The following is a 144,179-nucleotide window of genomic DNA, read 5'->3' as shown; positions in this document are numbered from 1 at the left end:
AGACCCAAGTCAACCAGCAGTGGGGGAGGAAGCCCACGAGACAAGCTTAAAAGCACAAAACTGAGAGCCTGGAAATGGGAAGACAAGCCAGAAGTTGGTGACTGCAGCCTGTCCCTACACTCACAACACCAAGCAGAGCAACTTGCAGACTTGAGGACAGGGTGGCTTGACCCTTCTGGCAAGTTAACCATGAGTCAGCAATGTGCCTTTGTGGCCAAGAAGGCCAATGGTGTCATAGGGTGCATTAAGAAAAGTGTGACCAGCAGGTTGAGGGAGGTTCTCCTCTCCCTCTACTCTGCCATGGTGAGGCCACATCTAGAGTACCGTGTCCAGTTCTGGGCTCCTCAGTTTAAGAAAGACAAGGAATTACAGGAGGGAGTCCAGCAGAGGGCTACAAAGATGATTGGGGATCTGGAGCATCTTATGAGGAAAGACTGAGAGAGTTGGGTCTGCTCAGCGTGTAGAAGAGAAGGCTGAGAGGCGATCTTATCAATGCTTATAAATACCTCAAGGGTGGGTGTCAAGAGGATAAGATCAGACTCTTTTCAGTGGTGCCCAGTGGGCACAGACTGAAGCATGGGAGGTTCCACCTGAATGTGAGGAGAAACTTCTTTACTTTGAGTGTGCCAGAGCACTAGAACAGGCTGCCCAGAGAGGCTGTGGAGTCTCCTTCTCTGGAGACATTCAAAACCTGCCCAGACACATTCCTGTGTGATCTGCTCTGGTGAACCTGCTTTAGTAGGTGGTTTGGACTAGATGATCTCCAGAGGTCCCTTCCAACCCCAACCATTCTGTGATTCTGTGAAATCACTGCAGGAAATATGACCAAGTGCAGAGAAAGAGGGACTGGTGGGCAGCAAGGGTAGCGGAGAGGAGGTCAGAGGCACAACAGCTCATTTACCACCTGGCTGCCCCAGGGCTGCAGCATCTCCTTCCTCCTCCAGCCTCACAGCCAGTATTTTGTGCTCCTTTCAGGCTGCTTCTGTGCAAAGGAGTGAGGAAACCCAGCCCAAGGCTGCTGCAGTTCAAAACCACCACTGTTTCCCTGTGCAGCCTCCTACAGAAAGGCGGGTGCAGGGCAAGAACAGCCTTTCCGGCGCCCCATGTCCCAGAGGGAAGGTCTTCCACCCTGTGGAAGTCCTTTCTTTCCCCTCTGTCTCCCCCACCTCTGGAGACATGCTTGGAGACAGCATCAGAAACAATACTAGAAAAACTAGTAATTCCTCATTAATATTTTAAAATATTATTATGTATATTTGTTGTTGTTTATATTATTACATATTATGCTAAATAATGAATTGGATTTATTTGGATAGGCTTGCATTAACTGTGTTATTTTATTTAAATTGGATTTATTTAGTAGTGCTCTACAACTCCTCACATGACCCCCAGGACAGAAAGTAGCTGAGACTGATCACCTATTTCAGGTAGAAGGGAAAATTAAAGACAAGATGATGCCTTTTGTGAATGCTCTGGGATTCAGAACAGGACCAAAACCACAGCAGGATATCAGTTTTGCTTCAAAATAAAACCTCAGAATAAACTAAAGAAAGAAGGAGTGTAATCATACATGTTTATGAGAAGTCAATTGTTTCAAATCCGGAGCAGAGGGAGGTTCCTGCCATATGCATCTAAATCTTGCAAAGGTCTAAAATGTAGGTCACATCTATTCAGGACACGGAACATCCCTCTTGGCTACTTCTACATGGCTTCACATTGAGCTGATTGAAGAGCTGCCTGGCTCAACATGCCGACCACTTACCATCCAGTTCTGAAACCCTCTTCACTCACCCCAGGTGCTGTATAAGGTTTTTTATGGGCTTCATCTCAAGACTGAAGACTCTGCTATTGGGAGGCAGGACCAAAAACCAGGCACAGCAGTGTTGGGGATGGGAGTGTACACATCCATCACAGATGCCTCCCTGACAACTCTCAAAGTGCTTCACAGGTAAAGGTGCCTAAAGGTGAGTGTGCTCATTAAAGTCATCTGAATAACACATATATCTTTTGTGTAACAAATAATCTGGCCAATTTTACCTTGACTATTAACTTAGTAATATTTGTCAAAAATCAGAGCAATTCAACAGGATTATTAGGAATAATTTCTCATAGGCATATGCATGGTGAGTTCTTAATCCTGAACTTTCTTATTCCTCCAAACTGCCAAGACTAACTGATTTACTCCAAACAGTTGTTAAATCAAAGCTTTTGCATGAACCTACAAATCAAAGAACACACTCAGTCCTGTGATTTTTCTTTGCTTGGTGCTGGGGCCCCTGCTGATCCAGGAAATTATAGATGTAATTTTAGAGGGTCATTTGGTTAAGTTTCTTTTGAAGACAAAGGATATGTAGTAACTCAGACAAACCCAACCAATGCACCTAAGAACTGAACACTATAACATACATCAACTTGATGTTTTCGTGTTACTTTAAGCTAATACGTTATTTAGTTCCTCATTATTCTTTGATCTGACACAAGACTTAAGAAATTTTGAAGTAAGAAATACAGGAGATAAAAGGAAAAGCAAAGCATCTCATTGTCAGATAGAATTTTACAACTATCAGATTTAATGTAAAGATTACAGACATTTATAAGGTGATTTTTTACATGGCAGCCTGCAGCCTTGTTTTCAAACTGGATAGTGCATTTGGGCATTATTTTAGACTTTGGCTCAAGCAGAAATGTAACTATAAATCAAGTGTTAGTTTTGGTTGTTTTCAGTAATATGTGTCAGAAAGGACAAGTATAAATAGGCGAGAGCAATGTTTACCTTTGTGAATTAAAGTTTTCTCCTTCCATTTGAAAACTTATAGTAACATAGGGGCTGGAAATATTTGCCCTCACTGCTAATATGGAAGGCAGAAAATATTTTTCAGTTGTTTTACAGAGCAGTTTGTCTATTTATCCATGTGTATCTACTAAAGCTAAACAAGTTTCGGGTAGCAAAGGTTATCCAAACTCAAGAGAAGGAGCATGCTGGAGTGAGAAACAAATGGGCTATAAACTGCTAATTGTTGAAGAAATAATCTTTTTCTTAGGAATACAGTGAAACTGAGTCATTACCTTCTCATTTGCTCAAGTAACCATCTTACACTTCAATTGATTTATTGATGAAGAATTTAGAAAAAGAGCTAGTAAGCATCTTGGAAACTTTAAGGCACATTTTTATTGCTCACATTTGAGATCCCTTGAGCTTGCAACACTGCTGCAGATGAGCAAGCCGGATGGCCACCATTTTTTGTCTGAAAATGTTTCTCTACAACAAACTTATTTACTGTAGAACAGATGTCCATAACAATGAAAAAATGAATAACAATAAGTACAATGTATTTCTACAATGTCAAGTCATTGCAATCTTGCCTTTCCATTAAGAAAACTAGTCTTTTCATACAAAATCATTTCCAGAGATGAGATTCTTGGAGAAGATAAGAATTTACAATTTTAGGCTTTCCTTGCTTATTTGAATTTCACAAATGTTCAAGATAATTATGGCAACTATTTTTCTTTCATTGTGGAAGATCCCTATCTATCAGTGAAGACACTAATCCTTGTCGCTATAAATCTGTATCTGTTGTCTCAGCATGTGTGTCTCAGGTCTGGAGCAAAACTTCAAAATGCTTTTTTTGCTTCGGGTTCAGTGTTGCCTTATTTGATGGTAGTTTGTAAGGGTTAGTTTTAGACAATATGTAGACCATTTTATGGAAACATTTCATTGCATATTATGATACAGTGTGATTGCTAAGTCATATCTGGGACCATTTATTCAAGAAAGCAAATGAATGTTAAATATTCTAAAAAAATAAAGGGAAAAAGAGAGCTCTCTTTTTGTGTAGATTTCAGGCTGAAATGGGTATGTTCTCCACTCCAAAACCAGCACAATTGTAACACATTCTCTAAAAGAATACAAAGATGCTCCCCATTTGCAACTGAAGAGAAGTGAAGCTGAGGAAGGTGTTTTTGAAACATAAACTTCTTTACACCGTCTTATTTTTCTCTTCGGTGAAAAAAAATGAGACCAATTTTTAAGAGTTTTAGAACTCTTAAAGCAACTGGGTTTTTAATAAACACTTTAGAGTCTTTCCCTTCTGGACCCTAAGGAGACCATGACCTTGGTATGCTTTGGAAATGCTTCATTTAAGACAAACTGAAGTGTGAGTATATGAGTAGCAGAGTAACCTCATATCTACATTTGAATCTGGTTTGGATACAATGGCAAGCTTTTATACAGTACTTTTTTGACACTGTAATTCTGAAAGTAGTAAAAAGTTCCATGTATACATACAGCAAGTTCATCTGCAAAATGAGTTTGGTATGTAGCAGTGGCAATGCCTCATCTCCACTACTGAAGACTGATTAAATGCAAGGGGTAATGCTGGCAGAGGCCTGAATCTGTGCAGGAAACTTAACGATGCTCTCAGAGGTTCCTCATAAAAGAAAAACACATTCAACTGCTCGGCATATGTACCAGCAGATTGCAAATTCATGTGTTGGAGGGGCTCCCAAAACAATCTTCCAAAGACGGCTGAACACCAATGAAAGGCCAACAGTGGCTGGTATTTGAATCTAGCCAGCCCACTACAGTGTGGGTTTTTTCTGCCTTTCCTCTTTCTTCAAAGAGATTTGGGAAATAAAGGACATGAATCTCTCTGAACCAAGAGAATAAAGAGCAATACTCTCAATTCCAGCCTATTAATTTCCACAAGCTACCAGGAGCCGCAAGGAACAAAGAAGAGAGAACAAAACACCAAGTAACTTTATCCTTTTACCAGCATTTTTGCAATGCAACGGCACCTCTGAGACTTTAATATCATTGCTGAAAGGGATTTTAAGCACTGCACTGCAGTGCCAGTTTGCTTGGAAATCACATTATAAACTCTATTTGCAAGACAGTCGTCCTATACCTTAGTCTGTGACTTAGGTGACAACTGAGAGATGCCACTCACATTGTTTTTTTGTTGACTTAAAGAAACAGCTTAAAATTATAAAAATAATTTTAAAAAATACTGCATCAACCCTTCATGAGCTGGACTCCATAGTGAAATATTAAAATTAATCCATTTATGAGTAAAATCATGGAAATAGACTCTTTCATAAGTGCAACAACTAGTCATCATTTTTCTTTGGATTAGATGGTTTCAATAATGAAATAACATCAAAACTTCCCAACCAAACAGTCCAAGTCTGTTCTGTGACAGTGGACTCATCAGTGGTAAGTGCAGGCACAGTCCACTGTAGATGTTGACACCTTCCCAAACTGTAGCTTTAAGTTGATGAGTTAGACCCCTGGTCCTGCCAGGAGCCTGCTCCAGTGTGACCTTCCCACAGGGTCACAGCCTATTTTGACCAGCCACTTGCTCTGATGTGGTCTCCTCCCTGGGCTGCAGGTGGATCTCTGATCCACCATGGACCTCCATGGGCTGCAGGGGGACAGCCGGCCCCACCAGGGTCTGCGCCACGGGCTGCTGGGGAATCTCTGCTTATTTTTTAATAAGTTAGCTTTATCCCTTCAAAAAGTCACTGACTTGTCTGCACAGTGCAGCATAAGATAATATACAACCAGACAAACATGTCAATTGGCAGTGGCTTTAAAATACTTTCTGCTAATGTTTTGTCTCGCTGGCTAAATGCTGCCTACACTGTAGTTAGAGAACAGCAAAATGAAGAAGCAGAAGCCTTCAAACAGACAAACTTGAATAAAAGCTGAATAGCTCAAATAGGAGCTGCAATGACACCTAGATTCTGGTCGCAATGTAGGTTAAAGGCTGAGCTTAAATCCAGACACAGGACTAGGCATCAGACCTGACACCTGGAGGACTCATTCCAGGGGGAACAGAAATGGGACAGAGATACTATTAATTCCATAACCGTGTCACCAATCTTAAACAAGGACTCATGGATAGAAACTTCATAGAACTATACAAACCTATCTCTTAATCTTGCTCTGTCTATGTAATATATAAATGATTGCCTATATCTTTAAAAAAAGTCACCAATCATTTTCTGGTCTGGTAATACAGTCCTTGAAATACTCTTAGTAATAACAACAACAATAATAATTATTGTTATTATTGTTGTTATTATTATAATTATTATACCAAGAATCCTCTATAGAAAAAGACGCTCTAAAACTCTAAATTGTTCACACAAGAGACAAAGGCTTAATATTTTTATCTCCCCACCCACTGGTTACTAAGAAAAATTATGTAATAAAAACAAAGGATTCCCAGTTGTTTCTGAATACTTTCTGAGCAAAAATAAATCACTTAAACTCCAGAGATATTTTTGACAGCGAGCTAAAGGTGTATTATGAGAGAGTAGGAGGCTCAGTGGGTGAATATAATCACTGCTTACCTATGAGGGGTGTATTAGAATCTATAAAGAGAAGTGTGTGGTTGCCTTGTTTAATGGACATTAGCCAGAGGAGCAGTCACACAATTCATCTTTGCTAGCAATTCTGGTGAGTGTGGTAGGGATTTTTAGAGCAGAGCCATAGATCAGCATAAACCACAATTATTCAGTTGGATGGCAAAAGCTAATGCAGCACCTCTGCTTCTGGTAAATGCTATTGTTCACACTTCCATAAGCAAAGAAGAACCAGAAGAGAGTAAACATCTTCATTTTTTGCATTCCAATTCAGATTTCTTATCTAGATCTTCATGTAGCTAAGTAATACCATCTTCTCAGTGTTTTCTAGTAACTTCAAAAGCATCTAAATGGAAACCTACAATCAAGCACTGACAGTTTGGAAAATACGCTCTGCCCTATTGAGAGAATTCCTTTGAAATTGTCTCCTTCTCTGGAGACATTCAAGACCCACCTGGACATGTTCCTGTGCGACCTCACTTAGGCGTTCCTGCTCCAGCAGGGGGATTGGACTAGATGATCTTTTGAGGTCCCTTCCAATCCCAAACATACTGTGATACTGTGTGATACTGTGAAATGCATATAGTGATTTATTTTAAAATATCTTGTTAAATTATCACGTAATGTTAGTATATATAGTGCATTATATACCATGCTCTCCACCAAGTCTCGACAGAACAGCTTTGAAAGAGACAGGAACTTAGATAATATGGTCTTGTTATGCAAGACGTTAAATTATGTTTCTGTGTGAGATCTCCTTTTCTATAAGTTCATATTAGGACATGATGTCAGGATTTGGCTTTGGCCAAGCTGAGCACTACAAAGAAAATCAATTACAGTTACAGCTCCACATTTAACATCAGCAATTTTATTCAGATTAGTGTCATTCATATAGTAAATTAAGCGACCAGTAGATTGCTTTAATATACTGAAGTAGAGATGGTTTAAATATCTTTGTTAATTCAGAATTATTTCAGCTGAACCTTTATTCACAGGGCAATGCAATCCATGGCTAACACCCATATTACAATTTCCTTCTGCTAAATTGTTCCTTACGTTCAAGACTCATCTTTGCTGAATCCTAGCGTCTGATTTGCAAAGCCAGGGATGCTGTCCAAAAATATGTTCCAGTTTCCGTACAGTATGTACTCCCAACAAAGTGCTTCACTTATACATTTTTAGTTAGAGCTCAGTATTCCACATTAAGTCTAGTTGTCAGTTCCAGCATTCATGATTAAACTGCTTAACCATACAAACAAAGCTGAGGTCTGTTTGATTTTCACTAATTTGACCAATATAATTAGCATTTCATAAGCCCTCCTATAAACAAAATATTGGGTCAAATCAGTTATTGGTATAACTCCATTGAAAACAACAGAATGACCCCAGTGAATACTTTAGCCCATTTAGTTTTCAGGTAATTGTGAGTACTTAAACTGTCATTATCTGCTTATTAAAAGACAGCAATACTCATTCCAGCTGATGGGTCTCGGCTGCATCCAAAGGCCTTCCTAACCAGGGGAAGACTGTCCACTGGTCTCTGAGGGCCTTAGGTCCAAAATAGGCTACACTCAAGACTTCAAATTCAGCAGGAAATGTATTACTCAGTATCTTGGTCACCGAGCTGAGGGTATCACCTTAAACCGAGACCTTCTTTGCCTGGCCAAACAGCCCTATAGCAGGAGTGGCTCAACATCTGTCCCTCTCCGAGATCCACAGCCAAAGCAGTAGGATAAAATAGGAAAGGCAGAGGAGGGAAGGTAGAAGTGGGACTATAAATCATCGCTTGAAATGGCAGCCCAGAATGAAAAAGCTGATGAATACCTGGCAATGTTTTATGCCATCCCAATACACTGCTTTACTGCTTCCCCAGCAGAAGAAACTCTTACACAGGCACCCCCTGTCACAAGCAAATAGGCACATTTTGGAGTTTATAGTGAGAGTCCTGTGCCCTAAATTCAAAAGTTCTAATAAAGAGAAAGAAAGCACCTCAATCTCTTCTATACCATAATGAAAATACAATAGGTTTCTAGGTGGAAGCCAAATGCTGGCTGCGACCTACAATGCCTTGTGTGATTTGGGACCATATTACCTGAGAAATTGCTTCTGTCCCTGTGAAACCTTACTGCAGCCGAGATCCGCAGAGATGCTCAATTGTGGTTTTATGGTATAAATGAGAAGGCGTTTTTTTGTGTGTGTGTGATGGGGGTTCAGTTTGGGATTCACTTAACCCCAGGGTTTCTGAAAGCTCAGGTTTGTTAACCTTCAAAGTGTGCTGTAAAACTCCTCTCTTCTCTCTTTTCTTAGGCTGCAGTACAAGGACAAGCTAAAAGCAGTGGAAAATGTTATATGCATGAGCTGTCCTCTAACACTATGTAATGTGTGTTAATGTACAGAAGAGATATGCAGAACATATGCAAGTTATTAAACCTGCCTCATCGACACTGGCCACACGGTAAGCTTAGAACTGGAAATTCATCTGACTATTCTGCTCACAACTGTATTGTCTTTTCTTTCTTACTGCTTCGTTGCTACTGTCTTGTTTAATTTCTGTTGTTTGCAAGAACAAATAATCTATATTACTTCCCTTCTCTATGTCCCCCTATTTCATCTACTTCTGTTTCTTTTCTCTCTGTAGAACAATAACTTCCATTTTCTTTCAAGAAGTTTATCACTTGAGGCAGCAATCATTGGTAACCAGTTCTGGAAAACTGGATACTTTGCTGTATCTGCCTCTGTTTTAGACTTCTTATATTCAAGTTTCTATGAGCAACAACAGACGCTTTTGAGAGGAGCATGAGCTGAGCATTGGTCCCTCACCGGCAACAATCAGGACACAAGTTCAGATATTCATGGTAGCATTTTAGCCTTAAATTCTGTGAATCAGTGAAGCTCTACTCACTACTCCACAGTGCCATCTTCTTTCTAAACCATGTTCTATAACATAAACGTAAGAGTTCACTATACCTGCCCCACTGCAGCGTCTCAAGCGGGTGTCTAGGCCATCCCCAAGCTTTTACAGGTGGTGAATGGAATGTGATATACAGCAAAACATCATCTGATATGGAGCATTTCTAGATAAGAAAGGATATTTATATGAAAGGAAGAGAGAGAAAGCCAAATGTTGATGCGAACATCATAAATCCTCATGACATTGCACTGAATATGTGAGGAACAGGGATTTCTTGATAGTGCTGCACCCTGCCCAAGAAATATAAGCATATGAACGAGACCTGTCAAATTACCAGCAAAACTGCTTGAAAAGAAAAAAAAAGGGACAGAGAACTCTGAGGACTCAGTCATGATGATCAGGAGAGGAATTCTGATGTGAGAAAGGCCTGGAGGGAGCCAAGAAAAAAGGTGCACTGTGAAGCTGAGAAAGCTGAAGCAGCATTTAGAGTGTGTGGCCCCAAACATGCATGAGTTGACTCAATTCATTTAAGTGGATAATTCCTCAAATATAAGTTTTGGCTATATTGTGTGCCATCTTTCTGTAGACTCCGAGATATACTGAACAGGGACGAAGCAGTAACCCTTATAATTCTATTATGTATTAATATCCTCTATAAAATGTTTGTCATTTCCATTGAAATGTTTATCTTCAGAGTTTTCTGCAGACTTCAAACTTTAGCAGGCACATAAATTACAGAGGTACTTTTTGCCTTGTCCTGGAAAAAATCCATTTTTATTTGGAGAACATCACAGAATGCTGCCATTTCTTGTCCATTTATCAGACAGCACAGGAAACTGTTGTCAGCTTGGTAACACTCTTCAATACTTTATTTCTACTCTGCATACATTGCTTTAAAATTAATATTGGTTAGGAACAATTTAATAACATATATATTTTACTTGGAATAATACTCAGATGCTGAAAACATTTCTCAAGTTAAGAGTGATATTTTAGTGAGAGTGAGGAAAACAGCTAAGAGTCTTTTATCTTGAGCACTGACCAGTGACATGGAAAAGACAAATTAAGTTAAGCCACTAAATCTATGAACAGTAAGAACTGAATATTGTTCTTTCACTTCCTAGACAAACACCTTAAGCATCCTGACAGTATTGTGGTGAGAGAGGAAGGGGAGTGCTGTCTGACATAGCCAAAAATAAATTTAGCTTGCTTTAAACACTTGAAGTTGTAAGGATATAGAACAGCTTTCCAAAATATGAAGGACAAAAATAAAAATAACAAATAAAAATGGCACTTAAAGCAGTCTTATTGAGATATGTGATGATGTTATCTGACTGATTCAAGCGGTTCTTTTCAGTCCTAAATGCTGTATTCCTAACTGAGTCATTTTAATGAAATTCTTTTTTATTGGGCAGGCCTATTCCAACATCTCACTGTCACAGTCAAACAAACAAAAAAGGGAAAAAAAAAAAAGCGCAAGAAAATCCAAACATCAAATGCTTCCACTGCATCTTTTATTCATCTGTTTATCTATTTACTCATTGATTTGCTGTTCCTCTGGCCGTGAGGAAGCCACATGGCTCTGGGCAGCAGAGCACCATCCCTTCCAGCTCCACCTCTGCGGGTCCTCTGAATCCTGCGTACTTCCCAGGCCATATGATGGAGCAGAGCTGCACAAAACCTTCTCTGCTGTGGTGTCGTCTTGTGGAAAAGACACTTGTATTGTAACCTCAGACAAGACACTACACTTTTCTGAGTGCCTTTCTTTTAGACAGTGTTATGCAGATTGTGAGAAACAAATGCGGTCTGGACCTTTCGGCATATGCGCTACTGAAATACAAATAAAGGTAAGAAAATACAGGAAAACTATGCCATGTAGATACACTGTCTCTCAAAGTCACCCAAATATCTGTGTGTGGCTACTGCTGAAGGCATTTCTCCCCATTCCCAATTATTATCCATCTGTCTTCTCCTCATGGCTGGTTTAACCAGAATAAATGCCTTCTCCTCCTTTTAGATCAATGACATTCTTAAACATGACTGACAGCGGTGTGTGCTAGCTAGTAAGTGTGCTACTGATGCAAAGTTTATTAAAAATAAAAGCTTTGTTTTAAAATCCAAAAGGATCTAGAAAGGTACATGAAAATAAAATATTTTACTTGTGAAATCAAGCACTTGAAAGTTGGGGACATGAAATGCCTTTATTCTGGCACTTCTGAATATATTAGGATACAAACTTAATTATGCAGTGACTGACTGATGACCAGAAGGACTCCCATTTCATCCATTCACTGCAAAAAATAATTGTCACCTCATACATAAAGTCATGCTAATGATTAAAGAAACTCCGGTGTTGCTAAGGGGAATAGCAGCCATACTTCACTAAGTACACACACAAGAGGATGTTAAATTACTTCAGGTAACAAGATAAATGAAACAACGGGAGCACACCAAACATCTAGGCCACATAAAGAAGGGTTCAGAAGAGATTCACCAATTTCATTTGCACTAAGGTGCAAAATGCAAGAGGGGGTTGAAAATGCAAGCAAGGAAATATTTCCATGTTTGTCAGGAAAAAAAAAAACAACAACAACAACAAAAAAAAGACATTACTTCAGTCTATAAAATTTAACAGAGAAATCAAATCTATTCTCCAATAAAGCAACCTGAAAAAAGCAGGGATAACCTTTTAAGCTATAAAGGGATAACAATACATAATTACAGATTTAGACAGCCAAAGTCTGATAGCCAAAGGCTTACATGGGATACGTTAATTAAAGTAGTTCCAACAATTTACTTTCCTTGCTGATGAGCAGTTTTCAAAGCTATTGACTGGAACCTGATACTCTTTTATCTCAGTAATTCCTAAAGACTAGAGTTAAATTCTGTAAGTCCCTATACAGGGTTGATACATTCAAAGAAATATTAGACATTAAGACAGAAATTCAATTTATATAAAGTGCTTTAATTTCTTTAATGCAAATATAAAGAATTTTACTAACTCAGGATTTGGCCAAACGTCCATGTTCTTAAGAGATTAACGCAAGAATGGCTACACTGTCTCAGACCAGCAGCACCTCTAACACTAGTGCCCTGCTTTCACCCATGGTTGGTAGGAGATAGTTCAGAACAGTGAAGAAACACTAGCTCTGGCTATATGCTCCTGGCTTTCAACAGTCAATGGTTTGAGATCCTCCTAACTGGAAATTGCATCTGATCATGAAATAGCTGCTAAGAGCTCATTTTTTTATCTTATGTTCAGGAAAGTAACTCTTATTTGGTCAGCAAACACACAGAAATCAATCTAACAATTGTATGAATGGAATTACTTGCAAGTTTAGAAGTCTAGGCCAGGACAGTAAAACTTTCTGAAAGCAGCCACGTCCACCACTCTCTCTGGAACTCTTCTGTTGCCTCACTCCTTTCTCTAGTCACCTTCTCATGTGCCATCTTTCCAGTTTGAGCTGATGACAGCTCGTCATAAATGGCTGAAATGTGAGTACTTATTGGCTGGGAAGGCTGTGTTTCCAACAGCAGGGACACTGGGAGGATACACGGGCTCTTTGAACCTGTCAGTCACAGAGAAGGTCCCACACATGGTTCAGCCAGGAGGACAGGGAAGCGAGGGCATGGAGATAAGAGCAACAGAACACAAATGGATGATTAAGGGTGTGACTAGACTATGATAGACAAGTAAAAATGGAAAACAGCAGAAAGATGAACAGAGCCACAAGCCATACACTGAAAGGTTTTGTAGACAATTTAAGTTGTTAGTTGATGAAGCTTAGTGCTGCATTAAGCCCTTTTAATAATCTGATCATATTTTGAACTGCTTCTCTATCTTTCATGTAATGTAGAGGGATTTTTTGTCAGCTCTTGATTTTTACAATATCCATTCACACTTCTGTTTTTTTTTAATACAGTCATATCCATTCTGGCTTTCAAAATCTACGTTTTATATTCTTGTTATCCTGATATAAACCGAGAGAATCTGAATAGCAAGTGAAGAGGTTGCATTGCTAGGCTGCTTTTCATTCTCCATTAAGGACAATGAATGCTTTGATTCAAAAGCAATCCTATAAAGACACATTAAAACATTTAACAGAACTGATCTAAAAATGTTTATTGAAGAGAGACAACAGTGCTTGACAGATTTGAAGGGATGAAATAACAAACTACATTCATATATGGACTAATAAGACTCCACTGAAATTAATATCAGGACTGTGGCTTTGAACACAACTCCCATTTGTATTTATGAGTAAAACCATCACAGCATTGTGTTTTCATACTAATGGCACAAAAAAACTACTGAACTGCCACAGATTGCACACAACAGACAACTCAGTTTATCCTCTGTTTAGTTATTTACTTACATCTTTCCTAAGTCACAGCAAGGTGGCTATAATATACCATCATCCCAATCTGTTTACCCTCTCACCAAGCAAAAATTTCTTCACAAATACAAGATAAAAACATGACCCTCTGCTACAAAAATCAAAGTGCCTGAATTAAAAAAGATAGGTGAATCCAAAAATGTAGTTGTATATTAAGGTTTTATAAGCCTTGATGAGTTTATAGACGCTAAAGTTCTAGAATAAATTTCAGTGGTGCTAAATGTAACAGAAAGCTTCCTTTCTACACATTAAATTTGAAATATTTGTTAATGTCTTACATTTATCTCTTAAATGCCAGTCATGTAATTTCTGAATATGCACGATGAGTTGCCATTTTCACAAGATACATGATGGCCAAGCCCTTATGCTCATCAGCAAAAGTGGCAAGAAAAATCATTAAAAACTTCAATTTAACACATTTGTTCACAGCCACAGCAGGCTTTATTAGACTGTGCAGAACATCACTCTCACACAGCTTCACAGCTTTTGGACAAGAGGAGATACTGCTTTACAGTTTGCTTTCCCACCTCTCCATTTATGCCATTTACACTGCTCCTGGTGGAGCTGGTGAATATAAGGTTTCTGGGCAGTAGGTGTAGGTAAAGCAAATACACACTTGCCTGCCACTCGGCTTAGATACACACAGCTTCTTAGCATGACTCACATTATTCTTTCAGCAACCCCACCATTTATAATTTGCCTTTCCTGCAGAGTCCCTGACTGGCAGACTGCTAACCCTTCTGGAGCTGGTACTAAACCCAGATTGGTACTAATGGACTTGCCCTTCCCAGTTATCGTACCTTACATTTGAACTTTCCTGAGTTTAAGCACTACAAATTTATGATTGATTTTAAAATATAAGATATTAAATACATGCCTTGTAGCTACAACACTTGAGCAGGTTTCAAGACACATGAGTTCCGTGGCTTGACTGGCCACACTGACTTAGAATATTTATTCCTTAGGAAAAACACCACATGGATCACTTAACAGTCGCTTGCTAATGGATATCCCGCAATGCTCCACTTGTGCCTCCATAGCAAACATAGAGCTTGAATATTCACCCACTTTTATGTGAATTAGCAACATCCTGTTTCTTCTTCATATTTAAATCATGTAATGTTTGAATACATAATGGAACTTCAAATAATTTCCTACCAATTGTGTGATCAACATGTGAATAACATTACCCCCCAAAAAATCCGTAAGAAATTCAGCATTGAACTATTAGTTTCAGTAACAGTGATGCAGGTCCTACACATACAGATTTACTAAAGTCTTAGAGACTTTCTTAGTGTTTTAAGTTGCTTCACAATTTGGGGGGGCGGGGGATGGATGTATTTTTGTTTATTTATTTGTTTGTTTGGAAGTGGGGGATTTTTGCTGTATTGCTGGTTATTGACATCCTCTACCAGTAAAAGCTGGCAGAAAACTACCATCGCTCATAGGATCTCAAGAGATCTGCTTTCTTCCAACATGAAGCAATCTCCAAGTGTTTTGAAAGTTGTCAGAATCCACTAAAATAATTATTGGATTAATTTGTGATGTACAATGTCAATATCCAGCTATTGCTGTACAAGAAACATTTGATTATGGAGATACAAAAAATATACCATAAATCCTACTCACTTATTTTAAAAGACTAATTATTTTCCCAGTAGGAAAATCAGGTATGTCTGTGAAAGAAACAGGGCAGAGGAAACTATAGATAATTAAGATGAGAATGAGAGCTCGGGTCGGGCAATGTGTGCAGTTCCAGTGTGGATGATCTGTGCTTGCTCTGAAATTCTCAGTGCAGCAAACTACTGCCTAGAACATGATTTTCTTCCTAGACAAGCATAACTTCGAGTTTAAGAGATCCAGAAACAGTTTTTTACACATATCTGCCTACAGATATGCTAGGTATAAAGCCCTTCTTCTAATCAGGTGAGATCTAGGAATTAATACAGTTGCTTAAACACTGCTATCCAGTGCTGCTTGAGATCCTTTTGGAGAAAAACCTAACATTTTTCCCTGTGGATGCCAAGTTTAGGTGTCTTAGCAGTAAGGAAGGTGCAAGGCGGATGATCCACTCCTTTGTCTCTCGAGTATGTATGTTTTACTACATCAAATAATGAGTTGAATCTATCAATTGACCAGTAAAACATAAACACTTAGCATACTGGCACCCTCTTACATATCAACAGGTAAATTTACAGACATTAAGTTTGATGCATATCTTATCGGTTGTCCATATATGATGTCCAGTGCCATTCCAAGACACTTGGGTACCAGCACTACACAGTGCCAGGTAAGATGCAGAACCTACAGAACACCACACCTTCCTTAAGTGCCAGACGGAGATAAGCATGGTTACCCAAGGGCATCTAGTATTGCATTAGATGTGGGGGGAACCTGGACAAAGTTCCAAGAGATCGCGTTAAGGAGAATGTAGAAGTCCTAGGAATTAAGAAGTCCTAGGAATTAAGAAGTCCTAGAAATTTTCCTCAGTCCTCCACTGTGAAACCTTGTTCATTGCCTTGCTTGCTGCTGCAGATGACCCACACAGACGTAATGGATATTAGCCTCATATTTGTGTAAAACGATGAAACAATTATTTGGTATTTTTAATTAAATGAAAATTCTGACATGACAAACTGTGGTAAATCCTTAGAACAGACTTATCTTGAGACACTTCTACATCTGGTGTGCTAACTGTGGCTCAGTAAAGTTAAATGTATATTTTTAAAGACAAAATCATAGCAGTTTTGCCCACAGAACAGGTAGGATGAGATTCAGCTCTCCTACATGTGAACTAGTCACCCCCATGCGTCCTTTACAGTCAGTCTGATCTATTCAAACACCTACTTTACAATGAGATTAATTGCACTTTACACTGATTAGACCTCCATTGACTGTAAAAAAAGGCAAGGGCAACAAGTTCAGATGGAGCCATCTGCACTGTATGAATTCCATACATTGTGAAAAATGCAAATCAGATGTGTGCACTGAGCCCCTATTTACATCATTTTGGCTGGAAAAGCACCCTTGCACTTGCCATTTCAGATACCAATACACTCCCAGCCAGCATGCCCTCCCAGCTCGCCACAGAATATGGAAGAAGCCCTACTATCCAGCTAAGACAGAAGTTAACAGTGTGAATGATTTTCCCAAGGTCTCAGGATGAGTTTATAGTTTCCTTTTCATTCAGTACTCACTCTCACAGACATAAGCATAAGCTAACAACACACACTTCACTCTGCTGTGATGATAATTAATATTTGCAAAACACATTGAAATATTTTGATGATATATAATTGTTAAGTACTGTTGTTGCAGTTGTTATATAGTTTGACTTCGGTCCTGACTTCTGTTCATGCTGCCTAGCTGTACTCTGATGGGACAGTTGCCATAATTTTCGGATTCCCATTCTTCAAGCATTTGAACTTAATAAAATTGAAGTGACGCTTGAGTAGCAGAAGGTAAACAAAGGACTCAATAAAGAGTTTGTAGACATGGCTTGCCAACTGTGGTCCTAGGTACTTGGATGCTGGTTCATTAAAATTTGTGATGTTGGTTCAAAGATCTAACCAGGCACAGAAGATGTACAAACCTGGGTATTTGGATTTCAAGTGAAAATCTTTAATAAGATTTATAGGCCAAACAGCAGAAAGGGTTAGTTTATTGGAACAGGACTCTTCAGTTGATGGACTAGTAGTTTCTCGTACACACAACAATGAAGTCTTGAGTTACCACAGGCAAATAGCCAAACAAGAAAATTAAGTTAAATTAATATTCAAGTACTCAGTGATGCAGAATTCAGCTCATAAGCCTACAATGCCCAAATTAAGGTGTCTACAGTTACCACAATGCCTACACCTCTAGTACAGTCAATGGCGCCTATGGTCGCACCTTGAGGGCTCAGTTCAGTTGCTCACATACTAGTGCCTGGTGTCACTGCGGGTGCTCTCAGATACCATGCCTAACCTCCAACAGCCATTTCTAAAGAACATACACCCGCTGCACGTCCTACAACATATTTTCTAGCCCATGCAGATGTCTCAGATAAACTAAAGCATCTGAAATACCATAAAATGCTGGAGATTACTGCATACATAGTTTGCGCAGCTGATCAGCTGAATTTCTCTGCTGCCTTCGCTGTACTGGCCAGATTTCCATGCATGATAGTGGGAACTTAGGCATGCAGAGACTGAATCAGCGCACAAATATAGGTGTCTAATGACTTCTGAGGCTGCCTGTTTACTCAAGAGCTCTGCTGAGGCTGGGAGACATTACACAAGACCCAAGAAGGACTGGAGTCCTCTAGCCTAGTAGCTGAGAGCCATGTGGAATAACTTAGGGCTTCTGAAGAGGCACTAGATGTCTAAGCTGATGCAGCTGAATCTCCTCATATATAGGCAGGTAACTACATTCAGGTATCTTAACCCTGAACTGAGTATAATCTTTAGATTCTGACATAAATGCTACCCCAAGAATTTGTAGTTAGATTGTAGAGCTGATTAGAGCAATAGCGTATAAAGAATGTCATATTTAAAAGTAACCATTTGTGTTCACAGAGAAGTGAAAAGGAGTCTGATGGAAGCAAAGACAGTGGTGCACACAACAGTGACATTTAATAGCTTAGCAGAAAACACTAACATGCCTTGCACACAAACTTTATACAAAAGTGCAGTGAAACATTTTTAACCTAATAATTTACTGCCTGAATGGTGACAATGCATACAGGCTACAGTTGTTCAGAAGAAAAAGCTTTATGGTCATCTTCCCTACAGAGTACTATTTATCTATGCTTACATCTATTTTATAGATATCTACTATGTCTAGGTATTGTTAATCTACAAACTACTTCTTTTATGAATAAAAAATATAGATGTTTGACATGTCTCTACAGTATTAGAATACAACTGATAATGACGGTGTTGAAGAGGACTGGAGGGAAAATAGTCATATCTATATTAAACAGTTATCTTATTTTTCCTCGGTGCCTGGCAGAACTAGGCTAAACTAAATATTCAATAATCAAAAGCAACTGAATACACTTTAGAAGTCAGTTGGACACAAACAATGTAACCTCCCCATGCAGCTTAAACACAAAGCATACAGACTCTCTGGAGAAACAAAAACACTGAATTTCTAATAATGAAAATATTTAGTGACCTACTGTAAAGCCTTTGGAATAAAGAACTGCAAAAATTTCTTTGATTTCATGCTTACAGGACAACAGAGAAGGCTCTGTATGTACGCATGAACATGTTCTTATTGAGGATGCTGAACTCAGTAGGACTCGGATGACTTACAGAACTTTCATATGAAGCACTGCTTTGAGCTTTTTTAGGTATTACAAGCATCCAAATATAGATTGTTTTGCGTATTTTTTTTACATTTACATATAAAAAAAAAAAAGTCATACTCTGAATCACTCCAAGCATTCCCAGTTGAAACCTTCTAACATTGACTCAGTTTGAGAGAAACTTTGTATTGCTTCTAAAAATAGTTGTGTGTGCACCTTGGTAGAACAGTCCTTTACATGCTTTTAAATCCCAACAATAAGGGCTTCATTTAATTAAAATAATTTTTAAAAAACTTGAAATTTGTCAGATATACCTGCTACTGACAGATAATGGGTATGTGTATAATGATGTGCTTAATATATACTGACAATTTTTCCCTTTTACGTTAGCAGGGTTATGGAAGTATAAGTTTTGACTAAATATGCAGTTTCAATGGCCATTTTCTCTTTAATATTCTAATGGTCAGTAGCAGATTCAATTCATAAAAATGCCAAAATAAATTCAGCTGGAATTAAAATATGTGTCCTGGTCTTGTTAAAAACAAGATCAGTTCTCTTTTACTGAATTTTCCTTTCAGCTAAGTTCTTCTGAGTAACTGCACTTTTCTGAATTTGGCTGCATGTTTTTTCAGACACTGTTTGTTCTGGAGCTGATAACGATAGCAATGGTATGCAGAAGAGACCCAGGTTTAGACTTATTGCTATGGCAGCCAAGGTTACTGATAAATTTTGCACATCCCATAAGTGAGAGGTGTGTATTTGCAAGGAGGGGCGAACAGAACAGGTGACTAAAACTGACCAACTGAGTATTCCATCCCATCCATGTCATACACCCTATAAAAGACAGAGATCACAAGGGTCTTGCTCTCTTCGACCATGGCTGGCATCTGAAAAGGACCCTGCCTGTCATACCTGCAAATTCTAGGCCTGTTTCCAGACCCTGCATCCCTGAATCCAGTTCTAGTTTGCTGTGGAATCCAGCCCAGGACTTCTGGGTGCCTGCCCTCCACAGCCGTGGCTGCGCTACCCCGGGAAATTAAAGATTGGTTTTGTATATTTCATAGTATTTTCTCTATTTATTAGTAGCATCAGTAAAGCATTTTTACCTTTTTTCCAACTTGCAAGTCTATCCCTTTCCTCCTATTCCCTTTCCTTAGTGGGGAGGGCTGGGGCTTAACAGAGAGCATCTGCCACGGTTTATTTTCACCCTGCAGTAGATGGTGACAATTTGCAAGAATTTTTCTTATTACAATAAGAACATTCTTTTTACAAAAGAATGAGATTCTTCTTTTTTATTTGTTTGTTATTCTAAATCTGGGATAAATTAAAGACAGCACAGTATGCTGTTGCCACTTCTGAAACCAACAGCAGATCAGCCAAGTAAATGCAGGATGTTTACGTTCCAAGAGCATCATGGATGGAGCTGGCGTTTCCAGATCACTATAGGGGTTTCTACTTTTTGGCACTTTAAAACCTGCACTACAACTACCTTGAAATGAAAAATTCTTCTGTTAAAAGGACCAACTTAGAGATCAAAGCTCCTCAGTTCAAACATAGCTGGTGAGGGAACACGAATGTTTCTTTTGTGACTGCTAAACTTCCCTTGTTGATACTTGAAGCATGAAGCAAAGGCAATATCAGGTATTCCAAACAGACACTTTTGCCTCTGCCTTATATTCCTCAATTCTTAACCAATTCCTTACATTTTTGTTAATGTCAGAATATTTTATGGCTCTGATATTTTTATGTACTTAACTACAGGGAGCAATTAGAATACTGGCACTTCCTGGCTACTAACATTTAAAGCTTCTATCACAAGAGAAAAGGAACATGTCATGTATTCACAAGGAACAGAATCATTACCAACAACTGCTATTATTGGCATGTTCCGAATTAGCTCCAAACCAGCCTTTTTCTATGCCTTAACCTCCTGTTGCTCAGCAAGGAATAAAATCACTAAGCATCTCAGGAGATCAAGCAAGAACATATTTACTGGTTAAAAAAGAAAAAAAAAGGCATGAATCCCAACCCGCTCCTGTGTGGAGCTACTCTAAATCAGGCTTTTTCTTCTATGAAAAATGGTGTGGACTCAAAGTCCACAGCATTAACTCGAAGTTAATGCAACATTATGACACAATTTTCAACTTCCTGCAGAATTCAATGTGTGAGAACAGTGGGCTCAAATGCATTCTTACATGAAAGAAACACCCGTTATTTTTGATGTCTTCATGCATAGATGCTGATTTTAAAGGCATCTCAAGCAACAGTGAGAAACTACAACTAAAAAAATTATTAAGACCTATTTAACTGTATGGCCAAAATTCTACTAGAATGTATTAAAAAAGAGATGGCCTGTAAAATTCCCTGATGGAATTCACCATACCAATATATACATCTTTTATAATAGAAATCTGCCTCTGAGCCTTGGTGTTGAGATAGGTGTGACACAGCTAACCTGCTTTAGGGAGAGGTAGCATCATCCCTTAGTGATGCCCATTTCACCCCACTCACCACACAGGGAACCAAGAAGTACGAGTAACTACCAGTTTCTGCCCAGATGGAGGCAACTGTTAATACAACACACACATTTAATCCGAGGAATCTCATGTCCAGCGACAAAAGTCCTAAAGAAAGAAGTGGGTCCACGAGTCCACTTCATCAGTTTTCTTTAAAATCAGGATCATAAAAGCATGTAAAATACATCAAATACTGTGAGAAATAACAGATGTAAGTTACGAAAAAGAACTAACATATTTCATCAAGATTCACAGAATTTGCTAGGCAACAATTCCTAGTACCATACATATGGGACCAGTATTATTCACAGATGTAAGCAGCATTCTTATTTATTTCAGAAAACATTCAGAACGGTAAATGAAAGAACCAATGTCATCAGACTTATAATGGCAAGGCAAGGAGATAGCAAAGAGAGAGTATTAGGGTAAAAAAATCTAGCAAGGGATAGCTGCGTTACTTTTTACAAAGAACCTAAAAATGCCTCTCTGTTGGGAAAATCCAGTCCGCTCTGAGACCTTTGAGAGCAAGGGCAGAGGAAAGGTGATCTCTGTCAGGTGAGGCAGGAGAATCACTTCACACACCCCAGCACCCGCGGAGCTCAGCTGTGCAGTACCAGTATGGAACAGTTCGTATTATAATACCGCAGGTGAGAGAGGCACAAATCCAGGTTTTACCAGCTCCCGACTTCATGGTGGGCTACACACACACCAGGCTTGAAAAGATTTCGTGGCACACTTGAGGAAATCAGGGAGAAAAAGACTTTGAGGAACAGGGACCCCAGAGTAGAAAGGGAAGCCTAGAATAAAGGAGGAGATACCTTTGAAGGACGTCAGAATGAAGTTTCATTGGTTTTAGTAAGCTGTCTGCTTTACAGAAAGGTCATATTAAGTAGCTAATAAAGGTTGTCATACCAGTCCTGACACATACAATAAATATTGAGGGTCACTGGATTTTTTTATTCTCACTTAAACCTTATCTTATATTTAATACTGCCTATTGATTTCATTTACACCAAAAATAATTTCATCTTCTGAAGCAGTATTTAAAATAGATCACACGTTGTCAGCTCTTTCAAAGGAAATTTCTAAAAATGGTGGAAAAGCACACACAGCCCTATTCAGGATAAACACTAAATTTGTCCCTGTTTTTGGTCCTTACTGGAGCTCACCAGAGTGAAGTGCCCACCACAGTCTTCCCAAGCACTGCTACCTGAAGAGAGGTCAGTGTCCATGCGGTGGGGCAAGTTTTAGGGTGTATATTTGTGGTCTGGTAGCAAAATGCAATCTGCTACTTGGAGTTAGTATGACCCGAAGACATTGTCTTGGATGGAGAAGACAGAGAACTTCAGGTGCCACTCTCAGGCTCTCTGATGCCAGCAGAGGAATGGCCCCAAATGCTCCAATAATTCTCATCATGATGGTGACTGGGGCAGATTGCAGCATGTTCAGAGAGATGCACAACTCAGTGACACCACAGAAAAATGGACTCTCCCACTTGCAGATAGTTTTGTGTCAGCCACAAGCCCCAAAGGTGGTATATTCATCAACAGTGCAGAGGCAGAACAAGGGCTGTTGTGGTACCCCTGTGATGAAGTCTTGGTCTTGGGCACCTGGCGTACCTTCAGTGGTCATCAAGGGAAGGGCAGGCTATGAAACAAAGGGGACTGCAAAGTTTGGGGAGAACAACTTGGTGATGCTCTCTCTTCAGGCACCAGCAAACTGATACCCCAGTACAGTGTTTTGGGGTATTTGGCTACTTTTGTAGCCAAGAGCAAGAAAAAAAAAAAAAAAAGAAAAGAAAATGCTGTTTCCCAGTTTTCCATTACAAGAAAAAGAAGAACACAGATTATTTGATGATGTATGACATAGTAGAGCCAAAAATACAGCTTCTCTTGTAGGCAGTCTTAGCTCTTCATGATCTTCATGACTTGAAAACACCCATACTTGCTCTGTCCAAATTAGGTGATCATTTTTTTTAAGCACATTCTGCTCAAAGAGTTAATATATTCAAATTACTCCTGGGTAAGGCTCCAATGAAAAGAACAGAAGTGTGATACAGCCCAAATACGATGCTAAAACCAAAAGCCTTGCTCATGGCGAGGTGTGTGCTCAAGGACGCCTTTGCCAGCCAGCACCTAAAAAACTAGGTCTGAGTTCAGTGGCAAAACCTTCCTTGTTCACCTATAACTCAAACAGCTGAATTTGAACATTTCAAATATTTGAGATGGCTGGATTGCACCAGAAAGTAGGTTAAATTGTGAAAACTAAATACAAATAAGATGAAGTCTGGGCAACTGACAGCTCAAATTTGCACACAGGCAGCACAATGTTCTCCAAGCATAACTGGAGAGCACTTTTATGTGTGCTCATTTATTATATCAAATAACAAATGGAATGCATTTAAATCTCTAGGATCCGTTTGTTCTATATTTGTTTTCACTGTGAAGTTGTTTCCGTGAAAGTCAATGCTTACAGTTAGGTAGAGCCTGTTAAACAGCTCCTCTCGGTGTGATGGAAATACACACTTAGGGCAGGATTTGGGTGCTTGCAAATGAGTGCCTGATGTTATTTGGGAAACCTCAAGATACTTGAAGTCAGCAGATATATATCAAGTCGGTACGTATGGCACATGGGTTACATGGGACCCTTCTGGAGCAATGGCCAAAGGGCACACTACTCCAGGTGACTACCTAGAGTCCCTAACGTGGCCCTGAGCTCTTCAGCAGTAGCAGGAGAAGGCCATTGTGGGCAGCTGGAGCTCCCTGGGGGCTTCTGGGTGCCCCTGACCTGGACTCCAGCCAGTCTTTGTTGTATCAGCCAGGTCTGCATGGGCATCTTGGAGATGTTGAGGCACCTCAAGTGCAAGCCAGTGTTATCAGTCTCTTCTTGTCAAACTGAGGATGCTGCTTTCTCCTTCACTCCCTGACTCACTCAAACAACACAAAATCAAGCAGAGGTAAAGCGAACAGGCTGCCGGTGGGCAATTGTCACAGGGCCCAAACCACAAATGGAAAAAGAGATTTCAGTCAGTCCCTTTCATTGCATCAAGAAACTAAGTGAAGGCCTAGTTTCAGGCACAAACACACCTGGAGGGTATTTTTAAGTGAATTCACAAATATATCACTTCAGCACCAGCTGAAGTTTCCAGGTGCTCCGCTGTGGGAAAAAAAATGACAAAAATGCTACTATTATACCAAGGAAATTCAGAAAGATGTTGTTTCCTGGTGACAACAAGAAACATTCCAGGCAATCCTTTTTGGTGATTTCTGAATAAAAATTTTAAGTCATGGGCGAGGAAGAAATCTATACATAGCCACAAAAATTATATTATCTCATATTTCAGTTTTTGCAGGAATCAGTTCTATTCTGTTTTACTCTTTCAGTTCATGAGTTCCACATATATTTAGGAAAAATTAACTGCCTCCATATGGAAAAAAGTGAAATTATTACTGGTTTCATCTTTATAATTACTACATTAATACTAATTTACTATTGCTTGGTATTGTTAATTCTATATTATCTTCTAACTTTCTGTTTTATTTTGATTTATTTTATTATACTTTAGTCACTGCTTTTATATCTTTTTTTTTCCTGTGGGAATATTTAAATTATTCTTAAAATTTCTGTGAAATCTAAAGCTACTAAAGTTGTTGAAAAATTACTGTTAGGTCTGCAATCTTAACTCTTTCACCACTCTCCATTGTGGAAGGGATATAAATGCTTGGGAAAAATCACAATTTTTTTCTTATTTATACAGTCGATTTTTCTAATAGGTTTACTGTATATAGGTTGGCACCGATTGATGTTAAAACATGAAAAATCAATCAATTAAGAATACCACAAACATCTCTAGATCAACCCACACAGTGTTAGAAGCTATAGCAATAGTACTGGATGGTAAAGTAAATTTTCCTAGATACGGTTATAACGTGAACGCATCAACAAGTTTTTACTGAGCAATATGTCAGTGTATCCATCATTTTTTCATAACCAGGACATCTTGCATGCACGTACACTGCTGTTTATTTTGGCAGTTCTTGCAAATCTTTCAGATGAGATTTCACCAGTGGTAGTGATTGCAAGAGCTGGACATATTTACGAAGGGAGGACAAGACTGGAGAAGACATTTTTATGTTTCACTCTGAAAAAAATAGAAGACTAATGATCACACTGATGTCTTTCAGAAGAGAATTCACACGGGAACAGCCTGGTTGCCAAGAATACTTTGTTCCTTGTGCTCCAAAATCAGAAACACAGGAAAAATTTGTTCCATTGGTCAAGAGGAGTGCAGCTTACACTGCAAATCATGATAATAAAGGGTAAGATATTTTTTCAGGGTAGCTTGGAACAGCCTCATAAAAGATGCTGAAAAAGTGAAATTTTATTCATCATTATGTGGAATTGTGCAACTGAAATTAAGAGTCATATAATATTTTCTCACAGTAAATGACATCCTGTTTGGTTTGTGGGATTTTTAGGGGTTTTTTTTGTGCATGTGGGGTTTTTTTTGTTTGTGGTTTTGGTTTTTGGTTTTGGTTTTTTTTTTTGACAAGTTACCCTATTTTCTGGGTAATCTGGTTTCCAAGCGAAGAACACTACAAATGCAGCCTGGCAGATACCTCACATCAGCTGAGCCTCATCAATACAATTTTACATATCAAGATGCATTATAAGATGCTGATGACTGTTTCTGTAGTCAGTACCTTGTACACATGAAAATACTCAAGTTTGTCGATTTTTCATGATGCAGTTTGTGGAACATGTACGGCATCTCAGAAAACAGATGTTATTGCAGCTTGTTGCTGGCCCTTAGATGCAACTAGAACAAACCAACCAAAATAGTCATCCCCTGTACTGCCCTATCAGGATCTCTTCCCTGTTATATCCAGACACTTTCATTTATATACTTGATCATTTGTCTCCTTCTCTTCTGGTGCCAAGTAGTATCATGATGCCTCCCTAAACCCCTCCATAATATGTTCCTTTTTTCCAATGTTAACCTGGGCTTGCTCTTGCGTCTGCTCACCCTTCGGCTGACACATTGCAGTGTTAAGTGCAGGGAAACACAAATGTTAACACGACAAGCTGTGCTTCCAGAACTGATCTTTCAAGCAGTGATGCAAAATGTTGTCTTTCATTTCAGCACTGTAATCAATCAGAACGTAACGCTTCACACATCCTCCTGGTTTCAAGCATCACATTATTTGGTTAAGTTTCACTGTCCATGGACATGCTGCACAGTAGATGGACATTTGTCAGAATATTTTACATGAAATTCTGTCCAATCAGGAAACACAGCACATTTTTTTTTTTTAAATAATGGAGTGTAATTTAAAGAAATGAATAAATACATAGAAAATATTCTATTAAAGGAAGTTTAGAAAAGGCACTTGTTATCTTTCAAAAAAAGAATCAATAGAAAAATAAAATGCATTACATTACTTGGGCATGTTACTTAATGGAAGGCTACCTACAAGCAAACACCAGGAAAGCTTCAGAAAGAGATTGCAATCTGAATGTTATACAGGTATATAGGGGAAACTTTTCCATTTTACTGATCAAAGCAGCACCAGCCTGGCATACACTGAAGTTCTCAGCTTTGTGTTTTGCTCTTTCTGCACCATTTTTAGGACAGCAATTGATGACAATTTTGGAAAGTAAAAAGAAACAGAAAATCATGAGGAACTGATCAAAGACCTGACACTGATTAGCAAAGAAAGTGTGTTTTGTAATTTATCCACAACAAGGAGTGTTCGAGAGTAACTTCCCACCCTGCTCTAATAAGCACAGTACACGGTAACAATACTAATGTATCAGATTAGACATCTAGTAGGGAATGTACAATCTCCAAAAGCACTGTGAAATGAAAATATGATTTTAAAATACATTAATTAAGAAGAATGAAATAGACGTCAAAAAGAAAACTCAAAAACAAACAATATAAAAGAACTAACTGCACTTTAAATGACCTCACGAATGAACAGACATTAGTGTAGAAGATCTTTTATTGGTGGATGCAAGAATATTTCCACTCATATATGTAACCTTTAACACTTTATTTTAGCTGCAGAGAAACATTTTTAGGGAGGAAAAAGATCAGAACTTTGGGACGCATCCAAAATCAATGTATCACTTCTTAATTTGAAAAGAAATATTTCAGACCTTCCAACTATTGAATTTAACTATTTAGATCTATTATAATGCTTTGGTCATCTATTTCATTATTTTCAAAGTGCACTGCATGTGCCCTTGAATTCATAAATTAATGTATAACTTTCTAAATCTAATTGCAGCTGAAATCTTGAAGTGTAGAAAGTTCAAGTTTTCCTGAGAAAGGTCAGTGCGAAATAAGAATGTATCACTTTGCAAAAGGAGGAATGAGGCAGAAAAATAATGTCGAGACAAGCTTTCTTTTTTGAAGTGTCATATATGCTAAGATTTTGGAGTAGTAAATTCTAAATTACCATTTAAGAAAACTGTTATCAAATTACTTACCATTCATACATATTGTCATAAAATTACAGGATATCACAACTAATTGCACCCCTCTTCAACTTCATCAAAATAATTTCTTTTGAAACACCTTACTTATACTCACCTCTTCCATAATGAATAAAAGCTGACATGCATGGCGATGGGAGATGCTACAGAATGCAATGCATTTCAGGAATGGCAGCAGAAGTAATAATCCATTTTCAGATGTACCGCTGCCTTTTATGCATATAATGCTATAAACTGGAGATACCTGGAACAGAACCACTCTGATCTACAAATCATAGCATATTGCAATTTAAATAAACTGTGTGCTGTGAAGGAGCCATGCCTAGTCTATGTGTAACATTTTGATTTCTCAGCCTACTAAAACTTAAGGGGAAAAAAGCAGCAGTCCTGTTTATCCATTTGAATTCCAGAATGGAAAACAGTAAATTTAAATTTCTGTTAAGCTACTAAAAAAACACCACTTACATTAGTTACTTTAAAATGAATCTCTTAAATATCAGAATTATTCTCTTAAATCAAATAATTTATCTAGCTCTGAAAACTAATTCTGGACGTTTGCAGTAAGAATACGAACTATAGTAGCTATTCCTAAATGACGCTATTTTTAAACAGATCTTTAAATGAGTGAGATCAAAATCTCAGACTGAAATAAAAATCAAATTACAGTATATACAACCTTTAACAGGAAAGCTTAACAAGCACATTTTTTAAATGTCTTACCTTTAAGTAAAACATTATGGCAAAGATAACCCCAAAATAGCCAAAAAACAGGCCAGATGCTGGATAACAAAGCCACAAGTCGCCATCAAAGAAAAGATCAGTTTCAAGACCTGAGGCCAGAAAGGGCTGGAAACATCAGAGGGGCTTGAGTTCTCCTTCAGAGGGAAGGTGAAGCTTGTGTCACTCTTTCCAACGGGAGCCCAAAGTCTTCCCAGCTAGAGGATATTAATACTTCTTACTCATATGGAACATCTTCTTGCTATGTGATGTCTTCATGCCCCAATTAAAAAAAAAAAAAGCATTAAGTCTACATACTATTTCTTCTACATAGTGTTATCACAAGGAAGCCTGCTTAAGGGTATGATAGAGAATTCGGGCAGATACATCGTCTTTTCAAGAAACTTGACTGTGCTTTTTCATTTTCTTCCCTAGCATAAAAAAAGCCAAAAAAGCCCAGATTCTTCCTGTAGCTTCAACTACACAGAATTTAAAAGGCTGCAAGATCAAGGGAAGTAAATCAAAGGAAGAAAAACAAGGTTTGTCCTCCTTTCTGCTCATCAGGGAAGATAATTGTTATCAGTCTCTAAAACTAAAAAATGTATTTGTTCATTTAAGTGAAATCTGCTGTTGCGCAGAGGATAAAGGTGGCCTTGTACTGATGCTCTTTGGAAAGAATTTCACTCTGCATGAATGAAGCAAAAGTGTCGTCTTTTATCTTACTTGGACTCTGTTTAGACAAATTTGACAGAGTAAGTGTGTTTATGCTCTGTAGCTTTATAACTCAATGACTTATTAAGTCATAAATCAATAAGAATGTGAAAGTGGAAGATCCTTTGAGTTTTTTTCCTTCCCCTCCTATTTTTATATTATAAGAAATAAAAGGAGCAGTAACTACTTAAGATTCTCTCTTTACTGTGTGCCATTCAGGGGAAAAAAAAAAGAGGGGCAAAAATAACCTCCCACTTGTGGCAACTGAAGTGATTTGTTCTGTGATATTTTTATGGGCTACTTGTGAAACTAGAAGGCAGGAGTGAAAGCTGGGAAGATCTTTCTACTCCTCACTGCCAGTGAAACACACAAGAATGTAATCACATACTTTTGTACCCCTGCAGCTGCACCAGCTCTAAAACTGCCAATGTAAGAGTGAAATGGTTTGGACAAAGTTTCCTTGAAGGCTAAGTTGATTACCTGCATCATTAATAATACCGTATATCATTTCTAGGAAAAGTCAACAGCCTATCCAGTTGCGAAACTAGAATTGCTGGAGACTTTGACATTTTATGATATGTAATTTGTGTAACATTATTAAGGCATTAAAAAGTTTTACAATGCAAGTCGTACTGTCAAGAAGTAAAGAATCACAGGAAACTAATTCAGTTGACCTCCAATGCACAAAAATCAATGTCAAGTAGGAAACCAACATATTAAAAACCCATGGCATGCTAAGGGCAATTAGATTCCAGACAAGCTTAAAAAGTTAATTTGCATTCTCTCTCAATAATCTTAGGGATCATTGAAATACAGTATCACCTAGATTAAAGAAGAAAGGCAATAAGGATGTGATACAAAATAAAAATATCCCAAATTGTTACTCTCAGTACTGACCTGCTGCCTTTCCAGGGCAATGCTGGAGAGTTGATCCCGCTGAGTGGCAACAGTCCAGAGGCTGAACACTGCTTGAGCAGCCTCTCAGCTTCCAAGATGAAATAGGTAACAGAGACACTTTAAATGACCCCTACACAAGAGACTGGTTCCAATTTCTCCCTAAATTTGTGTTTCTTAGCTTGACACTTTCCTAACTTTTCAACTTCAAGACTTAACCTTCACATTTGCTAGAATAAACTTTGGCTCGCAACAACTTTTTGTTTTCAAACTGGGCTCAGATCAATCTGACAACCCTAAGATGCTCTTTTTTTCCTTTGGCACAACAAGTTTACCTTTCAAATAGAGTGTTTAAGATGAAAGATACAAAATTGAGAGTGGTAGAAGGATTTTGGGTGAAGAAGGAGTAGCTATGAAGGACCCAGGATGGGGTAGACAGAAAGCTCTGGTATATACTTCACTTTTTGTTATTTGTGCATATGCATAGTCTGAATCTCTAAATTTTTGCCTTGTTGGATTGATGTATATATTTGGCCATGTTTTTGACTTGTTTCATTACAGTAAATTTATCTGCTTTACCTACACACGGCGTTGGCAGCATCTACTGAAGACAACAGACACTGACTCCCCTTGTGAGATAAAAGCCTTCACTTATGCTACTCCTCACGCATCTCTGCTAACTACAGGTGTATACTACATTTATTACCAAAAGTGGAAAGCCTTTTTAGATCATAAGAATATATGGTTATACAAGTAAAACAAACAAATAAACAAACAAACAACAACAAAAAGAACAACAACAACAGCAAAAACAACTAATGCCATACTGGAAGCTATTTGTTGTTCATTTTCAAAACTGGCAAGGATGGAGAAATGAGAAAAATGTGGAATGAAAATGCATGGAAGAAAAATAAATTTTATGCACAAAAGTAGTATTTAAGAAAGCACAGTGAGAAAGAGATAAAAGCAAAGTGAGATCAAATATATATGCATGCGTAGAAACAGTGATTGAGAAATGTAACTGCAGTGATTTCCATCCTCTTATCACAACTGAGCATGTACTAAATGAATAAACTGCTACTTGACATTTCCTAAATAAACATCATGAGAAGAGTACTTTTTTAACTTTAATGAATCATTTTGCCCCCTACAAGAGAAAGTAGCTGTGATGAACTATAAACTGTTTTGGGAAATATAATTCTATAATGGAGATATATCCAGACTGAAATATGAGAAGTTGTGGTCTCCTACAGGTCTGCTTTGAAAGAGATTCTGATTCATCCATGCCCACTTCTACTTATATTTGATCATAGCTGTTGACATACCGTATGTGCCATGCGGAGATATTTCTCTACTAGAGGTAAGAGAGCCATATGGTTTGTGGATGACTATGAATTTTCGCAAGGCAAACTGAACCACATATATTTTTTTCTGTAGTTATTCAAACAAAACTACCCATTTAGCAAACAGAATATTTTCGATTCAGGTGGGATATTTTGGCCCATATAATACATTTCTAGAGAACTGAAAGTCTCTCTTAAATACAGGCATAACTGTTAAGCTAATACTAACTAGCTGCATTAGTGGTCCTCTTGTTCACCATGCATGGTTAGATAAAGTCACTGTAGTAATGAACTGAAGCAGCAAATAAGACTTGTCTTGTTCATGGAGTAGAACTGAAGCAGCTGTTTTTTGTTTGACTGATGCAGTTTGAAAGGGCGCCCTGATGGTATACCTTAGAAAAAACAAGGGTTTATTTCAATGCTCTTTTTATTACCAAAACTACTCATAGGATTATCATAGCTATACAAAGAAATTGCTTTGGCTAGGTGTAATTGCAAATAGGAAAAAAAGTTCCTGCCAGAGCCATGTGTAAAATAACATTTCACAGAATCACAGAATGGTTGGCGTTGAAAGGGACCTCTGGAGATCATCTAGTCCACCCCCCATACTAAAGCAGGTTCACCTACAGCAGGTTGCACAGGAATGCATCCAGGAGGGTTTTGAATATCTCCAGACAAGCAGATATTTAACCACCTTTATTAAGGCACACAAAAACTATCCCAGTAATTACTCCAATGTCCATAATTTAGCCAAAAAAAGCTCTCAATCAAGATGAAATTTAGTCATCCAGTCTATGTCTATGAGTATTTCCTATTAGAACATTCACTGTCAGAAAAAAATGTTGTAATTTTGAAGTGGTAACTTGACCAGGACGGGAGATGTCCAGGGAAGCCTGCCGAAGGTACGCTCTTGTACTTGGTGTCCAGACACAGTGGAAACCGAATATTCAAGGTTTCCTCAGGCTTAGGTATGAATGCCCTATTCAGGGACACATTTCTCCTATCACCTCTACCTATTAATATTAAAGTAACTTGCTTCATATATTTGAATTTATTAGAACATAATTTTTAGCCAGCCATAATGAACCTTGACATTTTGTCTTGATTTGGTAACTTTTAACAGATTGGCACAGCCAACAATATCACCATTAATACTGGTGGGACTTTGCCCTGCACAAATGTGAAATCCTGATCCCACTAAGTCATTAGAGATACTAACACCAAATCAGTGAATACTGGATTTGACTGTGCAGTTTTACACATTATATAGACAAAACACATAAACACATTCTCCCCAACACCTTTGTCAAAAGTAGTCAGTGTTTGCTGGTTGTTAAATGCTTGCTTAAAGCATTTATGACTTCACTCTAAATGTAACTTCAACTTGTAGCAGAAATTTGAAGTCATTTCAGAGGGACTAGAGATTCTAAAAAGTTAACAAAGAGGTATGCCCTATACAGTTCTACTGCAAACGAGATACATGTGCAAATAAATGCAAATAGCACCTTATAGTACTAAAATGAAAAGCTAAAAATAATTAAAATAGAATCAACAAATTCATTTGACAGTCCTAGCTTTTACTTCACGTGTAACAGAACAACGGCATAATAAATGCATGCTTTATCTTAGGAATATTATGTCACATCACACAGGGTCTCACTACAGCACTCAGAATTAAATCTCCAATTCATAACATTGTAATTCATAAAATTATTAAACATCATCTGAGTCCATTTTAACCACATACTAGACATCTTGAAAAGCATGAAAAAATCATGGGGGGAACAATCTTTCAAATATAAATGATAAAATCTGGTTAACACTGTAAAAATAGCTACATGCAGTAAAATTAAAACTTGCTATTTTGAAAGAAAGTGCTTTGTGCAAACCATTTGGAAATTACTTGAAAGCATAATTGCTATATTGCTGAAAGTACAGAAATATAAAACTTCTACTGTTCTTATTTTACCTGTTTTCCAGATAAAACACAAAGAAATGAAACCAATCACAGATGTGAAAGCCTGGTACCTCAATTACATCTGCATTATAAAATAGTATTATCCCCTGCCCTAGACCAGAGCTGCTGTTTAAAACAAGTCCAGTACAACTAATAGGCTCCCATGACACACCCCAAGCTGCAGTACAACAGATTCAGCTACTAAGACGCAACACCAGGTTTCTCAGTCCTCTGTCCTTGGACTTGGACTCGGCCATATTCAGGTGACCCTTCCTCCTAGCAGGATACCCCCTTGCAGCCAATCTACTACCTCAATGACTAGAGATATTAAGTATTTCAAAATTTGCCAGTGCTCCGTTCGCAATGCTACTCTGAAGCACACACAGATCTATACAAAACACTCCAACACTAAGGAGGGCACTTGAGTTTCGCAGCCTTGTTCTCGGGCTCACACCACCTAAAGTGATTGGAGCACTTGATGTCGTTCTAAGTGCTTTAATTTGGAAGAGATTCAAATATCACTCGCTCCCAAGACACATTAAGCCGGTGTAAGCCTGTGCCGTAACGAAACACAATCGGAAACAAACAAAAGGTTTGTCGCCGAAGATTAGAAACCCTTGGAAGTTTCAGAGAAGTTGAGGTCGAAGGACTTGGATGTGCATTTATCGCTAAACGCCGCACGTCACCGGCATCGCTGTTAAAACTGGGGCACGGGCAGTCTAAGAATTAGGTTACGAAGGCGACAGAAAACGAAGCCGTAGGTGAAAGCCCCTTCGGCATTTTCCGCCGGCTGGAAGGCTCCCCTCGCTCCCCTCCCTCGGACCCATCCGCACCGGCCCCACCGCATCGCCCCGCGCCGGGCTGGGAGGGGCTGCCCGCCTCCCACCCGCCCCGAGGTGGCGGCCGCCGAGCGGTCTGGAGGGTCCGCTCCGGGGGGCGAGACGAGCCGGAGCGCCCTGCGTTTTTAATATGATGTTGCTTAATTATTTGATTTCTCTAGCCGACGGTGTTTCAAAGGACCGCGGAGGCACTCGACCAAGCCGGCCGCAAACACCGCCCTCCCAGCGGGGAAAGCTGTCCCTGATCGCCCCGGCGACCGGGGGCAGCGCGGCAGATGCGTCCAGCCCCCGGCGCCCGCCTCCGCGCTTCGGATGCGCGCCCGCGGACTTTTCCAACCGCGCCGAGCCCTGCGCGCCCGCGGCGGAGCAAATGCGCGGAGCCGGCGCGGGTAACGCGCGGGACGCACCCGCCGCCCGCCCGTCCTCGGGTGCCGGGCTGAGGTTACGCCGCCGCTCGGGGCCGGGCCGCCCCTCCGCGGGCTGTGAGAGGCCGGGGGAGCACCGCGGCCCTTCCGACGTACCCGCAACCGCCGCGGCACGGCGACCGGGAAGGAGAAGGGGAAAGCGGTGTAGATGGCAGCGCGGCTCCGGCCCCGGCTCCCCCGACCCGTCCTCGCGGGGCAGCCCCGAGAATCACGCGCTCCCAAAATTTAAATCGCCGCCGGTACTGCGGCTCCGCGAGCAGCATCGCCCGCCCCGCCGCTTTCTCCGGCCAAACCGGCCGCAGAGGGTCCGTCCGCCGTCCCCCTCCTCCCCGCCTCCTCTCCCGCTCTCCGCGGCCGGTGCCAGCCCGCAGCCGCCCCGCGCCGGTACAGGGCACGCTGCCACGCAACCGTCCTGCCCGGGCTGTGCCGGAGCGAGACCCACGCCACGGCGAGACCCACGCCACGGCCAGCGCGGCGCCGGGACGCGCCGATGATGGGGTAGGACGCCACAACCGACGGCGCGGCTGGCGCGCCCTCGCCCCGCTGCCCGGGGACGCGTCCCCGACGGCGCCGGTCCCCGCACGCAGCGGCACCGGCACCCCCATTCCCTCCGCTGCCTGAGCGGGGGCATCCCGCCCCGACGGCGGCCCCCTCCCTGCCTCCCTACCTTTTTCAGCGCTGACATTCTAGTGCATTATTAACGCGGCGGGCGCGGGCTGCGCGCGGGGCTGCCGGGTCAGGCGGAGGAGACGCGCGGCCGGGAGCGGGAGGCGCGGCGAGCGCCCAGCATCCCCCCGGCGCCGCTCCCCCCGCCGGGGCGCCGCCGCCGCCCGCTCCCCGCGCGCCGCCCGCCGCGCGCCGCCCCCCCTGCCCGCGCGCACCCCCGCCTTCGCTCCCGCGCGCGCGGCGGCGCCCGCCGGCTCTGCGCAGCCGCGCGCCCCCTGCCGGCGCCCGCGAGCACCGCGCCGCACACGGCGGGCGGACGGGGCGGGGCCGCGCGGGCACGCCCCTGCCAGCCTCTCCACCAATCGTGCGCGTCCATTGCTGTGACGGACAGGCGCGGCGGCGAGCAGGAAGAAGGGTGAGCGCGGGGCCGGTTGGGCTCCTCGGAGGGCGCCGCCGGGGGCCATGGCCCTGAGCTGGAGGGAAGGTAAGGCCGGGCCGGGTGAGGGGCTCGGAGCGGCGGTGTTACTGCTGCCGTGCCTGCTCCTTGGGGCCGGGGACAGAGGCAGCCGGGGTGAGCGGCCCCAGGCGCGGCCGCCCTCAGCTGAGGCGCGTTCCCAGCGGGCGCACCGTGCTGCCCACGGCCGCGCCGCGGGACCCGCGTGTCCCGCTCCTCGGCGCGGGTAAGGGCGGCGGTTCGCCGGGAGCGGGCCAGGAACGGAGCCCGGAGAGAGGGGCGACCCGTGCCCAGGTGCATCCCCGGCGGGGGCGCGGGGCTCGGGCTGAGCTCGCAGCTCCGGGCCGGTTCCCTCCGGCGCTGAGACGCCGGGCAGAGCTCCTGCTCTTGTTCCTGCCTGGAGGCTGCGAGGGGCGATAAATAAAATTACTTAATCGTGAACTATTCTAAGGTGAACGCCTTTTTTTTTTTTTTTTCAGTGTGTATATGCATGTTTACTCGTTAGTGACCACATAGCGTGGCTTATTTAAGGCATGTTAGCACAATGCTAAAATAACCATGGTACTGTGCTTGCATAGCAAAAAGAAAAAAAAGCCTTCCCCTGTCCAAGCGTAACTTCAGTGTGGTTTGCCTTTATGCTTTGTAAAGAATGGCCTTGTGCGGGAAGAATGCAATATTAAAAATACAGATGTTCTTGAAATGATATCTTGTTCTTAAGGGGGGTTGAGTGTTGCTGAGCTGTAAGAGAGCTGAGTGCTTGCCTGCTGTAGTGACTTTGTGTCTGGCTCTTCAGTTTTCAAGCAGTTCTAACAGGCTGAAACTTTTATTTTTCCTGGAAGGATAACAATGTGAGAGTGAGACTGAACAGCAAGGGGTAGTGTATAAGCTGGCTGACTGCAGCTAGTGATAGTTTTGAAGGAAGTATAAAAACAAGGTAGGATTTTCTGTGGTTTAGATGCAGCTTCATTATGAGAAATGGACAAGGCTGATGAAATAACTGGTTTTGCTTCTAGTGCGACTTCCTTTCAGGAAAGGCAGATAATTACACGTTGGTTAGAGTTGGGAAGAGTGAGTTCATCTACTCATAAACAAACATGTAACTGTAGAGCTGTAAGGGGGGAAACAAATTTCAGAGCACTCAAATTTTTTAAAACCAAAGGTCAGATAAAGAAACACTTGTTTCTATAGGGAGGAAGAGAAAGCTGAAATTATTGTGCTGAGTGATGGTCTTTACTGTGTGAAGTTATAAATGATTTAAGTTGTCTTCAGCCACACTAAGGAATGCTGACTTAAGATTGGGATGAAAATACAGTGAGGAATAAAAGAATGATGGGATGCCATGTGGTCACCTGAGATGAAATAACAAAATTGCAAGAGTTTATAACCTTGTCTGATTGGTCTCTGCAGTCAATACATGGACATTTAAAAATATTTTTAAACATTTTAAAATATATGGGTACATTTTTAAAAGACAGGTGTCTCAGACAAGAGCTGAAAAACTTTTACATGTGTCTCTTTAGGGTTGATTTTACTCCTTCACATGGGAATAGGTTGAAGATGTTGAAGATTAACTTTTGTCTGCATTACATGTGAACACTTAGGCTTTTTATTTTATATTGAACTGAGCCATAATACAGAATAAATGGGATGGTCAACAGCTTGTAGGTTATGGGTCTGATTGTCAATGAAGAGAATCTAAATAGCCGAAACACAGTAAGACAGCACTGCAGGTAAGTAAAACACACTTCATTTTGCCAGGAAAGGATTGGGCAGGTGTAACTGAGAAAGCACAAAGATTTTGAGTTTTGTGGGGCTTTTTGTTTTCAGTTGCTCATGTACCAATGATTCGTAGCAAGGTAGAAGCAATTGTCATATGTATTACTGCCAGGATGATTATCCTCTCTGGGGCATCTGGATTCATAATTCATAGCTGTTAAGAGTCATCAATTGTGTCTTTAAAACTGTAGTAGTAATTCTTGAAAGTTAGTGCAGCCCCAAGGTAATGCTATTGTAAGGGGTTATAGAGAGGCATGCCAGCTGCCAAAGGGTAGAGTTAAGATATTGGTGTAGTTATAGTATAAGTTATTGACCTTAACTGCTGATAAAAAGTGATATGGAAGTTACTATGACATATAAAGAATGATCCAGTGGTGCTACAGGGGACGTCATATTTGAGCGATTAAACTGAAAAATCAAACGCAGCCAATTGATAGTCATCAACACTAACAAAAGGTTTTAAACAGTGAGAATATTTAATCGAGCAGTGTTATTTTGCTCTCTTTGCAATGAGTCAGATGACTTGGGCTTGCAGCAGGAAGCTCATACTTAATAGGGCTTGAAATGAGATTGCAGTTCCTTAGCTTTAGGGGTTTGTTGGTTTGGTTTTTGTTGCTGTGTATTTTTTTTTAAATGGCCATATCAGATATTAAACAACTTAGTTCTTGCAGAGAAAAACACACTTAAAGAAAAGTTTCTAATTTTTTAAGAAAAACCTTGCTTCTTACAGATCTTGGTTGTTTGGTTGAGTTTTTTTTAACTCAGCATAATTTTTGGAAAATATTTTAGGGCTTTTTTTCGGGGGGGTGGGGAAGAACCCATTTTTTTAAGGTGGATATATTTTCTTTCATCAGTGTATGTTTATCAGTAAGGAAAATAGTAATTAGAAATTGAGTTTGGTGCCTGATATTGGTTTCTTTTGCTGTGGGAGAGGTTTCTTGCTCCCTCTACCCTCCCCAAGCAATTAACAATGCATGTTGCTTTCAGTGACCAAAGATCTGTTACAGCTCATCACGATCTAAATTTTACTTGGATTGTAGTTGAACAAATCAAGAATATCTGGTTTTTTGTTACTAAATGTAGAAGTTGCCCTAGAGCAACTGGTATTGAAGAAGAGGCAAAAATGACACATCTAATGGCTTTGTATTTAGAAAGTCTGAGGGGAACTCACACTCACACACTGCACAATATGCACAGCCTGTCATAATGTGGTCTTCAGCGTTCTGTATTTTCTGTGGATGGTTGGTTTTTGTGTGTGTGGTTTTGTTTGGTTGGTTTTGGGTTTTTTTTCCAGGATAGGGGCTGGTTTGGGGTTGGTTTCTTTTTAGAAATTATGCTTTGGAGTAATTCTTGTCTACTTGGCAGTGAGATAGGATGAACCACAAGTGATAGATAAGACTGTTTAAACATACTAGGATATTTTTAGGAATGGGTGTATGTACTTGTGTTATTTAGTAAAAGACGTAAGTGGGGGAGGAGGTGATGTACGTGTGCCATTTTCGTGTGTTGGTTTGGGGTTATTTTATCTTTTTGAACAGTGTGTGATGCCTTTCACTCAAAACTGGTTTTGAGCTTGTTATCAGTAGATTTCTGGAATCTGTGGGCTATCTCAGAGCAATTCCTAAAAAGTTAAGGTTGTGTTGTGGTTTAACTCCAGCCAGCAGCAAAATACCACGTAGCCGCTCGCTCTTTTCCCCCAGTGGGATAAGGGAGGGAATCAGAAGAGTAAAAGAGAGAAAACTCATAGGTTGAGATAAAGACAGTTTAATAGATAAAGCAAAAGCCCCCCACACAAGCAAAGGGAAACAAGGAATTCATTCACTGCTTCCCATTGGCAGGCAGGTGTTCAGCCATCCCCAGAACAGCCAGGCTCCATAATGTGTAATGGTGACTTAAGACGAAAGCCATTACTCTGAATGTCACCCCTGCTTCCTCCTTCTTCCTGCTACTTTATATGCTAAGCATGATGTCATATGGTCTGGAATATCCCTTTGGTCAGCTGGGGTCAGCTGTCCCAACTGTGTCCCCTCACAACTCCTTGTGAACCCCCAGCCTACTCACTGGTGGGGTGATGTGGGAAGCAGAAAAGGCCTTGGCTCTGTGCAAGCCCTCCTCAGCACTAACTAAAACATCCCTGTATTATCCACACTGTTTTCAGCACAAATCCAAACCATAGCACCATACCAGCTACTATGAAGAAAATTAACTCCATCCCAGCCAAAACCAGCACAGACTGTTGTTTCCAGTAGGCAGCATCTGGTTTCTTATGTTTTCAGTTTTCTTTAGTTCAAAATGTTGAAAACTCCTAGAGAAGTTTGCATTTCTATTAAGAATTGCCAATGGCTTAAGTTAAAACTCCATTTATGACTAGAAAGAAAATAAAAATTCTCTCTCATTGAAATTTTTAGTTTTTTTTTAATGATGGTATATTTGGTATAATATTTATTTCTGTTATATGCATATATACATATGTGGGCATGTTTGCAGAAATTGCTGGATATTCAAGTCACAGCAAAGTGGGATATATTTACTCTCTGAAGAAGGCTATGTAGACATTCAATTGTATTTGTGTTTTATATGATATGGATTTATGAAGTTTCCTTTTAAATAAAGCTTAAATGATGCACAGTCTTGTGGAACTTTGCCTGTGCTAAGTGATACTACCCTTGCCAGTTTCATGGTTTGTTTTGTAAATAGTGGTATATTGAGCTTCATTTTAGTTTCATATGGGCAGAGGCAGCAATCTGTCTTTTTAAAATTTCCAGACTTTTCTCTTCGCTAATCTGAACTCTTACTTTTTTTTTTACAGTGTTCACCTATTGTTATGGCAGTGAGTTAGGCCAGTGTAGTACTATTTTTCTGTTTTCTGTGTTGCCCCCAGCATCTACCATGACATTTAACTTTAGCGCACGTGCGTGGTACAGTTTACTCACTTGAAGCCATATGCTTTTTTAATCCAGATAAAAGTTCTTTAGGTTGAAGTCAGGTTTAAGTTTACTGAAACTTAGAAAGTTTATGCCTATGCTGGTGGGGACTGGTCTTGATGATCAGTGATGTTATATGTGCATAGTCTTTATTTTTCCCACCCTCTGAAAATCTGTGTTGGAAAAGACTCTTCCAGCTCTGGTTTACAGTTGGCCTGACTTCAAGTAGCCAGAATTACTACTACTAATAATATTCAGTGAAGTTGAGCTTCTTTAGTAAGACTGAGTGAGATATCTTTAGATGTTTTGAGTGAGACCTGTTTGATTGCGCAAGGTAAGATCAAGATGACCGTGCACTATGAGAAATGTATTAAGTATTGTGAAAGATGTTTAGAAAAATGGATAGCATGCATAAATTGAAATAATGGTGAAAATGTTCTGTTTTCCCAGGACTGTAGTAGGAAGTACATATCTTACAAGGTTTCACTACAAGGCAGACAAGGCTCTTATGAACAGCTGGAACAAAATCCTGATGTTCTCATTGTATTGGTTATGTAGCTTCTTACCATCTGTGTCATGCCAAGTTTATTAGATGTCTAGGAGCTTGCGGTTACAATTAAGGTGGCCTACTGAGAGATCTTGAAAGCCTTTGTTGAGACAGGATGGCAGGATCTATTAGTCAGATTCTTATTGAACTACACAGTCATGCAGAATTTGATGACAGATGTACCACCAGTATTACTGATTTCAAACTGCAATGTGACACAGATCATGCTTGAAGCTGAGTCAGTTTTGTCTAAGCTAACAAAACAAAATAAATATCTGCCTTTTTTTTTTGTGTGTGTGTGTGTCAGGAATAAGTTACTGGTTTGTATCTGCAATTGTTATAAATGATACTGGCCTGGATGTACACAGGTGAATCTTGGAGTTGTAGATCACCTTTCCATTGTGATTCACTCCTTAATTTAGGTGAATACATAAATATGGAGTATGTGATGACTATATTATTTGTCTTTTCTTCCTTTCTACACTACTGACATGTGCTATATACTTATAAGTTGCTCTTGTTCAAAAGTTGTCTTTGATAGGAGAATGGTATATTACTGATATGTTGGATAACAAAGTGGTTTTCCATATATTATAAAAATCAGTGCTAGGTGAAAAGATAAATGAAGCCACATTTTATGGACAACTATATCTGAGCACAAAACTGGAGGTTTTTTACACTATGCAGTTCATGAACTGTAATACTAAGGAGTAAAACTAGGCAATTAACATGTGAGCTTAATGTCTAATGGGATATAGAACACCAATAGATGCTGTTTCAGTGAGAATAATGTCAGAGGTCTTGAGATGAACCTCAATATCGTGAAGTTAGTATTACAAACTAGATTGAAAATGACAGCATCTGAGCTTTTGTGCAGCTCCCCATGACATTTTAATTAACAACTGTACTGAGATGCAGATGGCGGATATCTACTAGTTCAGGCACAGAATTCAGGTGAACTTGAATACAAGTAAATTCTTCTGTTGATTCACAAAGAGTACTTGTGTGTTCTCCTTTTTCCTGCTAAATAGATAGTCTTAACTGCTAAAGCTATTATTATAGATGTTATACTGAATGTCAGCAAGATTGATTGTGAAACTGGGAAAGAGGACCACTACCAACTTACGTGTAGACATTCTGTCAAAAGCTGTACAAACTTTTCCCTTTAAGCTGTTATCCAAGTTTTATGAGTCTAGTGGAATTAAAAGATTGTGTGAGGAGCAAGTCCAGTTAAAAAGAATCAGTTTGTCACATCAGCATTTCACCAAGGTGTTCCTACTCAGTCTTAATTCTGAGTGTTGTAGTTAAAAAAAAAAAACAAAACAACCAACCAACCAAAAAACCACTAAGCAACACCTCCTTGACATCTGCTGACCCAGATGATAACAGCTCGGAGGGGAAATAGAGTGAACAGCTGAAGATGTTGTAGATGATCTGCAGAATGGCATCCTCTTTGACCAAACACAAGATCTCGTAAGTTGTTAGCTTCTGTGTTTGTCTACATGTGCCTCTTTCAAGAGGTAGTCAGCTTCACCCTGAATTTTCTGCAGCAGATGTTTCAGTCCATACTTTCATCCTGTTCTGTTCTTTAGCCACTGTCCTAAGAACCTGTTACCGTAGCTTCACCTGTGGGATGAGGACTGCTTTGTGTGAACACAAAGCAAAATACTGTAAAATTGGATGCTTTCCATTCCTGTGTATGTAAAACTGTACTTCAACCACAGCTAGAATTCTGCATATTTCACACTTTTTCCTCCCTCTTTGGAAAGATCAGTTTTGTTATTCCCATGACAATGCTTTGCTTTGCACACACTTTATGGTGGAATGGAATTATGTCGCTCTTGGAAAAGCTCGTGTCACTGACAGCAGGAAAATTACATTTTCCTTTTCTTCTTCCTGACTTAAACAAGAGCATCCCTTCTTAAATATAACATAACACTTAAGATGATCTGAACCATCAGGCTATACAGGATGGAATTGCATGTCACTACATTCTTTTTCTTGTATAACTGTGCAGCCTGAACATTTTTGGAAATGTGAAAGTCATATAAAAGTGAATGGGAGTGGGAAAATGATAGCCTGTTCAGCTGCCATGGAATGCTTTGTTCTAGTTAATTCCTCCCTTTTCTGTTTGATTTTAATCTGTTGGTAGTTGCTGAGCTGCTATCCCAAGTCTGGGAATATTCTTTGCAGCTAAGTGATCTCTACTATAAGAGGGGTTTGTACTTGGTGCAGTATCACCTGTGCTGTGTACATCTTGGATACCCAGTGGCTGGTCGGTAGAATTGGTGTCTTGTATTCACTAGGTCTCTGGAGGGGTGTATAAATGGCCTTGCATGTGTCTACTGTTGGACATCATAACTGCAGTCTGAATTCTACCCTTAGCGTCTGAAATATAAACTAGGTGCCTTTATCTTTTTGAGACTTGCGGAGCTATGACCTGAGAATCACTGTGGGTTAGGCCAGAGTGAAGACCTTTGTTCATCAGTTTGGCCAGCTGAGCAACTCCTTCAGAAAGAATCCAGAAGACGTAAACCACGAAACTCCATCCTGTATGGTTAAAGGGCAAGCAAGCTTTGTGGGGAATCATTTAAGGGAGTGGACAGTAGCTTCTAGTCAAAGGTTATCATCAGTCTTCTGCCTGCTAGCTGGTAAGAATGCCAGTCTGGTTAACATTTTCTGGATGTAGCAGTATCTTAAAATGCTTTTACGCTCAATTGCTTTGGGATCTAATGAAATCCAGGTATCTCTTTTTCAAGTGATCCAATTCAGTGTCTTTGGTCAAGAGTTGCCTGTCCAACTATGATTAAAGAAGAGGAGATTATCCAGGCCATACAGTTGTTATACCCAACTAGGCAAGGCCCTAAGCAGTCTGTTCTTGTTGATCCTTCTCTGAGCATTAGGATTAAACTAGATGATATCTGGAGGTCTCTTCCAACCTTAACAGTTCTGTGATTTTTATGACCATTCTGTGAAGTAATTGGCCTTTGTAAGAGGTGTGATGCTTACATAATAAAAGAGGCTTTAAGGATTTAAATCCTTTTGAATATCAGAGGGTAATTCTGCACTAACAGAGATGAGCTGAACATTTTAATGAGACTTGTCCATATGTTCTGCATGTGGATTATCATTCTGTCTGCTCTTTCCATCTTTTCTGTTCTGCTGTACTAGCTTTTCTTCTGCTTTAGCGGAAATAGCATGTTAACACATCTCACACATGGGATGGTTTCAGCAGAAATTCCTGACTTTTCCCTTTTTGGAAGACTCTTCTGTTTGTAGGAGAGACCAAGTAGGGCACCTTGCAAGCTTCACAGAGTTCTAATGTGTTCAGTGCTCTTGGTGCCACTTATTTTATTCTTGCTGCCCAAGTTGCATTTGAGTAGGCATAAGGCAACCAATTGAAAAACATGGTGGGGGTGCTTAGAGTATGTATGGCAAGTAGCCAAAGGTACATGGTAAGCATTCTCCACAGAAATGTTTTTGAGGAAACGGTTGCTTCCTACACTCACCTGTACAGGAACACTTCTGATGTTGTTCAGAACTTTGTTTAGTTATTCAGCATACTTTTGTTACAGTTTGTAGTCTTAACTGAGTTTGAAGTCATGCTGGCAACCCCAGGAGAACCTTTATAAATCTGCAGTGCTATTTTAGTGTTGGCACCTATGTGTGTTTGTGGGTAGTCTCCTTATGTACATAAGAAACTGACAGTGGTGTCCATTTAATATGTAGATGGCTAACAGTGCATTTATTTGAAGCAGTCTTTTTTATCTTCTCACAAAATTGTGGTAGAAAGATCCTGGATGTTTATAATTTGTATCACTAGCCAGCAAGTGTTCTGCACTCTGTTTCTTGGGATTATACTTTGCTTTGTTTATGTTATGTCAAGCTCTAGAGACCTGATGCTTTTTCAATTTTCTAATGTATTTGTACTTCACCGTTTACACCTATGATTTGTCAAGAATTAACCATGGAACTAGTTTGGTACTTGTTCTCATTTCTGAAAATACTGTCACCTTTTCATCACTGAGGAATTCCTGGAAAGATACATCTTCTGGTGTTGCTTCAGCTCATTACACAGTAGGAACATTCAGTGCTTTCAATTAATAGGGAGGGTATTTTGATAGTTGCATGTTTTCACATGAAAGTGATTTTTTTTTCACTTTTGCAATCTAATATTGTCTTCTGAGTAAGCTTTGCACAGTTGTAGGTCAGTTAGAATTGAATTTTTTTTATTGAAAACGTTGAGGCAATTGGACTAGGTTGTCATTGTAGGTCCCTTCTTACTGAAAAGTCCTATTCCAGCTGAAAAAATACACCAACTGCTCTCTTCATCTTGTGTTTGCAGCTTTCTGCATCTCAGGCACAAGGCCACAGTGGTTTTTGAAGCTCTAGAAGTACACAAAAGCCATGTACTTCACTGTAAAATGGCATAGGCTTTTAATAAGCTTTCATTTTTCTCTTTAATCTTTGTAACCTTGTTAGCAAAGGCAATGTCAGTGTAGCATGGTCTTCCTCTACAGCAGAAAAGCTAAGACTGTCTTTAAACCTTTAGGATTTGGGCCAGGTATTTCAGTTAATATTATTAGTGTGCAGTACCTCCTTTTGGCTATATGCCTAGCTCTTACATTGTGAAGTTTTCTTTGTGTAGTCTTGAACTGTGTTCAATCTATTCCACAAAACTGGTGTGGCATGCACAACTCTTGTCCTCGCCACCACACATGTGAATACAGTCTGATGTCTGGTAAATCCACGTAGATTTGGAACACGAAGTCATTGCTGGTTGATTATAAAGTCTACTGCTTCTCTCACCTTCACTCACCTTCAGTGTGTTGTTTTCAGCATTATACATCTCACAGCATAAAGAATATTTCCACTTTAGTGTTGATGTCCTCTCAGCTTCCTAGAGGTGAAATAGCACACAAAACGTGGCAAGGACTTCTTCACAGTTCTATTTGTGCTTTCGTTTGGACTCTGGAGATACCAGCAATGGAAAAATCTTTCCACACACTACTCAGAACTGAAATGGCTACTAAGTCTGCTATGATAACACAAAATGCCAAATTGTGGTGGTGCTTTGGCCATGCTCATCTAACCTAGAGGCTCAGAGCTTTTTCCAGTTGTCACTGTGTAACCAGGTGTTCAGAGCTGTGTCTTCCTTCAATAATGTCTACAGCTACAGGAAAATTTTCCTTCACGTTGCAGAATTGAACTCAAGAAAGCATCTTCAGTCTTCAGTAGGTTGGGAGTAAGGAGCTATCAATTATACCTCAGAGAAGCAGAGCTGTGATAAGCTACTGTGATAGGTTTTTAAAGACTTCCTGCATATTGGGTGAACTGAAGTCTTCTTTTCATTAATTCTTGCCTGGTCTCTTCCCTGTAAAACTTCTTGAATTACTCTACTGTCCCAGATTTTGTAGGGACTTGCAAGCAATGCAGTGCTAATGCTAACAAACATTCTGTGTTGCTTTCAACATGAGTTTTACATCAGTCCCGTTTCTGTCCCCTAAACCTCTTAGCTTATCTGCTTTCCTCTCTCACTTCCAGTTTCTCATTTGTTCGGGAAACTGCTTTGTTCAAAAAGAGAGATGTATTTGCAGTAGTTTTTTTTTTTTTTTTTTTTTCCCTTTTACCTTGTAATTGGCTTTTTATTGCTATTCACATTTCTTTCCTGTTCAATTACAGGCTCAGTTCCAGAGATAATTCCCCTCAAACTATTCTTTCTCTTCAAAACCTGGTATTCCAGTCTGGTAATATGTGAATACAATTGTAAAGAATGTCCTTAAAAACATATTCCATAGAATATATTACATTCACCTTCTTGTACCTTGTGCATTAGCACTGTGTGTAAATGTGACAATTTTTGTTGGTTCTGACTCCAGATAGTGTAGCCCTGATCCTTCTGCGATCTCCCTCGTATTTTCTTTCAGTCTTTTTTTTTTAAAAACACATCTCAAAATTGTATATGTGTGTTTAGAGACACCAGTCTGGTATGAAGAGTAGAAAAGTGTTCCCAGAGTGGTCTCTTGAAAGCCTACATGAATCTGTACAGATCCTTCATTAGTTATGTTGACTGGAAAATAAAGGCAACAAATAACCATATGTACTTGGCTATGCTATGGTGAGAGCAAGTCTCACGACATTTTGGAACTCTGATAGGTTAGACATGTCTTTGGTAGTACATATTTTTCCTTAAATTTTCTTTATTGCAAATCCCCTATTAAAAGAGAGTTCTTTTTAAAGGTTTGAGCAGTTCTTACCAGATGGACTAATCTCTGAAGCTGCGCAGTGCCAAAGACATCAGAGTAAAGAGTGTTTGGAATAGGGGAGAAAAGCTGCTCTGTAGCATCAGGCAATATACCAGCCTCCTGTAATTAAGCCAATGCTCATAGATATCACAGGATATCTTTTTTCTTTTTTTTTTTCTTTTTTTTTTTTTTCTTTTTTTTTTTAGGTAATTGCAGCAATAAAACCCTAAGAAAAGACCATCTTCTGTCATTTGAGAAATGTTTTGGTTGCTCAGCTGTGAGACTCTTAACTTAGCAGAGTGCTGCTCTGGAGTGTGTAAAGCTGCTGAGTATGGCAGGATAGATATTCCTCAGAGCCTCATTTCCTTGTTCATTGATACGCAGACAAACTTGTTCAAAAAGTTTTGGACTGCAGGCAGATTTTTTTCGGGCTAGAATATACTCAGGATTCAAAATAGTTCAGACTAAATCAGTCAGGTTTTTTCAGCTGCTTTCTGTTGATACCACCTTCTCCATTTTCCTGAGGAAGGATACTGCTGGAAACATGGCTTCCTTCTGCCATCAGAAGGTTTGTGATACATCTGGTCGTGAACAAGGACCTAGGTCATACCTAGATGTCACCACTGCTCATTTCTGTTCTGTTGTGATTATTAGGATTTGCAAGGCCTCTGAAGAGCGGGCTTTGCAGTGCCAAGGTGCACTGACACGGGTGTGAAAGCATTGCAGGCAGTGATGCACCCCCCCTCTGCATCCAGCTGCCTGTGCCTCCTGAAAACTCCAACCTGTAAGGCTGGATGTTGCATTGGTGTTGGCAATTAAACCACATCTTTGCTGAAGTAGATCTATTGCTGCTACTGATTTTTCTTTCTAAGCAAGAGAGATTTTTGTGGAAGAACACTTCCCTCAGTGTTCACACTCTCCAAAGGCAAGCGTTGTTTCACCCTGTTTCTGAAGTGTAGGTATTAGAGATGGGGAGAGCTCCATGTGAATGAGAAGGAATGAATGGCTCAAAACCGCTCTCGTACTGCTTTCTGAAGCAATGCTAATGTGCATATGAGTGTAGTCTCTGTATTTTAAAAAGGAAAAAAAAAGTAAAGTCATTTTTTGTGGGGGTAACTGAACAGATGACTAGGGAAACTGGATTTTGAGCTTTAAATACACTGTAGTTATGAGGAGGCTGCCTCTCCTTGGGAGATTTGGAAAAGATCTATTTCCATATATGGATTCATTGGTATCTCAATGATCGTTTACTTTGGGAGAATAGCTTCCTCGGTGTAAGTGCCTGGATGCTAATTTTGTGTACTGGTTTTGGCTGTGTTAATTTTCTGCATAACAGCTCCTATGGTGCTATGTTCGGATTTGTGGTAAAGTGTTGATAACACCCCAATATCTTGGTTATGGCTGAGCAGTGCTTATGCAGCGCCAAGACTGCGCTGCCAGTGAGTAGGCTGAGAGTGGGCAAGAAGCTGAGAGGCGACACAGCTGGGACAGCTGACCCCAACTGAACAAAGGGATATTCCATGCCCTGTGATGTTGTGCTCAGCAATAAAAGGTGGGGGAAGGAGGAATCTTTGGAGTGATTGTGTTTGTCTATCCAAGTAACAGTTACATGTGATGGAGCCTGGATTTCCTGGAGATGGCTGAACACCCATGGGAATGAGGGAATGAACTTTTTGTTTTGCTTTGTATACAGGCATGGCGTTTGCTTTACCTGCTAAACTGTCTGCATCTCAACACACAGTTTGTCTCAGTTCTACTTTTCTGATTCTCTTTCCCATGCCACCTGTGAGATATTGAGTGAGCAGCTGTATGTGGCTTAGTTACTTACTGAAGTTAAACCATGATGTTTAGTAATGGCACTACTAGAGTTAGAATGCTGCCATGTCAGTAGCAGTACTAGGGGAGAGAATCCAGAATAAATCTCTTGGATAACTTGCGTTAGAGTCAGAGATCTGCAGAGGGCAGTTAACTTTGTTGAATTACACTGCTTATTTCTGTTTATTTTCTCTGGTTATCATCTGAGGAGAGAAATTGTGGATTTTGTCTTTCTAGATGTAGAATATCCTGGCAAGGGAACCTAATGAAAATAGACTTTTGAAACACTTGTTGGTGCCTGTCTTTCTGGGGATAGTAGTCTTAACTCATAAATTGCAAAATGGATTGTGCTTACTTGATGGGGACATCTCTGGCAACTTGTCACAGGTTTTTTTTCACAGCACTGAATGACGGATAAGAATTTAAAAAAAACAGCCTTCATAAGCACAGTTTCCTGCACAAGTATCTCTTCAGGCTTACAGACTTTTTCATAAGGTCAACAATTATTCAATAGATGGGGCACAAGCAAAAACTGATAAAGTATGAACTAGTAAGAACTCAAGAAGTCTAACAAGACGTTCTGCCCCATAGTTAGTCATTTACATGACAATTGAAACGTATCACCAAGGTACATCTGGATACATGACTAGAAGATAAAGTTGGTCTCTCAAGGACTGGTGGTTCAAGGATTTCTCAGTTTGATTATGGTGATTTTTTTCTTTTAAGTTGTAGTAGAAGGGAAGTTATTTATTGAAGAGTTATGTGATGATAGTATGTTTTTCTGTTAAGTTGCAAAAGGAGCCATTCTTCTTATAAGAAGTCCTTTCCTCTTGATAGAATTGTTTTGTTAAGAATCTGCACCAAATAGCTTGTATAGTGTCCATACACTGTATGTTAAATTTACAGTTGGAACTTGGGTAACATATTTTTCTCCAAATGTGTCTTTTTCACTCCTCCCCCATCCCACAATATCTGCTTGACTGTGTAGGATTCGTGAAACTGGGGACGTTGTTTTGCAGTAGATAAATCTTTTAGTATTACTTTATATTTTTATATAATATGTAATTGCAAGTGATTGAAATATGCATGCATATAAAGATGATAGTTCTGTTGATGAGTAGATTATTTGCATATATTTCTTTAATCAAATGATGCTTGCATTTGAGTAACTCGTAACAGATTGCTGGTGAGAAAGGGGCCCATAAGAGAAAGAGGCGTGTAAGAATACTTCTAATTCTGTAGAAATAATTGGGTTACCATGTGTTTCTGCTGCTGTCTACTTTTAGTTTTTCTGTGTGATTAAATAGTTGTAGCTTGCTGATTTTAATGAGTGATTCAATTGCAATGCCTCTGTGCCAGAAAAGAGACCTGCATTTTGAGCAGCCTTAGAACACTTGTGTAGGAAGATACTTGTTTTAAAAGAAATTTTTAAAATTAATGTTTATTTAGTGTGTAAATGTACTGTACTAATTTATTGCCAGAATGTAGTTGAACAGAGGACTTTATATGTAAACTTGCTGGTGAACTCTGGAATTTTAAAGCTTTTTTTCTGGACTTTTTTTAGGACTTTGATATGTTTTCAGCTTTACCTGTGAGAGGTAGGGGTTACTGAAGACAGACTTGTATGGAATATGAAGGAAACTATCTCGTATTAATTATTTAAAACACTGTATTTCTTTCTGTTTAAAAAAATGGTTTCTTATCCCACAGTGTTCATAGGGAAAGTACTGAAACGACTCTATCCTGAAACTTCATCATCTTCTCTTGCACATACTTCGACTAAAGAAGAGGAGGCGGGTTCCAGAAATCTGGGCTCAAAATCCAAAGAAAAGGATTTTGATAACGTTCAGACTTCATCAGCAGGGGCTAGCACATCAACCGCTACACTCGGTAAATCATTTAAAGGTGAGACTGCATAGTCCTTTTTCTGATAATATGCTTTTAACTATAGTTACTTTACTTGAGAACAGTATGTTATCTACTTTTTTATCTGTTGATACCAACAGACAAATTTGAATACAAGGGCTAGCGGTACTTAATACCTAGAACATCTGAGGTCAATGCAGAAGTCCTCTGTTTATACCTGGTTCTTAATATATTGTTCTTCAGGTTAATGAAACAAAAGCTTTTTATCCAGAATCCTAATACAGCTAAAAAATAAAGCTCACGGGGAAGGGAACACGAAGTGAAAAGAACAGTTCTGTATTTAGGATTTTCACAGCAAAGCAGCAAGTCTGTTCCTGAAACTAACAGCAAACTAACCAAGCATATTTTCTATTGGAGGCAAGCAAATGCTGTGGTTGTACAAAGAGTTCTGCCTTGATTGTTCTACAAACGTGTACTTTAAAAAAAAAGTCTTGAAGAAGGTTGCAGTGATAAACTCATAAGAAAAATAGAAATCAGTTACTCATCTGTGAAACCAACAGATAGCCTAACTATTCTTCTCTGATTTTGATTTTATTTAAATTTAAGAAGCTCTTGCATGAATAGTCATTTACATGTCGTGATTTTTATGGCATTGGGCACTGAAGGTACGAGTTAGTGATAGGTTATAAGATTTGGAGCAATAAACTGTGTGGGATTAGAAAAAGAAAATCATAAAAGCATTGAATTTTTTGATCATATACTATTTTAGTTACCTTCTTTCTTGTAGACCATTTAAGTAACAGTAGTCAAAGGTGGACAATAGAAATGGAGAGGTGGATATTTTTGTGTGTGCTAATATGAACTCCTTGCTAGAAAGTGATTATTTAAGCCCTGCAAAATCTACTGAAAAATTCAATTGTGACAACTGAGGATTTCTTCAAAAAGAAGCTGACTTAAAATCTAAGTATTTTTTAGCATTAACAGCTTTTTCCTGTAGAACTTATCCCAATGTTTTACTTGCCTTTAACAGTTATTTTCAAATTGTGAAAATACCATTACTGATATGCACAACCTAACTCCCTCTAGATTCTTCTTTTTATTGGAATGCAGCTTGCAGCATTGCCTTAAATATCTGCATCTTGACGCGTAATAGGGACTTATGCCCATAAAATGTAAAGATCTTACTTTTTATATCCTGTAAATATTTGCATTTATTTGCAAAATTATTTGCATTTGAGATAAGTAGAAGTTGAGACGTCTAAGTGTATAAGAGATCAGGACCCATGTAAATGACTGGTTCTTATCTAATAAGTTTAATAATTTAGTATCAGAAAGGATTGTCCCACAAAGCTCCCCACATAGTTCTGGAACTAAAGCTCAGAATAACTGGCAGTTGAAGAAAAATTCAGAGGGACACTGTCCTTTGACTACAGAGTGAACTTCTGAATGATATTTGCATTTTCTTTGGGGAGGTGGTAGTTCTGTTAGGGGGTGGAGAAAACGTGGAGATGCCACACTTCTTCTGAACCGCAAAGGAGGGTGGTCACATCTTATATCTTGAAATGGGAGGGGGGGAGTATTTGTTTTTTGTTTGTTTTCCCTGAAGTGAAAGAAAAAACCCAGCAAACCCAACCATCTGCTTGTGGCCAAAACTTCCATTCAGAGGCATACTAAGATGTACCTTCCCTTTGGATTCTAGTTGTCCTAAATCAGTTGGGGTTTTTTTACCCTATTCTACCAAAATACGGAAATGAGTGTATCCAAAATAGGGGTTCCCTCACCCTCAGGACAATTAGATAAGACTTTTTAAACATTTTTCCCCTTGAGGAGCTTGATTATTCCATTTCATGAGCTGTAGTTTTTAATTTTCAGAAGATTTAAGAAAGGAGCTTTTTCTTGCTTCAACATAAAATTAAAAGACTGTCTAGATAACCACCTTTATTACCTTAAAACCTTTAAAAATTACACATACATGTAATAAACTTGAGCCTTCTTGGCAGTGGAAGTATTAAAGAGAGCAATGGAAAACTGAAGGTTCTTTCAAGTAAGTGGGCTAATTTTTTTTCTCTAAGCTTGTGAATATGCTTCCAAGTGTGGTATTATAAATGCTTAAAAACCTGCTGTACTGCAAACAAAAGTGTCTGGCAAAAGACTGAGAAAGCATTTTTAAGGGTGGATAGCTCACTTGGTTCTGAGCTTTGACTAAATTTTGTTCTGAGGATTCATTTTGTTTGGTGTTGGCCCTTGTTAGGGCAAGATCTACTTGCAAAAAGCATTAATTTCGTGGAGAATGTTTCTCTTGAGGTCTGCAGTTCTGTGATTTCTTTACTTTTGTTGATACTTTAAAACCTCACTAATCACTTTTAGTAGTTTTATAGTATATTTTTGAAGTAGACATTCATGCTTCTGAGTAGGGACTTACTGATTGTAGAAGTGGCTTTTTTAATGGCCTTCTTAGTCTCAGACTTTTTTCTTGGTGAGAATTACAACCAACTTTTGAAGGACTTGGGATTTACTGATCAATGTTTAGCATTTTCCTTATAAAAATTAAAATTTAAGAGTTGCTGCAGAAGTATAATTGTATGTGAGCAAAATGTATTGTATACAATTTTTCTGTATAGAGCATGCCGTTGCACTTTTGTTTGTGTTTTCCTTAATTCTGAGAAAGGAAATTGAAATGCAGAGAGCCTGGGCAGACTCTTGGGTCTTGCGGAGGACACCTGTTTGATCACTTTTTATCTCCTTCATTCATTTAATGAAGAAATTATTGAAGAATAATTAATGAAGAAAAATACTAAACTAGTATTACTCCTCAGTTTTAGGGTTTTTTTTTTCTTTTTTTCTTTTGTTTTTTTTTAAAAAAAAGAGAATCCATATTATGTGATATGAATAGAAAAATGCAATTTACTCCATATTAATTAAACAAAGACAATGTCCACCAACTGTGCAATATCTTTTCACCTTTTTCCATTGAAGTTATTAGTGCTGACAGTATGCTATGTTTAAGAAATCACCACTGGGACACCTGGACTGTGTCCTTACTCATCCTAATCCTGTCTTTCTGCAGCCATTCTGTTATAGAAAACTTAAGTTTGTGACAGAAGTGCCTAGAAGACAGAACTTTATTTAAAAATATGCATGGACAGCCCTGGTTTTTAGTTGATGGAATTGATGAAGTGCATATGCATAAGAAATTAAGCTCTAGCAGTACCCAGTGCAGTAAACAGCTTTGAGACTTGTTTAACAATTCAGCTTCGTTTTGTTTGGTTAATTACTCTGAAAAACTGTCTGTTTTGAATAAGCTAAGGAGAAATGGTCATTATTATACAATGAAGTGTTGTTACACACTCTTGTTTTTCTCTCAAGGGTTTAAAAATTCTCTTATTACATACTGTATTATAGTGACATTATACTGTGAAAATGAGATTGATACATGCAGAAGTGAGTAGGGTATTTGCCTGAAGACGCCAGTCTCTGGAGGTTATGGTAGAAATGGTGCCCAACCAGAGTTACCAGCTGGTAGCTGTATGCTGGGGGATGATGTAGAGATCTGAGGTTTGGGAGAGCAGGAGAGAAATCAAACTCAAAACACAAACAGATAAACCTGCCTTTGTTCAGGCTGAATGGGTTGCATGTATAATATCTGTAACTTTTGTTGTGACAAACAGCTTCATAGTTCAGTCTCCAGTTCCCCTAGCAATGCTTTTTTTTTTAATTTTCATTTTGCTAGTGGTTAGCAGATTCCTTCCTTTTCAGGTGTTCTTATGTATATGCATTCATTCATTCTTCTCTTCCACATCTTCATTTCAAACAGCTTACCTATCATAGAGAAATCTGCTGGCCACTGTGACAAATGAAAGCAATTTAACAAGTAACTCATCTAATAGTATGTAGTTGTTGCCTAATTGGAGTAGAAATTGCCAGCTTTAGCTGTGAGTGTAAACAAGCTCTGAACCTAAATGTAACCAGCTGCAGGAAAACTAATTATCTTGAGAAAGGAAATGGGAAAATGGCTTGTGTAAGAATGTGGTAAGATGGACTTGTTTCAGCTAGAGAAGGGCTTATAGACAGTCCTGAGGTGAATCTAACTATAGCATAGTAATTATGTGTGTTAATGTGCCCACTGTCCACCTTGTCCCCCTGTTTGAAATGATTTTTAATGTTTTGATGACAAACCAGGTTGTGGGAGATGCCTCTCCTGCTCCTGTGTACACTAGGGAGTTTATTACTTCAAGCTGCCATTGTCAAAATCATAGTTATTCAGAGACAATGTTTGTTTTCTACTTTTTCACGTGCTTACTTCCCAGCAACAGTACCCTCTAACCATTATTTGAAAAGAGGAGATGCTTATCATGTGAACTTGGTACTGAACTAAGTTCAGGGCAAGTGATTTTCCATAACGTTTTGTGGTTTGCAATATTCTTGTACACAAATGGGAAGGGACTCTTACTGATGACTTCCAATTCTGGAATAAAAACAAAAAATGTGTGGGTTTTGGGGAGAAAAAAGGTTTAAAACCTTAAACTTTTACTTGCGTTCCAATGAGCACATCTGTTTTTCCTGGTTTAGTTTCAGGTAAGTCACATAATAACTAGTTGTGGGTAATTAACTAAGTGCAACTTAGACATGGCCTTTTAGATTCAGCCCTGTTGCATTTATTAAAAAATATATTGATTGACAGGGATGTATTTGGCTTTTGAAAAGTGTGTTGAACAAATAAGGTCTGTAGCACTAGGAGAAATGTAATAGTTGAGCTGAGTACTAACTTAAAATTACGATAGCTTTATTCTTTGTACAGCTAGAATTCAAAGACACCTAATCAACATATCGCTGAAGCTTTTAAGTTAAACAAACAACGTAACACGTAGCTGTATGGTTTGTTTCATCATTACCTTGTATGTTCAACTTATAGAAAACAAAAAGTAGCTTGTACCACTTTTTAAATTGGCTACCTCGTAATTTTAAAACTGCCAGCAGCCTATAGTCAGATTCTACTATGCGAAGTGCTCTGTTTCTTGTTTTCCTTGATCAAGGGTTTTCCTCTGCTTCACTCTCACTTTGTATTGTGCTTTGTTTTCATTACTTTTTCCAAGGGCATGTAGATGTTTTAAAGATTCATAGGTAAAAAAGTCTTCCTCAGATGATGAGTGAGAACAAGAGGAAGAAGGATTTCTGCCTTTTTAATCTGTTTTTTCTCTGCGACAAAGAATGTCTGCCACTTCTGTTGTAATGAAACTGAGGCTGTGTTATAATGGTAAGTTCTGTCTCCAATAAAATTGGCTATGACGCAGCCTTTCTAGGTGTCTGAAAACCAAAAATGTAAGAGTTAGTATACATGTGGGAGGTGGTGGTGAGGGAAATAAATTTGAGCTCTCTTATTCCTTGTTTTTCATTAATTTCCCATCCCAACTTTGGACCTTTTAAGATGGGTATGTCTTTATTGAACTCAGTTTCCTGGTGAAGTTTTTTGTTTCCATGAGGCTGAAGGAAAGGATAACAATGAAGTACTTCTGAGGATTTTTCAAGTTGTTTTCTTCTTTTAATGCTCTAGTCCTCTGGGTATCAAACCTCATCTCCTCCCTCTTCCTTGAAAACAGAAATAAGGTCTGCAAATTCTGAGTTTGACCATGTTTCTTTCATTGATAACTCCACTGGAAATAGTAGTAGTAAACAGAATGGTTTTAAAATTTATTTTAAGCTAAACTTAGATGGTGATGTAATTTTTACTAGCCACACGCACAAAAATGCTTGTGAGGAATGAAAAGCAAGAGAAAACAGTGCCTTGTTTTGGTTTTGTTTTCCTTTTTATAGATTTAATCTGTGCCTTAGGTCATTATATAATTGGGGGGGGGGAAACTTTGTGTTAGTTTTTAGGTTATCTTGCACCTGTTTCAGCTCTTAAGAAAGAAATTGGATTCCTGCTGTTAACACAAATGAGAATATGATAAGGCCTAGTATGCTGTGGAAGAGAATGTTAATTTTATACTGAAGAAGCTGCAATCTACTTTGAAATAAACACATAGCCATAGAAAGTGTAGAAGTAGAAGCATGGAAGTGCAAATGTGTTTGTGGAAATGAACTACTAGCCTTGAGAGTAAAATTGTGAGACTGTGGCAAAATGCTGTTGTATGGGAAAGAACTGACTAAGCCTGCAGAGCAGATAATGAGCCAGCTTTGAGAAATAACTCTGGGCAAAGAATTGACACAAAAAAAGCCCCACCCTATTCTAAAGCCCTCAAGATGGAGGCTTTGATTGCTCTTAATTGAAAATAAACCTTAGTAGCAGTTTTAGGAGTTGAGGACCTCAGCATTGCTGATTAACACCACTTCAGTTACATGCTTCTCAACTGGATGAGTCTGAATAAGGAAATGTTAAGATAACCTGTAACAGGTGTTTGAACCTTAGTATAGTAGATTTAAATAAAATTGAAAGTTCATTTAAAAGACAAAACAGAATTTAGAAATGTAATAAATAAAAACCAAAATAGATGTCTTTTCCAAAGTGCAGAGGGTTTAACAAAAAGGTAATGAAGTTGGCAATAGTTGTAGAATTATTTGAGACATCTAATACAAGGTGAGTGCATGGATCATCATTCATTTAGGTGGTGTCATTATTCCTCTTTCCATTCTCCCTCCCTTCTAATCATACTTATGCTTGTACAGGAAGGCTGAAATGTAGCATGTCAAATATTAAGTAGACCCTTCTTTCAAAAACTGTGACATGTGCTTAGCAGAAAAGGGTCAGGAATCCTTCCCACTGAACTCATGGGTACCACTAAATGACTGTATCTGGTTTCACTGAAAATCTAGTCATTATCTTATTACAATTGAGAGGACTAACCATAAGGCTGGCCAACAGCTACCCTTTTCCTTGTCCATTCTGTTAGATTTGCATGTTTTCCACAGGGGAGAGAGCTGGGAGGGGAGTTGCCATAGGAGTTGGCTCCAGACCCTTCATCTGTGCTAAGCCATAAGCAAGTGTCAGCTCCCCTTGTACTCTGAGCTCCTAAGAAGCATGGTGGTCATGAGGACGGGGTAGAAATGGTCACACACTAGTCTTATTTACCCACATGTGGAAAAGGTGGGATAAAAGAGAAACTAATTGTGCTCATCCATCTTGTTGGCTTTCCATCAGTGTGATAACTGGCATAAGTCATCACATGCCAAGGAGCCATGGGCTGTGGGTAGAAAAAGGAATTTGCATTCAAAAATACGTCTTTGAAGACCTAGGGTTTTTTTATCTAATCAAATGTACTGAGTCACCAAGTCATAAAAAAGAATGCTGGGAGAAGGCTCCCATAAGTACTGAGTTCATTTACTTTACAGTGATTCTCATCATTTGAGAAGAGAGAACAACTTCTAGACTTTCTCTTTTTAATGAAGTGTCAGGAGGGAAGTTGGAATGGACTGGCTTGAGTGACATTGTGCTTCCAGACACAGGTGGTGTACACCCTAAGAGTCAGGAGTGGTCCTTTGTAATATGGCTAAGCTTCTACAAAATTTAAAAAAAAAAAAAAATCTGTGAATGCTATTTCTTTAACATCAAAATATAGTGGACTTCTTCTGTTTAAAGATACCTAAATCAGGTAGCAGAAATTAAGGTCAGTCCAAAAAATTCAGTAGTGCTGTCCACACTAGTTTGTAATGACCAATAGTACTGTCAAAAAAAGGACTGGAATAAAATGAGTGTATTGTACTACTTTTCCTTGATGTTCTCCAACATTCTGCTGCTTGAGGATTTTCTGAGTTAGCAGACAACATGTATCTGTTTAATTACCTTATTTTTTTCTTTCACTAATTTGTTGTTTGAATCTGTGTAATTTTTCAGTTTGGAGTAGAACTACACACTTAAGTTCTACCTGGCAAACAGAAATTTATCATTCAAAGCAGAATAGCAGACACCTTCAAAATTTTAAAGCTGAAGGGAACTCTGCAGAAGAAAATACTTTTCCAGTATTCTGTTATAGGTATTGGTGCCAATAAAATACGTGACAGTAGCAAATAACGTGAGATAATTAGATGTCCAAAAGGCATTCAGTAATTTTTTTTTATTTAGAAAGAGATGAATAATCTTTGGAAGGAATATATCTTCAGCCAAAAACTGGCTCAAGTGACTCTCCTTGTTTATTCCAATAAAGTAGAGATAATGAGTGGGATGGATTGGATACTAATATTTGCATATGAAATAAATTTTTCTATTAGTTAAATTAGTAAGATTGGACACTAGAGGTGTTAAAACAAAGGAATTAAACTGTAACGGTAAATTATATTAGCTCTCTGTAAAAGGAGTTCCGTAATTTTGGGAGAGGCAAATTCCTACCTGCAGTAGTGAATTTGTACAGAAATAATTCATCAGCTACTCGAATCTCCTAGCAAAGTAGCACAACATTTCCATTATTGTGTGATGGTTATCATTTCAGTAAGATAAATTACCAGTAGTAAATCACTGTTCTTTGCCAGGTTGCTATTATCATGATCATTTTTTCTCTCTACCCAGTGTGGCTTCTCTAGTATTGAGGGAGAGGATCCTGCTGAAGGCTGAGGTCAAGCAGCAGGAATTATCCAGCACTCCAAGGAAAAGGATTGTACTTTCCCATTGCACATAAAATTAGTTTGGCTAAAAGGTTCTGCCTTTGTGGAAAGCACTCTAGTGTGCATGTTGACTTGAGACTGGAAAACAATCCTGTGAAAGTCAGCCTGTGAGCAAAGGATGGTTGTACGCAGTAGAAGACTTCATATCCCTGAAGTTACTCTCACATACCTTACCATGATGGACTCAAGTAACTGTAGCTCGATGTTCAGGATCTTGAATATCATCTGAACACAAATGTGTCTGTGTTGGGGGGAGGGGAGTTATGTAGGATTACTGTACTTGTTTTATAATGTTCATGCTGATGAATGACAATTTGATGTCTTTACACCAATCAACTGGAAAAGTACCTCTTTTGCAGTCCTCAGGAGGACCCTCAAGGTGTGTATGTACTACAGTTACTCACCGATATAACCTTTGCTGTGCTGCAGTTTGTGAAGGTTTTTTGGAGGAGATGAAACTCTTGCACTGGATTTTCATGTGCACTGTCTTGCTTGTCAATGACAAAGAAAGTGATGGGGTCTATTGTGTAAAGAGAGGTTGTGTATTTATATTGGGGGTTGTCATAGTTTTCACGTAATAAAAATGAGGAATAGCTAGAACGTGGTAATATTCTAGCTTACATAAAAAGTTTGTATTAAAGTACATTTTTACTTATTAAAGGAGGTAACAGACCTTCCAGCCTTATTTTTGTGCAGATTGTATGTACTGTAACACCACACATTAAGTGCTTGCTGAGAATAATGACTTCTGTGGAAGGTATGACGCTGAACTAATCAGACCTTGGATTTGATGCAGCATCAATCTGTCTCCTCCTCTGCTTTTGTGAAAAGACTTGTTTTTGGGGATGAACTCTTTTCTTCCCATCAGAGAAGCGATAACTGAGTGTTTCCAGGGTATAATTTTGTGTAAAAGGTCACGGTCTCAGTCAGATTGGGCTTAACTTGACAGTTGTTTGGGGGAGGCTGCAGGAGGTTCTAGCTGGCATCTGCAATTGGGTCCTTGTTTTGTTCCACAAGTCATAGAACCAAAGTGCTGCCCTGTGGGAGCACAGCAGTAGGTTACCAAGGCTTTCTGAGTTGCAGGGATGGGTGCCCGGGCACTGGGGCTGCAGGGGTGTCTGAGGAGAGGCTGGGGCTGCCCTGGGCCAGACACAGCCGATTCCAGCGGCTCCAACCACCCACGGCAGGGCACAGCTGAGCCCGCCAGCCGAGGTGGGGGCACCTTGGGGAAAACATGTTTGAGAAGGGAGACAACACTCCTGAGAGAGGAGGGAACTAGAAGGACTGATAACCAGCAGCGTGACCACCAGCTTGGAGGAGGAGGTGCTCTGTGTTGAACAGATGTTCTGAAGAACATCTGAGGGCCCATGGAGAGCCCTCGCTGGCCTAGGGGAAAAGTGAGAAGGAAGGAGCAGCACAGAGAAACAATTATATGTTGACTGTAAACACCCACTGCCACCCTGCTCTGCTTCTTGCCTCACTGGAGGGACTGAGAGTCACCTGTGGCAATAGTAAAGGAGGGAGGAGAGTTTGGAGTGAACATGAGCTGGGCAGGAAAGGTGTTTTTCCTAAGTGTTATAATGTTTGTTTCTTTTAATTTTGTTTCTGTTCCCAGTACCTGAGTCAGTAAATAAATACTTTAAGTAACTGGCAGTAAATTAAGTTAATGTTCCTGTTTTGCCCACAGCAGGAGCTGGTAGGTGTTCTCCCTGCCTCTGACCCATGAGCTCTCGCTCCTCATCTTCCCACTTTTTTCCCTACCCTCACCCAGGGAGGGGGAGCGAGTGAGCATGTGGGGGGGTGTTGGGCTGCCAGCCAGGGCCCCCACCACAGAAACTAGAGGTGATTCAGTCTCTCCCCGGGGTTTAGTCACTCTTACCAGCAAGGAAATGACCAAGATAATATGAGTGTGTGTTCTGGCTGTGTCCGTATTCAAGCTCTGCCCCAGCAAGCTGTGTGTTCTGGAAGCCATGCTGGCGTTACTTACCCTCTTTCTGAGGTGCGGATAGAGGAAAGCTTAGGGATTCTGAAAAATAGCCTTAAACCGAAATATGCTGTCTGCCTGAGATGACAGCAAACTGGGCAGCTGGCAGTTTTACAAGGCTAAGGTGCGATGGAAGCTTTACCCTCAGCTCCTTCTTAAAAGGTCTGATAGTTGTTTGTAGTAGGATGGTGAAAGATAACAGAGCCAGTCAAGCTACCGACCTACTGGAGCTGTAACCCTGGTAACAGCGTGGTTTAGGTGCGCTGCCCTGCTCCTGCACAGGGCTGATATACAGGCAAAGGAGTTCTTTGGGGGGAATGTTGTAGAGAAGAACATGACTAGGGGACAATTCAATTAAAAACATTTATTCTGTATTCTTACTTCGTTGTTAAGAGTAATGCTGGTTGGTTGTTTTGTAAACATCCTTTAGTTTTGTGTTGGTCCCTCTCCTCCTCCAATAAAATACAACTTCAAAAATGGGATTAATGACTTTTTACTAGTAGGAATAAGAGCATTCTTGAATATCTCCAGTATCTGATCACTTTTGTTAGTCAAAAACCCCTTTTTATGTCACATATTCATAAGCTTAGCCATTTGCTTTTCAGCAATTGCAGCAATGTTTCCACTTTATAGCCAACCAATCTCTTCTTAGCCTAAGGAGACCGCCCCCAGGCTGGAAAAATCCAGACTTAATGGCTTGAGACTGGGAGATCTGTTGATACACTGAGGTTATACAGTTGTATGTATATTATTTTTAATGTATGGTAACAGTTTGGTTTGACATACTTGCACAGGATTAGCAAAGACTAATGCTTGATTTTTAGTTTGTAAACTACTTGAAGATGCATATGGGGTGAATAAAAAAGTAATTTGGTGACTCCCATTTAAACAGACTTAAAAAAATTGTTTGAGTCATTGCTCATTTACATAGTAAAAGTTGATTCTCCTCTTCTTTGTAATGGGTGTTACAGGTAGTTCCACAAATTCTGTCGTGTAACTGTTTTGACCTGGGAAGTTAATATCCTGATGTATCTACTCCTTTTATGGTTGAAGGGTTTGAGTTAGGGCTGCTGCAAATTGAGTTTTACGTTTGCATGGTCATCTTTGTTTTATAAAGGGTAAATATAAAGAGGGAAAAAAAAAAAGAGGAAACTTGAAATTGGTCAAAAGAGAGTAACTCAATAAACATTTATACATTTAAATCTATTACTAATTAGCACTTTATTAATCAACCTGGGTAGGGAAAAAAGAAATGAATGCAAGTATTGCTTTGGTATCATCTTCATAGAAAGGATCTGTATAAAAATTATTCCAAATTAATTTTTAGTGGATTTTTTTTCCAAATCACAAAATTGCTCATCTCTATTACTTAATTCTTTTATTATCCTTTAAGCATCATCAATATCAGTTTGCAATTTTCGGTCTTGTTTGAGACAAAACAGAAACTTTTTAAACATTTTCTAAAACCAAAAGTATTATATCTTGGTGATGAAAACAACTGTGATGTAGCTTTTCAAAAGTGCCTTAAATGTTCTGAAATGCACTTTATCATAGATACCTAAGATGATCAGTCATGCTGAACTCTTTGAAGTTTGTTGAGAAATGTCAGTGTAGACTTGAATTACTTATTTGCATACAATGTGAATAGTTAAATTACATATTAGAAATATAGATCCCCTACATACTTACTTCTATCAGACACAACTGCATTTTAAATGTTTAGATATTGGTCCAGCCATAGCTGTGGCTTGATAATAGTCTCAGAACACCTGGGATCTTCTAGCGAGTTCGTGGTATAAGATTAATGGTGTTCACCTGCTGAAGATGTTTTTAAGTGCATATTATTTTAACAATTCTGTCTATGTGTTTTAAAGGGGCAAATTGCCCTCAAGAAGGGAAGGCAAGTGCAGTGTCTGAGCTGGCTGAGTGTAAAAAGAACACAGGGAACCATCTAAAATTACATTGCAGCATCTGGAGACATCCTCAACGTCCTGGTCTTCTGGAAAGGCTTTTGTCTCCCTGTAGTTGATCTTTACAGTTGTCGTGGCTAAGCAAAAGCAGACAGTCTGCCCTGGACTGGTTATGTGTAAGTGGAGCAGAGATGTGTCTCTGTCTTTCCTACAGAGTTACTTCTTGTCTGGTAAACAAATGGAGTTTACATTTCCAGTCTTGCACGTATTTTTAGATACCTTTTAAAGGGGAAAGAAATTCTACAATGAGTCTCTTGCCATCATAGCAAATAGCTTCTTGTACACTGAAATACTTGGAGAGCTGGCCCTTGGCATTCTTCCCCCCTGCCCTGCCCCAGGGAGAAGCAGAGAAAAGATGAGGAGATGAGCCCTCTCGGGCAGGCACTGCTGAAGCTTAATCAAGTGTGGCTTTCAAAATCCCTTTATCTTTGTGCTCTACAGAACAGCAAGGGCTATGTTTAAAAGCACTGCAAATGGACAAACCAGAGTCCTATGATTCTATTACATCTGTCACTTTGTAATGAGCTTGTATCTCTATCTATCCATCTTTTATGAAACAGTTCTTAACGGAATAGTGTCTGCTCACGCCAAATGGGGAAAAATGTGTAGAGGGTCTCTTGAAACTTGCTGTAAGGAGAAGCTTTATTTGAAGTTAAGGCAGAAGAGTTGTCTGACGCAAAGGGGGAAAAAAGTGTTTCTCCTGGAAAGAGCTAACCTGTGGAGTATTTGTTTATTTGTAGTGTGGTGCGATTTTCTTGGTTCCAGGATAATTTCAGTGCTCCACACCTAACTTTCTCTCATGTCTTTTTCCTCTATAAGGATTTTTGAGACCGCTTCCTATAATTGCTGTAGTTGAGAAAGTGTTTGAGAAAAATCTATACTTAGATCAATAGCCAGACACTTTTTTTTTTTTTCCTATTTTGTAGGTAGTGACAATACGGTTCTGTCTCCAAGGAGAGTGTACACAGTGAATCTTCCTCCGGAGGGTTACGTCTCAGTTACTCCAGATGCTGTTAGTATTTCAGTTTCCGAAAACTCAGACAGTAGTGCTGACTCAACAGGTAAGTCTGGATGGTCGTTACTATGATGAATTTTTCTCAAGAGAAGCTTCTTAGCAACTCTTATCAGGTAGCGATCCATATTGCAACAAATAAGTATTTAAACTATTGCTGCCAGTGGGTGTCACTGTTTTGCAACATAAGCAAAATGAGGATGTACATCCCTATGTGTTCATTTCCGTTCTTAGAGTTTGGAGACCAGATTCAACATTTGTCTGGTTACAGCCACATAGTGCCACTGGTCTTACTGAAGTTTCATGAAGTGTAACTGCAGATAAAGTCTTCAGCTCCTGCCACTCAAGTGCCATGTGTATATCCATATTATGCCTGCTTACAGTCATATTATTTTTAAGAGTAAATGTTAGATGAATTTGTTTTAATAAGTTGTATTCCTGATGTTCTGAGGAATTGGGCAAAGACTTAACCTTTCAAATTTAACTCTCCCAATTAGAACAGATGTTTACTTAATTGGAGTTGATGGTTTGGAGATACCAATCCTTTAGTGTTGAAAGGCTCTCTGAGAAACTGTGACCAGGTAATTTCAGAACCATTATTTAGTGTTGTCAAAGGGTGCAAGAGAAGAAGCACAGGATCTGTAAAGAAGTGGGCTCTAAGTTGACCTCCATTAAAAACATGGTTTTCTGAAAGACGTTGCCAGAATTAAGTTGATTCCTTCTGTCTTGGAAGGAAGTCCTAAGCTCAGATAAGACAAATTAATTTAGTTTTTTCAGTTGCTATGTTCCTGTGAATGTATATTTGTCCAAAGTTGTGTGTCACTGTCATTTGCTGCTAAGGGCACTCTACAGCAAAGAAAATAATCCAGGTGAGCGTGCTGAAGTAAAACATTTGATAAGCAGTGTTTATTAAACTACTGTATCTATTTCAGCCTAGAGGCTGCCTAAATGTAAGGAAAACTTGAGATGTAGCCTGCAGATACAGAAAGGCAGATGCTCCTTGCCTTTGAAAACAGTACCCACAGGGTGAATGTTCAGCTTGGAAATTGCGTCTGCACTCTATTCTGAGCTCCATTCAGAATCTGAATACAAGTAAAACTGTCAAAGTAGTGCAAGAGGCTGAAGCAAAGTACAGCATGACTGGTGGCACATCAAGAATGTTTTAAGTGTGAAATAATTTACAGACATTTTTGGGCTTGAGGAAGAAGTAACTATCGGTGCAACATAACAGTAGATCTTCATACTGTTGGGATTATGGATAGGAAGGTGTTCTCATGCAGTTTCCAGGTTGTGCTTTTTTCTTTATGTTAGATAGTATTCATGTTCGGAATGCAGAGTCTGTTTCTAATCTATCCTTAAATTTGTTTAATTACACAGTTCTCTTTGGACAGTTCACCAAGCTTCTGTTTCCCAGCATGTTGTATTCAAGCTGCTTCTCTCCCTCCTTGCCATATAATCTCTGTTTATTCTTTGATGTGATCTCCTTTCAGATATTAGAGGAACGCTCTCCTTCTTCTGTGCTTTGCTAATAAGACTAAATGAAGTATCATAATACTTTGTAGGTAAATAGACCTATAACATTCACTTTTGTACAGGGACTTAAGTGACTTCTAAATAAAACACTAGAATATAGGCCTCTGAACACAACTGCAACTGAGATATATCATTACTGAGGTATCAGCCCAGAACTTCTGGGGCAAATTTGCACGGGGAAAAATTTAATGAAATATAACAAGGGAAAGTGTAGAGTCTTGCATCTGGGCAGGAACAACCCCAGGTTCCAGTATAAGTTGAGGAATGAGCTATTAAGAGAGCAGTGTAGAGGAAAGGGACCTGGGGGTCCTGGTGCACAGCAGGATGACCATGAGCCAACACTGTGCCCTTGTGGCCAGGAAGGCCAATGGCATCCTGGGGTGTATTAGAAGGGGGGTGGTTAGTAGGTAGAGAGAAGTTCTCCTTCCCCTCTACTCTGCCCTGGTGAGACCACACCTGGAATATTGTGTCCAGTTCTGGGCCCCTCAGTTCCAGAAGGACAGGGAACTGCTGGAGAGAGTCCAGCGCAGGGCAACAAAGATGATTAAGGGAGTGGAACATCTCCCTTATGAGGAAAGGCTGAGGGAGCTGAGGCCCTTTAGCTTGGAGGAGAGGAGACTGACCTTATATTTGTAAACATTAATATAAAGGGTGAATGTCTTGAGGATGGAACCAGGCTCTTTTCGGTGACAACCAGTGATAGGACAAGGGGTAATGGGTTCAAACTGGAACACAAGAGGTTCCACTTAAATTTGAGAAGAAACTTCTTCTCAGTGAGGGTGACAGAACACTGGAACAGGCTGCCCAGGGGGGTTGTGGAGTCTCCTTCTCTGGAGACATTCAAAACCCACCTGGACACTTTCCTGTGTAACCTCATCTAGGTGTTCCTGCTCCGGCAGGGGAATTGGATGGTCTTTTGAGGTCCCTTCCAATCTCTAACATTCTGTGATTCTGTGAAATTTACTCAGCTTCTGTTTAAAATCTATGAATAAATCAATGTGTGCGTATTAGATGTTGATATATTGCATAGCTGTAAAGTAGAACAGAATTTAGGATTGTGTTATATTGTTCATTTTTAGGGTCATATAAATATTTGTTTGGTTTTACAACGGATAGATTATTGACCAGTGGGTTTACTTGCTAATTTTTTAGATTTAATCTTTTCCTCTAGTATTTCAAAACAAATGTACTCAACCGTGAAAGCAATAATAGTGTTTTGGTGTTGCTTAGTGACAGTATTGACTGTTTGATGGTGATCTCTCTTAGCTTAGTTCCTAGTCACAGTGTTCAGGAAGAGCAGGTTTTGGATTTTTTTTAACAGTTAATAAACAGATAATGCATTTTGAATTTTGGGAGACTTATTTTTAAGTTGGTTTGTTACTTGACTTTACAGTTTACCACACAATCAAGAAAAATTAAGTTTAAAGTGATCTTTGGAGGCTTTTAATCTCTGTTCTCTTTGCAAGGTAGACATGACTATAAATGTTATTCTTGCCAGGTATTTGCCTAATTTTTCTTAAAAACCTCCCTGTAGGGAGATTTTTCTTGCATGCCCTTTCCATTTACACTGCTGTTTCAGTACCCATTAATGCTAGATCTTTGTTGCTGCAGCTTAAGACCCTTATTATTTGTTCTATCTAAATAGGGATTGGAAAATTAGATATCTGTGCTAATCCTGCACAATTGAGGTCCATGGTTAACCTTACTTGTGTGTTTAATTTGAGCATGCACATAACTTCTATTGCAGGATGAAGGCTGTGATTTCAGGCAGTGCTCATGAAATACAAAAGGAACAGCTGAGGCAATCACACCATGGATTATTTAGTTCACCTAGATTTACTGGTATATCCCTTATTTAAATTTTTTTTAAGGTAAAAAAACTCCAATGAGAGCCTTTGACATTGAAGAAAAAAAGGAGAGCATGCATGTCTGTATGTACGAACATTCTATATATATAAAATAAATCTGTTTTGTTTGGAAGTGACTCAGGTAATATTCCCAAGGTACCAGCTCTGTAAGGTATAAATGCAGGTCTAGTGTGCAGTGGTTTACTCCTAATCCTATCTGCACAGTATATTTTGAGGGGCAACAGACTCTCTTCTGTTGTGTTTCTTAAAAAATGGAAGGATGTTGTGTACATGCTGGGTAACAGAACGTTGCCTTGCTAGTCTTTTCTAGCCTTTGGACCTAGATGTAAGGGAAATAAATTACGTGGAAATTCAAACAAACAGAAACCTGACTCAGGATGATAATTTCGTTGTTTGTCAAACCTGTCTCATGAAAATAATCTTACTATATTTGGAGTTTAAATTTTTTCAGTTAGTTATGTATTAGTGTGATTTGCTGTGACTTTTCAATAAATTAAGTAAACCAAATCCATGTTTATTTGAATTAATATAACAAGATTATTAAGAGGAATAGGTCTGCCATGGCTGATATTTCATGGCATTAAATTAGTCTGTGGAAGAATGAAATAGTCAGTAGAATATTAATTTAGACATCAACTGTTTTTGATAGGTTATTTAACAGTTAAAGTTAACTACAGTTATAAATTAAAATAGTTTCTTGTCAGCGCTAAGATATGTTTAGGTTTGTCCACTATTATTCTTCTTTAAATTAGTAGTTGCCTTATGGTTGATACTGTCAAATGGAATGAATCTTATCCAGACTGGCTTCTGAACAAGAGGGAAAAAGAAAAAGGCGAAGCAGGCCTGTGTGAATATTTTGGTATCTCTTTCTCCATCTGTCTCTGCATGTTGTTTTTAGCACTTCAAATAATTTTTCAAATACTTTCAAATCATTCTCTCTGTGTCAGAAAAATTGACCAGTTATGCCTTTAACATTACACAGTCACCTTGTGATGTATGTATTAATGACTGATGGCATTGGGATTTAAGGTTTTCTGAAGCATCTTGGCTTCTTTGTGTACTATTATATTTTTCCCAGAGGTGGGGGTTCGAAAAACTGCTCTTTCAGGTTTGTTGTCTTCATGTGAGCGTGTGATTGATGAACCTGTAGTAATGAGAAGAAAAATCTGACTGCCTTGTTTTTCAAGAAAACAATGAAAAATTAAATTTATCCAACATTCCTACAATAATAAATTAGACTTGGGTGTCCGGTGTAAAGATTCCCTTGATTGTTCTGGAGGAACTGAGTTGCTGTGATGATATGGTCATGTCAGCCTTCTGTTGACTGAAATCAGTAATAGAAATTGAACAGTCCAGGGAGGAAGTAATGCAGAGAACTTCTTTTGTTTTTCATGTGATTTTAATATTGGCTTCAGTAGATGTTAATGCATTGCTAACTTTCTTTTAGCAATAGACACTTTTGACAAGGGCATTAAAAATATTTAATGTCAAAGCCATAGCTAGGTTATCATCCATCACATTCTGGTCGTAAACTCAAAATCCTCATAGCTTAAAGCTCCTAAATCAGAGATCAAAAATAATTAATTATTATCAATTTATTGAGAAATATTTCTTCAGGAAGACTTACCTGAGAAATACATCATCATGTTTAAAAGGGTGTTCTATACAAAAGGAGGACACAGGAAACTTTAATTACATGTTCCTTAACTTACTAGGAAGCAGTAGCTTAGTTTTCATTTGTTTAGCATTTTAGGTTCATAAGTTGAAGTTAAATTGTGGAGTTCTTGCTTCTTATTTTAAGACGGGTGAAACAATAGGAAATACTGTATCTTGCATTAAAATATGAATGCTAAAAATGTAACCTTATTCTAAAAGATAAGCTGTTTGATTTTATTTCTTCAGCAATGTTTCTTCTTGGATACTCTAAGCTATGATAGAAGAATATAACACATAAAATTATTTATTTGTGCACAAAACAGTGTGCTGGATTATAATTTCTCTCTGAAGTGTTTTAATATTAAAATCATACTTTTATGTAGAGTCCCAAAGTGGTGTTTGGTGTTTCTTAGACTCATGGCAGAGCAAATTCCAGACCGGAGACTGTGGAAAGTAAAAAGCCTGTGCACAGGAGTTTAGGAATATGCAGTAGTTGAGGGCACCTGGAAGAAAAAGAGCATCCAAAGAAAAGTATTCTTAGGGTATTTTTTATTTTTTAATTTCATATACCATTCTTTTTGTTCTTGCAGTGTCTCACTATTTTTCCTTCATATTTTTGAACTGCAATGCGGTATTCAGCTGATAATATTGTGTTGTTACTATCTGGTTAGCAACCTACCCAGTTTTGGTGAAACCCTTCATGCAAACAAGAGAGCAAACGTGTGCGCTGCATCCCGTCTCCTAATGAGTACGTTTTGGGGCAAAGTTTTAGCTGGGAGGAGGAGTCCAGTCTGGATGCTCCATTCCCATGCTGAGAAGAAGTCCAGCTAGGAAAAATGAAGCAAGAAAGCCTTTTTTTCTACCTTTTGGGATCCAGCAAGTCTGAAATAACGTGGAAGGTGGTACTTGCGTGGGACACTTCCTCACTTAGTTGAATTTGCTTGTTGGCGTGAAGTGGTGCAGTTGTACATGTAGCTGGCCTTTGGACTCTTGCTTTTTTTATTTGTTTGACAGAAAGGGAAATGCTGAAAAAGAATTGCTACTGCTGCAGCAAGAGGTTTGAGCTGAGAATATGGATTTAGAGATCACTTCTATTTACATACAAGCAAATCAACTTATTCAAATCAGGTGCACCCCAGGAAATTATGAGCTGTGTCAGTGCAGGATGGGGAGATTGGGGGGGTCCTTAGCAGACCTCCTGAAAACTACTGCATTTCTTGAGTTTAGTTCTGATGGCCAAAATGTTTGGACTTACTGATCAGCAAAAGATAAAATTGGCAAAGGCGTAATCAGGTGGTGTCTTATCTGTCTGTTGTGCCTTGATTCACTTAAGGTTTAAGGCAGCCATTTTAGGAAGACTTAATAATGTTTAAACCTGTGTTTGTTGTTAAGGAGATGCCAGTGTGAATCATGTGCTGGCTACTTAGGTTCTTGGCAGGTGTTTGGGAATGTGATAGATTACAGAACTAATACACTCACCGCACCAAAAGCACAGTATATTTTTAAGCAGCTCACACCAGCAGCAAACCTTTTTCACTGGTGGGTAGCACCAGTTGTGAAACTCGAGCACGATGAATCTCTTTGTAGCCTCCAAACCAGAGGTATCGTTAGACCATGTAATTTAATCTTCTGTACCTGTTAGAGAGGTCTGACCCCATATTGAGCTCAGCAGTTTGTGTTTGCAAAAAGAAAAACAGAGCACATTTCAAAATGCAGAGGCTCCACTACTTGGTAATTTATTCTAATAGTTAATTGGCCTCAGTATATTTAAAAAAAAATAAGGGGGCAATTTGAAAATTGCTTTTTTTTCTGCCTTCTTCCATTTGAGCGAAGAGCCTTTATTAAGCAGTATTTGCTTCCCACAAAGCAGCACAGTAATCAAGTCACCATCAATCTTTTTTTATTTGATAAACAGATTCACTTGTGTATTGCTTTAAGATATTTACTTCAATACTCAAGTCACTTTTGTAGCTCTTTTATTTATCTCCCTTTTCATAGCATTCTTTTAAGAATATAAACTCCAGTACTGTGTGCAGTTTCTGTGGTTTCAACAAGGCCATGTGTTGAAATAAAATAGTCTTTGTATTTCTACCCACTACTCTTTTTTTTCCCAGTATGTTAAAACATTGCATCAATGTTTGTCTGCCACGACATTCCACCAAGAGCTCCTGTTATTTGGTATGTTGATAGCTTGGCCATTGCCAAAAGTCGATCTCTTAGAAAATGTTTTCTGATAAACAACTGCATTTGGCTACTTCTGTGGTTTAGGGTCTGGGATTTTTTGTTTGGCTGTGTTTTGTTGGTTTGGGGTTTTGTTTGTTTGTTTAGAACTAGGTTACCAACTAGTGCTTATGTATAAATTTGCATTGCTTTTTGTGTATCAACAGTAATTTTAATGTTAATCACTGATGAAAAAGCCAAGGAGCTGCAAGTTTCCCCGCAGTCCCTGCAGAATGGGCTTATTTTAAATTGTCTGTTGTTTGGCTTTTTTTGACACAACTCAAACTGTATCTCAAGTCTCAGTGCTGAGAGTTCATAGGCTCTGTGTTGCAAGAAAAGGGTACCAAAGCTGTATTTTTATTTTCCCTATATATTAATACAGCACACATACAATTACTTTTCTGAATCTGGTATCTGAAAGAGCTATGAAAATGAAGATTGACTCTCCTGAGCCTTGTGGTAACTTCTTGTGTTCTGAATATTTAAAGCTTTTAACAAGACAAATTGAGGGAACTGTGGCAATTTGAGGGTGAGGATTCTGTATTTGCAAACAAAAAGTAATAAAATTATTTCCATCCTATTTTAGTCCATTAAAAAAAATATCAAACAACAAATCTATTTAAGGATTCTTACAGATGAAAATCATATCTAATGTAGGATTTAATTAGGTACACCCAGATAATGAAAGATGCTAAATAATCATCTCCAAATAATGAGATGCTAAAGTACAGCTCTTAACCTAGTATTATAGTCAGTGTTTTGCAACACAGATGCACCAAATAATATTTCAGATGATAACATTAATAAGTAAATATGACTGACGTGCAGATATCCAGGTTTTTCTTACAACTTGCTGAAGAGAGGTTTTTTGTCCTGCATTCAATAACTTCTAAACCTATTCCTGTATGTCTTGTTTCTGTCTTTTCCTTTCCTCAGACCTCTTAGCGTGGGTCTTTCGTCTTCCAGAAAGGATAGTCTGGACTTGCAGATTGAAATCTTATTTGTAAAAGAGTTGTTACTTTAAAATTGATTTTCAATAGTTTGGCCAGGAAGAAGCAGTGATGATATGTTGGTTCTGGATCTTTTGTATTTCTGATTGTCGAGTTAAGTCTTTTTAAAATTTCTGTTAATGAATTCCCCTAGTTAATTTTGGATGTTCTGGTTTTAATTCTCTTCCAGTTTGCATGACAGTGTTTGTTATTAAAACAATGTCTTTGTGCATGATAAAATTATAGGAGATAGCATTCTGTGATTTAGCTCTGTCCTTGCAGAAATTAATTTGTGACTCTGAGTTTGCGAATGGCAGATTTTCCTGAGCTCCCAACAGCTTCAGGCGTTCTTGTGCGTATGTCATCCTCAGAAAGCTGTAGCAGCAGTGACACCTCTGTTAAGGTTGTTAATATAAGCCTTTCCATAATGTTCCTGGTGCTTACAGATTAATCAATAACTTGGAAAGGGAGTGGTCTATGAGGTTAAGCAACTTTCTCCTCTACAGCCAGTTTCCTCTTCAGCATAACTGTACTTGACATTTTGGGACCAGTTACAGTGACAGATGCCACAAGTAGAGATGTTAGACAGCTATAGCTGAAGAATTCTGTACTTCAGATGTTTTCTCCTTGAATATCCTTTCTGCAGACCTTGTATTTGTTGATAGGTGCAATGACATTCCTAATAGATAAAATCACCACAGGTTTCTATCTGAAATGGAATAAGATTAAATAAGCATTCTTATTTTCAGAGTTCAGATAAAGTATTTAATCATTTGTTATCTCAGGCTTAATTTAAAATAAAAATCTAGATCCAGTGGTTCTCATATTTACAGGGGCACTGTTGTCAGTTGACTTACATCACTGGAATTAAACTGCAAGGTTAAGAACAACCTGATCAACTTCTCTAATTTAATATTGCTTCAGAAAATTTTTAAATCTTGTTCTACATGAACAGGAGAAGGTTTCCTTTCTAAAGTGACACCTGATTTAAGAGTTGTCCAGAATTCTTGTCATGTGTGTGTTTAATATTTATCATATTGACTTCCAAGGAACCAAATGTATACTTAAAAGGAGGCGCTTGCTCATGTGATCACTTCTTTTTGGAAATCGTTCTTTAGTGTACTACAGGTGATATAGATTATAAACATGTGAGGCGGGTGTAGCTTGGGCAGTCACCTACAGAAAACATCTCCAGACTACTGGAATCCTATAGCAGTATTATAAGCAATTTCAGTGGTCTGTCAAGCAGGCAGCTAGAATCAGATCATCGCCTCTCTTGATTTCACAACAAAGAAGTCTGAACTTCCTGAAGGTGAGTGTGAAATTCTTCAAGAAACTCACTGCTGCCCACTGAGGGTTTTTAAACACAGGACTGGGCTATCAATTGAAAGTGTAAGTATGAATCACTAGTTTAGGTTTATATACAATGTAGGAACCAGTCATTTCTAACTACCACTGTCTGTAACTATTTACATCTTCTAAATGCTAATATATCCACAAGCATATGGGACTATTACAGAACTTGTGCATCATGGTATGGATGAGGAGTTGTTTAATGTCACTGAAGTCTTCAGGAGTTCTCATGTGATAGTTTCTAACATTAAGACATTAGTAGACACTACATTTAAAAAAAAATCTGGAAAATAATTTTGGAAGTGGAATGAAAAAGAATTCTGCCCCAAATTTATAATCCAAATTCACGTGTACTGTTAGGAAAGGCTGTAAATGCTGAAAATGTATTAAGGAAAAAATTAATTTTATAGTAATAGGATTCATAGGCAATGCTTTACTTTACCCGTAGCTCCACATTATTGGTTTATTAAAGATCTTTGATTTATATTTCTACAACTATAAATAAGTATGCTTATAGATGCTATGAGTATTAGTTAACTTTCTGCATGCTTTTGAGAAAGCATTGAACACTTGATTACTGAAAATGTACCTTGGAAATGAAATCTTATTCCTATGTGTAGCACAGAAAGCAGATGTAATCCTGGTATATGCCTTTACATTTTAACAAAGAGAATATTCGGTTGGAATACAGAGGGCAAATGTATGCTTGAGCAGAGTAAGAACTCTCCAACAAGTGCGTTTTTAATGAGACATATTTACTTTGGCTGTTACCTTCATTTTCTTTAGTGGTGGTTGTCCTTCATTGTGTTTGTTTCTTATTCCTCCATGATACAATCAGTGTCTCAAACTGAATCTCCTCTTGTTTACATGCCCCTAAATCTGAAAGTAATTCAATTAAAGTAGGTTCGGTGTGTCAGGTGGCAGGAGGAGAGGGAATTAGGCCCTTTATCTCTGTGGCATTTTTCTTTTTGTTTTATTTTAAATACAATGTTGTGAAGACAAACATTTTGGTTGAGCATCCCCTCCTCTAATAGATGAGCCTTACAGAATGAAGAGGCACTGTGGCCTTCTATTTTCTCTTCTTTCTTGACTGCATCTCTTTAGCTTCCCATATAATTTTTCTGTTCTTGCTCCCCACCCACTGCCACACTTCTCCCCTCTCAGCTGGAGGGTGCTCCCCTTTCTCCCTCCTTGCAGCTGTGTTGCAGGCTTCTTGTTGTCACGGTGACAGCCAGCGACTGATTGGAAAGGAAAAGAAATAGAGAACAGCACCAACAACCACCTTAGATCCCAACAAAAAGCCAATGCTGTTAGAGCTGCTGCCTCACTTGAGCCAGACACCCAACACTTTGGAAATCTGACACTGCTTGACCACTTTCACCTCTTTATTTAGTAACAAAAATATAATCAAGACCTGAGTTTTTGTACTTAAATTGTCATGGAGCAGCAGGGAGGAGAGTCACAGTAACCTCCAGTGCTCTGCCTATTAAACTGTTGGTATTGAACCAAAGCAACATGTTACTGTCCTACATGTCAAGACCCAAATATCTCCTGACAACATACTTGTGAATACTGAGTATGAGAATGTGACCCTGGCTCACCCTCTCGCTGTTTAGGCTCATGTTGCTCTTCAAGGAGACTTGTTTCAATGCAGTGTTTTCAGTTCTCACATTAAAAACAAACATAGGGAGTAGGGGACAGGAGTGCTGTTTGAATGCAGAATTTTTCTTGTTACATATTGTCCTGCTGTACAAATACTCTGGACACTGTAAATACGAAGGAAAAAGCCCATTTCTATCATGGAGTAATTTAGAATCAGTATGGCTGTGTGGACAAAGAAGATGAAGACAGCAGGAAGAAGAATGTGTGAGTAGTAGTAACCATGTCTCTTTTTTCTTTAATAGTTTCATGTGTTTTGTATAACTTACAGAAGGTGCTGGTGTCTCATGTTGGAAGTCAGAATCAGGCCTCCCCAATTATTGTATTTTATTGTTATTCTGTTATAGCAGCTGTTTTAATTTATGGCAGTTTGTAGTGTTACAGCCACACATTGATATAGCTTCCAGTAGGTGTCCACCTTCAGTCCACTCTTGGGAAATTTATTGATCTTTGTCTTTGGTTAGTGCCCTCTGCAAAATGTACAGTTGGCAGTGTTTTGAAGTACTGAACAACCCTCAGTGCAACTGAAACCGGGGCCAGTCAAGCTTTGAAACTCATCCTCGATCCAACTCTCTTTCCCAGTACTTTTGTTAAATCATTTTGTTTGCTAGTTTCATGCTATTTCCTTCCATTTTATGCCTGCAAGTGGAAATTGGTTCCTAGTTGGAGCACACCCTGTTAGTAATTTAAACTTGATCAGAGCCTTCTGTGTAGCAGAGCAATGGAGAAAAAGGAAGTCTCTTCACTGTAGAGTCAGGGTCACTCAGTGTTGCAGGATTTGCACTGCACATACTGTTCATCAGCCTCACTCACCCTTTCTCTTCCCAGCAATCTGTAGAGGGCTGAATACTGAAGTTATGTTGATATAGCAAAAGACAGAAATACCAGCACACACAAATTTATTGCTGTAATCTGGCCAAAATGCACTACAAGCAATCTAAGTGCATTCCAAGGATCCCCAGTTGCTTTGAACGGCATGTTCTGGCTGACCAAAGCTACTGCAGTTTTTCTGACTGCTACCAAAGTGGTGTGTTCTTTTGCTGCATCTGTGTACCATTAGTTTCATTTCCCAGCTACTTTGGCAGTGTGCAACTGCATGAGGAGGCATTAAGGCAAATACCCTGTCTCTCGTGGTAAAGAGCAAATCTCTCCAACAGCTGCGACTCTGGGGCACAGTACTGGGTGATTTGTATCCAGCTGGTGATGCTCCACCTCACAAATTCCTCTGCATGAAGTCTGAGTGTTCACAGACTCTCAGCTGGTGTAACCAGCACAGCTGTACTGATGGGAATGCATCTGCTCGTTTGCAGTAGCTGAGCACCCAGCTCTGTATGGAATGTCACCTTTGCTGTGGGCCACTGCCAACATCTGACACTTTTCTCCATTTCTGGATGCAGGAATTTTAAACAATAGTCTTGAGCCTCCAGTCTTTGCCTCACTGGTCTAATGGCAGGTGAAGTTTTGTGTGAATTCAGACCTGCTCTGCCTGCCTGCTTCTGTATTTATCCATAAGAATTTAGTTACCTTACTTTCCCAGAGCTTTTTATTTCTGGGTGGGTTGGTGGTATTTGGCTAGGACTTCCATACTTCTCACCCTACAAACTATCTCTCTGCATCTTGTTGCTAAGGGAGTAGGAGAGAACTCAAAACCAGTTTTACAGAACTATTTTTGCTTTGTTAGGCATATGATACCAATTTTTCAGCAGTCTAAGTTAATAAGCATGAATGAAAGGCTTCTTAAGCTGTTTTTTTTACAAGAGATTTTTTTTTAAAGCTGAATTGATAAGTGTTAGGAACATTGAGAATATGCAACACAAGCCTAATATGCTGATAACTCCAACTTTAAGGTGTTTAGAACAAGATGAAAAATGCCATGTTACCAAAAGTCTTGCCTACTAGAAACATATTTTGCCAATTCAAATTCATTTAGTACATGAGTCTTAGTGGGTGATGTGGTGGTGGGATTTTCATGACCGGGACCAAAGTGTGAGTGTAGCACTGAGCGGGTTATCAGCATCCTTGCACAGCTAGCCACAGAAATAAATTTATGTTGTTTCTTTGCTTTTCGCTGGCAAGTAAGAATTACACTGTCATAATGCCAGATATAATATTAGATAAAAACTTTGTTTATGTAATTTGCAAAATAAACTAACTAGATGCAAAACTTAAGTATAATGAAACTATAACAGTTGCAACACCTTAAAGAGAACCTAGCAAACATTTAATAAAAAAGATGCATCCTTAACACACGAGGAGCTTAATTCCTTTCATGTTTCTGTCTTAAATCCATCTTAGGTACTTTCTTATCTGGATGTTTTAGGTTTGCAGTGTGTTTACAGACCATTCTACATTTTTAGTATACACTCAAGTCTATTAGTATATCAGTGTTTTTTGAGTATTTACAAATGGAAACATTTCTCAGTCTGTACAAATAAATACCTCTATTTCTTTGTTCATCGTCTATCTAAAGATGAGATGTTAGAAGCTAATACTCTTTATTACATGTGCCCTTTTTTATATATAGAATGATTTATTATCCTGATTGTAAAACTAAGTGTAAGACATGATTTACAAAAATGACAAAGGCATGCAGCTCTTTAGTTGAGAGGATAATGATTTGCCGTGAAACTTCATGGAAAGTGGCTATCATTAAATATAGCAATTATATCTGTACTCAGCATTCTAGAGGAAGCAGCAAATAAAGTGAAAACATCTCAATTCTTAGTACTCAAATGTAGCATCTATTATTTTCCAGCCTTCATTCAATATACTAACAAGCCTTAGTTCTTTTATGCTTACCTAACAAATTTAGATTAGTTTTCTATTAGCTCATCAGCTTTTAAGTCCTTTATTTGTCTAATTTCAGTCATGTATATTCCCTTAAGTCTTTATATCTCTGTCCATCATCTGTACTGATGCTGACACAGGAAGCTCAAACATATTTGGGTGCTGTTTTAATAAACATTTGTGTTGGGTTTGAAGGCAAAATAGCTGAATTAAGTATGCACCTTTATTAAGAATCCTTCCCCAGAGAACTTGACTTTCCTGAATGCTCAGATCAATGCACTTTTCATATGCCAAGCTATGTAAAATAGTAGAGATTCTGCTGTGGAAGCCCAAACATATAAAGACAGGAGCGAAAATACGGTTGAAAATGTGGTTGAAATTGAGACAGCGATGATGGATCAGCAGAGAGAGGCAGCAAATGCTGCAGGCTCCAGGGCTGGTCTGCAGGTCTCTAACACCTCATACCTTGAGCTGCTGCAATTTGTGCAGGGACCTGATTTTATTCTGCCTCTTCGCTGAAAGCATATGAGAATACCCTACTAAACTGCTCATATAATTAGAAGAGTGAGGCATCTAGTGATATTATAACAAGTGATGATAATAAAGTCTAGCTAGGATCAGACATACCCTTCGGAGGAGCCTGTCTCTGTGACCATAGAAAGGAGAGTGAATATTATGGTAAATTACATGTCTCAGTTAAGTACCTTAGCTGAACTGTAGCACTTTTACTCAAAAGAACATAGTGTCCATCATTCCTGTTCTTCTGCCAGAGAAAATAATTGATTGATTCTTTGTTCAGTACTTCTTTATTTGCTATATGGGTGAACACTGTAGAGGAGAGAAGTGTTAATTTCTCCTTAAAAGCTCCTTAAGAAATGGAAATACATAGCCTTAGGATAAACAAGAAGACTTAAACTAATAAAACAGTGATACAGCTCTTCCACTTTCATCTCCAGATCCGGTATTAATCTTGTCCATTTTTGATTGTTTATTTTTTTTTGTTTTTTCCCCCCAGCTTTTGTCCTCCTGAAAAAAATGTCAGATTTTCTTGGCATCTCCTTTGTAACACTTGCCAGTGGAAATGTCATGTTTACCTCCATTGCTAACTCGCTGTCTCTCAGGCTTTTTCTGGTTTGGTGGTTTGTTTGGATTTGTTGGTGGTATTTTTTGGTGGGGTTTTTTGTCTGTTTGTTTTTGTGGGTTGTTTTTTTGGGGGTAGGGGTAGGTTTCTTTGGTTTCTTTGTTGGTGTTTGTTTGTTTGTTTTCCCCAGACATTTTCTGATGCCCCTTTTGGTTTTCCTGTTCTTAATGGTTCTTTAACTATGTTTGCCTATGATTGTTTTAAGGTGTACAGGTGAAGTAGGTACTCAGAGTCAGTTCTGAAACGCTGCTCAGCTGAACTTTGATACCATAATCTTGTATGTACTATTGATGGGTGAACCCTTTAATGCTAAGTATTATACAGCTTTGGATGGAGATATTTTTTTTCTTTGAAAGAGGAAAAATATATCAAGGAAGAATGAAAGATTATCAAACACAATATGCAGTATTTAGTTACTATGTATAACATACATATGTGTGTATCTGTTTGTAATTTCAAGCAAGTTGTAAGGTATTTTAGTGATTGCATGACATTTAGATATATAGAATCATTTTGTTTGGAAGAAACCCTCAAGATCGTAGAGTCCAACCATTAACCCTAACTCAGGCACTAAACCATGTCCCTAAGAACCTCATCTGCGCATCTTTTAAACATCTGCAGGGATGGTGACTCCACCACTTCCCTGCGCAGCCTGTTCCAATGCCTGACAACCCTTTCCATGAAGACATTTTTTCCTAATATCCAATATGAATCTCCCCTGGTGCAACTTGAGGCCATTTCCTCTTGCCCTGCATATGCAAGTAATCTCAGAAATTACTTTTCCCAAGAAAAACTTCTGTCACAGTATTTCCTTTGACATATATCTAGAAATCATAATGGTATACAGCATCCACTAATAATCAGAAAGGTTTGCATTTGAAAATAAAAATCACACTTTGTTTAGTGCAAAACCATGTATGTATGTATGGAGAACTTCAGCAAAAGCATTAGAGATGGTGTTATAACTTTTGCACATATGCAGAAGCATATGTAAGTAAAAATGCAATGGTTAAATTACTTGAATATGTTCTGTAGTGATCACCTACAGTGCTTTTCCTTTGCACTCTACCTCTGGCATTTTTGTTTTATTAAATACATTCTTGATTAAATATGTGTATTAAAATGAAATGCCTGTAGCAGTTATACTACAAGCTGTATAAACTTACATTGTGTATTATGTATCTGTTCAAATGTATTTACAAGGATTTTATACTTCCCTTTTTTATACCTTCTCTTTTAATGGCAGTAATTCCATACACTTAAACTTGCTTGCAGTTAAATGCTTATTTTGAAAGCCAAGTAAATGGAAAGCCCTGAATTATTTTGAGCTATTTGCAGTCTATTTTCTGGTGAACTCCTGCCAGCATTTTGTGTCACCATACTTGTTAGTACTGCAAAAATTCTCTCTACCTGTTATACTATAAGGTAACGGCAGAAACGAATCTTATGTGAAGTCTTAATACTGTGTATCTCCTTCAGAGAATGAATGAGTAAAATTCAGGCTGTGATCTTCCTTGATGTTGTTTAGCCAAAGAAGGAGCCACCACCACAGAGCCAGGCACCTGCTGTCCCCGATGAGGTGGCCACTGCTTCTAGTCTTGCTTCCACAGAGGTCGGTGCTCTGGCCCATAGATCTCCAGATAACTAAAGCCATTGCTGCGGCTTGTTGGTCATGTCACTTGCTGCAAGATTTTTGTGAACTCTTTAGTGTTCCAGAATGAAAAAAGCCCTGTGAACACAGGAACTGACTCCCAAAGTCAAAATACCAATTCTTTGAGAAGGCAGAAACCTGTGCGGTCTGGCTTCTTGTCCAGCTTCACTGAAGGTGGCTTTTATGAAGGGTCCAGGAGGGAGGGACCTATCACCCGTTGCTTATGGTGATTTCGAACTCAGTGTTCCAGTGAAACCTTAAGAAACTCGGTTTTGCTAATGAGATGTGCAGATAGCTTATAAACTTACTACGGATTTCTTGGAATTCATTTTTTTGTTTGTTGAGTTTCTGTCCTGCTTTCACTTTGCTGTTCTTCAGTGTATAAGAAAATGACGTGCTTTTCCATGGTTCTTTTTGCATCTCTTAGTTGTCCTTTGGAAAGAGCTGAAATGGAGCTGAGCTGTGCATAAAACCCTGTATCTATTGGATCTGCATAAAACGTAGTACCTTGGGTTTATTTTGCTGGGGATTTTTGCTTGTGTTTAGTGGGGTCTTTTTAAAGCACTTTTTCATAAAATAAACAGCCATCCAGGAGGCTTTATACAAAAAATAAAACCATACTTTCCAGCAAAACGATTTTGATCTCCCGTATCCCTGCAGAAAATATTCAGGGTGATACACGTGCAATAAATGTTCGTATGCCTCATGAGTAACGTGATACAGCCATAAGAGTAACAGTAGTATAGTATGAAAACACTTGATAATTCGTGCAGATAGGAAAAGCAACAATCATGTGATATATATAATTATTCCCGAAGCACACAGATCTTTTAAAATTTATGGTACCTACTTAGCCAGCCTGCATTGTCTAGTCAGCTGTAAAAATTTATGCATTCTCAAGGTGAAAAAGAAAAGGCTAAATAAAGCTATAATCTTTTACTCTAGCAAAATATCTGCGTTTGCCATGCTTTTTTTTTTTTTTTTACCAGATTTGCATTTGTTAATTAAAGTTAAGGCAACTGTTACTCCTTAAACAAATTGGAAATTGTTCTCCGACCTATGTTCCTTGCATTTAAATCCAATATCTTCACCGTGTGCAGTTGACTTAAGAATGTAGGGGACAATCTCATAACTGGAGCCTATATCAGGCTTCCTTGTGTTCTATACCAGTAAAATGAATAAACAGTTTTTACATTTTCTCATTTAAACAAAATTCTGCATTGGACATCTCATTGCATTCTGAATATAAAAATATAATATTCCTTTAGTGGAAGAAAATTTTATGTGGTTTAGTAGCTATCTTGGGAAAAATCTGATACGACTTGGCTGCCCTAAGTATTGGTGGAAGCAATTTCTGCAGCTTAAGCATAGGAAGCCTGAATACCCTTTTGACAACAAGCATAAGTCAGATGAGAGAGACCAGAAGCAAAGTCTTTGGGGGGAAAAAGGGGAAGCTATACCTTGTAATTTGTTTCCAGCTTTTGAAAAGGTTCCGATTAAAGCATAGCACATATCCAGTGTAGAAGATATAACATATCAAGTAATCTGGTCACTACTCTAAGAGAACAGTGTGGTTGGCTTCAAGCTGAGTATCTTAGTTGTGCTAAAGGTTTGAGTAAGTTCAGAGTACCTCTCTAGTAGAGTAATGCTGAGATACTCCAGTTCCAGAAATGGGAAGCAGTGTGCTTTTTCACTCCAGACTGGAAGCAACAATGTCACATGGCAAAAACGGAAACAAGAATTTTGCATCCCATGTCAAATTACTTCTAGGTGTAACCAGACTAGGAGGAGAGAAGCAGTGGGGGGGCCGCTGTTCGTGTGCGCTTGTTAAAGATTTAGCTTCGGATCTATAGTCTGAAAATGTAATTGCATCTCTTCAGGAAAAATTTACCAGGTAGATTTTAGCGATGAACAGCAGCAATGTTAGAGGCATTGCACAAATACTGACAGCTCAATAAAAGGGAACTCGTGTTGACTAGAAGAGAAGGCACTCAGAACTGTAATGGCAGGAGGATGAGACGATCAAAACAATTCTGCCCATGTTTTTTGCTGTGCCAATCACTTTGTAAGCCTTTGTGATATGTGTTATTAATTACTACTAAAAGGTCAGGAAGAACAAAACAATGAGTTACTTTCTCTCCTGAAGTAACTCTCGTGTAAGCTGTCATAAACTTGACGTGGCTCAGTATACAGGTTTTCACTGCATCCCTGGAAGTAATCCAGTTATTTTTATATGCAGTGCGTACAAAAAACCTCAAGATTTTTCAAATGCCTCTTGTGAGCTCTTCACACTTGAAATAGTAAGAAACTACTGAATAATAACAATAAAAATAAGCATGGTTTTCGACAGTACCCCTTTTCATTCTTGAAAACTGATTTTTGTATAATGAAATACATAAGGATTTTTATTTTTCCTGAAATAATAGATTTTGGCAGTTGTAAATCAGACCAAACTTGCCTACCTAATCCACCACAGTCCAAAAGGATTGATGGAAAAGTGAAACACAAATGTTGCTGTGCTGTCCAGTTCCATCAGGGTGACACCATCACTCAGTTACCTTTTTTAAGATTGGAAGTGCACACTTTAAAAATTAAGCCAGCAGAAATGTGGAGGGGTTTTTGAGGCTTTGTACTCCCTAGGTCCAAAAAGTATTCAAAACTAACTGCATAGGCAATGGCATGTGTGCCAACAGTATCCAGTACAACTCCAGATGCTTATGGCAAATTGTAGTCTGTGTCCTAAACTATACTCAGTGACAAAGTAGTACAATAGCCTCGTATATCAGAGCTGCCAGATATATTATGTCACAATTTTTTCGGCCAAATATCTTGTCTGGATTGTGCAAGACATAGAAAGGAAACTTATTAGACCTGGATTTATTCCTCCTTGCCTTCTCTCACAGAATTCCTTCCTACCTCCAGGCATTTCATTTGTTGAAAACATACTGCCTGAAGTCAGCATAGAGGTTAAAGTTAGATGCTTGTGGTGGAATAAGTTATCTTTGGGAGAACCTTTTTTATTCCTTCCCTGAAAAAAATGTCATTTTATACCAACAAGGGGATTTGCCTTCCTCCCAATGGGATTAATAGTAGTGTACATCAGCCAGTTCACAAAAACCTGCGAGAGATTCAGTTACTAATGAACGTCTAAGTACGTGTCTAGATATATCAAGGAAGGGGAAAAAAATTATGTATATCCATAGTGTATTATGTGTAGTCTATGACTTATAGCTATTGATACCTGAAGTTCTATGAAGTGGAAAAGAAAAATTATACTTCGAGTTTGTAGAAGTGTCAGGCAGTGCACCAAGTAAAGAAAAAAAGCAATAGCATCACCACTAATTTGTACTGGGGTGCAGAGTGTGATTGGAAAAAACCTGTGTTCTGCAAGCAGATGACAGTTTTTAAAATTTGTATAAAAAACAATTTCAAGTGTAGACAGATGCACACATTTTCCTTTATCATAGCAGGATTATTTCACAGATCATGTCATGTAGCTGATGAACAGTAAGAAAGTCTCTCCTTTTCAGGCAAAGATACTATGCTTCAGTAAGATGCAAAGCAACTCCTGTTTTTCAGCAAATTAAGTGGGAACTTGAAGGGACTTGACATTTCACTAAGCTGAACAGAGAAGTCATAGTGCTTGCATTGCCATTTTGAGTGCTTTTGCTTTTGGGAAGCAGCGCAAGAAATCCTGGAAATGATAAAGACTGACTGATCCATGTTATCCCAGTAGTGCTTTGCTCTGCCTATAACTAGGTGATGTGCTAGTATAAAGCAAATTATGTATAGTAGGATCAATCCTTAGGAAAACAGAGAATGTGTAGTATGTGATCTCTTGTTAAGAATATGTGACAAATTTATTTCAGTCACTTTGCAAGCATTTGTGTAGCAGATTGTATTTCTTTATTTGCAATTTCTTAAGAATAATCACATATTTATATCACAGATCATGTTTCATTATTTGAAAAACCATAGCTCTCTGGTAGAGAAGCCAGGATGGAGCCCTTAGGAGATGAGATCTTTGCGGAGAGCAAATAACTTTTCAGAGCATTAAGGACAAACAGCTTGCACAGAAATGATGGTGGGGAAGGAATAAGCCTGTGCGTAGCAGAGCCAGATGTCTGCTGCGGACAGCTGGAACCCAGGCTTTGGAGGGACATTCCCCGAGGCCCAAAGGGGGCTGTGCGGGCTTCTCTGCAGCTCTGGCAGCCACCGATGTGCTGTCCTGCGGACAAGCAAAGAGGACTGATTTGCAAGGATGCAGTAGGCAAAGTGGATATATGGCTATGTATGGTTTTTGAATTTTCTGCCCCCCCTAATTGTTTTTCCTAGTGTCTGTCCTAGTAAAACTTAGCTTTCCTATCTAATGAGCCATTTCAATCTTTTGGAGCGTTCAGTGTGGAAATAAAGGTCTGAGCAGTCCGACCATAAGAGCCCAGGCCTGGGCAGAACCCCATGGCAGCGCAAACCTGCACCAGGGAGGGCTGGAGCACCAGGTTCCCCTCTGACAGGTTATCAGTTTACACAGCTTTTCAACATCTTTCCTACAGCATTTCTCATTTTTACAGCATGCCTGTCTGCGTACTTATTTGTATAATTAGCTTAACATAGAGCACTTGGTCATTAGGAAATTACTTGCATAAATGTTTTCAACTGTTCTTTAAAAGGTAATTAATTTATAATTTGATTAATAAGAATAAACTGAACCCCCCCTGAAACATCAGTTTTTACAAAACCTCTTAGACACTATGTGATTAGATTTAATTCAAATCAGAGTTAAGATGCAAAGATAAATGAATAATGGAAATAGTTTAAAATAAAACATTTGGAAGGTTTGCATTCTCTCAGACTTTCCTTTTCCAAAGTATTTTGAAATATGATTTGCTGAAAGAACCATTTAATAAATTGCAGCCGTGGCAGCTCTTTCATATGTGGGATTAATGTGATTGGTTATTGGATGCTGTGTAAAAAGTTAAGAAATAGTGTAAAATATTGCAAAAATAGAGTTGAGGTATCATTTAAATACTTGTTTACTTAAATTGATAAATTGGGCCTGGGTTTTGCTGAGTATCTCCATTTTGCTGTGTCAATGTCTGTGTATTTTTAGATAGCTCTTCTGTACAGAAGATTGTACTTTTAGTTTAGATCTGCGCTTCGATATGGTTTTATCACAGGGAAAAACTAGATATCAGTTTTTCCCTAGTTTGCTTATCATTTAGTATTCTGTGGTCCTGCAGCCTGAATAACTTCTTATACTTTATACTATTTTAGCTGGTATATTTGGAAAGAACATTTTAAATGCTAAACGAGATTTTAAGATTGCAGCTTTCATAATTTCTGTTGTTATTCTGAGCAAAGGGAGAGTTTGGGATTCTTTAAACTAAGCATTTGCTGAAAACCAGTTCTGGGGGAAAAAAAAAGATTTTAAAGAACGCTCTTGAACGTATATTTGTATGCTGTAAAGTTAAGAAAGAACAACATTTTTAAATGTAAATGTGACATCAAATGTTTAAAATGTCTCAAGTTTTTTTAATATAAATGTTAAAAATCCCTCCCTCCAATTCACAGTGATGCTTTCTGTTCAAATACAAACACGTAATCTTATTAGCCAAAGACCAAAAAGGTTTCTGTATTTGGTACCAATTAATGTTTGCAGCTGCTGAACTGTAGAGACTCCATAGGCAGCTTTGGGGCCCTGGAGCATTTCTGATTTAGCAGCCTTCAAAACAGTTACTGAGTGTCATTGAATCTCTGTTCTTCCTTCTTGTCTCTGGTTATGCTCAGCTCCATGATCTTATTTCTTTTTCCTCACTAAGTCAACACAATAAGTCTCGGTTTTTTTGGGAAGCACCACTGAGCTAAATGGGCTCATTTAAAGAATGTTACGTGGTGACCCTGTACAATGGTGACTGACTCAGATTGTTTGCACGTCACCCCAAAAAAGCCAAAATGAATTAAGACAGTGAGCTTGAAATGTAAAAAATAATAATGAGAAGCACTGCTAAAAGGTCAAAATATTTGCTTTCGTTTAAAGATTAAGTCATTGAACAGTACAGGATTTGTATCAGAAAATCTATTTAAGAAAACTTGGGGGCTTCATCAAGCTTTTGCATAAAGCAACAGGTGGCCCGAAATGTTATTGTCAAAAATAATGTATTCATTGATATAGTTTCAGATACCTCGTGGATGGCTCATATCAGTGTGTGTGTACTGAGTGTACACAGCAAAAAGCAAAGCGACTTAGAGTCTGTTTGAGCAGGTATCCAGCTGGGCTTGTGGGTTTCCCTGCTGCACACTGAGAGATCAGAGTGGCCATAGAGGGAGTCATCACAGGGTCTGCAGTTTCGCCCCGTTCTGATGGCATCACTCTCTGGTCAGGATGTTGTCGAAAGTCTCATTTTTAAGACACAGCCAATAACCAAGCCATTGGTTGGTGGGGCTGGGAGAGGAAATGTGTCTCTGTCCTGGGTGGAGTTTGGTTCAAAAGAGGCACATTGCAACAGCAACCATTAACTTCAACATCCTACTGAAACAACACCACCAAAAATCCACAACAGTTGTGATCCACTTCAAGCAGGGACACTACACAAAAATAAAACTTACTAAAAAGAAGCTAGAAAAGGTTAACTAAGAGAAGGAAGCTGTACCAGGTGGTGTGGAGGCTACTTAAGGACACCACCATATGTGCTATTCAAGGCCAGCACCCACCACCTGTCATGAAAAACTTGAGAAAAAGTGAAAGGAAGACAGCAGAGCTAGACAATAGAGTAAAGGAAATTGTTAGAAAGAAGTAGGTGTCCTGTAAGGAACTGAATTCATAACCAAATGGTGTTTTAAACAGATTTAAATGTCAAAACATGGTAAGACAGGCTAAGGAATATTTGAACAAATGGTACAAATAATTGAAGCTGGTAATAGGTCTTACTTCTGATGCACAGCAGCAATGTGTCTGCCAGAAACTTTTGGGCCAACGATAATGGTGTAGAAGGAATACTTAGGGAGGCATGTTTCAGAGAAGTTAAAATTCTTCACACTATTGTCATCTATGGAAAAAACTATGGAGAATCCTATGCTGGAACACTCCTCCTTGCACTTTCTTAAAGGATATGTGAAATTGAACTGATTTAGTGATCATGCAACAAAATTAATCATAAAATCACCTGTACTAGATGTTATTCACCTAAAATTTCTAAAAGAATTTAGGGAAAAATATTGCCCACGTTACCGACAGTGATGCATAACCACTTGCTTCTAAAATTGCCTTGTTACAATTTGTTCAGCACAAATTATGATGCAAAATAAGATTTGTGGAGGCTTGAAAACCTGTTATCTGCATGGGAAAGATCAACACGAGTTTTGCAAAGAGGAAATACATCTTGGAATTCTTTGAAGAGCCAGGAAGTGTGTGGGTGCTACAGCTGATGTGGTTTCCTTGAATTTCCACAAAGTATTTGGCGAAGCGCCTCGCCAAAGGGTTTTAAGATCTAGCATGAAAGGGAAGGTCCAGGAATAGGGAAGCAGATGAGGAGAACGCAGCAATTCTGAAAAAGGAGCAAGATCCCAACTGGAGGCTTGTGTTCCATTGGTGGCCAAGTACAAAGAGTGAAATCTGAAAGTTTCCTGATGGCTACACAAACACCGACTGCACTAAAGGCATGAGTGTGCAACGTAGTTGAGTGCAATGGTTGAGTGATTTGTCAAAAATGTCAGATGAAACACATTTTAGGTAGCTGTCAAGTGATGCACTGAGGAAAAAATAACCAGTCGAAATTCACCTGTAAAATGGTGGGCTCGGAGCTGGCTGTTACCAGCAGGAGTAAGGTTTTGTGGTATGATGAATAACTCTGTGAAAACAACTTTTCAGCGCTCAATAGCAGTCAAAAAGAAAATAAAATTATGGGAATTAAGGTAAAAGGTCCAAAAGAGGGAACATTGTTATACCACTGCATAAATCCCAAGTTTGCCTTACTTCAAATGCGGTGCATCGCTACTGTTCGGTACAGGTTACAGTACTAAGTAGATGTTTGTTGTGACCAAGTACAGTTCCTCATATGGCAAAAGTTTGACATAGTTTATAGGTGAGAGAAATTCATCCATATGTACAGTCAGATGGACATTTAGGATTGAACACTGTTGCAGACCATGATATCTGCCTTCACTTACTAGTATCATTTCTTTTAATTTGATTTACTTTAAATTGAAGCGGTAGTACTCTGTTGTGGTAGGCAATGTATATGCAATATTTGACAATTTTTAAATGAATTGTTCATTTGTAACTATACAAACACAGAGCAATGTGAATGAACAAACAAAACACAGTCCTTATCCAAAACAGCTTCCAGTCTTTTCCAATTTTCTCCCAACATCGAATGTGTTGTAGGTTACTAAAACCTTTGAAGGGTTTGTGGGTTTTTTTTTCTAATTTTAAATGATGATTTGAGATAATTTCAGAAAATTTAAAAAAAAAAAAAAATAGTGTAAAAATAGTAATGTCATCTTATGCTCCTGAGATCTTTTCAGCATTGTTTTTATTCTAATGAACCATAACATTTTATTGCATTTGTTAGCCACAGGTTTTCACTCTTGGCCAGCTTATAGCTGCCAATATCTTAATTGGCACTAATAATAACATTTTTTCCCTTACAAGATCCTAAATCAAAATTAAAACTCCTGTGTACTGGATGATTGGTACATTGCAGAAAATCCATCCAGTATATCAGGGAGATAAAAAGAGTTTAAACTGGATGAAAAATCAGGAGAGGCACATGTCTTGTTTCATCTGAGCAAAATAACAACATTACCATGAACAACATCCACAAAGCCCGCTATGGGACGTGGTCCTTGAGCAGGAGAGCCAGCTGCCACCCTTGAGTCACCAGGAACAAGTTAGAGAGGAGGTTTCTAACGCTCGGAGGATATTCTTTGACTGTCTTTTTCCTCAGCCTGCCTTATCTTTTTATTTTTTTACCTTGTCCTTTCTTTTTTTTAATGTGCTGTTCTAATGTGTTTGTTCTAATAATATTTAGAGACTTGATTTTTAAAAAATGCTAGCATCAGCAGCTTATCTCAGATGTTCAAATCCAAACTTCAGTTTGACATGCTGTGGTACTTCATATACCTCAGCCTTGCAGACACCTAAGGAAATAGCCTCCTGTTTTTCATTGTCCTTTGTGATGCTTTCCCTGAATGTTTCCATCTGCCATTGTCTGAAGGAACTGAAATAATGCAGATAAATTTGAAGTAGCTCATCTTTTCAGTTGTGGAGTCGCCAGCGGTATGTTCACAATGACACAATGACAGCCGTGTGACACAATGTGTTCTTCTGGATGGGAGGAGCGGTCAGAGATGGTTGTTGCCAGTAGCCTGTGTTAGGCCTTGCATTTAACCTCTTTGTGCGTCCAGCTGCCCTGATGATGAAGACAAATTAACTTGCTAATGTAATAAAAATTAATAAATAGAGTCTGGATGGAAATTCAGAGTCTGGATGGAAATAATTATTTTTATTCTTTAATATTTTTCCTGGAAGATATAAACTTGTACGCACTGACTTTTCTTTTGTACAGCCACAAGGATGATTAAGGGAATGGAGCGTCTCCCTTATGAGGAAAGGCTGAGGGAGCTGGGGCTCTTTAGCTTGGAGAAGAGGAGACTGAGGGGCAACCTCATTAATGTTCATAAATATGTAATGGGTGAACGTCACGAGGATGGAGCCAGGCTCTTCTCAGTGACAACCAATGATAGGACAAGGGATAATGGGTTCAAACTGAAACACAAGAGGTTCCACTTAAATTTGAGAAGAAACTTCTTCTCAGTGAGGGTGCCAGAGCACTGGAACAGGCTGCCCAGGGGGGTTGTGAAGTCTCCTACTCTGGAGACATTAAAAACCCGCCTGGACACCTTCCTGTGTAACCTCATCTAGGGATTCCTGCTCCAGCAGGGGGATTGGACTAGATGATCTTTTGAGGTCCCTTCCAATCCCTAACATTCTGTGATTCTGTGACATTTCATTATGAAAATTCAGTAAGCAGTATCCGTAAACTGAGTCCTCTGTTTCATTTCAAGCCTGTTTTTTGACGTATTTCTGCCTCTGTTCTGTTAAGGAGAAATGCAGTTTGTGTAGAGAAAACTTGCTAGTGTTTCAGACCAGATGAGATAGCCTGCTGGAAGATGACTTTTTCTTTTGGTTCTGTCGTTGCTTTTCAGGCTGCTCATTCCCACTTCCACATCATTCTGTCAGTCAGGCTAGTGTGACAGTGCAGCTGCATGGTAAGCTGCATCAGGAAAGTAATCTAGACTAAAAATATGTTTTTAAAAAATCTATTTTTAACTCTGAATGGTTCCTAAGGAGGATGTTCTTATTTAGGCTGAAAGAAAGGCTTGTGAAATTATGGCCATGGCTGGAAACACAGCCGTTCTGTCTGGAAGCCACTTTGCTCAATCTGAGAGGACACTAAGTCCGGGCTAAACAGGTTAAAGACAATTGCTTCTGGATAGTTGGATTATGTGATAAATTAAGCCACTTGTGGAGGAGAACTGGGTCTTAGGAGGCAGGGAGGTGACAGGCCTTTATGGAATAGGAGGAGAAGAATCATCAGCTCTTGGGGAATTAGGGCAAGATGTAGCTGCAGTTGTGGCTATAGTTGGTGTGGTCCAAAAGCTGATATTCCTATCAGCGTTACTTGAATATGTATTCAACACCTTAGTAAAATTGCTCATGTGGTACATGTTCCCTGCATTTCTTATAATGATGCTGTTGTGACATAACAAACCTCTTCAGTCAGTGGGAATACTTATTGGAACCAAATTCATGTTGACTGAAATTTTATCAGCATCCTTGCTGGTTTGAAATGTAGAGAATCAGTCAAAAGTTGAGCTTTTTTTTTTCATAAAACGGTGGATTCTGTTAATTAGTAAAAATCAATATGATGAGTAGGTTCATGTTATGAGGCACCTTCCTCCAATGCTGTTAATTTTTGTAAAAGAGAACAATTCTTCTCAGTTGTTGCAAGCATCCAGTCCAAATTTATTGTCTACATTTCCTGTGTAGTTAATGGAAGGAGGAGAGAGAGTTGCAGACCTTCAGAGTGTGTTTCCATCGAGCTGCTCTAGGATGAGGTAAATTGCTTTCTGAGGATGCCGGCATCTCTTGGTTTATCAGAGCGCGCACAGGTCTAAGTATGCGCTAAGTGTTTTCCTTTCACACAGCTAAAGATGTAGGAGGTGAATCCCACTGAACATTTCATTTAAGATCATCGTGTGGGCTGTGACCTAAGCGTTATGGTTTATACTTTTTGTACAACTCTTATTTATATCTTAGCAGAGCTGGCTATATAAACAAGCAGTTCTTCAATCCCTTTCAGCCCCTGTCTCCTGTGCATATCACACACACGTGAATTCAACAAGCTATCTGTACCATTTGTAAAACAAGTATTTATTTTCTTCAATTTGCTTGTGAAACAGCTCACATTAATTAGATGTCATCTTGTTCTTGCATGAGGAGGCAGAAACAGAGCCCATTTCATTACTCTTTAAGTCAAATAATACAAATCTTTTTTCATAACTTTTGTGACAGTTCTCTTGTCTACCAAAGTGTTATTGTGCTGGGATTATGGTAAGAAACATAGCATTAACAAGATTGAAGAGTACAACAGATTTATATAATAGCTTTGGAATATTTTTCCTGTTACTTTCCATCCTCTTTCTTACATAGGCAAACAAGGTGTTTGCCATTTTGATCACTGATACCCACTGAGCAAATGTTTGCATTGAGCTTTCCACAGTGATGCATGTCTGGCTTTTGTTTTGCTTTTCCTGAATTGATAGGACCTCAGTCTAACCCTAGCAGTGAGTTGTTCAAATTAATCTCTTTTGTGTGCATTGCTTTGCATTTATCAGCATCTAATTTCATCTGTTTCTGATGTTGAATCACTAGTTGCTCCGACGCATGGAGCAGTAGGTACTAAAGAGGTATTAAAATACGGGGCAAAGAATGACAAAAACTGTTAGTGGACTGCCAGCTTAACTCCTGAAGAGAACTGTTTTGGTTTGTTTTCTTTGTTGGAGGAAACTCAGTACAGTTCTGATTTCCTTTCAGTGGGGTATTTATCTTAATAACACACCTATAGGAAGACTGCATTCATTCTGCCTTTTAACAGCTTCACCCTGGTCTCTTCAGACCTTCTGCTGTCCTGAGCCACCAGGGATACACAAACTTTTGGACTTGACTCAAAACGTCAATTATCTTAAGCCCTGTTCTGCCTTCTACCATTTCTTTCAAGTGGTTTCAGACCAACTGAGGATGTTTGGCTGCACAATGTGCCGTAGTTTTGCTGAGATTCAGTGATGGTTTTATGCTTCAAGAGCATGTTGGGCCACTTTGCTGAGAGCACAGATTAGAGGAGCTTTATTAGCAAACAGTGTGGCTCAGGTTAACAGGGGGCTGAGGAATTTTATGGAACAGTGTATCTGTGTTTACAGGGGAATTCACCTATTGTAACACAAATACTCCCATGAAAATCCAAATTGGGCCCTAAGATGAAACACTGATGTTTTGTTCATAGGATCCTTCACCATTCATATCTGCTTTCAGTTCTGATATTTTATTCCTACAGAATGACACAGACGTTATTTTTCCCACATCCCATATGTCCAAATCATGTATAAAGATATTTAGCTCAAATAACATGCATGCAAAACATTCTACTCTGTGGGTACAAGTTGATGTTTGGTGTGTTTTTGACATGCTGTGGTGTTCAATTACAATACAGCAAATTTATTTTCATGCAGCCTTCTTCATAGAAAGTATGGAAAATTGCTTCACAGTGAGTCATCTGTCAGCTAAAGAACTAAAAGTCTTGTAGTGATATTTAAAGAGAGAAAGTGGCTCAGAGATGACAGGGTTCAAGACAGAAAAAGAAACAGAAATGAAAGAGAGGGCCTCCAACCACGGAGAAAATAGAGGCAAAGACTGGTGAGGGGAGGAGTGATGAGAAACCAAACAAGCTGCGAATGTCAGAGGCGGTTCAGGGGACTCTGCAGATCCTTTGGAAACAAATGTTGGGCTTCAGGTGGCTCTCCTGCGTTACACCAGCATTAGGCAAGCAGAGATCCCGTGACTCTAAGAGAATGGTGTAAGACCAGGTAAATGAGAGCATTGATCTCAGCGCACTGTGAGGAATTTAGAAACAGTCAGGTAGAGGATGAGGGAAGGAGAAATGGCTTAACTTTCTAGAGCAAGACATTAGAAGAACACAAACATTCTGCACTCGGTGATGTTCAAAACGTGTGAGGATTTTGTTAGAATATGAAAGAGGGAATTTCAGTTAATTAGACAGGAATTATTGTAGGTATGCGTACGGATTTCAGCAGCAGTGCGGTCAAAGGGAGGCTGGATTCTGGCAGTGTTCTCTTGCTAGTGCCACAAGGGCTTAAACTCAGAAGTGAGCCTATGGGAAAGGCAGTCAGTTCAGGGTCAGAGAAGACTGCAGAACTCTGGCTTTGTGTATGGGGATAAGATCTGAGTAAAGAAGTGTCAAAGCTGTCTTGGAGAGCAAGAGGGACTTCTTTCCCTTGACATTTGAGCCTTTTGAAGAATTAGCTAGTAAGGAAATGGTAATGTAGAAAGGGAAGGACAGAACCAGGACAGGCTGTTGGAGGTTGCCTGCCAAGGTCACTGATGCCTTGCATGCTTTCCCTATAAATTGATGTCGAAAGCTCAGCTAGCAGTAAAATATCCCAAAGGAGGATGGTGTTTAAGGAGGAGAAAGTAGAAGAATCAGAAATAGATGCCTTCTGTTTTTAAGGTACAGCACTATCATGGGGGGATATCATTGATGTAAGTGCTGTCGTCTTCTGTTGTGAATTATATGCTTTCTTCTTCGTCAAGTGGTCAAGTTTACCAGCTGATGGTGTGGGGCTCCCTCATCCTGTGTTCCCCACTCTGTCCATAATGGTTTTTGCCCTGGTGATTCTTTCAACTTCACTCTCTGTAGAACCATATTATCTGCCTTAATAAAGTAAATATGATATAAAGTATGTAGCACAAAGGAGAGTACAGTCTTTATTGAAAGCAGAAGGGAAAGGAACTTGTCTTCGTACTCAGTGCATTCGGAAAAGTTGACTTTGACATTGTAGAACTAAAAGGCATTCTAAGCATAAAACTAAGGTTAGAGCCACTCAGACATCCCAGAGTTTGAAGGGAGTAATATTTCATTGTACGCAGTTCCAAAATGCTTATTACAGATCTTAATATTTACAACTATCATGTCTCTTTTGGATCTGCAGAGGAGGAGTATCAAGGACAAACTAAGAGAAAGCGGATTCGAAGAAAGAAACAAAAGAACAGTTTGCAAAGCTCTAATAATTTACATGGAGAACAAACAGAATCTGGAATGCAAGAGACTCTTGTTCAAGATAATTTACAGCTGCAGCAGCAGATAGACATTCCTAAAGTAAGCAAAAACAAAAAGAGGAAAATGAAAAAGAAGCGACGGAAAGAAAGAATGAGAGCAGCTGGCTTGGTAACAAAAACTACCGGTGTGGATTTTACATATCAGCCTGACAAAAACAACGAAGAAGGCTTAAAAGGGTTAAAAGACATAGATGAAAAGGCAGATAGCGTTCTGGACTTCTTGCAAGCAACGCAACAAATATATTTTGCTGACAGTATGTACCACTCTCTCTCCTTTCTTTTCATGAGTATTATTACCACAGAGGGGAAAACAGATGTGTGCTTTTTATTATTGTGGAACGGACAAAATCTGGTAGAGAATTATCTCTTTTGAACTCAATAAGACATGTGGGTACATAGTATTTGTCCTGTTTTCTGGTGTGTACATGTAAGAATCCACATTGATGTAAGAAACTATGGTCCTAATCTTTTTGTGTGTCTCACTCTTTGAAAATATACATAATATTCGTTGTTCTTTTTAATACATTTCAGTTCACTTGAGTTAAATGTGCTGGTTAAAATGGACCTAATTCTTCTTTCTCCTGCAAGCAAACATCTAGAAGGATGACTTGCTTCCAGAGAGCTTCAAATGAGGACAATAATTGCTATCCTAAACTATTTTTATGCTTATTCTCTCTGAACCAACCTACTTTGAGAACGTTTTCCTTCCCAGGAGATTTATTTGTAATATATAACGAAATCTAGACAAACGACATCCAAGAGGAAGGAGGAAGATACTGTTGGCACTGGGAAAGTGTGTTGGCATAAAGCACTTGTGAACAAGATTAATGTGAATGGATGTTCACTGCACATTCCATAGCACTTTAAAAAGAATTGCATGGATGTTATCCCTGATGGCCTATTGCATGTTCACCTGGCCACTAAATTCCTACTGTGGCTTCCTAAAAAGCTGCTTATATGGTGCTTATGTCATGAATGCCCTTTAGAAATAATGGGGTTGTCATGGTAAGTATAGTAATGGTCTGTACATACACCAGATTATGTTTGCATCATCTAGAATTAAGTATGTTTTCTTGAGGGCAAGTGTTCTTCAGTTACTCAGCTCAGAAGATATCTTTAAAATGATTACTGGCTTGTAGAACTGGAAAAAAGTAGTGAACATTTTTTTAAGTGCATGGCCTTGCCTGTCTTTGTGGAGCTGAATATTAAACACCTTACCTGCCTGTATGAGCCCATCTTAAGTCAGAGCTGTCAGCTCCTAGCCCCATAAAATTCATCTTTAGACTACAGAATTACTTTAAAAACCCTTTTAAGATGACCTCAGGGATTTCATGTTAGGTTTTTTTTTTTCCTTAAGATTTATACATAGAATTTTCTTTGCTTACTGTTAGAATATTTCTGCTGTGTCAGGTCTTCATACTAAGCCTAGTATTCAAAATCCATCCTACTTTCTGGCTGAGGTATTTCCATCACCAGAAATAAGAATTTTACTACTTCAGTGTATGGCTAAGTAAGCTAAACTACGTGCATTTACTATAGTGTAACTTCAGAGTAACTGAGCAAAATTGTAAACTCACTTAACAGTTCTGCTGTTAATACGTGACCCAGAAGAGGCACGTGGTAAATTGCCCACAGCTGTAGTGCTTGTTGAATTTTAAGAAAAAGTGTTGAGCTTCCAGATTTCCCTGAAAGTCAAATCCAGGTTTTAGCAGTGGTTGGCAGACTGACTGGCCCTGCTGTCAAACCTGCAGATCAGAGGCTTGAGCAAGTGGGAACTTCAGAATCTGTAGAGAGAAATTCTCAGGTAAAGTTCATCCACAGATAGATGTCACATCCATACATCAGAGTGTGACTGATTTTCTTGTTAGGCAAATCCCAGTGTATATATAGACCTGAAGTTATGCTGTTTGCCTTTTCTAGTTGAGTGACTTTAACTTTCCCCATTTTTTTCACATAAAATTGGAAGCCATTGCTTTTAGCAGTGTTTTTAAATGGTCACATCAGATTATATTTCTTGTACTTAGGTCAGAAAGCTGAATCAGGAAAAATTTGTTCTTAGTTGGCTCGCTGGTAAAAACAGAAGAATTATAGGGAGTCTGATTAAAGAGACAGACTATGGATTGTACCTGGAATGGAAGAACGAATTTATGCTTTAGTACTGTAGAATCAACATATGTCCTTCTCTGCTCTCTTACATGCTCTAATGTCTGCTTTTTAAATAAAAGCTTAAAATTACAATAATAAGAGAACTGAATGTCTCCAGAAGTGCTTTGCAGTAGTTCCAAGGAGTTGTTCCTTGTCTCCACATTTGTGTACGTTTTTGTAATACATAGTGTGTAGGAAGCGAGAACACAGTGCATTGACCACAGTGCACTTTCTTCATCACAGCTTCTTCCTGTGCTAACCTTGAAAATTCAGATTCCTCTTGCATTCCTGTCACTATGAATCCCATTGTCCTTTTTCCTTTTTTCAATTTGACACTTCTGCCTCTTACCATTGCTTTAATTTTTAATGAAAAATGGGAGGAGCAAGCTGCTTTTTAGTACCTGATATTTGGTTGTAAGTTGTACTAAAAAGGGAGATGCTGTCTTCGAAAAGAAAGTATGATTAGAAAAATTCTTTGCGCTCAATGAATATTTTTAATGTGGTTTACCAATTGTTTTTCCAGATAAAGCAAAATGCACAGATTCTGCTGTAAATTCAACAGCTGCCCAAGAGCTTTTACAGTATCTTGAATCTCGCACCATCTCTCCATCAGATGTGACTCTTCTACATCAGCTGAAATCCCTTGTATTGCTACAGGATATTGAGAGATTGGAGGATGCTTTGAAAACATTCCGAGAACAATCCATGATGACTCCTGGTACGTACCATTCACTCGTGTTCATTCACTGATGTTCCTTTTTGTGTGCATTAAGGTTCAGATTTGTGACAGGTTATTTTACTAGGAAGTAATAAAAAATTATATACTGGTAAATACATGCTTATACAAGACTTGAAAGTATAATTCCCACCAAAAATGTGGTGATCTTCCCTGTTTCTTGTTTGATTACAGTCAATACAGAAACTTCTAATACTTCGTAGCAACTATAGAGTGCAAGATGATCCAGGTTCTTAAAACAATATTTTTAAAATCTCAACTGTTTTAAGATTTAATCATATCTAAAGCAAATTTTTAATCCATTCTCTTTGTAGACCTTTTAAATCATGGGAATTCATTTGTTTGTCTTGGAGTTTTCACTCATCAAGTTAAGGATTAATTTTACATGCATAAGAATCAGTAAAGCCCATTATTTTATTTCTTCTTGGTCACCTGCATGGCTTTGTTTTTGTTTAGATATAAACATCTGGTTTAAGTTTCTAAAAATGTGCAGTCAGTCTTTATAATAAATGATATTATTAAGTCATTCATAAGAAGGAAGATTATTCTGATACTAAATCCCTGAGGCACAAGTCTGATTTCATTTGTGTTCCTTTTGTTCTCTATTATAACCCCTATAATTTTAGTAGAATTTCTTCTTGCCCAGTTAATAGTTCCTCAAGTGAATGTGGGGATCAGCATGTAGTCCATAGAAGGTATAATAATTCATTTTCCAAGTAGTCTTCAATTAAGCAATTATTGTTGCTTGTTATTAGTACTTCTGTTGCAGCATCAGCCAAATCTAAAAGATGAGCTGAATTTTCTTGCCTCCCAAAGAATTTAATCAGAATTGAGAGGACTTGCTGTGGCACAAGAGAATCTCAAGCATTTCAGATGGTGCTCTGAGTCTTTTGAAGACTTCACTGGTAGCAGTGTCGTAAATAAGATAGTAGCTATCAGAGACTAAGCAATGACATTCAAAGAAGAGACTGCTGCTTGTAACATCATTCAATAGTTTACAGCATAATAGTGGCTAAAGATCCCAGTCAAGACTGGAGCCTACTGCATGCTGGGCAGTGTAAAAACACAGACGAGAGAAAATTCCTGCCTGTAGAGTTCATAGTTGATACATTTTGAGAAGGACACATTTACAGTACTGCATAGGTGTTCTCATATTAATAAGTTGACATGTGGAATATGACAGCCCTTAAGGTTCTAACAGATCTGAAGTATCCACATATACATAGAACAAATTCCTTCTGTGCATTGAAGAATTAATTTCAAGACTAGACATTTGCAAACTAAGTAGGACCCAGCAGGAATAGTGGTAATAGTATTGGCCCTTTATTAAATGACCTAATTCAGCTTCTGTTGATTAAATTAAAACCAAGCTGTTGGAGTGACCACATTCAAGATATTCTTTACAGGCCTTATCTAAATTCTGCTCCATACAGTAGGAATTCAGTGTTCTGCAGCCTTGAGGGAAACTGCTCTATTTAGTTTTATATAGCAGAAATGTCAAACTGAAGAGAGAAGACAGAAGGAAGTTAGAAACAAGTCCATGCAACTGCCCTAATTTTCTGGTGTATGTATTTGTCACTTAAAAAAGCAGAAAAATATTTTCTGAGTGATTTTAAAAACTCATTTATGTTTTTGCTGATACAGCCTGAATTTGTTTACTCTTCCATTTGACTTTTTTCCTAGTAACTGTTGTCACTCCAGGCTCAATTCTAATCTCATTCCAAGTTCACAGTGTTGTAACCATAGTAGTTGATTTGATATTCATGAGGTACAACAACATACGAAAGAGGAAAATACTTTGTTATAAATTATTAAAGGATAATTAAACACCTGCTAGATATTAATTTCCCTCAACAGAGTTTAACAATGCGTTCCATTTGTAATTCGGGAATTTCAGTGAATGAGAATATAGTTGTCTGAAATCTTACCTTGAATTAAGCTTTTATTATACTTTTTTTTTTTCCTAATTTTGCCTTGAAAAATAGATCGTCTTGCCCTTTTTTTAATTTTAGATTTCACCTCCAATGAACAGGTGATAAAAGTTAGAATTATTACAAAAAATTTGTCTCAGCAAATTCAAGTTCTTGGTATAGAAATACAGGTTAGGGCTGTTTATGAAGATAAAATGTACAGCACATCACAGTAATCTCAGGGGTTTTTTACAAGTTTGCCTGATTATCTTACCTTTTTTCGGTTTTGTTTAGTTTACTGGGGTGTGATGTACTAGAAGAAAAGGTCATTCCTTATTAACACGATGAAAAGAAAACAAGTTTTCTTAATTTTAGCAAGGTGTTTTATTTTTACAAAATAAACCTGTTTTATTCTCTGTCATTCAAGAAGCAATATGTTAACCCTTCTTCCCATGGTGATGCTTTGTTTAAGATGACAGCACCAAAGGAATAATAATGCGTGCTATGTTTTGTTCAGTTTTATCTTTGATTCACGGAAGGAAAGAACAGGCAAAAAATGAGAAGTGATCCATCTCTTTCATGTGAATGTGCATTCTCCATTAGTAAACTTTACAAAGTAAACATACCATTATATATCTTTTATTTCTTCGCAAATATATGTGGTGATTTAATCTAATTTTCCACTGGAGCTACAAAGTGCCATTTAGCCAGTGTGTGCCTACTGATGATAAAACCTGGTTTACTGATGATAAATTTGCTTTTCTTAGTATCTTTTTACAGACCACATAGTGTAAAACTATGGACTGTCCAAGGTCTGCAGATCACAAACGGAAACCATGAACTGGTGCATGACCATGTTTTGGTATTTCCTGCACACCTCTTAGCATGTCATTCAGATTGGGAATCGTGGTTCAACCGAAAGAAAAAAGAAGTGATGAAGAAATTAAAAGTTTCTGGTTTATCTTAAGCTCTTAGATCTCAGTATTTGCAGTCATATCAAAGAAGGGTCTAACAGGGTTGCTGGTAGCATCTGGAAAAATTTACGGGAAGAGGAAATTGCTAAGGAGATTAAAACAGAAAAATTATCAGCGTTCAGGTATTATCTTTAGCCCTTTTTTTGAAGTCAGAAAACATACCTGAAACAAAGCATCTCTCTGGTTAAGAGATACTGGTGGTTCTGTCTAGTTGTCATTGTCCATCGAGTTACCTTGTACTTTGTGCTTCAGCTTACTCCTTCAGGTTACCTTTGGCTTTGTACTTCAGAGAACATACAAAGCTGAGATTGGCCAAGATTTTTTGCTTGAATGTGGCTATTTCAAAATGTCATTGTTCTCAGACTGTAGAAAGGAATAAATTGTCCTATTACTGTTCCCATTTATTTGGTAATCTTTAACAAAAGCTGCCTACCTCTACCTGAAGTGTTCCGTCAGTGCAGGCAAGAGAATGTTGGCAAGTCAGACAGACACGTGTTTCTCATGGTGGGAGCTTGGCTGGTCACGGTCAGGAATTCAGTGGCCATGTGTGGGAGGAGGCCGGACCCCGGCAGCCTGCACAGGAGAGGAGCTGGGACTGGGGAGAAACTGCAGCTTTGGAAATGAGGGCTACTTAATTCCCATTTCACGTCAATTACTAAAGCATAGGTGATCACTTAATTAAAAAAAAAAGCACAACCTCATTATCTCCTAATTTATGAACTCATTCAGCCTGTACTCATCAGCTTTATTCCATTATCTGTTAACACCCGTTGTTGGTTAGCATCAAGTCTCAAATATACTCTTCCTTTGTTGCCTAGGAAATTATCACCCACAGAAGAGCCAGAAGCTTCTTTTAACTGCCTTTTTTTGGAGAATTGTCCTTTATATATATGTCTCCATTGTGGGGGGTGGGGGATACATTTTGCAGGCCAGAAGTAATAGAGTGACTGTGTGTGCCAACAATGCACAGACTGGGTATACAGAGGCCCTAAAATGATTAAATTTAACCTTTCTTTTGAATGAACATTCAAAGAAAAGGAAATTAAATGTGAAAGCTATATTAGCATAACATTATAGAATCATCTTAAATGTGATATTATGTGATAAGTACTGTAGAAAGTCCTGTCATTAAAAATAAATGAAGTCACATACATAACCTCTGAATTAAGACAGAAGCTACGGCATTTTGAGGCTTTAATGCAGCTATCTATATTAGACGACTCATTTTCAAATGGGGCTTCTACGTGCTACTGTAAGTTAAATAATAAAGTGTGAAATTACTCTCCAGATAGGAAGAAGCACAGAAGATTGCATTCTTTTAGCCTTACCCATATGATCACGTCATTTCAATCTCCTTTTTTTCTGAATTATTGAATCGTAATAAACAGGTCATTCCAAAATATAGAAATAAAATTGTTTCTTATACAAATAATTGACCTCCTAAAAGAAGATGCACCTGTTTATGTAGAAATGTATATGTCTTAGTCTTCAGGCTCCAATATCTGCATTGATTTTACTGGAGTGCTAATATTGAATGGAAACGGATGTTCACACAAGTCATTTTCTTTGATGTTCAGAAATACCACAGAGGTATTTCAAAAGGAATGTGGTTTTTTTTGTTTCAGATCACATCAAGATAGTCACATCTCTGTTTCACTACTGGATTACAGATATCCTTCCTGTGAAGAACAGGAAATAAAACCTTACCCGTGTCCATGTTGTCCATCTCAACCACGACACCATGTCCACAGAATTTAAATTTATTATACAAACTCTTAATTGGGTAGCGATTGGTCAGGAAGAGCAGTGTCCATTCTACACCTTCAGGTAAATGAATTACTTTTCTGTGTTACAAACTCCAGAAGACAATAAACAGGGCATAACTACATGTGATTTTTGTGTTTGATTGGTCAAGAACATAAGCTGTGTGGCCTGAGTCTTCAGCTGGATCGGTATGTTCATTGCACTTTGGGATAAGGGACTTATCTGGAATGATAAAGTCTATATCAAGTATTTTGTTTAAGAAGTATAGTATTTTTTTGTTGTTTTTTATAATTTGATTGTTCCTTTATGGAAGGTTTATTTCTTGAAGCTTTATTTTCTTGTCTACCTGATATATCCGTTTACGTAAAACCCAGAAACACATCTTTATATTTAAGCAACAATATGTCTTAGGACTGTATTTTTGCTGAATAAACTGCTAAATTACTGAAACAGATGAATGTCTGCCTGTGGGTCATGTAGGTACTGTTTGGAGTTATGCAGAAACTTGTGTGGCATTTTCAGAACTTCCATGGCTCAGCCTGTGACAATCCCATGGGCATCACTGACTGCAGAATTATGGGACTGGGTTCTCTCACTGATTACTGTGTTGTCTCTCTGCAACTGAGTTTGTCCATGTGTAGATGATACAGTAAATAATATCTATGGTTAGAAAATGTTTCAGAAGAGTGAAGAAAGAAATGCTTCATAAGTGAGAGGCTCCTGTCTCGGCTGAATCATTCACCTCAGAGCAAACCGTTCCTCAAATCTTAGTGTATTAGCTTCCTCATCAGTAGGATAGGGCAACATATTTATCTCTTCCAACATGTGCTTGGAAATACATTACTGACAAGACTATATAAACATTGTGTGGGGTTATTGTTTGTTTGTTGTTTGTTTGGGGTTTTTTTAATTATATTGCCTGATATATCCTATTGCAAGGCATTGTTTTTAGTGATGCTCAAAATGTGTAATAAAAATACAATCGTACCTCTTTCTCATTAATTGAAGAAGTTAGAAGTGGTTCAGTAACATGCCAAAGGATTGCAGAGGCAGAAGAAGTGGTCTTATGGCTAAGGCAGCTGTGTGCAGCTCAGCAGAACTTGAGTTAGGTCTGTATTGACTAAGAAATATATTTAAACCAGACTTCACAGAGGAGAGATGAATAGTCTGTTCCCTGTTTTAATGCTTCTGACTTGCTAACGCATAGGCACTGAACCGTAGCTGTGACTTTTCACTGAGATTCTATGTGCCTCAGTCCCACATCTGCAGAATGAAGAAAATACCTCTTGAATGTGAAGTACCTGGATATTCTATTGACAGACCCCACAGGAAATTAATCACTTCATCCTCAGATTAAGGTTTGAATGTCATGCAGTAAATTAGGCCAAGGAACTGCACAAAAAGGATATGCAGCAATTCATTAGGTAAGCTTCATCTGTCCTATACTCTGAACATGAAAAAATAAATGAGATAATGTAATTAAAGACAGTATTTTGAAACACGGGTACAAACCATGTCGAATTAGGACTGTACAAAGAGCTGTAGCGTCTGCATTTCCTGATGCTTGAGTGACTGTCCCGAGGGATGTTATAAGTCTGCTGCCTTGGGTGGACCCCAGGAGCTGGGGATCCTCCTTGTCCTCTGGATCCCAGGCTGGTGCACCTGGAGACCTGGGTGTCTCTCCATCCCATGCCGGCAGAGGTGACTGCAGGTTTCAGGTTTCCACGTTCAGCTGGTGGTTCGGCTCAGCATGTATGTCAGGGACACGTCCCCAGGCAGACATGATGCTCGCATGGCGGGCTGCACAGGCTGCCAGGGACGGGGCACTGCTTTTAGTAACACCCATGAGTAACCTTGCCAGGACTCACATAAAACGCAGGCAGAGTTGTCTTCTCCGACTGGCTGCAGCTGAAATTCACGAGTGACCACACACGTGCCCTTCCCTTCCCAGATTCACAAGCGCACCCCCATTCACAGATCCCTTGAATACCAGCCCAGGCCCCCAGCCTCTCTGGGATCCCTGCCTGGATGCTGGGCCCTCTAACCAGCCCTGCGGGTCTCCTGCTCACCTGCTTGTCCAGCCTGGCACACACTGTCACACGTTCACACACTCATCTCACAAGCACTCACACACTCGTCTCACAGCTTTGTTTAATGCTTTGATTTCTTTATTATTCCTGTTGCAGTGTTCGGCCACTTCGCTTAATATTAAAGTGATTTTTTAAATTACGCTGATTTTTAGATATTATAAGCTGCATACAGAGGAGCAGCTTTGGATCTCATTGCCAAACAGAAATATTTAGTACTGTCAGTAGTCTAATCCGAAAACGTGACTAAAACTTTGCAGATCAAAAATGTACTCTGCTTGAATTGAGTAATAATGGGGAAAAGCCTGCTTTCAGTCTCTTTTTTTTCGTTAACTGCTGTATGAGCCTTATATTCTGTGCAGAAATCAGCTGGTTCTAACAAAGCAAGCCTGGGAACAGTTTCAGAGCACAGCTAGTTAGAGCCAGTGATATCTGATGTCTTTGTAAACGACCTGCAATAGGAGCTGAATCGTACACTTATCAAACCTGCCGCTATTATGCTAACAGGGATTATAAAGAGTAAATGATAAAGTAAGATCTGAGATGTTGGAGAGTTTAGAAAATTGGACCAAATTCAGACAGATAATTTGTAGATTGGCGTTGTAGATAAATGCAGTCACGTAAGAGTATATTTGTTTCTGAAACAAGCATCATGCCAACGGTGGTGTGCTGAATGGCAACATGCATAGGGACACTTGAGAGCAATACACAGCAGAACACAGCAGAAAGATCCAGTTTAAAAGCAAGCTGTATGGACATTACTCATCCTATAACAATAACAATTAGGCAATGTACTAAAAATGGTAGGAGGAAGGATTGTTTTGTTCCCTGTTCAACATTTGCAGTCAAAAAGATTTCATACACCAGAATTTTAATACCTGGTCACTATTCTGTGCTGCTTCTCTGAAAGAAATGGTGCTGAATCTCCCTACGCCTGTTGTGGTTTATCTGGGTAGCGATATAACCAACACAACTGGAATATGAAAACTAGAGAATTTAAATTAATATCCACCAATGAACAGTGTGGTTTGCCTTTCACTGTACATGGCTCTTTCAGCATAGCAATGAAACATTTATTGCTTTGGATTTCCATGCTAATCTAATAAATGGCAAAGGAGATGGCCGTGAATTTTTCCTTCATCCTCATCATTCAGCCTAGTCAATGTAGAGTATCATAGAATTTCTGAGGCATGGAAGAGTTTTTAGTGGACTTTGCATCGGAGAACTTCATATTGAACTGTACACACCCTGTGATCAGCATATTTCAAACTTCTGGGAAGATGGAATTTCAACATTTTGTTTTTAAAAACTACATGGACTTCAATAGTCAGAAGAATTTAAGGATCAACTAGGAAGTAGCCTACATGTGGCTTCAAGAATTAACTTTCTAGTTGCATAATTAAACATTACACAGTAAGGAAGGAACAGCAGCACAGTGGGAGAGAAATCGGGCTCTGAGTAGGTGGTGGTCCCTTCCCAAGAAAAACCACAGGGGCTGAAGTAGTTTTGGGCATCTGTAGTAGTGAATATCTGGTCACTACATCTGTATGCAAAGATAAAAGTTCAAAGCCATTTTCTCTATGTATAGATACATGTTTTATTCTCAAAATTGCCTGTAAGACCTTAATTATTCTCTTTTGGGGATGTTTAATGTGGGAATCATCCTCTAATGTTACAGGTTTTTACTGCTTCGTAAGTGGTGCAGTATTTTATATAGTACTTTACAATCATGTGGAGCTATCAATTCCTTAATGTGTTTTCTGTGACAGCTGGCTTTTCTCCCCTGCACCAGTGCAAGGGAGCACTGCTCAGTGGGCTGGATCTCTGAAATGACATCTGGGAGAACAAAAAACCGAAAAGCTTTTAAAAAAAAAAAGAGACAAGGAAGGAAAAAAGTGGTGAGTGGCAGCATGAAGGCAGAAAATTGTTCTCTTTGACTGAAGAAAACGTATTTCATCCAGTAATATCTGGTATATTATAAAACTAGTCCACAGAGGTAGAGTGGGAAGTGGTGTGTGTTATGCTTGTACAGCGTGCTGCACATTAGGTGTGACAACAAGGAGTGGTACTGACAAAAACAGGAAGAGGTTGGAAAAATGCATTATGCTTAATATTTAGGCCAACCTCAGGTTATAGCTATGTATATTTTGTGATTAATTGTTTCAGTCCTAGATTGCACTAAGGAGGGCTGCATTGCACATGTTTATGCGGCTCATTTGGCTTCACTGTTAACTACTTTATCCTCTGCATTGCATCCAAGTAAATTTTGTTGAATAGGCTAATTGTATTGTCTGAGTATTTCACAATTTTTAATACATGTTTTCGTTAGATGAAAAAAAAATGTATTTTTAAACTGCTAGATATATGGTGAACTAAGCCATGGGGGAACAACAGTACATATGTATAAAGAAAAAGCAGAAATTTACAAATGGTGTTTGTGTTTCCCGTCTCTAACGATCTGGGAAAGAACAATATATTCTGTGATTACTTGAAAACAGTGTAAATGCACCACAGCCAGTCAAGGTCAAGTACAGCTTTAATAAGGACATCCTCCAAGTTGAGTGCTTAACTTTGTAGAATTCATAGTCTGTAGTCGTTTTAATGAACTGTATACATTTATAAAATGTGTAAGCAAGCGGTAGTTCTCTTTTACAGTATTACTGCAGTGCTACATCCTGGTTTAGGGTACATAATAATTAAAAAAAAAAAAAAAGTGTTACCTAAGATGTTATCTAAGATTGAAGAGGACTATGCAAAAATAGAGAAGCAATGAATCTGTGGTTCAATACCTTCTTTTCTGTTGCATCAACTACAGACTGGTTTCTTCACCTTCAAAATCCTTGCCCATCTTCTCAGTCCCTTAGCGCACAGATGATTCCTCCATCCTCTCAGCCGCTGGAACCAGCTTCTGTCACCCACTTGCTGCATTTTCAGATGAACACATTTGTGCTTTTTCCCACAGTGCCTTTCCCAGCTCTCTGCAGAGCAGTCTTCCTTTTGTTTTACTTCTGTTCTTTAGAACACTCCTTTGCCATCATGCTGCCAAAAAGCTTAGCAACAGCTGGGTCAGTAGTGTGCTAAGCCAACTACCTGCTGTGCTGACTAATGTTGCTGTGTTGTATCTGTTTACTCCCACATCAATCTGCCTGTTTTCTCCTCTGTTTTCTCCTTTCTTAAACTAGAAGCCATTCGAGGCAGGATCTGGTCTGCTGCTCAGTCCCCAGCACAGTGAATTTTTATTACATCTGAGGTGCCAGTGTGCCAGGGGAATATAGTAGGCCTAACTACAATCAAGAACATACTAGAACATGTAAGCAAGGCTGCCAGTAGTTAAAAGTGGCATAATTTTACGTTGCACACATGATCAGTCTGGTAGGACAGGGGCCTGGTTCTCTCTAGTGGACACTTGGGAGGCCATGTTTATCTGCAGCTTGCTAAGGAGAGCTTGGAGACAGCCGGGGTGGGATTCGTTTCTTCTGATTTCAGATATCTACAGTGTCTACTGAGCTGCTTAAAGAACTTTATAATCACTGAGATGAGATAAGTACTTGTACAGGCCAATAGAACTGATTACATCTCATTATCTTTTCTCAAAAGAACAATGGTACAAATAGGAGAACTTAAGTCTTTTGGTTGACTGTTACGGCAGCATAAACAGGTAAGTCAGATGGAAACATCTGCATCGCAGGCATCTGGATCTTGTAAAAAAATTCATTTACTGCATCTGAGAAAGGGACAGGAGCATACATGTCTCATGACCAAAACGTCCCCTGCTCCTAGTGCTGGTCTGGCAGTGGCAAGCTCCTTCAACTTGTACAGGGCTGTGACCCCCCTCTCCTTTCTGCTTTCATGTCTTCTCTTACGAAGCCATTGCCTGGGAGCGTAAAAGGGAGAAGGAGAAGAGTAAGGAGCTGTTGTACAGCCGTAATTGGAACTCACCCAACATGATCTGAGGAGGTGCTTCTCCTGCTCTTCCTCTTGTTCCCTTCATGTGATCATGCACAAAGTGGCCTCCATCTCTTCTCAGGCAGGCTCAGTGAAAGATTGCTGTGTAATTGATTCCTCCTCCCAGTAGCACTAAGTAAAAGCAAATATAAATGCACAGAGGAGTAACCATTGCTAGGAAGATCAAACGGATCACCCATTACTTGTGTTCTAGAGAGTGAATCAATAGCAAACATATTTTTTCGGAATCACAGGTGTAATCACCGAACTCTGTAGGCCCAGCAATAGCTGTTTGATCTCTGTCTGGCATGTTGGAGCTTAAAATGAAGGTCATATTCAAATCTGATTGGAATTCAGGGAAGGCATCTTAGCTTATTACCATTATTATAGTGCTAGATTCTACTTACATTGGTAAACAGTTTAAAATACTTGACATGTTATTCAATTAAATCAGTGATTGCTAACTGACAGACCAAAGTGCATTGATTTTTCCAACCACATTAAACTAAGTACATGGCACAGTGTTTCATTAGCCTGTCTGCTTAACCCTTTCACATTTAATTCAATTACCCAGTATAAAATTAAAGTGTAAAATATTTAATAATTCTGGATTTCTAAATTAGAAGGCATTGCAAGGATATATTCATCTCAATAGTTTCTGACATATATTTATTACTGGGTGATTTACAGTCTGCTATATATCATGTTGTTATCCAGATGGCAAAAGTCACTCAGAAAGTTTTTTCTCTGTATTCACTCAGTAAATGGATACATTCATAGACCGTAAGATTAAAAGGACATGAGATTATATTTTTTGACCCCATCCAGATCCCTGGTCATAAATTTTCCTTTTACTTCAGGATGAAGACCAGGAACTTGAGACTGACAAAAGCACAATTTGTGTATTTTGCTAGAGCAAGTCTTCTGCAGAGACAGGCAAGGCTGGTTTAAAGACATCAAGAAATGAAGATTTAGCCCCTTCTCTGGTGTTTTATTCCAGAACTCAACCACTCTCACGGTTAGAAACATGCCTTATTTTAAATTTTAATTTGTCTAGATCTAACATTCAGCCATTAGTTCTTGGTATGCTTTCCTTCACTAGATTAAGTAGTCCCTCAGTAGCCACTATTTTCTGCCTATGAAAATTTTCAAACACTGTAATCAAGCTACAATGCAACTTCCTTTTTACTACCCTGAACATTATCTGCTTAAGTGATTTGCTTTAAGGCATCTCCTACAGCCTTCAAATTGTTTTTGCGGCTCTCTTGTACATTCTTCCCTTTGTTTTTTTTCACACCATCTAGAGAACAAGTGTGCTGGAACTGCACATAGAACTTAATTTAACATCTCAGCAGTGCCAGCTTTTGTACTGACTACTCCATTGTCTGTGGGTCCATTTTTTGCCATAGGATTGTATAGGGAGTCCATGTTGAATTATTTGTCATAGTAGACAAGTATTCTTGACATGTATTGCTTTCCAGGATTTAGTTCCTGGTTCCGTACTTCTTAAATGCCTGACTTTCTGTTTGGCCATATTAACATTAATTTTCTTTGATTGTGTCTAGATTAGTAAGTGATGGATTGTTTTGTGTGCCTGTACTGCTTTCATTAGTCTCGACTATCTGCGAATGTTGGTGTCGTCTGCAGATTTTACCACCATGACTTTATGTTTACTTACAGATCATTAATAAAAATGCTGAGCAGTGTCAAGCACTAGTACTGATCTTTGTGGGATCCAAAGAGAAGTAACATCATTCAGTCATGATTCCCTATTTATAACTTTTTTTGAAAACAGAAAACTGAGATAACCTAGCGGATTTCTTATGCATTTCGTGTGTACTTTATTGTCTTAGGTGCTTTTTTGTTTTGATCAGGAAGTCTTGTGGCACTAGGTAACTTCACAGGAGTATAAATAGCACAAGGTGTAATGGTTGTCTGCTACTGTCAACAAGTATTTCTTCAGTTTCCTACAAGAACAAGCTTTAATTTTTTTAGGTAAGGATAAGAGTCTAAACTAAAGACACTGTACAAGAAGCTATAGAATTGTGTTTTACAGTCTGTTTAAGGGAAAGCAGAATAATTGAAAAAGTGTTCAAAGCAAGTAGCCTCTAAAATTTGTCTTCTGTGTTTTTAATGTGTTGCTCTGTGGGGAATGATTTGTTTTAGTTAAGAATGATTGTTGTGAAAGATTGCTTATTTTTAAACAACAAAGGAAAATTAGTATTTCTTTTTTCCTGCAAGATATGATCCATAACTTTAGTTACGCAGGTGTGTAGTGTGTGCATTATCTGTTGTGTTGCATTTCTTCCAGCTGGTAGTTGAAGAAAGATTAACTTCAGTTGGTTAACTGCTGGTGAATAAAACTGGTTTGAGACTTAGAAGTTTGCTTAGGAAGTTGCATTAACACTTTTGTAGAGCGATATGCAAATTTTCACTTTGTTACAGAAGCAGTTCTCTGAGCGCATTTCCAGGCCATAGCACAGGCGTGTTAACTGTCAGTATCAGCATTAACTGTCTAAACCTTAAGCTATTGTTGGAGACTGGTGTAGGGATTCATCAGATACTCAGCAAACTTCAGCTTAGTTTACCGGCTCCTGCTGCTCACAGAGTGCCAAGTTGCAGTTGGTGTCATGAATCAAGATGCAGGCAGCCTGAACGTTTTCTGTTGGAGCTAGAAATGGCAGAGACAAGTCTCGTTTAATATCTACCCGGAGCTGTCACAGTCTGGAAAGAAGCAGGAGCAGATTCTCAGGAGGATCCTTGTATGAGACAGAACTGCCGGTGGGATTCCCACTTCATTGCAGTGGTTCATCACCCTCATGGCTCCCTGGAGTCAAAGCTGTGTCACAGCCTGGCCCCAAAGCTACACGGTGGAGCAACAGAGGAGTAATAACCGCGTAGCAGCACAATAACCAGCAAAGCCACAGTAGGGCCAGTTGTTACAGAAGCTAAACATGAAAGGAAAAGGATTTTAAAGCAACTTGGAACTGGAAGTACCGTGCCTGGACCAGCGACAGCAGCCTGCTGTTGAAAGGCAGAGGAGAAAACTGAAGTGTTTTGTACCAGAAGTTACAAAAGAAAAACAGCCAAAGAGAAGACTTATTCAGAGCAATGCAGTGATTCATTTTCTCAGTGTGAATAAAGCAGTTCTCCTGCTTTATTTGAGGAAAGTCTAATGGCTCTAGCAGAAATGGCTGTATAAACCCTCACATACAAACAGCCCAGAGCCTCCAGCTCCCAGTTTCTGGCTCTGTGTGAGCACAGAACATGCCTTGCAGGACTCCAAAAGGTTCCTTAACTCTCCCCTGCACTGGAAGCTGTAGGGAAAAAACAGTGTCTGTCAAAATGCCCTGGCAGTATCCTTTCTTTCAGTCTGATTCCCTTATGCATAAGCAGAAAACATCAAAGTTCAGTATAAAGCCAAAAACATTTCAGGTGTCCTTGTCAAAGTACCTGAGACACAAAGACTTAGCTGACTGCTGTGTTTCTGGAAGTCCCATGCCCATCCACTTTCTCCGCCATTTGCAAGGCCTTGCCCTGTTTCACGGAGTGAAAATCAGTCTGAAACTGCCTTGCAGGTACCATGGGATGAGAATCAGAACGTGGGCAGATCCTGGGAAGCAGCTGACGACAGTGCCTTACCAAGGTGATGTGAACAGGAGGGAAGGAGACACAGGGCTGTGTGGGTGTAGCTTTTCCCTTGTAGGTTGCGATGGTGATTCGCAGAGCTGTTCTGCTCTGACCACAACAGTGGTCTTGTGGATAACCTGAGACTTGCACTTTCGAATAAGAGTGGTGGGAAACTTGGGAGGTAAAAGTCACAAAGATGAGATGTCATTGAGCAAGTATCTCGAAGAGGATAATTAGTCTTTTGATAAATAACTAAATGTCCTCTGTGTCAACCTTGATGCAGCTCCAGCTGTCTAAGGCTGATCCAAATCATAGGAATGGCTGTTATCCAGAAATCATAGATGCTTTGTACACCAGTCTCTTGCATAGTATTTTGTTTGAAGCCAATCAAAGAAGTCTGAAAAGAACCCTATAATACTATAAAAACCATGAAACTATTTGTTAGAAATCCAAATTAGGACAGTCTTTTCCACCTTTTTTTTTTTCCTCTATAAATTGTTGTTATTCTTTGTGAATATCCAGGACAAGCAGGTCACCTGAAAAACCAACCCAATAAAAACAGTCTGCCCACAGTTTCTGTTTCTTCTCTTTGGGTTTAAATATGGGTTCTGAATATTGTCTCAGTCCAGGGACTGGTGTGCTGGCATTGCCATTGTGCCCTGCAGGGACATTCATTCCATGTCCCAGTCTGTGCCTGCGAACAGGAGTCACTATGAGGGAGCCGCTGTTCTGAGCTCTGTCCTAAGGCGACGGAAATGTCTGTGGTCTGGCTCTCAGCTTGAGAGTATTGTGCACCAGGATATTAACTGTAAAACTGGCAATATTGCTTTGGTGCAGAGTCTTCCTCTAGGCACCCACAAGACAGATGGCTTTATCAGTGCGCAGCCATTCACCTCTGCATTGCAATTGAGAAGAAATACAAACAAATTTCCAACTATCTTTGCTAAGCAATTTTACAGCTGTCTGTCTGAAATTAAAGCACCCTCCCTTGGTTGTGCTTTGCATTTTTATAGTGACTGGCATTTTTTTTTTTTTCCACGATGCTACACTCAGCCTTTCACAGTTTTTAATGCTCACAAAAATATGTGACACTAAGTTAATGAAGATGAGTGCTTCAGACTGTAGGGAACCAAGCAAAGGAGGATTCTGCATAATGTGTATAATTGGACGCTTCCTATAGACCCGTGCAAAACCCAGATCGTCTCTGACAGGGAAAAAGTTCTGTATAGAAGTTGGCAGCGATGAATTGATGTGCACCTGTGGGAAGCAGAGCCTGTATGAGGGGCAGCTCCCAGCCCATCAGTCCTGTGTCCCCTGAACTGGTCTGTGCTCCAGTGTCCAAGGTGGTATGAGCCAAGGACTGAAGCAGCGCCTTTCTCAGTAACTGAGTATCTGTCTTTGGCTCAAATGAGTGGGAATCCATGAACACATCTCTCAAGTGAGTTTTCCATCAAAAGCTGTTCATATCTAAATTTTAAGATGAAGCAGTCAGGGCATTTGCACCCCCTGGCTATTGTAGTACCTGTGCTCCAGTTTCCAAATAAACTTAACACAAACTTCCCATAAGTGAGAGGGAAGACTGAGCTGTGCTTAGCTGGTAGTACCACCTCACCCCCAGGGAAAAAAGCAGTTGGCTGAGATTTCTATAAGCTGTGAAATGGGAGGAGTTTGCAGTCAGCTCTGAAAGTAACTTGAAGGTGGAACAGTGTCACAGCAGCGCCTAATTCACAGAGAAGCCACGCACTGCACACAGTCTCTCTGCCTCCGAACTGGAGAAGTCCATGTATGATAACTGGTAAAAATCTTGCTGACAAGGGTGTGATGCAGGAAGGAGGTAAAAAATTCCAAGGAGTATTTCTTTTCCTTCGTACTTGGCAGGGGATGGGGGGGCGGGCAGTGAATCCTTGTGCGTTTCCTGCCTTGGAGACTTGGAGAAGGAGTACGGGAAGCTCAGAGGAAGCCTTCCCTCTCATTCTGAGCGAGGAAGGAAAATCCCCAAATCCCAACAGCTTGTATATCAGAAAATCCATTTTTCTGCAGGTCTGGGAAGGCTGTAGGTAAGAACAGGGTAACATGAAAGGGAGTAGAAAACATGTAGAGGAAGTATGGGAACAGGGAAGAAAATTAAAAGGTCACATCTGACTTGAAGAGTCTTCTTTACTCATTCTTCATAAAGAAATTTTTCTTACTTCTCATTATACCCTTTTTGCCCTTTGTTATATCTTTTCGAGTCTGCTTCTTCCTTTCAGAGATGGGAGGACCAAAACTGCCTATGTTATTAAAAATGCAGGTTCATCATGTTGAAGTGCGCCTTGATTCATTCTCTAGTCCTTTCCAAATAAATTCAGTTGCTTTCTTGACCCCTTACTGGGTACTGAGTTGACATTGTCATAGGATTATTTCATTCCGGAACGGTCCTTATCAGTTTCTGTAATTATGTGCACCACTTTGCTATATCCCATACGGAATTTCATCTGGCATTTTATCACAAGTTGTTCATGATCTTGGTGCTCTGCTGCTGCTCTGCACAGTCAGCTTTCAATTTTAGTCCCTGTGATAAACGTAGTGGCATCAGCAGTCTCTGTTCCCCCATTATTCATCACCTTTTCCAGGTCATTTAGGACTTTGCTGAGCAGCACAAATCCTGGCATGAAGTCCCATAGGATTGCTTTGGCGATTTCCTTCCAGTGGGAAAACTTTGCGTCCCTGCTTTTTCTTTTATATCTTTTAATTGTTTGTTTATTTAGATGAGGATCTTTGTGGCCCCTGAGACTTCCTTTTTGAGAGAGTTTTTTTTCCCAATGAATTTTAAAAACACACTTTAGTACACCTTGTCCGTATATTCATTGATTCCTCAAAAAAAATGCCAGTAGGCTTGTGAAGTGTGTCTTCCCTTTACAGAAGTTCAGTGGAGTGCTCCCTGATACATTTTCCTATGCATGTACTCATTCTGTTCCTTGCAATGGTCCCTGCTGATTTGCTGAACGAGAACATCAGGTTTGCTGGTCCGTAATTCCTCAGATCACCCTGGAATGCTTTGTGAAAATGAGCCATTTCACCACCTTCCGGGCCCCTGGCACCGGGACAATTCCCAGTGCGAGGTTCCACACCACGGCTCGCAGTTGTGTTATTTCATCCTTCAGTTGGTTCAGGGCTCTCAGGTGAACACCATCTGGTCCTAGCGAGCTGTTAGCGTTGTGCCAAGGGGAATAGCGTCTCTGCAGAGAGCTCTGTGCGGAGCCCCGGCTATCGTGCTGAAGCGCTAATGTTCACTTCTTGTTCCCCTCTTGTTTTGTTTTCCACTCCTAGGTAATTCGAATTCTGTTTTAATCATTTCTGCTTAGCCTCACAGTCAGACAGCCACAACGCCTAATCAGACTAAAGACTACCTAATGCAGAAACAAATGTTATAGAAATGCTGTTCTTTTGATTAATGTATTTTTCATTCTTTATTTCCTGCATAGATTGTTTTACACTCTTCTTAAGTGGATGAATCTTCCCGCGTTCAGCTAGATAGTTCACAACATAAGACGTATACCTCTGCGCAGGATTATGCCTAAAAATAGATTACCAATCACATTAAATAGCCACAACTGTGCTGGCACGATGCCATGCCAGAAATAATAGATGTCTCTTTAAGGGATTAGAACATTTAAATAGGAATATGGATAGTAAGGGGTGGGAACCATGTGTAATCAGAAAAATAAACGCAATTACAAGGAAACAAAACAAGGGGACATATCAGAAAGTGTGCAAGAACACAAATTCATCTAGCAAAGTTCCCACTAAAGCCACGTAATTTAGTTTAAAGCTTTGAACCATTTTCTGTAATACTTGGGAGGCTTCAGTAATTTGTATTTCCTTATATTGCACTTCAAAGTCTTACAGGAGAATTTACAGACCTTTTGTGTTTTGGGTGGACTAATTCATTAGCCTGTAGCACTGGAAACATGCAGCATACAGCAATATATATATCAGGATGGATCAAAGCATTTACAGTTTCTTAATTAGAAACCATTTTTGGATGTTACAGATCTAGATATCCATTACTGCTAAATGTAAGTAACTTTCCTAGTGGGCCACAAAGGAAGACTTCAGAACCTCTCCATGTGCAGATACATTTGCCTATGCAGGAATGGTAAACATCAATAAAATTATATCTTTTTCTAATAGCTCCAGGTTCATTTTAACTGTGATTGCATGTAGAACAAGTTCCAGCCCTTCCAAAAGGAAATTCTACAGGTTTGTTTAGAAGGTGAATCAGGTGCTTCAAAGTGTAGACCTTAAAGTTTGGGGTTAAAAAAAAAAAAAAAAAAACACCAAAAAAAACCCCCAACTTTGTAGGATTTGTGACTCACAATTTATGGAGCCATATGGGATATAGTAACCCACACATTTTGACTATCTGAGATTTTTTTTTTTAAGAACAGAGAGGTACCAGTGAAATGATTGAAGCTGTTTACTTCTGTTGTAAATCAGTGCTTCAGAATTAAAACTAAAATTGTGGTCGTGCTTTGAATGTATCTATATTAATCTTATTCGAATAAATCCATCTCCATTCCAGAGTCCTGGTACCTCAGACATCGTTACTATTTTTTCACACTGTGACTGTGCTCTGAAACAAAATAAAAATGTCCCTGTCTACAGAAGAGCACAGGATACTGTATTTTAGGGTCTTTCTCATACCTAAAATATGGCAGTTCTTTGCAAGCCTCCCAGTCATCTGCAGCATCGCAGATCTTGTGGCCTTTCGTCCTTGGCTGCCGTGCCCAAATATCTGCACTTCCAGAATTGCATGTCAGAAAGCTGCTTCATGAGCTCTTGTTTCTGTGCTTCACAGTGGAGATTTGCCATGTGTGTAACAGGGCTGCAATGTGGGACATGAAGTAGGAGGAAGAATCCTGCCTATATGCATAGTTTTACTGATGAGAAAGTGTCCCAGCAACAATATAGAACTGCTGGGAATGGTCTCTCCAGCTTTTTACAAACAAGTGGTTCAGATTCTAAAGGCTGTGGGCTATGTGTATGTGTGCACTGCACAGGTTACAACCCTACGCAGCTGTACACTGTGTACACTGTACAACCCATAGCTGTACACTGTGTACCAAGCCATGGAAGATATCTGGGATGGTGCGATGGAGGCTCATGACCTGGGACCCTCTGCAGAGGGGGTGAGGGGTACCCATGAGGATGTGGAGTCTGACAGTCCAGCTTTTTGTCTGATCAGCCACAGAAACAGCGAAGGACACAACATGAAGAGTTCTCATCACAGATTGTAATATAATTTCTCATATTGACTCTCAGTGAAAAACACCCCCTGAGGACTGGCGAGCCAGGAGCACGTGTTCAGCTTGGCACAGGAGCCAGTCTCTGGTGGGTGTCTTGATGTAGATACCAACTTTAGTGGACTTTGGGAAGCCGAGTGACAGGACACTCCTCACTCCTTAACAAGCTCACACCTCTTTGTTCGGTCTCTTCTAAATGGAAAGGAAATTGCAGGCCATTCATGGGAGCCTAATGCCTTGTTTCTTTGCAAATAGCAGCCATACTATGTCACTCCCTTGGAGCAACAAATAATACACTGTCTTGGATTAACAGCAACTAATTGGCACACACAGTCACAGGTGTGGACATGCTCTTGAGTAACGATCTGTCTTGTGAATATTACTTATCCAGATATATCCATAGATGTGCCATAGGGTTCCCTAGTCAGAGCAGCAGTGCCTTGGTAGCTGAAAAATGCCATTACATTAAATAATGATGCCCACCTTCTTCACAAACTGTCAAGACTGCATTGCTTGTCCTTCCAGTGCTCTACCTTGCTGACGTGGTTGGTACATGCTTTGAATACTGGGATCGTTGCAAGACAGGGCATTACACTTGCGAGAAAAAGGGAGCTCTATTGCCCACTGTTTCCATGGTTAACTGGGACTCTGGACCACTACCCGAAGTCTGTCTGCTGCCTGTCAGATGTGAACCTTCCCAGAATAATAGCTATAGATAAACATTTCCACTAGTATGCATCCAGATAATCCTCAGACCAATGAAGACAGGCCATATAGCCCATGTCTGCGCTAGCTGTATTAACTCGCTGTACTATCAAGCATCGCTTCTTTCCATGCTTGTAGGTAGATTACAATGGGAGTTTAGAGCAACTAGTTTGGGTGCAGGCATCTGCGCTGGTCACATCTGGAGTCAGGAGAGACTCCAGCATGATCAGAGTGGGTTCCAGAGGAGCTGTGCTGGTGCTTTGAGCTGCGCCTGTGCCGCTGCCAGTGACAGCAGCGCTTCCCTGCCTTTGCCTTGCAATACTTCAAAAAACATTCCAGGATTTTTTTTTCCTTGTAGTTTCTAACAGATACAAACTGCAGCAATTTCTAACATAAAACTTCCTTTCAAAGCAGAAGTTCTCCTTTCTGTGTAGCAGAAATTAACTTGATTTCCTGCTATTAAGTATTTTGCTGTTGAATTTTTGTCTGTTGCTATCATTTTGTTCCTCAATGGTATCAAAGCCCTTTGGGTAGGTAGGCTGGGAACACAGAGGTAACTGCTTGGCAGTGGAGCTGTGGGAAGTGTACGAGTCAATTCTCAGCAGGAAATAAATGAGTCGTTTAAGCTGCTTCAATGGTAACTCCATAAGCCTCAGCAGCACAATCTCTTGCTGCTCTCTATCCGTAACCCTAGATGACTTTGAGGACAGAACTATCTGTAATTGTCTGTCTGTTCCTCAACTCATCCTTTCAGTGTTCCTGTCCTCTTTTATTGACAGTGTTTCCTACTTCTGTCGTCAACATATTCCAATACATCTCCCTAATTTAGTGCTCCACAAAGATATTACTGTGTAATGCAACAACATGACTAACATTGTTCCTGTTCCTTGCCTGCCTTATAATCTTAAAATTCATTAACCACCTTCACATCCCTTCACACAACACTGTGCTTTGCTGCAACGCCTACAAAAATTTGGAAACAATGTGGCTGTGAGTGAGCTGAGAACATTGCCTGGCATGCCAGCCTTGTATTCTCTTTGTTTGCCCGTGCTCTCCCATCTGGTGGCATCCATCTGCCTCCCCACGGATCGTGGTCTCTTTGGGGCAGGACCATCTCCTTTTTCTCTGAGCTGACAGCTCCCAATCCTGTTACTCCTACAGAGCCGGTGTTTTAGTTACCTTTGTTTTAGGCAAAATTCCTGTTAGCTTAGCTGTAATTTTTAAGTAATGCACAGAATGATGTGCAAGGATGTACTCTCTATATCTAATAACTGTTGAAGTCAAAAAGCCCGGGATTAGTCATGCAGTTGTGTGTAGAGGAAGATTTGCTGGACTGTTTTCTTTATATGGTTTATTTATTTGCCTACAGCGACAGCACTTTGTGTTTACTCCTATCCTGCACAAAGAGCTGCAGTGGAAGCCATGGGTAGGTCCAGAATCCTGCCTGTAGTCCTCAACCCTGGTCTCTTTAAGGATGGTGAATTTTGGAAAGTACTTCTTCAGTTAAATACCTGAATTATCTTTAAAAATTATGTGAAAATAATACATTTTGCTATTGTTGCCCAAGTATAGAATGAAAATTTTGTATGCTTTATGGGAAATCCTCTTTTAAAACGCTGCCCCTGTATCAATGTGGAAGGCAGAGAGTAAATCAAGCTTAGTGACCCGTGAAGCCAGTGGCGAGTCTTGCTTTAAACCAGTTTATTGTTCAGAAATGTGTCCACACACAGGCAATGTCCTGCAGTGTTCTGCTGCAACCTTCATCCACCAGGTAGGAGCAACAGCTGTCAGGAGACGTCAGCTGTGTCCACCTGAGCATGCGGTGGGTCCCACGTCACCGGTGCCTGTGCCGAGGGACACTCACCACCGCCTTGCCAGGGCTGCCTCAGCCTCGGTGCTGCTGGAGCCTCCTGCCGTGGGGTCCCGCCACCCCAGCTGCCCCAGGGACAGGACTTGCCCCTCCATGGTCTCACGTTCTTGCTCCCACACTGTCATTCTCATGGCCTTGCCCCAGCAAAGCCATTACTGTGTTGGGTTCTCATAAGAAGTGACTGCGGCAGCAGGAGAATCACCTGCCTTTCCCCGGCTTCTCGTGCCATTGCTCGTTGCCCAAATAGCGCATATGCACGGAGCGAAGCAGTCGGTCAGCACACGCCAGCGCCGGCCAGCAGGCACCAGTCAGCAATAATGGCATCGCAAGCAGGGACCACCAGCAGCAGTTTGAGCGAGTCCCAGTGAGACCTGCGTGCTTCCTGCAAGGGACTTTCTGAGGTGACCCTGCTGCACTGGAGGGGAGCCCTGGGGAGGCTGCTTGCCTGGGCACCCCCATCACCTCTCTTCCTGCTGACTTTCCCTTTTTTCCCCTTTTTTATTTTGTCTCTCTCACCTTCCCTTACTTCTCCCTCTGTCATTTCCCTTTTTCACCAAAAGCAACTCCATGCGTGCCATCAGCTGCAGACCCCACTGGTGGATCCTTGTGTGTGAACATCTGGATGTCTGTCCTTGTTTAACTCCAGCCAGCAACACTGTTATCAACACTGTTTTCAGCCCAAATCCAAAACATAGCCACATACTAGCTACTAGGAAAATTAACTCCATCCCAGCCAGAACCAGCACAACATCCTTTGCATGACAGCCATGTGTTGGCTGCAACTCCATAGTCTGGGCTTCCACACTGTGCTTGCCCTGCTGCGCTGGGTGCTGCTTACAGGAGTGCCCCTGCACCCTGCCCTGCACAGGCAGCACACGTTGCTTTTCAGAGAGTACCAGTCAAGGAGGGGGTTCCAACACTGTGAAAATAAGTTGTTCCTGTTGGTTGATTCCTGCTGCATTTGGGGAAACAGCCCTTGCTGGTCCCAGAGGCACAGGATTACAGCAGAGAAATGTTTAATTAAATTACTGATGTCTCCTTTTCATGGAAATATGGCACAAGGTGGTGAACATTGGCAACTGGCTCCAGAGTGTTCCGTGCCTTTAATTTTGGGATTGAGAGGATGTCAGCATATCATTTGCATTCTTATCTGTGTGATGCCTGTTAGAAAGCAGTGTGTCCCTCAAGCAGGGAAGGTGTTAGCAGGTGAATGAGGCGAGTGGTCTGCACAGCCCTTTGCTGCTTGTGCTTTTCCTCCTCCTTTAGCTGGTCCCCTGCCCAGGAGGGGCACGTTCATCTCTGCATGATGGCAGTCAGGACTCAATTCTCAGAGGCTTGTACTTCAAAAGGAACAGAGTCAGCCCCTTGTTTGTTCAAAGTTCTCCTGGAACAGCCTGAGAGGCTTGTTCTTTCAGAAACCTCGGAAAAGTAATACAGATTTTGGTAACACCTGCAATGACAGAAAATGTTCTACAATTCAGTTGTGTTGAGTGTGGTCAAGAAATCATTTTTAAAGACAGCTGTGGTATTCAAGGCATACTCTTTCCCTTCCCTTTTATTTTCCAAAGAAACTTGGTTGGAAAGCTCCCCTTTTCTGAATACCGTACCACAGGAATCTCACTACCATTCTCCAAACAGAAAGAATTACACTCAAAAGGACAGAAGTTGTTAGTAATGCATTTTTTGCAGCTGCTGAAACTCTTGTACTGCGCTAAGTACGTTCTCCCTTGAAGGCTGGAAATGGAAAGCTCAGCCGTCTGTGTATTTCCAGAAGAACACAGGCTCTGCCATTTAGCCTTGTGCTGCCCTGGGCAGCGAGCCCGGCCGCTTTCCTGTTGGTGCAGGGAAGTCAGCACAGGGTATATGGTGAGAAAAAGCCTTTGCCTTTTTATAGTGCAGCTCTTCACCCTAAATGCATTTGGGCAGGTACAGTGTCTTGTGTTTCCTGATACACTTTCCATTAACTTCAGTCAACTCCCAATTTTATGTTGTTTTCCATTAATACAGTATTTCCTATAGCTATGTTATACAGCACTTCGGGTGTAGCATGAGGTCACTGTGCAAGTTACATATTTAAAAACAAAAAACCCCACCAAAACACAACAGATTGACAGGTTCTCAGTCCCTTTCTTTCAGTATTTAGATAGATGCTGTAGGACAGGTTCAACTCAAGTTACCTTTTTTGTGAATGAGCCATCGCTCTGCCGGTGCTGATGGGGTTCATGTGGTATAAACGTGGTGCAGCGAGAGGAAAATGGGCTCTGGCTGCTGCGTGCCGTGGAAGACAGAGCCTCAGAAGAAAACAGCAACGTTCCTTTATATAACATTAATTAAGCACCTGCTGAAAAAGTAAATGAGTTATGAGAATTCTTGATACATGATATCGTTGTGGAATACCTAATGTAGAGTGTTTCTCCAGGTAGAAATATTTCATGTTTCTCTTCTTTTATGGCAGGAATATTTCTCAGAGAGCTTTAGGCTGCCATAGCAGAGACTAAAGGGGTGTAAATCAGCACTACTCTGTGGAGCACGAGTGATGAAAACCAGTTTGGCCTCACAGTGCACACTGGTGCTGTACTGACTTACACCACCTGGAGATTTTGACCCTGCATGTTTAGAAGTACAACTGCAACTGAAGCCAAATTCTGCCTTGCTATCCATTTTCAAAGTTGTGTGCATTGAGCTTTCTCAGCACAGGCTGTCCATGGACACTCCTAAAATTAGGAGAAATTAGTTTAGTGGATTAGATTTTACCACCATTTCTCACATTTTGTACTATATGACCTCAGGAGCAGAACTGAATCCAAGCTCACTACAGTGAAAAGATACCACAGTTAACAGAAAGTAGTAATAACAGTAATAATAAGTATTAGATTAGGTATTTTTAGTGGCAAAGCTTTAGCAATAGAAAAAGAGGCAAGAACATGCATAATGCTGAGTGAAAGAGAAAGCTATCAGAAAAGAAAGAACTTATTTTTAAATGTGCCTCCAAATAACCCTATTATATTAGCACATCCTTTCAACTCGGGGCATGGCTGCATTAAGCTTCCTACCCAGTCAGGTCATCCTATGGGTATAAATATATGCTCGAAGTTACATAAAAGCCATCCAATCCTATTTGCATTGTCACTCTATGACACAAAATGCTATTATGACCTCCTTTTTTGATGTCCAGTGCTATCTATAAAGCAGGCTTAGGCCCTTTTGTTCTTAAGGAGGTCAGCTGTTGCCTTGCTCCCTTAATGAGCTTCAGGCATTCCCGGAGAGTTTCCAATATTACAAGACATACCTGGGATGGTCGGGGCTCTGCCAACACCTGAGGGGTGCAGACAGGTCCCATGTGATGGGTTATGCAACTGAGCTGGGCTTATATACCCCTGGGAGCTCGGGGAGGTAACGAGCTCGGGAGAAGGAAGCATCAGGTGAGGATAAAGTGTTTGTATATGTTGCTTCTTGGAGTGCCTTGGCATTGTAGCAAACCATATTAGATTTAATCTTCCATTTCATTAAGGGGTCAACTTGTAAAAAATCCCTGTGATTTAGTAATGGTTTGTGTGTTCTAAAATTGTAGGGGCTGGAATTCTACGAAGACTCAGAAATCATGGTTATTCCTCTCCGGAGAATGACACCTGGGTATATAAGGTTGTTGCAGGTATGAAAATTCAGTCTTTTTATTTTTTTTCCCTGCTTTTAATTAGATCTTCAAAATACCAGTATTTCTCTTGCTCAGGCTGATCTTATTTCAAATTATTGTATGACCAACCCAAGGGAACACTGGCTTCTGGTGGGTTAACTTGCATAACAACTCAAAGAAGTCTTAATTAAGCCTCTGCTGAAAAGTAAATTGGTATCCTGATAATTGGTATCATGCTGGAATACCAAATGCAGAATACTTGGAAGGAGTTTATGTTTCTGCAGTGCTTAAACAGAAACTACTTCTACATCATTTTCTCTTGCAGTGGCTTTGTGTGTTTGGGGCAGCAGGAAAATGTTAGTGGGAAGATGGATGTTGGGTTTCTAAGCAACTCAGATGAGCTGCTGGTCAAATGCTTCTACCAGCTTCTATGGGTATAATAAAGAAAACTCAAGCATTATTGACCTCTGGAACACTGGGGGACTAGAGCTTCAACCATTATATGCAGAAAAAAAAAGGCATAGAAAATGTTTATAATCAGCTAAATAACTGAGAGTAAAACAGCCCACAGCCTCACAGCCCTTACTGATGTGATTGGCATCCAAAATCATAGACTACAGTAGCTGAGAGGTGATAGTTGAATAGTTGAGAGGCTGAGCTAAGGATACCATGTTTCAGTCCTAGCAGTGATTTTCTTTCATGCCTCCTTGCGTATCTTTTGATATCATCTTACCTAGTAATTTTATTTTGAATTTATTTTGTCTTTGTTTACTCTGCTGCTGAAGTAGCCACACTGTCGGCCACATTTATCAAGGTAAAAGCACTGAGCTCTCATTATTTAAGCTCACATTAAAAAAATAATCTGGAAGTGAAAATCAGGTTACTTGGAATCTGTCACTCTGGTTAGTGGTGCTATGCCTTCTGTCCATGGACTGCAAGGGAAATCATAAAAGAAATCATCATTTGAGGCCCAGTCATCATTTCACATAAGAAACGCTGCAACTAGAAAGACACATGATTGGTTTTAACTCATGGTGCCAATATGTATAGGAATTTGTATTTTGCTCTCTCGGGAGTCCATGCAACTATGCTTCTGCCTCTTGGTCACTGTATTGTATGTACTAGGCAAGCAGCAGTAACTTAGTTTGTTTTCTGATTGTTATTCAGATAATAATTTAAAGTATTTTTTAATCTTTACTTCAGTTGGCACTTCCTGCTTCTTTGCTGGACTTGACAAAGAGACTGTGTTAAAACTTGTCTGCTTGGTCTTGTCCTACCCGTGGAGCTGATAAAAGCTGTTACTGATCCCTTCGAGCCTTGCTTCCTTGAATTTGTAACTAACATTCAAGGGAACATCACTGTGTTAGGAGCTAATCTGTGCAATGGGAGAGATCTTTGTACTCCACAGAACAAGAAAGTCCCTGCTCTGTTATGCCTCAGCCTCCACGCTTGACTCAACTCTCCTCTCAGCCTAGGCCAGAGGGAACCCCACAAAGTCACCGAAATCAATGAGTTACAACTGAAAGAAAAATCATATCAGAAATGTGTCGTTTCTATTACAAAGTGACAAAAAGGAGGGCCTTCCAAAATGGGCAATAGTTTGTGCCAAATGCTCTTCAACAGAAAGTGAAGACATTATATTAAATGGCAGGGAGAAGGAAAAAGTCCTTTGTCGGTTCTGAAGACCCGTGTTTGTGCTGCACGCAGCTGAGTCAGTGAGTCACTTGCCGTGTTTCTCCCGTAGACTCAAGCTGCAGGAAAAATCGTTATCAACCCATCAGACACGCTGCTGCAGCGGGCGGCCGTGCTCCTGGGCATGTTTGGGGTCAGTATATCCAGCTACAGCACACACCAGCTGACCCAGAAGAAGAGGCTTCCCTTGAGCCTCTGAGCCGCGCTGGGCTGGGACCCGGGGGAAGCTCTGTTGGTGCTGCCGAGCGGCTCGTCTGCTGCGGTACCGCGGTGCAGGTGATGAGATGCTTCGCAGCCCTGAATTCTACATGCCAAGCTAAAAAAATGGAAGAATTACAGACTTCTTCAAGGAAGAAAAAGGGAATAATGACTAGCAGGGGCATCATATTTCCAAATGAGACGAACTGTCTGTAAATACAATGGACTTATTTTGTTACGTAGCATATACGTAGCGCCCTAAAGGTATAAAATACAGTTAAAATCAGAGCAGGTGCAAACAGATCGATGGGGTGCCATGCTTCGTTAGTGTCACCTCGTTGCAGCTTTTGCAAATCGACTCCTATGCAAAGACTGGTTTTGAAAAGGAAAAGTTAGAAGCAATATATTCCTCATTATAAAAGTTAGACTAAATAAAAATAATCTCTCATAGATTCTTTGTACTGCTATATCTAACTAGATATGTACATTTGTGTGTATGTTGCAGAAGTTGTACAATTTAACCTTTTCCATTGAATCGTAGACATTTCTCTACACCATTTGGGTAGGAATGTTTGTATATTGTAACATGGGCTGGCAGCCTTCTGCGGGAGCAGAGACCGACACGGGCTGCACCGGCCGTGTGGTGTTGGGAAGGGACTGTGGCACCAGACCAGGTAACTTTGTAATTCTGTACAGAAACTCTATACTCTAGAAAGTATCATTAAAAATACTGGGTCAGGTTTCATTGCGAAGTTCAATATCTGACCGTATTCCTTTGCAAAGCCCACTCATCCCATAGTATACAGTCTGATTAAAACCAAAGTAGAGATTGACCATTTTCTTCCTCCTTTTCCCATGTTTTCTTTTTCTTCTCAATGCAATTTATTATTCAGGAATGTTCTCTTATTATTTGTTTGCATTTTTCCAACTGTTTCTTCTGATGTTTTATGTAAACATGGTTTTGTAGGCTCTTCTGTGCATATGTTAGCATTTACAACACTTTGTTCTCAGTTAATAAATACAAATATTATTTTATTGGGTTTTATGTGTGTGTTTAAAATTATTTCTTCTGTCAACAGTGTTTATATTCAGCCACTAAGGGGCATCCTACACAGCTGAATATTTTGAAGTCTTCAGATTGCGTGTTGCAACATTCCAAACCACAAATTGAATCGGGTTGAAATTTTAAACTTTTTTATTTTTAAATTGTTCTTTCCCCTGTTTTCCGTTCTCACCCGCGTCTTTCCTCCCTCCACAATTGTTGTTAAATTGAAGAAGATTAGAAGATCGGTGTTTACAAGATCTTTTTTTTACAGCGTACTAGGTCACAAATTACCTCCATCTTGTATAGCCATCTGTTTATATTAAAAAAAAATAAATCATATGATGGAAGATGCCATCTTCTGCCTTCACTTATAAGAAGTGAAAAAAAAAAAATAACGAAACAACTTGATCCTTTTGACAAAAGTAAGAATGATATCGCTGGAAAGCATTTAATCACATTGAAGATATACAGCATGACCCCACCACCTCCCTCAATTTGCCATATTTATGGCTTTTTAATCAATACATATGATTTTGGGCAGCTGTATTTTTGTTAACTGAGTTCCTGCCCCTATGCAAAATGAATGTAAGATCATTAGCTGTTTTCAGTGTCATTACTATGCTGATATGAACGCTTCTGTTAGACAAAGGTTACGTGTAATAACAATGTACTTTTCAGAAGGTACACTAGAATAAAATAAATCATAACTTGACCACTGAGTTCTTTCCAATTTATTCCATCATGAAACCAAATCTCATGAGGAAGATGTATTTTTTCCATGAGAATTGCTTTGAATAATTTTGAAAGTTTTATCTGGTAGCACTGAAAATGGCAGGAGGACAACACAGGCAATAGGCAACTTGGGTGTGGAGAGTCTCAGTAAAGGTACGGGCCTTACGAGCCTCAGGAGCATAAAGTGAAGCAGCAGAAAGGTGTCATTGAAATAAATTACAAAACAGACACATTTCAACTGGCTGCTGATGATTTGGGCCTGCGCTAAAAGCCATATATAGGTGAAAAGTTGGGACTCCACCCATCAGAAGGGGTAGGCCTCTCTAGCCAACCTATCTGCTCCTGCAAACATCTAAATCCAGAATCTAGACTTCCTACAGCACACACTGGGTGTGATGGGTGGCCACATGGCGGTCCCTGGAAGATCTGCTGTCAGGTTTGCCCTTAGCCAGGGGTACGTCGAGCACCAAGACATTGAAACCTTGTGAGGGTGGGTGATAAGATGCCCATCTTCTCATCCTCCTCTGGCTGGAAGCACTGAGGTGGACTCGAGGCTGCCCAAAATATGACTGGAAGCTGACAGCCCTCGTCCTCTTTTGTCCTGCTGTGTGTTGGAGAAAACACTGTTGGGCAGAGGAAGGAAAGGTGTGGAGGAGGCTGTGGTGCTGCATTTTCCCTCTGCGTGTTCTTCGGAAGGACCAGCATGGTGCTGTGGAGCCCTGCATCCCAGAGGAGCCTCACCACATGAACCTCTCCCAGCGCTGCATCCACTACAGCAATGGGGCCCAAATTAACAATTAGGATGAGCTAAGGGTTCTTTTCTTCTAATCGCCTATTAGGTAAGTTGGCCCTCACCCCTCCCCGCAGTCAGTGTGCTGTGTGCTTGGATCCTACCTCCATTTGTCATGTTTGTAGACATCTAAATCCAGCCTGCAGGCTCAGGACATGGCAGGACTCCCAAAATCTGGGCAGGATACTGCTCCATCCTGCAATTCCCAAGCCTGTCTGTGAATTTAGTCTTCAAAGCTCTAAACATGCCAAACTTCAAGCATATGTTTATGTCCTACTGAAGTCAAAGGGGGATTTAAGGAACATCCTTATATCCTTTGCCAGACTGAGGTATTTAATCTCTTCCTTGATCTCCCCCAAAAAGCATTTACATTTTAAACATATTTGTACTTTTGTTTATATGGCTTTTACTTCAAAAATCTTGGCAATTCATCAACAAGTGAATGCTGATGAAAGTCAGGAGCCTGGTGAGCTTGGGGAAGCTAATGCTGCTTTACTTAGTTTTGCGAAGGTTTTAAGAAACACCAGCAATGAGTTTCATTTGGCACATAATTTTTTATGTTTGATGAGTTATGCTCCAGGAATTACTTTTTACCTTCCCTAGTTTGTAAAAGTATTTAAATAGAAGTACTGTTTAAGCAAGCAAATATTAGACCTTCTTCACAAATATACTTTAAAAGTCATTTAATAAAATTTATCATATTGGTATTACCTCTAAAATCGGGAAAATACAGGTTAATATCTTCTGATGCCAAACAATTTTAACTAAACTAATCCGCTTCTATCAGCAATAGCTTCCCTATTTTGAGTTATGTCTTGATACATCAAGTTAATTACATTGTTCTGTGAGAAGGAATCCCAAGAGATTTTGTAGCTGTTTGGTTTGTATGCCTGAGTCCACCTCTTAAAGGCAAGTGAAATGGAAGTATTAAATAATGAGAAACTCTAACATTGGTGCTCTAATCAAACAGGTGTAGTGTAGACTGGAGAGTTGTTTGAGATAAATGGCATTGCTAGCAAATATCAGAGAACATTCAAGCTTGAGCGCTGTGCTAAATAAAGCCAATTAAATTCACCTGAAATGACGTCTTTTATGAAAAGCTCTTTCACCTATAAATATTCAGTTGTCTGAAGCAGAATTTCTGTCTTCTTCCATCAGGACATACAGCCTAGGACTATTCCTCAAGCTAACACTCATGTACTATTAAGGGAAGTATAAACTGAAGGCAACATCTCTGATATATTTTCATGCATCCTCTGGAAATTGCCTTTATTATTATTTTTTATCTCTGAAGCTGGAAACTACAGAATTGCAGGTTGTGCATTTCCAGATATGCCGCAGACCACGAAGGCAAATTTCAGCAGTTACCAATCCGTGGACATGTAGTCACTTATTAGATAGAGGCAATATCATCACGTTGCTGAGGCTTTCATTCATATATCAAACCAAGAGCAGAATCTGAACAAGAAAATTGATTTATTTACCCCTAAATTACGTGCATGTCCCAAGTAACTGCCCCAGCCCTTGGTGGGTGGGTTGGGAGTTGTTCTGGCAGCGTGACCCACGCCACCGGTGCCTTGCTGAGAGCCCTTTTGTGTCAGACCATGTGTTTTCCCTAGTGCCAGATCCGTGAAGTCTGGCCTCAGCTGGGGTTTTGGGTGCTTCTGTAATGGTAATCAATGTCACCAATAGAACTGGGGCACTGATGCTCCATGGGATCTTCCTTCTGAAGAAGTTCTATGTCTGCATCACTTTTTTGGTCGCAAGTGGCATGGTGGGTTTCTCAGCGGCAGTTATTCACCTCCCTGGCTTCAGTCAAATGTGGCCATAAGGATTTAACTTGAAAATGGTTTTACTTATGCTGCACTTTCGCATTTCCCTATGATTATATTAGTGATAAAACAATACAAAAATATATATTAATGCTTGTCACGTCTTTTCCTACCTTGGATAAAATGCCTCTCAGTTATGAGTAGTCAATGACAACACAAAATAACCCCCCAAATCAGTCTTATCTTTCATATGACTTTCTTGTTACTCTTCTGCAACTATCACAATTTACTAAGGAAGCTGCAAGGTAGTTTAATCAAGTGGTAGATTAATACAGTTCCTGGAGCTATGTTCTCTTCAGTTTTTAACTAAGCTACCGTTTGTCGCTGAGTTTTAATCAGAGGGCCCCTGTCTTTGTAGTGAGTGTGTTTGTAAGCATAAAGACAGTCCAGAAAGGCCCAGGAGGAGAAGTTTTTTCACCTCTGGAGCAGCATTTTTGCAAGTGACTTCTTTTAAGAGCACTAGGTTCTTCAAAACCAACAATCCACACCTTTTCCAAAGCTTTTAGGAACTTCATGTAATCCACAGCACCAGACATTGGAAACAGCGTGGTCAAAGGAGGTGTCTGACGCCAAACGGAGCAAGGACATGAATTAAGTCTCAGTGGGTGCTTCGGTGTGTTTCCATTCAGAAGCGACAGGTGAGGTTCAGGTCGGCTAATTGGAAATGTTGACCAAGTCTGCCAGAGCCCTGAGCTCCCTCCACAGACAGCAGAGGGGGGTCCTGGGGGTGCAGCCTCCACCCTGTCATCCGGCAGCGGCCTGAAGGGGTTTAAGATGAGCTGAAGGAATGTGAGTGGTTTCCTTACATATAAAATCACTTTATGTTGGGGTTTCTTTTATTTTTCTGTAATTTTCCTGACTGGTGGAAGGGGCTGTGTCTTGTTGCTGTTATTCAAACCGGAGTAAGGAAAAAATACCAAGGCAGAATGATCCTGCTGCTGCCGCTAAAGATTTTTAATCTTATTAAAAATAATAATAATAATAAAAGAAAAAAATAAAATAACAGATTGATTTGTCCTTCACTCTGTGTGCTTCAGTAATGAACTAGAAGAACTTGAAACTCTCAGGCCAAAAGGGATGGTGGCAAGTAAATCCAAACTTCATGAAAGCTTGAATAGAATCATCACCACCTGGGAACAACTCAAATACCACATACTTTCCCTGTCATAGCTGAGCCACATATCCTTCTAAAAAGCAAGCTTTGCCCTAAGGGAAAAACAAAACCAAACCAAAAACTGCTGTGTTCTGCTCCCCCAGGAGCTCTTTAGCTGTGCCGTAGTAGGTCCTCGCTGTAGGTGAGGAGAGGAAAGGTGTAGGAACAGCACTGAAACCTTTGCTTCACCAGGACCCTCTGATGGCACAAGAGCCCCTCAGCTACTGCTTCAGGCCAGCACAACCAGAGCATTGCTGAGCCTTCAGCTGCCTACAAGAAAGACACTGAGGTGCTGGAGAGAGTGCAGAGGAGGGCAAGGAAGCTGGTGAGGGGTCTGGAGCACAAGTCTGATGAGGAGCAATTGAAGGAACTGGGGCTGTTTAGCCTGGAGAGAAGGAGGCTGAGGGGAGACCTTATCGCTGTCTACAACTACCTGAAAGGAGGCTGTAGCATGGAGGGTGTTGGTCTCTTCTCCCAAGTAGCAAGTAATAAGACAAGAAAAAATGGCCTCAAGTTGCACCAGGGGAGGTTTAGGTTGGATATTATGAAAAAAAATTCACAGAAAGGTTTGTTGGGCATTGGAACAGGCTGTCCAGGGAAGTGGTGGAGTCACCATCCCTGGAGGTGTTTAAAAGATGTGTAGATGAGGTTCTTGGGACATGGTTTAGTGGTGGACTTGGCAGTGTTAGATTAATGGTTGGACTCAATGATCTTAAAAGTCTTTTCCAACCAAAACAATTCTATGATTCCTCCACGCAGAGCTCCTCTGAAGTGTGAGGAGCTGTGACCGACCCTGTCTGTCTGCATGTGCACATAAGGAGCAAGGGCGAGGCAACTGCTGGTCCTGAGGCTGCAGGAGGGGGTGAATACCAGAGGTATGAGGAGGGAGGCCAGCACAGCATCAAAGATTTGTGCAAATACCTGGCTCTTCCCTGAGTAACGTGTCACCTCCTGCTGTGTCTTTGCTTTCATCTGCAGCCCAGCTCTGGCAAGAGTCCTTTCATCAGGTAACTCAGAGTCCCTTTTCCACTCACTTGCTGCTTATATCCTGTTCATTAGTCCCAGAGCTCGCCTAAGGAATTATTTTTAATGTTTCATCCCCAAATAAATTTGACTGTGAATTTGATAGCATAATATCAAGAGGAGAAACTAAAGAAACGCTGGGAGTGTTTGTCTTGAAAAGATACTGCAAAGATTTTTGCCACCTTCTTCAATTATTCAATTATTCAATAACAGTTCTGCTTATATATTTGTGCCCCTGCATCTCCTTGCCTTTTCCTTACCAAGCACAAAGGCACCAGGGCCTCAGCTGACCCCATGTTGCAGAATGGTATGGGGTGGGAGAAGAGGCATCACTCAGTGAGGAACAGGAGAAGAGCTAGCATCCCTCCCACGGGGTGAGAGGGGCTGTAAATCTCAGCTCCTGGCCATGCAGTGAGCCCAGGATCACGCTGAGCCCTGACTGGCTTTCATGAGCTAGTGCTCCTGCAACCATTCTGCAAAGCTTTGAGTAGTTTTAGCTGTGGTTTCACTATGCATCTGTCTCAATACAAGTTTGTGCCAAAGTGACGGGAGGATGAATGTAAAGCAAGCAGTTTATACTGGGTCACTAACAGTTTTTTTGTTGTTTTTTTTTAATCATACAGTCTGAATTCCACTTTATAATTGCTCTCTCACATTAAAGCAAAATTAGTTCCTTGCTAGGCAGCACATTAAAAAGCCCAGAGTTTGCTCAAAGATATGGGTACAGGAGTACAATGCTGCACATCTATCTCACGGAACCTTAGCCACTGAGCGTTAAATATTCAGCGTGAGCTATTTCCATAGGTTCTCTCCACAGCCAGTACAAAAAATGAGCACTTCCAGAGGTGCCTAGAAGAGGTGGGCCAACCCTCCCTCTGAATGTGTTCCTCTGTCCTTGCTAACTACGAGCTGGACACCTAACTTTTAGAAAGCTCAGGGCAGGGGAGACAAATCATCCCTACCTCTACAAAAACATCCTATTCCAATAATAGCAATTTCCCACTCAAGACAGACATCGAGATAATCAGCAAATTTAGAGGCATGATTGCCAGGTTCTGGGCAGCTTCCAGAGGGAGCCACTGCACTGCAGGACACCGTCTCTGGGTCTGAGAAAGGGGACTGTGGGCATGGACCAGCGTGTGCAGCCCAGCTGCAGCTCACCTGCTGCACAAAGACACCTACAAACCTCTGAGAGCTGAAGCAGCTCAAAGTAAGAGTGAGCCTGCGCCAGAGAGGTGAACGCGGCGGTGTGAACAACAGTAGCAGAGGGGACTTACATTAAGAAAGGCTGCAGTGAAGATGCACAGTCCCAGGCATCCACATGGGAATTAGAAGCCCACAAAGGACATTTTGAATTTCCTTGGGAGCTGAAGCCCTTGCCACTGCTTGTCTGCTGTCATTGCTCTGTGATGGGAGCCACTGGATGGGATGTTGGCCTGTGCCTACTGACCACCCTCCCTGCAAGCAGCAGCCTCCAGAGCTGGATGCAGAACTGCAGGTGGGGTCTCACCAGAGCGGAGTAGAGGAGCAGAATCACCTCCCTCCACCTGCTGGTCACAGTCCTTTTGATGCAGATCAGGATATGGTTGGCTTTCGCACAGTGGCAGCTCATATCTGTTTTTTTGTCCACCAGTACCTCACGTCCTTCTCCTCAGGGCTGCTCTAATCCATTCCCCCAGCTTGTGTTGATATTGGGAATTGCCCCAACCCAGGTGCATGACCTTGCACTTGGCCTTTTGAACTTCATGCGGTCTGCAGAGGCCCACTCTACAAGCCCGTCAAGGTGCCTTCCCTCTGGCATATCAACTGCACCTCTCAGCTTGGTGTCATCTGCAGTCCTTCTCAGACAAAAATGTTAATTAGAGATACCCTGCACCTTGGCACCACACAATGGGTGTTGAAAGAAGTGTGAAGCAGCAGAGCAAACGATCGCATGTGTCAGCACTGAAGTCTGATCAGCTCTGGGCCATCTCATGTTGCTCGTGAGTTTCACTGTCACCCCTGAGACTTGATTAAAAAAGTGAATTGTGCTCCACCTCAATATTCATGCTTTCTTTAGAGCTGGACTTCATGTACTTGTGGTCTAGTAGTCCTTCAAATGAAATATTCTTTTGTCAATACCTATTCTATAGTATTATTTCCGTTAACACAATGTTTAGCTTACAATGTTACCGGTTATTATATTCTTTAATCCCAGGGACTTCTGAGAAGTCCTCAGTACATAATATTTTTCATTTGTTTTCAACATAGGCATCTATAAGTAAATGTGTAATATCACTGAGGGTGAATTATCTGCAGGTACACGCTGAACCGTAAATAAAGTGCTGCGTGTGCTTTGTGCTGTGTGAGCTGAGGTGGTGCCAAGAACCTGAAATCATCCACTTCACCAAGAGAGAGCAAGAAAAGGAAAGGGTATGTGGAGAGCACAGCTCTAGTGTTGTGTTTCGGTCTGATTGGGGCCTCCAGGAGTTGTTTCAGTTCCTCACCTGCAACAGGCAAGTGATGATATTTCCTTTTTCTCAGGCTTCTGCTCTGTGGGTGGCACCTGAGGGGTGGCGGTGGCCGCCCCCGCCAGGCAACGTGAGCTCTGGGTGCCAGGTGCCACAGACAGAGACCTGCTCTGCGCTGGGGTAGCACTTTGGGGTCACCCTGGTTAGCCATAGCCCTCCCCTCCCCCCCACCCCCAATTGCCCGATACCATCAGGTGCTTGTGCCAAAGAGCCTTGGTCTTCACAGGGAAGAATATGAGCTGCTGCCATAGGTAAGGATACAGCAGTAAAAAATAAATGGCCTGTGGCATAAAAAAACCAATCTCTTGAATAGAAATGATGGCCTCCTGGGTGCTTACGGTCCTCTCCTTCTGAGAAAAAATCAAAACCTGCCAAGATCTTAAGTCATCTGGCTGCATATCTGTCTGCAACTGACTCAGCAGTTTTACCTTCCTCCAGCTGCAGAGGTTGTGTGTTAAGTATCCTTAAGCCAGAGGTGATTTCAGTCCCTGATGAATCAACATCTCCTCCTCCTATTGCAGATGCTCCAAGAGGCCCCCAGGATGTCCCTGCTGCGCCAGGCATGGACCAACACTGAACACCATTTCCTTCCCCAGTTCGCTTTCCAAGCAAAACAAGAGGTAAAGTTTTACAGGCCACTCATGTGACATGTTAGTGTTTCTGAAAAGCCAAAGGTGAGTAATAGACTTATTTTCCTTGCCTTTTTTGCCAGTGGCTCCTATTCAAAGGAGTATGAAAAATATCAATATGTTTGCATGGTGAGAACAAAGCAACAATTGAGTCACTCAGACCATCAGCCTCGCTGAGAAAGGGCTGTATTGGATAATCTTGAAAGGGAGTTATGCCAATGCCTCAGATGCTTTGTACACACCAAATCCGAAACAGTGGTATCTAACAGTTGTGATATCTAATTAATATAGCTGGGGTATGGTTATTTTAAGTCATATTTCAGTATCAAAACCAATTTGCTTCCATTACCTTAGAGGTGCTGCAGCCAGAGAGCAAGAATTTACCTAATAACTATGCTATTATCAGGTGGACCTGAGGAAATTCACTTTGGAGTACTTTGGGATCTGACTGGAGGAATCTCAGAGCCATTAGTGGTTATAGCTGAGGTTCATAAAGGATGGGGGAGGCCCCAGAAGGCTGAAAAAAGGGTAAATATCTTTCAGATGGAAAAGCCTTGGATCAGCTTCCCACTCAATGATGATCAACAGACACTCAAGAGTACTTTACAAATAATCAGAGCTATCTGCAAACCCACGGAAATATAAGAGGATAAAAAGCAGCTAACATGTTTATCGGGAATAAATCATGTGCATCCAACCCAGTTTCCTTCTTAGACAATATTACAAGCAAGTGAGCAAGTACTGTAATGCATGACTTCAGTAGGATGGTTGCAAATATCATTCTCATACACAGGCTGAGGGAAAGCACTCTTAAATGAACCACAGTAATGAGATTACAGGTCCTGTCCTTAAACCTACACAGAATGAACAGTATTGTCTGACTGTCTGGAAAAAAAGAGTGAGGAATGGGCTGCTGCACACTGCTGTGAATGGAGCTGCCTGATATTTTTACTAATGACTCGTCATGAGGGTCGGTATGCATAAAACATCAACCTCGGAAGTTCTGCAGGCACAAATGACAGGAGCAGAATTCACAATGATCTGAAATCTGCAAAGTGCTCTCAGATTGGCAGTGGGATTCAAGAGGAACAAGCAAAAAGAGCTCAATGCTTTGGCAAAAGCTGTGTGAACATGGGGTGAGGAGCAACGCAAGATCAATGGAGTGAGTCACAGCACCAGCCAGCATCATCACACCCTTATGGGGGCATCAAGGGCAGGAGTGCGGGCTGGAAGGCGTGTGGAGGGGTCCTCCTGCTTTGCCTGGTGCTAATCACTGCTGTGTCTCATTTTGGACATCACCCTTCAGGGAAGACATGGACCAGCTAAAGAGAGCTCAGAGGAAACTGACAAAAGTAAGAAGTGCAAAAAAGTGACCTGCACAGAAAGACTGAGGAAACTGGTAGCCTGGAGAGAGGAAAGGTGATAAATGCCATGGACTTGACCATCTCCCCACCAGCCCTAATCATGGATACCATACCCACAACATGCACGTTTTTTTTTTCACTGACCTACCATACGCTCTGTGTTACTCTCACAAAGCTAAGGCTGTCCTGCTTGGCGATGCTGTAGCTGATACAATAATACACACTGCAACATCTGCAAAATTAATGCTGGATAAAGCTGGTTCGGACAGCAGGCTGAAGAGAGGTTGGTTATCCTGGAACCATCCAACATGTCCTCCAATGCTCAGTACTGCAGAATTACCAGAGGGAAGATGCTACCTAAGGTGCAAGCAGGGATGAGCCATTTCAGACCTTTTTGATCCCACAGGTTGGCATCCAGGGACATTGATGTGCATGGCTGCATTGCCAAGTGATACCAAGGGGTGTCTGGTACAAGGGCAGTACTAGAACTTGTAGCTTTGTTTTCAGTTTCAGTTAGTAAAGGAAATTCCAGTAAAGTTGATCTCTTGCTGTTCTGCCCATTCTGCCTGGGAAAGGGCCCATAATATTGGGAGGAAAAAAAACAACACAAAACCCACAAATAAACAAAACATGTAAAGGCACTGAAGTCAACATCATGACTTCCTACTTCAGGTGCCTTTTTTTAGATACCACGCATCTCACCCTCACCAAAATGAGCCGTATCATGCCAGTGAGGTGCCGGGCTCCCTGCGGAGGCAGGGGAAAGCAGAGAGACTGCAGAGCAGCCCAGCAGGTCTGCAGCATTCTAGAAATAGCTCTGAAAAATCTGAGCCTTCATCAGTGGCTGGACACTGCTGGTCACTGAGCACCCACCAGTCAGTGGAAACCTCTTCCCAATGCATGTATCTATGGACAGTCGGTGCCCCTGAACACGCCACTGGAGGGGAGCAGATGGTGCCACTCACTCCTTTCAAAGAGCCCAGCAGTCAAATCACCTGTCCCAGAATGACAAAAGCTGAAGGTGGCACCAGGCTCATGCCCAGGGCTGCTGTATGCCAGGCCCTGGTCACCTCCCAGCCCCACGAGAAGCCCCCAGCAGGAGGCCTGGGGTGCGGGCAGGTCCCTGCTGTGGGAGACCTGGGCATGGGGACACCAGGGGAGCAGGAGCACAGCTGTAGGTGAACAGCTGCAGTGGGAAAGGAGGACAAAAGCTTTAGACCACAGGTCTCCTAGTGCTGCCCCGCTCTTCCTGTGGCTCCCCAAACAAATGTAATTAAACACTGAGAACAGACTGACTGAACTTTAAGCATGAGTAATCTATTAGATTTCTTCAGTTCTTCTTTCTATTATAAATTCTGAGACAGAGCTGTGATCTTGTCTGTGCTCTGTAGAAGATTGTTTGCAAGTGGTAAAGAACCATCACTATCTCCAGTGCAATACCCACTCAAACACCCAAATGCGTCATGCACGGAAAGACCACTCAGCTCAGCAAGTCTGCCATCATACATGTGGCAGACAGAGGCGACTGTCTCATGTCTGCACTCGCCTCCCCCTTCCCCAGCGATGAGGGGTGGTTGGACCCACTGCAAAACTTCAGTGTGGGACATCTGTTCTCACCAGTCCCAGCTGCACATCCACAGGACAAGGCCTTTCCCACGCATGTCAGGTGGATCTGTGTGAGCCCCCGCTTTGCCTCATTGACCAGGCGGTGAGGCTGGTGTCCAGCTTTGATGCAGGAGCCCAGTTTCAGGTATGTAGGATATAGGCAAAAATATTCATACTTTTAACACATTTGATGCACCGACTGGGAGCAGGAAAGCTGCCTGTGACTTGTAACATTACCGTTGTACTATGAAATGTCATAAACTGTGTACCCAAATGTCCTTTTTTAGGTAACAACGTAACAGTTTTATGCAAGTATTTGCTCCTTTCAGGACTGTTTCACTTCCTATCCTGGAGTTTTAACTCCCTTCATAAATCCATCTTATGCCCATTTCTAGCATTTGACTTCAAATAAATGTGATTTCTTTTGTTATTCTCGTTGCATAAGGTCCAATTCACCAGCCTGACTATTTTTTCTTATTCACTATTCAATATCATGCAACCCAAATAATGGTTTATTTGCCTAAGGTAAAGTCAAGTTAATGTGACAGCAGAAATCTCTAGTTTATTTTTAGGAATGGAGCTTTTATTTCATATGTTATTGATCATGGAGAGACAAAATGTTATTGCAGGCTTCCTCTGAACTGTTCCTATAGCACCAGCTTGCGGCAATTATGAAGATCAAAAGAGCAGAAAAAATATGTTTCTTTCAGAAATTTACATGTAAGTAGAACTGGTCAAAAAAACAAAAAAGGATAAAAATATGTAATGAAATCTTCTGTCTCTCTGTTAATCTCCTGTTGAAATCTAGCTCTTCTTTGACCAGCTCCAGGACAATTCGAAGGACTTGGGCAAACACCAGACCAAAACCATTTTTGATAGTGTTCTGAAAGTATTGGCTGCCTTTTGCAGTTGGCCATGCAGAGAGGTATAAATTTAAACATTCACTCTCAAAATTGGCATCATTTTATCCTAGTTGCAAAAGCCAGTCAGTGCCCTTGCCCTGGTGAAGGTGACTACCTCCATGCAAGCCCTCACCCACATGTCAAGTCAGTATAAATGAGCTCTCTGAGCTGCTGTCCCACAGCTGGTGTCACACTGGGATAGAAAGGGGGTCTGGAGCTCAGTGTGCCCTCAGGATCTGTTTTAATTCACGGTACATCTCTTTTCCATGTTGCCTGCCAAGGCTCTTCTATAAAAATGATGTACATGTTTCATTTTAAGTAATCTCTGGTGAATCGTAGCCTTGCTCTTTGAAATAACCAAATCTGAATATCCATTACTGCAAGGTTTTTGAGGACAGATTTCCATACAAGATCCTTAAACCATCCCCGTAACATACATGTGTTCACAAATCCACCTGTTATTTTGAAACAACTCTAAATATATTTAAAGAAGGCAGAGGTTACAAATCTGATGCAGAAGCTGCTGGGTGAGACTTTTCTGGTGCGCTGCGGTCTCCCACTCTGATTTCACACACAATATGTCCTTCTGCCTGCTAATGCTCTTGCAGAAAGCATGCGGAGAAATACACAGATTTATTACTGCTGTAGGAAATTCTGGGGACCAAATGCAAGGGTCCAGTTTTTGTAGTGGTCCAGTTTGCTCCTGCACCAGGATGGTGTCCTCATTCCTTAGACATCTTACCAAACCGCTGGGAGGTTTCAGTGTACGTTCCTGGAGAAGAGTCGGCATCACATCCCCCACCACCGTGCAGGTGTAACCACAACAGCCCTTCACCGAGATGGTCCCAGAGCAGCGCTGAGAGCCACATTCCTCCTGTATGAAAAGGATGTCTTCACAAGGTCAAGCCTACTGGCAAAACACAGATGGGTGGTTATTACAGGAAGGATTCAAGGTAACAAACCCATTAATAAGCTTTTCTATATACTTAGTGACATACTAAGTATATAACTATATATATAACTCATTAGGAAGGGCTTTTTTACACTTAGTGGTATACCCCAGGGGTCAGGGCAGGGCAATACTCTTTAGTTAATCTATGAGCAGATGATAACTTGCTCTTCAGTAGCAGTTTGTCAGGGAGAAACATTGAAGTGAAGAGTGACTCCACAAGACATCATAATTTGGGGGGGGCTGTTAAAAAATAAAATCTTGGCGAAGGAATAGCTGACTGATGTTGCAGAATGCAGGACAAGAGGAAATGGTCTCAAGTTGCACCAGGGGATGTTTAGATTGGATATTAAGAAAAATTTCTTCACAGAAAGGGTTGTGAAGCATTGGAACAGGCTGCCCAGGGAAGTGGTGGAGTCACCATCCCTGGAGGTGTTTAAAAGAAGCGTAGGTGAGGTTCTTAAGGACATAGTTTAGAGGTGGACTCAGCAGTGTCAGACTCAGTGGTTGGACTCAATGATCTGAAAGGTCTTTTTCAACTAAAATTATTCTGTGATTTTATGAATATAAAGCAGGAGGCAGTTCAGCTTGTGGGATGAATGCTACAAAGTATCTCAGAACAGCAAAACCCTAAATAGCTCCAGCATTGCTCTATCACTTTGGAAAAGTTCAAATTTTACGCACGTTGATTCAGCTCCACTGAATTTGGTAGCACCCTGCAGTGTTACCAGAGAGAATGATTTGACAGGGCAGGCCTTCTGCATCAAAACTGGTCTCATTTTTTTCCTTCTTTCCACTTCATTTATAGCCTGTGCTGTCTGCTCAGTCTTGCCTCTGCAAGTTTCTGTTGTTCTCTGACTTCATTTATTGGTAAGAAGCCTTCTGACCACTAGGTCCTGTGGATGTATTTAAACGTGCTAAGAGAACACAAGTGCTCACCAGTCATAATGCACTGAGCCATGGTGAAAACACTCCATGGACAGCAGAGAAGGTCTGCTGACCATGACAGTCCAGGCATTGACTTCATTGGGTTTGGATCTAAACTCATGCAAATCTGCCAAATCAACATCACAAACCCCATAATTTTTTGTTTAACTCTTGGATTCTCCAGACTGATTTTGTCTTGTGTCTTAGAGTTGTTTCTGAATATCAAGAAAGAAAAAAATTAGAGATGTTATTTAATAATGGACATTTTATGCACTATTATTGCCTTACCCTCGTAAGAACATGGAATTTCAAAACATTTTCTCAAAACTAATAAAAAGAAAAGATGCCTGTCATAAAATTCAGCTGAAAGTAGTTCTGTGGAAAACCACAGAGTAAAACACATAAAAATAAATAATTAAAAAGAAAAAAAAAAAGACTGGTGTGATCTGATGAGTGTTGGTGTGGTTGGGGACTGGGAAATCAATCACTGCTTTTGGCTGTCTCTACACATTTCTTCCTGTGCCCAGTTGTCCAAAGCTATTTCTCAAAATTCCTGTCTGAAGTCTCTGCCACCACTACACTTGTACTTTGCGTAATAACTAGCACTGTCTTTTTTCTTTTCTAGAGAATTCTGAACATTTTATTCCTGTAAGGAGTGAATACAATGGTAGGTATTATCTTGAAAGTATGAAACAGCACATTCTGCCCAAGAAATACTTTCTGAGTACTTCAGATAATCAGCTCTTCAGATGTTTGTACCGAGGCAGCTTCACAGCTCTGAAGAGTTCTGTATGTCGTCTTTATCCCAAGACATAAATCTCACCAATCCTGAAGAAATCTCCTACCAGCCACTGCTCTCAGGAAAGGAGCCATATCCAGAAATCTTGACTCAGTGTTTAATTTTTTACTGAGCTATTTCCTTGGAATTAAACATAATCCACAAAAAGAAAATAATAAGCATCTGGGCAAATGTGTCAGGGCAGGGATGTCCTGCAGTGGTGGGGTAACATCAAAAGAGCTATTCATAGCCCTTTTATCACCACCAATATATTTATCTTGAAAATGCTATGAGTAGAAAACCAGTATTTTTTTCTTCTGACAAACATTAAATAAAAATCCTTTCAAGTGTAACTTCCTCACCAGTTACTTCACCTTATAGAGCTTCTGCATAGCTTCTTATAAATTTAATATCTAATTACAGAGCTTATAGCTTCTTATAGCTCCTCTTACTTCCCCTTATAGAGCTGCTTCTCCACCTGATAGCGCTTCTGTAAAAAGCAGCTGAATAGCACATAGCAACTTAATTTTATTCAGGAATTCATTAATATTGCATCCTTTCTCAGGGCAATCCAAAGAAGAAGCCACCGAGCTGATCCAGAAAGGTTAAATGACAGCAAGCCCAAGTGCCCCAAGGTGTTTGGATCCCCGGTTCCTGCACACTGCCCATGCCTCTGCTGATCTGCTCATTCCCACCCTCTGGATTTTTCCCTGAGATCATGACTCTGCTGTTAGCAAGCCAGGAGTGATAAGTCACATATTGTGATTTAGCGCTACTCCTACAGAACCTCAGGACATCAACAACAGCTCTGATATACACCTCCTGGAAGACATACACACATACATCCCTATATGAACCTATAATTTATGTGTATATATATATATATATGTGTGTGTGTGTGTGTGTGTGAAAACTCAAAGTGGAAGCACATTTTCTTGCTAATAATGTAATCAGAAATGCAAGCAAACTTCCATACAATGGGGATTTGGAGCTACCAAGGAGTAAGGCTGCTTTAAAATAAAAGCAGACAACCCCCAGCATCCTGATGTGCTAAAGCTGGAGCTCTTGTGTATTTAAAGTAGTTGTGAGATGCAGAAAAGGCACTTGAGGGGCAGAAACCAGAGCACCCTGGGCAGGAGCCCGTAACACCCCGGCACAAGCAGAACAGGTCTGTGAGCTGCTGCTGTCCAAAGGGAAACAGGAAAAAACACCGGCACACAGCCTAGAGAAACCAAAGGCAAAACAGGAACTAGAGCACTACCCAAACCAAGGAAATAAAAGCAACTTTTCAGGCGGACCCCACAGGGAAGGAAGCTGGAACTCCCCAGCACAGAGCTTGCCATCTGCTCTGGAATTCCTGCCCTCATCAGGAAAACA

The 144,179-nt window shown here is 40.0% G+C and overlaps 1 protein-coding gene across 3 annotated transcripts; it reads left to right on the top strand.

Moving 5' to 3' along the window:
- Window positions 1–35,936: 35,936 nt before the first annotated feature.
- Window positions 35,937–124,853, top strand: ERICH1 (glutamate rich 1). Of its 3 annotated transcripts, XR_013922007.1 has the most exons (7): window positions 35,937–36,017; window positions 51,005–51,199; window positions 64,633–64,767; window positions 95,862–96,242; window positions 98,657–98,851; window positions 103,379–103,580; window positions 124,611–124,853. XR_013922007.1 is itself a non-coding variant. In XM_080342306.1 (6 exons), the coding sequence occupies exons 1-6, from the start codon at window positions 35,996–35,998 to the stop codon at window positions 103,450–103,452; spliced, it is 1,002 nt and encodes a 333-aa protein (XP_080198432.1). In that variant the 5' UTR covers window positions 35,937–35,995; the 3' UTR covers window positions 103,453–103,993. The 3 variants fall into 3 exon arrangements, 2 of the variants coding, with proteins under 2 accessions (XP_080198432.1, XP_080198433.1); XM_080342306.1 differs by lacking the exon at window positions 124,611–124,853 and having other exon boundaries at window positions 103,379–103,993; XM_080342307.1 differs by lacking the exons at window positions 51,005–51,199; window positions 124,611–124,853 and having other exon boundaries at window positions 35,954–36,017; window positions 103,379–103,993.
- Window positions 124,854–144,179: the final 19,326 nt, after the last annotated feature.

The sequence above is a fragment of the Nesoenas mayeri genome (genome assembly GCF_963082525.1).
Source record: "Nesoenas mayeri genome assembly, chromosome: 3".
Classification (NCBI taxonomy): domain Eukaryota; kingdom Metazoa; phylum Chordata; class Aves; order Columbiformes; family Columbidae; genus Nesoenas; species Nesoenas mayeri.
Note: the sequence above shows the minus strand (reverse complement) of the source record. Positions and strands in the feature narration are given on the sequence as shown.

What these genes read in the sequence shown, in the direction of transcription:
- ERICH1 (XM_080342306.1), top strand. Translation starts at nt 35,996, where the DNA reads ATGGCCCTGAGCTGGAGGGAAG. An exon ending in GGCCCTGAGCTGGAGGGAAG is followed by an intron (nt 36,018 to 51,004) that starts GTAAGGCCGGGC and finishes CTTATCCCACAG; the next exon opens with TGTTCATAGGGAAAGTACTG. An exon ending in CAGTAGTGCTGACTCAACAG is followed by an intron (nt 64,768 to 95,861) that starts GTAAGTCTGGAT and finishes TTGGATCTGCAG; the next exon opens with AGGAGGAGTATCAAGGACAA.